General features: G+C 33.0%; 8 protein-coding genes and 1 long non-coding RNA gene across 14 annotated transcripts; 6 read left to right on the top strand and 3 right to left on the bottom strand.

Annotated features, from left to right (window-relative positions):
• Positions 1-44,949: 44,949 nt before the first annotated feature.
• On the bottom strand, positions 44,950-46,299 carry LOC149986658 (uncharacterized). Its single transcript, XR_016500057.1, has 2 exons — positions 46,152-46,299; positions 44,950-45,930 (listed from the first exon to the last, which is right to left on the bottom strand). It is a non-coding gene; the product is annotated as an uncharacterized LOC149986658 (long non-coding RNA).
• Positions 45,435-46,889, top strand: LOC112275029 (uncharacterized). Of its 4 annotated transcripts, none has more exons than XR_012216399.2 (3): positions 45,435-45,850; positions 46,073-46,137; positions 46,302-46,889. XR_012216399.2 is itself a non-coding variant. In XM_073530035.2 (3 exons), exons 1-3 carry the CDS (start codon positions 45,435-45,437, stop codon positions 46,378-46,380), a joined length of 411 nt encoding a protein of 136 aa, XP_073386136.1. In that variant the 3' UTR covers positions 46,381-46,889. The 4 variants fall into 4 exon arrangements, 2 of the variants coding, with proteins under 2 accessions (XP_073386136.1, XP_073386137.1); XR_012216398.2 differs by having other exon boundaries at positions 46,295-46,889; XM_073530035.2 differs by having other exon boundaries at positions 45,435-45,701.
• LOC149986657 (chaperone protein dnaJ 8, chloroplastic-like) lies at positions 46,302-48,420 on the top strand. The gene is made up of 3 exons (XM_090246226.1): positions 46,302-46,440; positions 46,585-46,704; positions 46,890-48,420. Exons 1-3 carry the CDS (start codon positions 46,405-46,407, stop codon positions 47,061-47,063), a joined length of 330 nt encoding a protein of 109 aa, XP_090102352.1. The 5' UTR covers positions 46,302-46,404; the 3' UTR covers positions 47,064-48,420.
• LOC141044358 (histone H4-like) lies at positions 47,770-48,420 on the top strand. The gene has a single exon (XM_073530040.2). The coding sequence runs from the start codon at positions 47,770-47,772 to the stop codon at positions 48,079-48,081; it is 312 nt and encodes a 103-aa protein (XP_073386141.1). The 3' UTR covers positions 48,082-48,420.
• Positions 48,421-74,304: 25,884 nt separating this feature from the next.
• LOC112275027 (uncharacterized) lies at positions 74,305-78,545 on the top strand. Its single transcript, XM_024504953.2, has 10 exons — positions 74,305-74,446; positions 74,777-74,870; positions 75,079-75,152; positions 75,310-75,517; positions 75,705-76,137; positions 76,302-76,554; positions 76,748-77,034; positions 77,184-77,352; positions 77,501-77,741; positions 77,885-78,545. The coding sequence occupies exons 2-10, from the start codon at positions 74,792-74,794 to the stop codon at positions 78,058-78,060; spliced, it is 1,920 nt and encodes a 639-aa protein (XP_024360721.1). The 5' UTR covers positions 74,305-74,446; positions 74,777-74,791; the 3' UTR covers positions 78,061-78,545.
• Positions 78,546-104,497: 25,952 nt separating this feature from the next.
• Positions 104,498-105,862, bottom strand: LOC112275028 (uncharacterized). The gene is made up of 2 exons (XM_024504955.3): positions 105,080-105,862; positions 104,498-104,983 (listed from the first exon to the last, which is right to left on the bottom strand). The coding sequence occupies exons 1-2, from the start codon at positions 105,393-105,395 to the stop codon at positions 104,826-104,828; spliced, it is 474 nt and encodes a 157-aa protein (XP_024360723.1). The 5' UTR covers positions 105,396-105,862; the 3' UTR covers positions 104,498-104,825.
• A 1,859-nt stretch (positions 105,863-107,721) lies between these two features.
• LOC112275030 (histone H4) lies at positions 107,722-108,748 on the top strand. Its single transcript, XM_024504958.3, has one exon. The coding sequence runs from the start codon at positions 107,860-107,862 to the stop codon at positions 108,169-108,171; it is 312 nt and encodes a 103-aa protein (XP_024360726.1). The 5' UTR covers positions 107,722-107,859; the 3' UTR covers positions 108,172-108,748.
• A 17,999-nt stretch (positions 108,749-126,747) lies between these two features.
• LOC112275023 (uncharacterized) lies at positions 126,748-132,995 on the top strand. Of its 3 annotated transcripts, XM_090246313.1 has the most exons (17): positions 126,773-127,062; positions 127,500-127,561; positions 127,689-127,824; positions 127,999-128,180; positions 128,338-128,413; positions 128,516-129,381; positions 129,475-129,992; positions 130,126-130,157; positions 130,276-130,408; positions 130,665-130,762; positions 130,932-131,082; positions 131,241-131,367; positions 131,603-131,718; positions 131,889-131,965; positions 132,065-132,199; positions 132,360-132,428; positions 132,614-132,995. In XM_090246313.1, the coding sequence occupies exons 3-17, from the start codon at positions 127,822-127,824 to the stop codon at positions 132,881-132,883; spliced, it is 2,853 nt and encodes a 950-aa protein (XP_090102439.1). In that variant the 5' UTR covers positions 126,773-127,062; positions 127,500-127,561; positions 127,689-127,821; the 3' UTR covers positions 132,884-132,995. The 3 variants fall into 3 exon arrangements, 2 of the variants coding, with proteins under 2 accessions (XP_024360714.1, XP_090102439.1); XR_012216432.2 differs by lacking the exon at positions 127,500-127,561 and having other exon boundaries at positions 126,748-127,062; positions 131,889-131,970; XM_024504946.3 differs by lacking the exon at positions 127,500-127,561 and having other exon boundaries at positions 126,748-127,062.
• Positions 132,996-133,174: 179 nt separating this feature from the next.
• Positions 133,175-135,607, bottom strand: LOC112275024 (binding partner of ACD11 1). The gene is made up of 5 exons (XM_024504949.3): positions 135,355-135,607; positions 135,137-135,249; positions 134,769-134,844; positions 134,448-134,558; positions 133,175-134,099 (listed from the first exon to the last, which is right to left on the bottom strand). Exons 1-5 carry the CDS (start codon positions 135,358-135,360, stop codon positions 133,587-133,589), a joined length of 819 nt encoding a protein of 272 aa, XP_024360717.1. The 5' UTR covers positions 135,361-135,607; the 3' UTR covers positions 133,175-133,586.
• Positions 135,608-144,179: the final 8,572 nt, after the last annotated feature.

Raw genomic sequence — 144,179 nt, 5'->3', positions numbered from 1 at the left:
ATAAGCTTTAATCAAATTCAGAGAAACGTCAAAGGAATTCCAAAGAAACAATAAGAAATCTTAAAGAAATATTAGAATGATTACAAACATATTTCAAATACATCTCAATTCAATCTTAATTTAATCTTAGTTGAAATCTTATTGGACATCATTCAAACTTTAGGCCAAAAACTAACTAAACCTTAAATCTTAAACAAACTTAAATAAAATCTTAAATCCTAAATCAAATCCCGATTATATCGTAATCAAACCTTAAATCCTAAACCAAATTCTAAATCCTAAATCAAATCCTAACCAAATCCTAACCAAATCCTAAACCCTAAACCAAATTCTAATCCCAAATGAAATCGTAATCAAATCCTAACCAAATCCTAATCCTAAATCAAATCCTAACCAAATCCTAATCCTAAATCAAATCCTAACTAAATCCTAATCCTAAATCAAATCCTAACCAACCCTAAATCAAATCCTAAACCTAAAATCAAATCCTAACTAAATCCTAACCCTAAATCAAATCCTAATCAAATCCTAGTGATTTCTACAATAGATTTAAACCTCAATAACCAATGAATGAACCGTTGAGCTTAACTCAAAATTTTCACACTTCTTAAAAACTAAGTTGAAAACAAGCACAAAATTTTTGAAAATGATCGAAATTACCAAATAGACGATAACCTACAAAACGTGCTTGGATATTGGCCAGCCTCCTTCTCTGACCATGATGCCAATCTTCCAAAGCCAATATCTCTCTTTTTCACTATTTGATTAATCTCAAAATTCTCATATACATAAGTAAACAAGTCTAATATCCTCTTACATATATTTCACTCCAATCTAATAAGTAGATTGCGAGAAATCATTAAAAATCCTCACTAGACCTAAAATTCTACTTTTTGAGATCTTGACTCACTTAAACCTCAATAACCTTCAATTCAACCATTAGATCAAGCTAAGATTCACAACACATATTAAGCACAACTATGACCATTAATCCACAAAATTTTACCTGTAGAACTATTACAAAACTCTTGAAATCACTAGAAACATTGTTGTGATGTAACTTGACTAATAAGTGAAAGAGTGTGGAGATTATCATAATGTAAGAGATCTTAGTTCAAAGTATTAGAACAAATTAACTTAGAAATATAGTTAGTAGTCAAAGGGGTAGAAAAATTAAAAGGTATCAATGCTGCCTATTAGAAAGGTGACTTCTACTTACTTTGTAGTACCATAAGTAAGGCAAATCAAAGTAGATTGGAAAAATAAATAATATAGACATCTTTAAAAGGAAGTTAAGATTAAATTCTAGAAAAATTTACTTAGAAAAATTAGATATTAATACCTAGAGAGGGCCAGTTATGAACTAGGGTTGAAATCAAACCCTAGGCCTCATAACCAAGTCTCGACGATGGCTCTAATATTCTTTTGGAGATCAAGGAGTGAAGTTTGATAGCAGACTGAATAGGCTTTGTATGATCATTGATTTTAGGTGATTTGAAGTTGTTATGACTTTGTAATTGCTTTGCAAAGTCCACAATTGTTTCAGATGACTTGGATTTTATGAAATGAAATAGGGTTTATGTTTTGGAAGATTTCAAGAGTTCTATAGTAGATCTACAAATGAAAATTTGTGGATTCATGGTTATAGTTGTGTTTAATATGTGTCGTGATTTTGAGTTCGATCTAATGGCTGAATTGAGCAATATTGAGGTTTAAGTAGGTCAAGGTCTTAGAAAGTAGAATTTTAAGTCTAGTAAGGATTTTTAAGATTTCTTGCAATCTATTAGTTGGATTGGAATAAAACTTACATGAGAGGATATGAGACTTGCTTTTCTATATGTATGAGAATTTTGAGATCAATTGATTGGTGCAAAGGAGAGATATTAGCTTTGAAAGATTGGCATCAAGATTAGAGAAGGACGCCAGCCAATATCCGAGCACATTTTTGAAGTTATCATCAATTTAGTAACTTCGATCCTTTTCAAATTTTTGTGCTTGTTTTTGACTTATTTGTTTACAAGTGTACAAAATTTGAGTTAAGATCAACAGTTTATTCATTAGTTATTGAGGTTTAAATCTGTTGTAGGAATTATTAGGATTTAGTTTAGGGTTTGAATTAGGGTTTGATTTAGAGTTTAGAATTTGATTTAAGATTTGATTTAGGATTTGGTTTAAGATTTGGTTAGGATTTATTTAGGATTTAGGATTTAGGATTTGGATTAGGATTTGATTTAGGATTTAGGATTTAGGATTTAGTTTAGGATTTAGTTAGGATTTGGTTAGGGTTTTATTTAGGGTTTAGGATTTGGTTAGGATTTGGTTTAGGATTTAGGGTTTGGATTAGAGTTTGATATAAGATTTAAGATTTGGTTAGTATTTTATTTAGGGTTTAGGGTTTGGTTAGGATTTGGTTTAGGATTTGGTTTAGGATTTGGTTTAGGGTTTAGGATTTGAATTAGGGTTTGGTTGAGGGTTTAGGATTTGAATTAGGATTTGGTTAGGATTTGATTTAGGATTTAGGATTTGATTCTCAAGCAAGACTTCACATATTACGACAATATCAACTTTATTTTATTATAAAAATCCAAGTCATCTAAAAATAATTTGACTTTGTAAAGCTCTTACAAAGTCATAACAAATCCAAATCATCCAAAACTAATGCTCATAGAAACCTTATTTAGTCTACTATCAAATTCCATTCTTTGATTTGCAAAAGAACCTTGGAGTCATCATCTAGACTCGATTTTGTGCCTCTCAGTCTGATTTTGATCCAAATTAATAATTGGCCCTCTTCGGGTATCAACATCTAATTTTTCTAAGTAGATTTTGCTAGAATTTACTCTTAACTTCCTTTTAAAGATGCTTATATCATTTATTTTTCCAATCTACTTTGTTTTGTCTTATTTATGGTCCTACAAAGTAAATAGAAGTCACCTTTCTAAAAAGGCAGCATTGTTACTTTTTAGTTTTACTACCCTTTTGACTATTAACTATATTTCTAAGATAAATTGCTCTAATATTTTGAACTAAAATCTCCTAAATTATAATAATTTCCACTCTTTCACCTATTAGTCATGTTATATCACGACAGCATCCCTACCGCTGCAAACATTAACTGTCTTGACATATATGTATTATGTCGATACAACCCTAAATGCCTTAGCATAAAGCGCATCTATTCTATGAGCTCTGGTATAATTGCCTCAGATTTTTATCAATCTTGATTCTTCTTAAATGATGATATCCCACCTTTAAAAAATATTGCTAGGCTGAAATTGCTTGAGTCCATCTCTTCCATTGTAAGCTCTCCAATTGAAAGATACAACACCTTTTCTAGGATCTTTTCATCAATATTGATAATAAACCCTTGTACTACACTCAATCCATCCTCTAGGTCATAGTTTGCAATGTATTCTTCCACTAATGCTACATTAATTGATGGCAAGCTATCTGACCTTGGCAAAAATTGAAACATTTGTGCATTTCAAAAATCTCGTATTCTTCTTGGCATTGTCGTATGGCATGATTTGCTATCTGAAAATATATTGGGTATCTAGCTATAGAAAGTATAGCTTAAACCTTTATATGAATCTTGTGTTAGCCTCCCAAAACTCCTTTTATTTTGCATAAAACTCAAAATATAACAAAATCCCTTCAAAATATATTTTTTTCACAAAGGGTTTTCTTATCCCAAACTTTAGAAAATCATAACTCTTAATCTAATCGTTTATTTTGTCTCAAATTTACAAGATAGGTAGAATTCATCCTTAACTTTTATTACAAAAAAAAAACCAATTGTAAATCCACTCTCCATCTTCTGGCATCCAAAAAACCCTAGAAGATGCTCTAAACCCTAATTTATAAGTACCTGAACACTATTTTCTTAATATCTCAAGAATCCATTACTCAAATGTCATAAAACTTATCCACAAAGTTTACTTACATGAAATTACACATTTCCTGAAATTTTGAGCTAAAACCTTATCAAATTGCTTAAGATATAGCTCAAGAGACAACCACTAGCAAATAAGATTACTTACTACCCTTAGATTGCATGCACTGACTTCAAAATCCAATAACTCCTTCACTTCAACTTGGAATCCAGTAAGTAGTATGTGAAAAGTGTAGCTGCAAAAGTTCTCTCTTTAGGCACAATCGCCAATCCTCAATTGCTATCCGTACGCATGCGTTATGCCAAAAAGAGAGATAATAGCTCCCAAATCAATACCTTAACTTTGAACGCTTATATCTCTTTCATATAAACTCCAAACCATACAAAACTTGCCTCAAAACCATAGCCAAAAACTTAAACCTTCTGATCCTAGCCTTCAAAGCTCAAATGGCTTCGAAAAACTAACCCTAATCTCTAATATGGCCTCAGGCAGCCTCTTCAAAGCACATTGGTTATGATTTTTGATCAATAGGAATAGAGATTTTCATCATTCATCTCCATTCATCTATATTGGTGCCTTAATTACTCCCTTTGCTATTGCAACCTTCCTTCAATCCTTTTTCTTATAAGATTTATATAATTTATGTTCTAAACACCAAATAAAAGAACCAAAAGAAGTTTTTCAAGGTCACCAATGTCTAACATAGGTAATTCTAAATATTTAGAAGTTACTATGAACTAAACCAATCTTAAAAGCTACTATCAAAAAAGAAATTAAAGTTATACAAATTATGTAATAGTCTTTTTAAACAACCTCTTCTCAGAATAATAACCAACTTATAATCTAGAACCAACTAAAATCTCCTAACATAGCTCTTACCATATTACTTAATAAATTATATATTAAGTACATAATTACATTATTTTCATATAGCAGCCAAACCACAGTACGACACTATCATTTTTGGGTAGCTTCTATTGTTAAAAGAGTAGTAGCCCAAATTTCATCCAATTCTTCTAATTTTGCCAATTGGTAGTATACGGACTATTTATCACACAGTCATTCATCTATTGCAATCTGTAAACTATGGACTTCCAATTTGATAGGTAACAATGTTTTTTGCCCATAAAATAATTTGAACGGGATGGAATTGATTGTCACTTTATACGTTGTACGATATGCCCATAAGGCTGCAAATAATTTGGTATCTCAATTCATACCCATTTCCAAAATAGTCTTACTTAATATCTTGCGTAAAACATCGATGGTCTTTTCTATTTGTCCATTGGTTCTAGAATGATATGGAGTTATTTTACTATGCTTGATCTCGTAAATATCCATCAAAGTTACAATTGTAGAATTAATGAAATGGGTTCCTCGATCACTAATCAATTCTTTAGGACACCCAAACCGAGTGATACTATTCTCGTATAGAAAAGTGGCGTAACTATTTGCATTATCTTGTCGTGTTGCAACAACCTCTACCCATTTGGTTATATAGTCCGTGGCAACTAAAATATATTGCTTTTGTCTATATTGTGACACTAGTGTAATTGGTGTAATAAAAATAATTTCCTATCCTTCAAATGGTACTTGGGCCAAAATTGGTACTAATGGCATGGCAGAAGTGCCAGTTGGTCAACCAATTCTTTGACACGGATCATAGCGGCATACATATTGGTGTACAATTGAAAACATTGTTGGCCATCAATATCCGACCATTAAAGCTTTCTGAGCAGTACTATCACTGACAAAATATCTACCATAACTATCTAAGTGGCAACCATCTAATATCGACTATACAACATATTGAAAGATACAACATCATAATATGCCATCTTTTCTTCGCTTATACAAAGCATCACCAATCATTGTATATAGTGTTGTAATACGTGAAGTCTTGCTTAAGAATGCTCTGGGCACTTGGCTGTGGAAGGAAGAATGGAAATTATAATAACAAAATCTTAATTCTAATAGAATATTAACAATACTCTAATTACACCATAATAATGCTAAGCAAGCTTTATCAAATTTAAAAACATCTCAAAGAAATTTCAAAGAAAAAATAAGAATTCTTAAAGAAATATTAGAAGGATTAGAAATATGACTCAAATACATCTCAATTTAATCTTAGTTTAATTCTAGTTAAAATCCTATTGAACTTCATTCAAACTTTAGGCCAAAACTAATTGAATCTTAAATCCTAATAAAATCCTAAATCCTAAATCAAACCCTAAACAAACCTTAAATAAAACTCCAACCAAATCCTAAACCAAATCCTAATCAAATCCTAAATCAAATCGTAAATCCTAAATCAAATCCTACCCAAACCCTAATCCAAATCCTAAACTCTAAACCAAACCCTTATCCAAACCCTAAATTTTAAACTAAATCATAACTAAATCTTAAATCCTAAATCAAATCCTAATCAAATCCTAAATCCTAAATAAAATCCTAATCAAATCCTAAAACCTAAACCAAACCCTAATCCAAACTCTAAATCCTAAATCAACTCCTAATCAAATCCAAAATCCTAAATTAAACCCTAATCCAAATCCTAAATCCTAAACCAAATCCTAGTAATTCCTACAACAGATTTAAACCTCAATAACTAATGAATGAATTGTTGATCTTAACTCAAATCTTGCACACTTCTAAACAAATAAGTCAAAAACAAGCACAAAAATTTAAAAAGGATCGGAGTTACCAAATTGATGATAACTTCAAAAATGTGCTCGGATATTGGCCGGCCTCCTTTTTCAATCTTGATGCCAATCTTCCAAAGCCAATATCTCTCCTTTGCTCTATTCGATTGATCTCAAAATTCTCATACACATAGAAAAACAAGTCTCATATCTTCTCACATAAGTTTCACTCCAATCGAACTAGTAGATTGCAAAAAATCTTAAAAATCCCTACTAGACCTAAAATTCTATTTTTTGAGACCTTGACCCACTTAAACCTCAATTTTCCTCAATTCAACTATTAGATCGAGCTCAAATTCACGACACATATTAAACACAACTATAAACATAAACCTACAAAATTTCACTTATAGATCTATTAAAAAACTCTTGAAAACATCCAAAACGTAAATCCTATTTTATTTCATAAAATCTAAGTCATCCAAAACAAACCTTGACTTTGCAAAGCTCTTACAAAGTCACATTAATTCCAAATCATCCCAAATGGATGCCCATAGAAACCCTATGTAATCTTCTATCAAATTCCACCCTCCGATCTGCCAAAGAGTCCCGGAATTGTCGTCAAGACTCAGTTTTGTGCCTCAAGGTCTGATTTCGATCCTAGTTCATAACCGGCCTTCTTTGGGTATCAATATCTAGTTTTTTTTAAGTAATTTTTACTAGGATTTACTCTTAACTTCTTCCTAAAGATGTCTATATCATTTATTTTTCCAATCTATCTTATTTTGCTTTATTTTTGGTACTACAAAATAAGTAGAAGCTATTTTTTCTAAAAGGGTAGTATTACTACTAAAAGTTTTACTACCTTCCTATCGTTTATCCATATTTTTCTATCTTTTCTTTTAACTTGACTCTTCTATAATAAGATCCATATTATCATCTTTCATCCTATAGTCATGTTACAATACGATATCCACCCCCTTTGAACTTGTGCATCCTCCGGTATGCACCAAATAATCCAACTTTGTTTGATTCATACAATATTTTTAATGTCCTCATCCTATTCTTCTTCTTCATATTAGCTATTAAAATCAAAATCATCTTGTTGTCTTAAAAGATTTATGTCTTTGACAAAGTCTTCTATATTTATTTATATTTGCTTTTATTTGAGTATCTTCACTTGCTTCCATTGTCATCATCCTTTAATCCAATATATGCAATTTTCTTCAAGAATCTTCCAATCCATTTTTTTGATAAATACCAAAAATCTTTCATCATCTTCTAATATTCTCAACTTACATAATTCTTTTTCAGTTATTTTTTTTATATATATTTCAATAAAAGTTAAATCAAAGGCACCTATATCTTGTAAGAGTACCTCCTTTTTTATACCTCCATAGTCTTGCTTTACAATGATACTTCTCCAATTTTTATTTTTTTTTATTTTTTTTTATTTTTTGCTAGTAAAACTTAAATCAAAGGCATTTATATCTTATAAATGTACCTCTCTTTTTATACCTCTATATTCTTGCCTTACAATGATACTTTTCTAATTTTTTTTTTTTTTTTTTTATGCCAATATTTCTATTTACTATACATGTGCAAGTAGTTTGTAAATATCCTCCTTTGCATATGACCAAACCATTGTCGAGGTACAAAATTTGAAATAAAAAGATTGAATTGAAACCTCTTTCTCATAGCTGTATACATCTTTCTTGTATCTTTTTTCTTATTTCTTTGATTCCAAGTCCCATTTAAGATGTCCATGTAATCTTTAAATCCATTTTCCATATCATTATATTTGAATATTTTTAGATTTTCAACCCTTGAATTCCATACTTCATGATGAATCTTATCTTTGTCAAAATCTAATTGTGTTCCCATTACATGTGCATTATCTATGTAACTTTGACCTTGATCCAAAAGTGAAGTGCTCACAATTAACTTAATCATAGTCAATGACTTAGCATCCTTATCTTTTGTCCCATAATCTTCATTTGCCACATAATCTTATATAACATCCTTCATATCTTCTTGAATGCATCCTTGTGAAACATCATAATCTTTTGTTGTCTCAAAGCATTGTATAACCTCATAATATTAAAAAATCTCATACCCTTTTGAAATCTCATGTTCTTAAAAAGTCTCATAACTTTCACAATAATCTTTTTTGGTTTCACAACCACATTTAGTATCATAACCTTATACAATCTCATAACTCTCTTTATAATAATCATGTGAAAACTCATAACTTCTTTCACCTAACTCATATGTGGTATCATAGCCATATGCAATTTGACTTTCATCATCAGATCCATGCATAATTCCACCACTTTTTACATCATAATGTTGTGAATTCATACAATCTTCATGATTATAACCTTCAATGGATCCATAATCTATTTTTTATAAAGGTTCAATATTAAATTCTTCAACATAATTCAAAGTATTAGGCAAAACATCCTCACCTCCTTCAAATGTAGAAAATACCTTTTTATCACCAAGAGATTTTTCACCCAAATTGCCATCACCAACTTGTACAAATTTATTCAATATAGAATAGCCATAGCTTCCAACCGCATTGTCATTAGTTTCCAAATCCTTAATCTTCGCATTACCTTCAAATTTTTAGATACCTTGGCCTTCCATAATAATAGTTTGAAAAGAATCTTTCTTCTCTCCTTCACCACTTTTGATATAAGATCCAATTTCTTTCATCTGCAAAGAATTGGCTTCTCTTTTAAAGTCCTTCACTTGCTCTTCTATTTCTCTTTTTTTAATATTAGTCCCTTACATTGATAAAGATGACATAGAAGCCAAAGTAGAAGATTTTTTAGGCCATATTACAACTTCTTTAGCTTTTGCTTCTTGTTGCTTTGCTAAATCAACCACTATTTCATTCAACTTCTCCTAATTATCGGTACAATCATTCCCTGTAGACTCATCTACAAGAAGTATGAAAAACTTGTCTCCCAAGGCATCATCAAGACCATTTAAAAATAACTCTACCTTTAAAATACTCAATGATCGTCTCTCTGAGGATGAAAGTTGATAAAATCTCCTATCAAGTTCTTCCAAGAATTCATAAAGATCCATCTGCTTGCCTGATTGAAACTCTATCCAATTCAAAAACTTTCGCTTGGTAATCTTATCTTCATATCTATCAATAAATTCTTTCTTCAAAAGTTCTTGAAATTTTGGCCATGTTTCTATACTCCCTTCAAGCAATCTCTTCACTTTTATCTGAAATCTAGGTTCAATAGCGAAATGTAAGCTTGAAATCATCTTTGCTTCATGGATTTGGCATGTCTCCATCTCACATTTATAAACTTGCAAAAACTTAGTGATGCTGCATCCTTCAAACCTTTCAAATTTGTTGATGACTCCTTGCAATGTCCTTGTGATATCTTTTTCAATTGCTTGCATTCTTTGTTGCTCCTCCATGAATATATAGAAAGCCTTTAAAAACTCACTAATATTTGATCCATTCATAATATTCGACATATCCAAAAACCTTGATAACATATCTTCCATTTTGTTCTACAGTGATCAAAAATGTTCTTTGAAATGCTCCAATAAATACCTCATGTTACTTCAAAATGCTCCAACATATCTATAAAGCCTTATAATACTCCATGATATTCTAAATATTGCCATTGTATTTTAAAATAGTCTCCAAAGCTCTAAGAATCTAAAAGTTTGAATTCACATATCACCCAAAGCACTTCTTCCAACTTTCTTGTCTTTCTTCTCTAAAATTCAAATAATCCAAGAAAACTAAATTCCTTCTACCTCAAGCGTTTCATGTCGGGTTCACCAAATATGTCGTAATACATGAAGTCTTGCTTGAAAATGCTCCGGACACTTGGTTGTGGAAAGAAGAATAAAAATTATAATAACAAAATTCTAATTCTAATAGAATACTAACAATACTCTAATTAGACTATAATAATGCTAAAAAAGCTTAATTAAATTCAAAAAAATCTCAAAGAAATTTCAAACAAACAATAAGAATTCTTAAAGATATATTAGAAGAATCACAAATATCACTCAAATACATCTCAATTTAATCTTAATTTAATTCTAGTTAAAATCCTATTTAACTTCATTCAAACTTTAGGCAAAAACTAATTGAATCTTAAATCCTAATCAAATCCTAAATCAAACTCTAAACCCTAAATCAACCGTAACCAAAGCCTAAACCCTAAACCAAACCTTAGCCAAATCATAATCCAAATCCTAAACCTTAAATCAAACTCTAATCCAAACCCTAAATTCTAAACCAAATTCTAAACTCAAAACAAAACCCTAACCAAATACTAAATCAAATCCTAAATCCTAAATCAAATCCTAACCAAATCTTAAATCCTAAATTAAACCCTAATCCAAACCCTAAACCCTAAATCAAATCCTAGTAATTCCTACAACAGATTTAAACCTCAATATCTAATGAATAAACCATTGATCTTAACTCAAATTTTACACACTTCTAAATAAATAAGTCAAAAATAAGTACAAAAATTTAAAAGGGATCGAAGTTACCAAATTGATGATAACTTCAAAAATGTGCTCGGATATTGGCCGGCCTCCTTCTCCAATCTTGATGCCAATCTTCCAAAGCTAATATCTCTCCTTTGCACTATTCGATTGATCTCAAAAATTTTATATACATAGAAAAACAAGTCTCATATCCTCTCACATAAGTTTCACTCCAATCGAACTAGTAGATTGCAAAAAATCTTAAAACTTCCCACTAGACCTAAAATTCTACTTTCTGAGACCTTGACCCACTTAAACCTCAATATTCTTCAATTCAACCATTAAATTGAGCTCAAATTCATGACACATATTAAACACAATTATAACCATAAATTTACAAAATTTCACTTATAGATCTATTACAAAACTCTTGAAAACATTCAAAACGTAAATCCTATTTTATTTCATAAAATCCAAGTCATCCAAAATAAACCTTGACTTTGTAAAGTTCTTACAAAGTCATATCAATTCCAAATCACCCCAAATAGATGCCTATAGAAATCCTATCCAATCTTCTATCAAATTCCACTCTCCGATCTGCCAAAGAGTCATGGAATCATCGTCAAGTCTCAGTTTTGTGCCTCAGGGTCTGATTTCGACCCTAGTTCATAACCGGCCCTCTTTGGATATCAACATCTAGTTTTTTTTAAGTAATTTTTACTAGAATTTACTCTTAACTTCTTCCTAAAGATGTCTATATCATTTATTTTTCTAATCTACCTTATTTTGCCTTATTTTTGGTCCTACAAAGCAAGTAGAAGCTATTTTTTCTAAAAGGGTAGCATTACTACTAAAAGTTTCACTACCTTCCTATCTTTTATTTATATTTTATTACCTTTTTTTTAATTTGGCTCTTCTATAATAAGATCTATATTATCATCTTTCACCATATAATCATGTTACAATACGACAATGGTATATTTTTTAAAATTAAGCGTTTCTTAAGCTTCTCGCTAAATGCACGTGGAAATATTTGAAATGTCAAAAACTTAATTATTTCACTATATTCTGGTGAAATCACATCCACACCAAATAAATTAGCATCGAGAAGTATATCAAAAACAAGTTTGTTGCCTAGGATATTGGACAACCAAGATAAATGGTTAGCATTTGGATGGTTCTTCCTAGGTCTTACGATAATAGTAAAATTAAATTCTTATAGTAGTAATATCCATTTGGCAATACATCCACTCAACTGAGGCTTATTAATCATGTATTTTAAGATATCATGGTCTACATAAAACACAAATGGATAACCCAATAAATAATGCCAAAATTTTTTAACTGAATATATCATGCCTAATGCTTCTCATTCAATAGTAGTGTAATTTTGTCTGGCAGTCACCAAATGTTGACTAGCATAATATATTAGATGATCTATTTTTTTTTTTTATCCTTTTGACTTAACACAAATCCAATAGCAATATTGGATGCATCAATATATATATGAAATGACTTTGTTCAATAAGGTGCCATTAATACTTGTGCAGATACCAATTTTTGCTTCAATTCTTCAAATGCCACTGTACACTCCTTAGTCCAAACTAGATTGGTCCCATCTGATATAGGTTTCTTTAAAAGATTAGTCAGATGTTGATAGAGGACTGCAAACAAATGAATAAATTATCGATAATAAGTAACATGGCTGACAAAATCTTGAACACATGACACTGTCTCTGGTCTTGGTAGATTTATTATGTGCTGAAATTTATTTAGATTTGTGGCAATATTGCGTCTAAAAACTATGTGTCCCAAGAGTTTTTCAAATGGAGTACCAAATTAGTATTTATTAAAGTTCAATAATATCCCGTATGTAGCACATTGATCCAAAAATTTATCTAGGTATTTCAAATGATCCAATTTTGTGCTGAAAGTATAAAAGTCATCTAAAAATATTTCCATAAATATTCATAAATAATCCTGAAATGCTTGAGTCATCACCCACTAAAACATGGCTAGAGCATTACATAACCCAAACAGCATAACGAGATAAGAAAATAGTCTTTAGCTGATCTTCTTTTATAATTTTAACTTGATTATAACTAAAAAATCCATCTAAGAAAAAATAATATTTATGCCCTACTATAGCGTCTAATATACTATCTATAAAAGGTAATAGAAAGTAATCTTTTTTGATAGCCATATTTAATTTTCGAAAGTCTTAGCAAATTCTGATTTTGCCATTCTTCTCTGGCACCATCATGATTGGAGAAATCCACTCACTGTTTGATACTGGATAAATAAAACCAATCTCAATAAGCTTGTCTAATTCTTCTTTCACTATTAGGAAATATTTTGAATTAAGTCGTTGTTGTCTATGACAGATAGGTTTAGTATTCTCCTCCAAAATGATCCAATGTTCGCAGACTTTTGTAGGGATACCTTTCAAATCAGTGTAAGTCCAAGCAAAAGTGAATTTATGGTGAATGAAAAATTCTTTCCAATATGTCAACTCTTGATCTTGAATACCTTTATAAATTATAATTATTCGAAGCATTTCATTTATTACCGAGTTAATAATTTGACATAAAGATTCAGATGCCTTTTTATATTTCAACTCTCTTACTAGTTCTAATCCATTTCTTGAGTTCGACATAGTGGAGGTATTCAATTTTGATTCCAGTGCACTGACCTAGTACACATCATGTTTGGTCATCCAATCTGTAATAACATGATTGGAATTTTCCATATCCAGCAAGTGTATCAAATATTCTTTCGATGTCATGTTATAACATGACTATATGGTGAAAGATGATAATATGGATCTTATTATAGAAGTACCAAGTTAAAAGAAAAGATAGAAAAATATGGATAAAAGATAGGAAGGTAGTAAAACTTTTAGTAGTAATGCTACCCTTTTAGAAAAAATAGCTTCTACTTGCTTTGTAGGACCAAAAATAAGGCAAAATAAGGTAGATTAGAAAAATAAATGATATAGACATCTTTAGGAGGAAGTTAAGAGTAAATTCTAGTAAAAATTACTTAAAAAAAACTAGATGTTGATATCCAAAGAGGGCCGGTTATGAACTAGGGTCGAAATCAGACCCTGAGGCACAAAACTGAGACTTGACGATGACTCCATGACTCTTTGGCAGATCGGAGAGTGGAGTTTGATAGAAGATTGGATAGGGTTTCTATGGGCATTGATTTTCGGTGATTTGGAATTATTATGGCTTTGTAAGAGCTTTGCAAAGTCAAGGTTTGTTTCGGATGATTTGGATTTTATGAAATAAAATAGGATTTATATTTTGGGTGATTTCAAGAATTTTATAATAGATCTACAAGTGAAATTTTATAAATTTATGGTTATAGTAGTTTTTAATATATGTCGTAAATTTGAGCTCGATCTAACGATTGAATTGAGGAATATTGAGGTTTAAATGGATTAAGGTCTTAGAAAGTAGAATTTAGATCTAGTGGGGGTTTTTAAGATTTCTTGCAATCTACTAGTTGGATTAGAGTGAAACTTATGTAAGAGGATATCAGACTTGTTTTTCTATGTGTATGAGAATTTTGAGATCAATCGAACGGTATAAAAGAGAGATATTGGCTCTGGAAGATTGGCATCAAGATTGGAGAAGGAGGTCAGCCAATACCCGAGCACATTTTTGAGGTTATTGTCAATTTGGTAACTCCGATCTTTTTAATTTTTTTGTGCTTATATTGAACTTAGCTTTTAAGAAGTGTGTAAAATTTGAGTTAAGATCAACGGTGTCGTATTACGTGCTTTCCTGCTCGAGAACGCGCCGGGCGTCTGGCTGTAGAAGGTAGTATGGAGATTCGCCGATAGTCACGCAGTCTATCAGTTTTTGACTACTGGAATATAAACGACTGCAACAATGTACAGTAAATCTATACGGGTGCTCTTCGACTGCTTGTCGAAGTCCTTTTTGCCCCAGCCGGTAGGTCTCTAGACGTTACAGAGAACCCCGTACAACCCAAACTGTTAATCTTCAATACTGCTTTGTACTTACGATCTTGTATCCACTGACTGTCTTGTTAGATTAACCCAATAAATTTCATTCACTCTGCATACTCAATCCTATAGACACCCTTTTAATCCTTCAATCATAGACGTAATTCGATTTCACAAAACAGTCAAGAGTATTCAAACCCACTTCATTTAAAAATCCCGATTCACCATTACAATACTGACTTCAGCAGCGAGTGCCTCAGTCTTCCCAAAACTCCACGAAGAAGAAAAATCCAAATTCTTTGTCTTTCCTTCCCCGACCCGAAGCATGAAGCTCCTCTCTCTAATTCCCTTAATCTTCAAAAAAACCTCCAATGAAAACCGAACTGGTAACCTTGCAGAAGCTTGAAAACTCGCTCCCCCCCCCGATTTTCCCTTAAAAAAAAAATCCACACTACTCCAAAACTATATCCCCCCTAACCTTATCCTCTGAATTTCTTCAATCTTTCGTCTTAGATCTGGAATTGGCTCCCACCTCAAGCTTGGATCCGAAATTGTCTCTCACCTCAACTTGGATTCGGAATTGGCTCTCGCCGCCAAGCTTTCTCCTCCGTTTTTACCTTTAAGAAATCCATTTATCGAAAACAACGTTCCCTGAGACGGCACAGAGAACAGGACAGCCTGAAACAGAATCGAACCCCGTAATCGGGACCACATTGAGTCGCCCGACCAATTTAGGTCCTATATTGGTAAAGATGCCCGTAGTAACCTGGATGTTCCCGTAATTGGGTCAAATTGGTCCTCGCGTCAGATTGGCTAAGACCCGTAGTAAGACCTGGATTTCCCATAACTAGACTGCATTGGGTTGCCCCACCAATACAGGTCTCATATTGAGTAAGAGGACCCGGATTGGATTATCGAAATTGGATCCAATTGGCTCCTCGAACCCATCGTGTGAATTGGTCCTTCTCTTCCTGCTGACTTCTATTATTGGAATCAAATGGAGCATTTCAGTATGCCCTGGCTGACTGTAACGGAGTCACTGAACCTGACCACTCAGTATTTGTACTGGAGTTGGTCGATGCTCCCAATATTCGAGGTAACTGAATATTAATAAAATTCCCCTTTCTTTTTATTTTCACTGTATACTCGTGTCACAACACGACATCCACCCCCTCTGAACCTGTGCATCCTCCGGTATGTACCAATTTATCCAATTGCTGTTTGATTCAGAATATATCCCCTATGTCTTTGTCCAGTTCGTCTTCGTCACCTTCATTATCCATATCACTTTCATCTTCTTGCTGCGGAATCTCTGTACCTTCATCAAGGTCTTCCATATTCATCTCTGCGTGTCTTCGTTTAAATATTTTTACTCTCTTCCCTGCAATTGGTATTTTCAATTTTGTACCATCTAACTCCCGTAATGAGTAAGTCGCATTATCATGAACAGTTGTTACAACATATGGTCCAAACCAACGTTTTGAAAATTTCCGCAAAGTACTATGTTGATTATCCAGACTATTGTCATAAACAAGTACCCAGTCACCTTCTTTGATTGCTTTTGGTCTCAATCGATGTTGCTTATCGAATCGCGCCTTATTTTGTAACCTTGCTCTTTTTAACCTTTCCAATGCTATCTGGACATCTTTCGTTCTTTGCTCCAATTGTCGAATCCTAATAGCCAGAAGTTCTTCTCTTGTCAATCCATCTTCCCATGGTAGCATACTCCAAGTAAGTACCTTTTCTTCAATCGGCATAATTGGTTTTTGACCTGTCATAAGTTCTACTGGCATATATCCTATCACCGAACTATGTGTTGTTCGATTAGCCCATAATGCAAATGACAAAAGCCGTGGCCACTCTTTAACCTTCCCATTACAAGCTTTAACTAATGCTTTCACAATCGGCGGGTGACCGCGTTCGCTTTTCGTATTCCCTTCCGGATTATAAGCAGTAGTCAGTGATAGTTTAACTCCACATTTTTCAAAGAACTTACGAGCTTCTTGTGCATTTAATTCTCCACGATCTGCAGTGATTTTTCCTACGCACCCGTAACGGCAAATGACATCTTCAAGCAAAAACCTACAAATCCCCTCTGTAGATTTTGTCCTCAATGCTCTTCCTTCTACTTGATTTGATAAATCTTCACGAGCTAAAACCAAATATCTCATCTGCCATAACCCAACTGACATAATAATCAAATCAACAACCCATTTAAAATGAATAGCCAGAGGATACGTAGGATGAAGACCATCTCGATGTCGGATATTAGAATACGATTGACAGATTTCACATGACTCTACAAATGAGAGCACATCTCGATACATATTTTTCCACCAATATCGTTCCTTGAGTTTAGCAAAAGTAGCCCAGATTCCTCTATGCCCTGCCCATAAACTATCATGAAATTCCTTTAATAATTTTAGTTTTTCTTCCCTTTTGCCTATCACTCGTTGTGGCATCCCAATTCCTTTCTTCGGTCTCTTCCATAAGAATCCATCTCGAAGTAAAAATCCATATGCTTTTTTTCTTATTTGTTTGAATTTTTCTGTAGACCAATTTCCCTGCTTAGACAAGGTATTCAAATAATGACCAATATCCAATAATTCTCCTTCATAAGCTTCTTCAAGAAATAGCTTGTCTTCTCTGTTGAGATTTGATATTGAATAAAATTTCAATCCGACATCATCAATGTCTTCAACCATTTCGTCCTCCCTCTCGTATCTTGCTCGAGATAGCATGTCTGCTACTAAATTGTCCTTTCCAGTGATATGCTTAAATTCCGGATTTAGTGACTTAATATAAGCAATCCATCTCAACATTGCAATATCTGGCGTTGAACAGTTAATAATCATTCCAAGCAATGGCAAGCAATCTGTTTCAATTACTACTACTACCCCAATCAAATAGTCCTTTTCAGCTTTAATAGCCGAAACGACTCCCCAAAGTTCTCTTTTGACTTGCGAATATGCACGCTGACGAATACTTAAAACTTTAGCCCCAAATCGAACTGCAAATCTACTCTCATTCGAATCATCTTGACCCACCGCCCATCCAACGGCAATTGGACTAGCGTCTACAGTAAGAATCACTGGTCTATTGCACTTATAATCAACCTTCCTCAATATTGGAGGTGACATCAATAATTTCTTCAATCTTTGCATTGCCTAAATATGCCTTTCTTTCCATTCAAATCGGTAATCCTTGCGTAACAGTTCATATAATGGATCCGCTATGTGAGCAAAATGAGGGATCCAGATTCGATAAAATACACATGCACCCAAAAACCTGCGAACCTCTGTTAAAGAACCACAATCCTCTTTCATCCTTCCAATTGCATCAACTTTAGTAGGATCTGGTTTTCTTCCGTAAGATCCGCATAAATGTCCAACAATTACAACCTCTCGCACTTTGAATACAGACTTCACATCCGATAATGTAAGATGAACTTCTCCAAGCCGAGTTAAAATCTTTTCACAATCTTGTATATGATCAACAACATATCTGCGACACCCCCTCGTATCTAAAGTTTCATCCTTGTCTCCTTCTCTGCACCCCTTTATAGGAACATCATCCAGAAAAGGCATAGTCTTTTCCGGGATAAAATCTCTCAATACCTTATTCATCCCATTCATCATATGCGTAACTGAGTTGGTCGCGCCTTGAGAAAGAATGCACATTCTAACCAATCCAAGCGGTGTCCTCATCGTTGTCATATCTCTACTTCCTTCGGCAAGTTGAAATTGATCATAACCTGAATACAAATCACCCATTGAATAGATCGCCCTTCCAGCAAACGCCTCAGTAAATTCATCCACAATAGGTCCAATTCCTGCATTCCTGACAGTTACAGCATTCACCGGCTGCATATCTTGAATAAACCGCAGTGACCCATTCTTCTTAGGTACCGTAAACCATTGACTAGAATACGGTGCAAATGAAGGTTCTAATATTTTCATCTTTATCTTTTCTTTCAATAGTTCCACCAATTTAGGTAAATGTGCCCTCGGTACTGGAATCGGTCTTAGATTCCAAGGTACATGCGGTACAGTGAAGATAACCATAGGTGTTATAATATTTGGATCCACACACCCAATTTCATGAGATTCGAAGGCAAACGATCTACCTTGTTTAGCCAACATCTTTTTGAAGCAAGTAATTTCCTCCAGCAATAAAGAACCATCAGAACCAATCTTCAATTCTTCAAAAGTCTCTTCAGTAAACTGATGTCCAATACTCATTGGATCTCTTAAACTTGCTTCTTTTGATGCTTCTCCCATTTGTTCTTTAGAATCCTCTGGTAATGGTCCGGCAACAGGCTTTACCTTCTTATCTGCCGTTTTATATCTCATCTCTACTGTGACTTCTGGTGCTTGAAAAGATTCAAGCATGGTATAAACCTCTCTCGAATGAATCTCAACAATCTTATCATTATCCCCTAACCCAATAGATGTAATCAATTCTAATGAATCTTCCAGCCCATTTTCTTCATAAACACCCAAAATCCTCTCATCATCTTGCAATGTACCTATCTTGCGTAACTGTCCTTCAATATCATATAATCTTTTTCTTTCTTTTCTTTTAAAATCATCAACTTTCTTATACATAATATTTCCATTCTCCAATATACCAATAAAACTCGCATCAAAGGCACCTTCATCTCGCGAGAGTACCTCCTCTTTTGTACCTCCATAATCTCGCTTTACAGTGGTACCTCCCCAAAATCCTTAAATCCTTCAACAATCTTTGGCAATAGTTTCTCCCTCAACCTATCTCGATTCCGTTCATGGTTAGGAGGTACTGTTAGAAATTGTACAGCTTTCCTCCCATCTTCGCTCCGTACCCTTGCATAAGCAGAACCATCGTCAAGTACCTTTGTTTTCATCCGTGTTGCCGTGATATAAGGTTGTCCTAAAATCAACGGATAAGACGTTGTATCTTGAACGAAGAAATGTTGCTCCGTAGCAACATCCCCAATCCGAATTTTGACATCTGGACAAGCTCCATATAATTCGCCTCGTGTGTTATTAGCTGCTCGTATTGCCCATCCATGTTCCATATCAATTGGCCATTTTTGCTTCTTATAAAGATCTTTAGACATGAGATTTATTTCAGAACCATGGTCCACCAAGGCAACTATTGGTTCTTCTATATCTCCTACCTTCACCAATACGTCAGTAGTTGCCCTTGCCCAATGCTTTCGAGTATAATGGCTCAAAGTTTCCATTTCCTTGTCACTAGAATCTTCGAAACGTACTCGCTGATTATACCCATTTTTTTCATTTGTTGGTTGCTTGTAACCAATATCAACCTCTTCTTCATCTCTACATATTCTTGCATCAATAGCATGACTCATTCCAGTTTCGCCCATCAATTACCTCTTTCACTTAATGCTGTCAATGATGACATCATGAAACTCCTTCTTTGCAATTTCCAAGACTTCTTTCAATGTGAATTCCACCTTAGCGTTTAATATACGTTCTTCCAACACCCCTTTCAAATTTGTTGCCGCTTCAATGTCAGAAAGTAGCTTATAAGCAATTGATTTGCCTTTATCTTTTGTCTCCGTTGTTTTTTCTCTCAATGATGATAAGGTATCCTTTACAGGCAATTCTTGTGAAGCTGCCTCCCGAGCCTTGTCTCCTCGAGTTTGCCTCTTAAAAGAATTTCCTTCTCTAGTATCATCAAAATTTCCTTGTCTTTTTTCTTCCATCAAAGCTTCATGTTGGCTTTTAGCAATATATGCATGAACTGAAAGAGACTCAACAGGATCCTCCCAACCTGTTCTTCCTCGTATTGTAGCTGCAGTTCTCAATAATGCTTCTCGAGGTAATTTCCCTTCTTGCATTGTAGAAACGGCAGAAGCCCAAAACTCACTAGTTTCCGTACTCCCACCAATTTCATCCTCTACTCTAGCACCATAACTTGCACTTTCTCGTACTACTGTTTCATGCTCTTTTAAGTAATCTTGAACCAATGCTCTCATTCCTCCCTTGCCAAAATTGGTTTGAAGAAGATCCTCCCTATCTTTCAATGCTATCTTCCCATCTTTCCAGCAAATAATTCCCTGCCGTATCATATTATTAAATTCATTGCAATCTTTTCTAGTGTGTGAAGCATCATCACACCAAATGCATCTTTGTACATATCCTTGTTTTGAAACATTCTTCGAATTGTTTATAGAAGTATTCTCTTCAAGTCTTGCCAATTTGATTTGAAGATCTCGCATTCCTCATATAATTTCTTCCATATCCATATCTGCTTTCTTTGACAAGGATGTCGAAGGTTGAACTGTAGGCATTGTCGGTGGTGTTGTACGTACTGGAGCTTTGGGTGCTTGTACTGTTTTCGGAATATTCCTCCTATCCTTCCACCTTTCTTTTTTTGTAAGCAACCCCACCGCATCTTCAACGTTCTTCCACTTCGTTGTCAATCCTTCATCTTCTTCTTTGTCTTCAAGAAGGGGTTCTAATTTCTCTTGCAATTCTCCATCAGCAGCTTGAAGAAATAGATCAACTTTGTTCGGCTCCAATGTCAATTTTTCTACCTTTAATAATTGAGAGTACTGCCTCTCAAATTCCCTTAGTAGCTCTGTTGCTTGCAAATTCTTATTGGGCCGTTCAATCCATCCCAGAAACAGCTTCTTAGTAACGCGATCAGCATCTTCCAAGAAATATTCGTCTTTCAATGCATGTGAAAAATCCTCCCATGAATTCCCACAACGATCCGTAATCGATGTAATGTGGTCCCTTATCTCCGGTATCGTGGCAAGTCCAAATAGTGCAACCATTTTCTTCTCAGAAACCCGATTTAATTCCATTTCACGAACATAACATCTTAAATACCTTGAAATATTCCTCCCATCAAATTGATCAATTTTATTGACCACTGCTTGCAATGCTTTGGTTGCCAAAGCTTCCTTCCGATCATTGCTTTGCTGTTACTGCATTGACAATGAGAAGGCTTGAAACAAACTAACAATAGACGGATCCATGTGCATACCTTGTCCTTTAAAAGACTCCCCACCAGAAACTTCTCCCAAAAATCCTTCAAAATTTTTATTCTCGTTTTCCATAAAAATAAAGATAAAATCAACCGAAATCCAATACCTTCTACCTCAAGCTTTCACGTCGGGTTCACCACTTATGTCGTATTACGTGCTTTCCTGCTCGAGAACGCGCCGGGCGTCTGGCTGTAGAAGGTAGTATAGAGATTCGCCGATAGTCACGCAATCTATCAGTTTTTGACTACTGGAATATAAACGACTGCAACAATGTACAGTAAATCTATACGGGTGCTCTTCGACTGCTTGTCGAAGTCCTTTTTGCCCCAGCCGGTAGGTCTCTAGACGTTACAGAGAACCCCGTACAACCCAAACTGTTAATCTTCAATACTGCTTTGTACTTACGATCTTGTATCCACTGACTGTCTTGTTAGATTAACCCAATAAATTTCATTCACTCTGCATACTCAATCCTATAGACACCCTTTTAATCCTTCAATCACAGACGTAACTCGATTTCACAAAACAGTCAAGAGTATTCAAACCCACTTCATTTAAAAATCTCGATTCACCATTACAATACTGACTTCAGCAGAGAGTGCCTCAGTCTTCCCAAAACTCCACGAAGAAGAAAAATCCAAATTCTCTGTCTTTCCTTCCCCGACCCGAAGCATGAAGCTCCTCTCTCTAATTTCCTTGATCTTCAAAAAAACCTCCAATGAAAACCGAACTGGTAACCTTGCAGAAGCTTGAAAACTCGCTCCCCCCCCCGATTTCCCCTTAAAAAAAAAAAACCCACACCACTCCAAAACTATATCCCCCCTAACCTTATCCTCTGAATTTCTTCAATCTTCCGTCTTAGATCCGGAATTGGCTCCCACCTCAAGCTTGGATCCGAAATTGTCTCTCACCTCAACTTGGATTCGAAATTGGCTCTCGCCGCCAAGCTTTCTCCTCCGTTTTTACCTTTAAGAAATCTATTTATCGAAAACAACGTTCCCTGAGACGGCATAGAGAACAGGACAGCCTGAAATAGAATCGAACTCCGTAATCGGGACCACATTGAGTCGCCCGACCAATTTAGGTCCTATATTGGTAAAGATGCCCGTAGTAACCTGGATGTTCCCGTAATTGGGTCAAATTGGTCCTCACGTCAGATTGGCTAAGACCCGTAGTAAGACCTGGATTTCCCGTAACTAGACTGCATTGGGTTGCCCCTCCAATACAGGTCTCATATTGGGTAAGAAGACCCGGATTGGATTATCGAAATTGGATCCAATTGGCTCCTCGAACCCGTCGTGTGAATTGGTCCTTCTCTTCCTTCTGACTCCCGTTATTGGAATCGAACGGGGCATTTCAGTATGCCCCGGCTGACTGTAACGGAGTCACTGAACCTGACCACTCAGTATTTGTACTAGAGTTGGTCTATGCTCCCAATATTCGAGGTAACTGAATATTAATAAAATTCCCCTTTCTTTTTATTTTCACTGTATATTCGTGTCACAATACGACAACGGTTTATTTATTAGTTATTGAGGTTTAAATCTATTGTAGGAATTACAAGGGCTTGGTTTAGGGTTTGGTCAAGAATTGGTTAGGATTTGGATTAGGATTTGGTTTAGGGTTTAGGATTTGGTTAGGATTTGATTTAAGATTTGGTTAGGATTTGGTTTAGGATTTAGGATTTAGGATTTGGATTAGGGTTTGATTTAAGGTTTGGAATTTGATTAGGATTTAATTTAGGATTTAAGATTTCATTAGGATTTTATTTAGAGTTTAGGATTTGATTAGGATTTTATTTAAGATTTGATTTAGGATTTAGGATTTAATTAGGGTTTGATTTAGGATTTTATTAGGATTTATTTAGATTTTAAGATTTAATTAATTTCGACCTAAAGTTTGAATGAAGTCCAATAGGATTTTTACTAAAATTAAATTAAGATTGAATTGAGATATATTTGAGAGATATTTGTGATTATTCTAATATTTCTTTAAGATTTCTTATTATTTCTTTGAAAGTTTTTTGAGGTTTTTTTTTAATTTTATTAAGCTTATTTAGCATTATTGTGGTCCAATTAGACTATTGTTAGTATTCTATTAGAATTAGGATTTTATTATTGCAATTTCTATTCTTTCTTCCACAGCCAGGTGCCTAGAGCAATCTCAAGCAAGACTTCACGTATTACGACATCGGTCCTCAACATTGATACACCATCCTATGGTGTTGAGCTATCTTGAAGGATGCTTCCTCCTTTGGTATGACAATATCTTCATCAGAATTGAGCTCATCATCAGATGTCAATTCAGATGCTGACATTTGAGATTCTCCATGATGGTGTACCGGATACATTTGTAACACCATCTTGTCACCACCTTTTTTAATTGTCAAAGTATGATGAATCCAATTGTTCTTAGCTTTTGCTTGATAAAGCCATAGTCATTCCAATAAAATGGAATATGATAAAGTTGAAAGTTGTAATCAAAAAAATAATATAGTCTATTTTGTATTCAAAATCAGTAATTATAGTTTGAATATTTTACAAGATATCCATGGATTAAATCTAGCTATAATTTGCCATCTATAATACCAATGTGATAGGTACTAAATGTACTAAGTCCAAATCATCCACTGTATCTGCGTTCATTAAATTCATTTTTGGAGCCACCATCCACTTGGACTTCAAAAATCATAACACCATCTATTAGTATGTCGATAGTTGGTGCGCCTGGATCAGGGTTCAAACTGACCTCATGAACTTCTTTATTGCCTTGCCTACGCCAAGTTAACAATGAATTCAATATAGAACGACATTCCAAAGCTTCTTCTAAAAGCTGCTTCATTGAAATAGAAGGTTGAATAGCATCCACATCTTTCAAAATATCATAAAGCTCTATTTTTAAAGAAATTTCTAATATCTACTTTTTTATTTATTTATTTAAGCTTTACTCCTTGGGATAATATAGTTTTCTTTCCTAGACTCGGAATTGAAACAACTGAAAGAATTTTACATAATGTCTGTCAACGAGAAGATTTTTTAATGGATAAGACATCTCTTGGAACTACACACAGGATGCAATTGGTTTAGACTATGTCAAGACTTAAGTGGTTAGGACCTCATTTGTTTGCGTAAATGGACCATGTTTCATTATCGATAAGATGCCCATTACAAGAACTAGATTTGACATCCCTATAATTGGATTGAACTGATCCTTCGAAACTGATTCATACAAGTATTGAATTGATTCTTTGCTCTTTTTCTGGCTCCTAATAAGTATTGCTTGGACATATTCCACTCAATTTATCAAGGAATCTTGGAAACCTCGATTATTATCCTTGAACTTACTTTGTAACTAGATCTACTGATCATAATTATTGAAATTGAATGGGGCATTATATTGTTGATATATATGCCTTGACTGCTTACAATTTCCACAAACTAGAGCATAGTCATCACTGACTCTTGTATTGGGACATTCACTAGCATTGTTGTATCACATGATTTGTAATTTGGGAATATATTGGATATCTAACTATAGTGATTTTAGCTTAAACTTTTATATGTATCTTCTCTTAGCTTCCAAAACTCCTTTAATTTGCATAAAATTCAAAATATAGCAAAATTCCTTCAAAACATATTTTTTCCACGAAGAATTTTTTCTTTCTAAATTTTAGAAATTTATAACTCTTGATTTAACCGTTCAATTTGTTTCAAATTTATAAAGTAAGTAGAATTCATTTTTAAGTTTTATCACAAAAATAAATCAACTACAAATTCACTCCTGATCTTTTGACATCTAAAAAACCCTAGTACATGCTCTAAACCCTAATTTATAAGCACCTAAGTATTATTTTCTTAATATCTCAAGAATCCAATATTTAAATATCATAAAAATTATGTACAAAATTTATTAACATAAATATACATATTTTCTGAAATTTTTATCAAAAACCTTATCAAATTGCTCAAGATATAGCTTAAGATACAACTACTAGTAAATCGAGTCATTTACTATCCTTAGATTGCATGTGCTGACTTCAAAATCTAATATCTCCTTCAATCCAACTTGGAATCGAGTAAGCAATATATGAAAAGTGTAGTCACAAAATTTTTCTCTTTAGTCGCAATCGCCGATCCTCAATTGCTATTTGTACTCGTGCGTTATACCAAAAAGAGTGACAATAGCTCCCAAATCAATACCTTAACTTTGAGCGCCTATATCTCCTTCATATAAACTCCAAATCATACAATATTTGAACCAAAACTATAGACAAAAACCTAAAATTCTTGACCCTAGCCTTCAAAGCTCAAAATACTCCGAAAAAATAACCCTAATCTCTAATAAGGACTCTGGCAGCTGCCGTAAAGCCCATCGGACATGTTTTTTGGCCAATAGGAATGGAGATTTTCATCATCCATCTCCATTCATCTATGTGGATGCCTTAAACTTTCTTTGCTACCAAAACCCTTCTTCAATCCTTTTTCTTATAAGATTTACATAATTTATGCTCTAAACACCAAATAAAAGAACCAAAACAAGACTTCAAGGGTCACCAATTTCTAATAAAGGTGACTCTAAATATTTAAAATTACTACCAAAAAAATCAATCTCAAAAGCTACTATCAAAAGAAAATAAAGTTATACAAATTTTAATAGTAATCCTTTTAAACAATCTCTTTTTAAAGTAGTAATTTAACCACATTCTATAACCAACTAAAACCTAATAACATGGCTCTCACCATGTTGTTAAGTAATATATACATTAAATACATAATCACATTATTTTCACATAGTAGCCAAACCACAACACGACAATATTCTTGCTCATTTTGCAATAATTCTCTTGCTTGTGTTCTCTCTTGTCTTTCTTTTGACCGACGTATTTTTTTTACTGCAATATTTTCATTCTTAATAACCATAATATTTCATTATATACTGTTGGATTTGCTTCTTATCTCCCATCTAACTACATAATTCTCTTCACTTTTGAATCAATTTCAATTTTATAACCTCTTCGTGTAACATCCAAAACTACTCGTTTGATCATTAATTCCTAACATTTAATACTATTGTCGTTCCCCGACAACGGTGCCAAAATATGGTTATCGTTTTATTTATACTACAAATTCTTTTCAAAATGAATCCATTGAAGAGGATTCAACATAAAAAAAGACTATCGCATGAGCTTATACGTTAAGGTCACACAATTAACTGTAATTCAAACCACTAAAATACCAAGAAACACTACAATATTTTCTCCCAGTAATAATACTCCTTCATCAACTGATAACAATAATGTGTAACCCTGCACTCTAAAAAGACTGCTCAAAATACGTAAATTCTATCCAACACCAAAAATAACAGACTTCACTTTAATCAATCTAAATTCACATAATTTTTGTAATGACAGACTTCCTTTGTCAAAACACACATAACTCTCAAGAAACAACAATCATAATCTTCCATCCATAATCAATCTTCTAATAACTTTTCATATAATTCAATCACACAGTACTCCAATTATATAATCAATAACTCATAAATCAATCTCTAATGTATTCCATAGATTCACTTCTCAATATTCAGAAACTATCCATTACTCTTCAACAACAAAGAAACAAAGAGGTAGCACTAAGCTTATCCCGACTCATGACTATCATAGTTTGGCCCTTACAATATCTTCTTTAACTTATTTATGCTTTACTTCTGAAATTCTAAATTTTAACCACCATTCCCTACTTAACAATTTTTTACAAATAGTTCAATCACCCGTTGTTGGCGTAGAGAGAGTTTGCCTCAAGAAAATACTAGGCTTTTGGCTGTCACTAATTATTCAATCAAGCTTGAAAATAAAGAAAGCCCTAAGTTTATATATAATTTTTCTCTTTTGAATAATTACACCAAATACACAATCCTCAAGTAACCCACAACTTCCAAAATATGATAAAATCTTCTAAAACCTTGTTTATTCTTATATGGAGATTTCTCTGAACTTCAACACCTCATATCTCCTAATCCGACCGTCCAAACAAACTCAAATTTTACATGAGGTACTGATTTATTCTTATTAACTTCTACAACAATTTTCAACTGCAAATTCATTGCAGATCTTGAGATATCTTCAAAACCCTAACAGTCGCTTCAAACCCTTGTCTTTATACATTCCGTTCAATTTTCTTCATATCTCATAAAATGTAAGTTCAAATGCCACGAAATTTATATGTATAGTTTCTTAACACAAAAATTTACATTTTCCAAAAAGTTTGAGCCAAAAATTCATCCGAATACTCAAGTTATGGCTCCAACCATTACTACAAACAAACCCGCTTACTTACTGCTTTTGATTTGGAAGCACCACCTTCAACTCCTTACAACTCCTTTATATGGACTCCAAAAGTAATAATTCTTTCATGAAAGATGTAGGCCTTGAAATCGCCGTTCTACTCACATCTTCCGATCTTCAAAAGCTATTGTAAAATTCCTCGTACCCTCAAAAGAGTAATAGCATGTCTTAAATAAACACCTTAACTTTAAATGGCTATAACTTCTTCATCCTAACTCCAAATCCTCTAAATTTTATACACAAATTATATTCCAAATCCTAAACTTTACAAACCTAGCTTCTAATCTCCGAATCCTCTTTGAAGTCACCGAAATCCTTCTTAAGGTCGTGGGTAGCCTCCTCAAAGCCCATTGGACATGGTATTCGACCAATAGGGATGAAGTTCTCCATTCTTTGCCTTCATCCGACCATGCCTTGCTTTCATCCCTCCCAATTAGTCTCCTACTAGTTTAGATTTTCATCCTTAGGTTTCCACCTTCTCCCAAGGCTTCATACTAAACATTTAGGTCCTATATATATATATATATATATATATATATATATATATATATTTTAATGTCAAAATCAAAAGAAGTAAAGAAATAAAGTAAAGTTTCTTATATCAACTCCTTTTAATTTAATCTACTAGCCACTCTAACATATATCTAGATTTATCAACATATAATATGTTTTAACTAATTTTTATATATTGTAAGCATTTACAATACGACACCATCCTACTAAATTGACTATCTTAAGAAAGATTAATCTAATTTATCAATATTTTACAAAAATAAATTTTTACTCCTTCTACAAAAAGTTATTAGATGAAGTTTATCATCTATTCCTATTTGTGATAATACGACACTCAAAGCAAAGTCTAATGTATTTATTTCCATAAAGAATGTCTTAGAGAAGTCAATACAATATAAGATTGGTGCAAAAAAAAGGCTATCTTTGAAGCCTCAAATGTTACATTACCTCTTGATTCCATTAAAATTTGACTTAACAAGTCAAATGTATAAGTCAAGCTGCAACTTGAGAAAAGTCTTTGATGAAGATCCAATAGTAATTGGCAAATTTTAAAAAATATTAGACATCTCTTACTATTTTAGAGATTTTTCAATTTATAATAATTTGAACTTTCTTAGAATTTATCATCAATCTATCATTTAAAATGATATAATCTAAAAAGTTAACTTGAATAGTGTAAAATATATACTTTTTTATCTTGGCATAGAATCTCTCATCTTTTAATTTTATAATGCACAACAAATATAAAATTCATGTTCTTTTGTATTCTTAGAATGTATCAAAATTTTGTTTAGTTAATAGACAATAAAATTATTCAAAAATTCTCAAAAAATATCATTCATAAGATGTTGAAATTTTTTTGGTATATTTATAAGTCCAAAAGGCATGGTATTATATTCAAAATATCCATACTTGGTTAAAAATATAATCTTCTATTTATCTCCTTCTTTGATGCATACCAAATTATATGCTCTTCATAGATCTATTTTTGTATAGATCTTAATTTGATTCAATTGATCAAAAAGTCCGGATATTCAAGGTAGTGGATACTTATTCTTAATGGTGATCTTTTTGAGTCCTTGATAATCAATACACATTTGTAATGATCCATCTTTTTTCTTCATACATAGAATTGGAGCTCATGCTAGAGATTTGGAATGGCATATAAAATTCTTGGCTAGATTCACTTCAATATACTCCTTGAATTTGGCCAACTCATTTTGTAATAAATTATAGATTGATCCAAATGGCAATTGTGTTCCTTCTTGAAGGCCAATTGAATAATCTTAAGAATGATGTTTTAGAAGAGTATCTACATTTTTTTTGTCAAATACATCTTGAAAATCTTGATATTGGCTTGAAATACCACTTGAAGTTTTTGCACCATTAGAAATAGATGTGGCATAAATGACACAAGGTGATTTTTTTTTGTAGCATATAAGAAAGCTCTTGCATCTATAAATATAGGTTTAATTGTACTAGATTTATATTTTTTTACTTGATTGATTATATTCTTAATTATACTTTTACAAAAGTCAAGAATAGAAGAAATCCAATCTATTTGAGGATTATATTTTTCTAACGATGATAAATCGAAAATGATTAGATTAGAGAGAGATCTAATGATATTAAATACCAAAAAGCTATTATGACCATTAATTATTATTTTTATAGGAAGGATTTCATAAATATCATGTTTAGAAGATAATAGACAACCATCTATGATTTCTATGTGAATAAGTTAAATTTTCTTTACTAAGATATATTAAGTCTTTTAGCAAATTCTTCATCTAAAAAATATACTGAGGCTCTTGAATCTAACAAGGTAGAGGCTTTGTAATGTATAGGTCCTAAAATAATATTTAATATAAAACAAGAAGAAGGTTCTGAGGAGAAAATATGACCTTTATTAGATATTGTACGATGTTCCAGTTGAACAGTCTCTATTATAGCTGGACAAAGTTATTTTTTGATATATTATCTTCTTTGATATTTCTACTCTTTATTTTATAATTGTATCACTTCTTTAGATAATATTAAGTACTATGGTTAAATTCTCCATAATATAAGTAGAATCCTTCTTGATGGCGATGAGTCTTTTCTTGCTTGGTAAGAAGTTTGAACTATACCACATCAATTTATATATCCTCTACTTCTGAATGTATGTATTGATGAGGCTTTGAAGCTATCATTGAATTATAATAAGAATGAGTCTCACTTGTTTGACTTTTAGATCAAAATTCAAAAAATTGATTGTCACACTTCAAACCAAAGTCAATTGCTTGACTCAATATTTGAAGGTCTCATCATTTAAGAAAAGATAAAAACCATGATAATGTTGAACCTGAAAGAAGTGTACCAATGAATCTAACTTATGATCCTAGAGTTGAATAGCATTGGAGTTGAAGTTCAATCATAAGTTGTATTTAATTAATAAATCCTTAAAACTTAGATCTTGTTCCATCAAACTTCTCAAGTAAAAGAACTCTTGGTTTTTTAGTACTGAAAAAATATTCCTCTATAGAAAAAATAACGTGATTGAATGTAGATGTTGAAGTAGCTCCAATCATATTTTTATCTTCACTTCTTGCTATTCTCATTGCTCTTTGTGGTAGTAAATTGAATTGATGCATTGGAAGCATTAACTCTCTCAATTATTCTTACATTTGTGCTAGTGCATTCTTTATTTGAACAAGCTTTGTTATGGTAATGCTTAAAAAATAAATATCTAATATTGCTCAAGACAAGCAAAAGAAAGGACTTAAGAACAGAGAAGATACTAAGAAAAATATTAGTTTTAAAAAAGATAATTTAAAACTTCTAATATGCTAATGTCTTATAAAAAAAGAATGAATAATTCACTCCTAATCAAAAAAAGATAAAGCTCTAATATTGTAAGTATACTCTTGCTAATTTTTAAAGAACATGAATTGAAAAAGGATGCATAAACTTGAAAAATCTATGTTAAAAAAAAAATAACAAAATAATAATAAAGTAGTATGTATATTAAAAAGAAACTAGATTGGCTATTGCCAAAAGACAAGGAAATTAGAGATTCTTAAATCTAGACTAAAAACAAGAAAAGAATTGAAAAGAGTGAAGAAGGCTTTATTCTTGCCTTTATATATCCTATCTAACTAGGAGCTACATGGCGTTGTTCTATAGGACTTCTAATATGTGTTGACTTTATAAGACAGATGTTTTAGCTTACAAGGCAAGTTTTCTGTGTATGTGCTATATAATTAGCTTATTTTTTAAGCTACCAACATGTGTAGGACATGGCCAACTTATTGACCATGTTTCTAATCTAAAAAGTCAATTATAGATACCTATAAAGTCAAAGTAGTATCTATAAAGCTTCTAGAAAGCTTCTATAGAAGATATCATAGAATTAATCTACTTTTACTTATTTTTATCTTAATCATATAAGTAACTATTGGTTTACATATGTATGTTTGTTGTCATATTGCATGGTTTTTTTTTTTGGAAATATACTGGGTACCTAGCTATAGAGAGTTTAGTTTTAACTTATTGGAGCAGGTCCACTAAGTTATTTAATCTTTAAAGTAGAAGATAAATAAATACTATAATATCAAAAAGATATTATATTAGTAAAATCTTTTATATTTAAGAAAGTTTGTACATAAGGCTTTTTAAAATATCTAAAAATTTCCTAACATTCTTTGTTATACCAAATCATAACTAACTATTTGCTGGTAAGTTAGATATTTAATAATTCCAAAGAAAATCCATAATCTCTTCTCAAAAGCTCATCTTTATATCAAAATTTAACCATAGTTCTATATATCCATCTTCAATATATATAAAGTCTCGACTTTCAAAAATCTCTTTACTTTATATAAAATGTTCAAATTATAATAAAATCCCTTCAAATCATAATATTCTTACAAATAATTTCTTCCTTATAAACTTCACAAATTCATATCTCTTCATCCAATTGTTCAATTTTTTTCAAATTCATAGATATTATAGAATATATCCTTAAGCTTTATTTCAAAAAAATTCAACTATAAATTCACAATCAATTGTCTAGCATCTTAAAACCCCTAATAGATGCTCTAAAATCCTAATTTACAAGTACCCAAGTACTATTTTCTTCATATCTCACAATAAAAATCCAAATACCATAAAAATTATGTATAAATTTTAGTAACATAAAAATACACATTTTTGGAAATTTTTAGTCAAAATCTTGTAAAATTACATAACATATAGCTCAAAATACAACCACTAGTAATTTGGATCACTTACTACCCCTCAGATTCCAAGCACTAACTTCAACTTCTAATATCTCCTTTATCTTAGTTTAGAATTCATTAAAAAATATGCATAAAGTATAGCCAAAAAGTATTCTTTCTAACTTTAGTTGCTGATTCTTAATTACTTTCTATACGCGTGTGTTATATCCAAAAGAGTAACAATAGGTACAAAATAGATACCTTGACTTTGAGCACCTATATCTCCTTCACAAAAATTCCAAATGACTCAAAATTTGCACCAAAACCATAGACAAAAACCTGAAATTCTTGATTCTAACCTCCAATGTTCAAATCTTCCCAATAAACTAATCCTAATTCCTAATATGGCCTTAGGCAGCCTCCTTGAAGTCCATTGGTCATGATTTTTGACCAATAGGAATGGAGATTTATATCATTCATCTCCATCCATTCATATAGATATTCTAACTACCTTTTTTGCTACCAAAATCCTTCTTCAATTCCTTTTTATATAAGATTTTCATATTATGTGCCTTAAATATCAAATTAAAGAACCAAAATAAAACTTTAAAGGTCACCAATGTCTAACAAAGGTGAATCTTAATGTATAAAGTTACTGCTAATAAAACCAACTTCAAAAGTTACTATCAAAAGAAAATAAAGTTATACAAATTCTAATATTAATCCTTTTAAATAGCCTCTTTTTAAACTAGTAATTTAACCATATTCTACAACAACCTAAAATCCAATAATATGACTTTCATCATGTTGCAAAATAAATTATACATTAAATATATAAACACATTATTTTCACATGGTAGCCAAACCACAATACAACACCATGACAACATGTTTAATCTTACTAGACTTTTGATTTTTTACTTGATTAATTACACTTATAGTTATAATTTTAAAGAAGTTAAGAATATGAAAAATTCAATCTACCTGAGGATTGTATTCTTCTAACCACAATAAACCTAAAGTGATTAAATTAGAAGAAAATTTAATAATATAAAATATAAAAAAGCTATTATGACCATTGATTATTACTTCAATAAGAAGGATTTTGTAAGTAACATCTCCAAAAGACAACGGCAATTATTTATGATTTCTACATGAACATGTTTAGTTTTTTTCATTAAAGATATGCTAAGTATTTTAATAAATTCTTCATTTAAGAAACACATTGAGGTTCTTGAATCTAACAAGGTAAAGACTTTGTAATATTTAGGTCATAAAGTAATATTTAATATAAAATAAGGAGAGGATTCTGAAGAGAGAATAGGACCTTTATTAGGTATTGTATAAGCTTCAGACCGCATAGTCCCTATTATAGTTGGACACACTCATTTTTTGATATATTATCTTTTTTGACATTTATACTTCTCGTTTTATAATTGCGTCACTTTTTTGGACAATATTGAGTAGTATGTTTAGGTTCTCTATAATATAAGCACAATCCTTCCTAATGGCGACGAATCTTTTCTTGCTCAGTAAAAGGTTTGAAATGTACTTTATCAATTTGCACATCCTCTACTTTCAAATGTATGTGTTGATGAGGCATTGGTGTTGAAATGAAATTATAGTACTGCTGAGGCCCACTTGTCTGGCTCTCAAATCAAAATCCAAAAAATCAATTGTCATACTTCACAGCAAAGTCAATCACTTGACTTAATATTTAAGAATCAAATAAGTTGAGCATCAATTTCTTTACCTTATATTGTAATCCATAGAGAAATTGGCTAATAAGTGCAGGTTTATCCCATTTGATATTAGTTGCAAGTTATCAAAATTGAGAAGCATATAATCTTATAAATCAATTATTTTATCGCATAATATGAATCTTCTTGGTTGCAATACGAGTTGCATCATATTCTCTATACATAGATTGAAACTTTGCCAAAAAAACCTCTAAATTATCTAGTATTAGATCTTATTGTTCAAAAAAAGTTGGAAACCATGATAATGCTGAATCTGAAAGAAGTGTACCAATAAATCCAACTTGTAATTTTAGAGTTGAATAGCTTTGGGATTGAAGTTCAATCACAAGTTGTACTTGATTGATAAATCCTTAAAACTGAGATCTTATGCTATCAAACTTCTCAAGCAAGGTGACTCTTAGTTCTCTAGTATTAGAAGGATATTCCACTGTAGAAAAAGAGATATGATTCATTATAGATAGTGAAGCAGCTCCAATCATCTTTATATCTTCATTTCTTGCCATTTTTATTGCTCTATGTGGCCATAAACTTAGTTAATGTATTGTAAGTATCAACTCCTTCAATTGTTCTTGCATTTGTATTATTACATTCTTCATTTTAAGAAGCTCTGTCATAATGATATTTAAAAAAAATATATCTAATATGGCTCAAGACAAGCAGAAGAGAGGACTTGAGAATAAAAAAGATACTAAAAATAATATTAATTTAAAAGATGATAATTTGTAACTTTTAATATACTTATATCTTATGAAGAAAAAAAGATAATCCACTCTTAATTAAAAAAAAAAGACAAAGCTCTAATATTGCAAGTGTACTCTTCTCAATCTATCAAGAAGATGAATTGAAAAAATATACATAAATCCAAGAAATCTATATTAAAAGAAAATTAATAAAATAGCAATATAATAGTATGTATATTAAAAAGACAATAGATTGGCTATTGCCAAAAGACAAAGAAATTAGAGACTCTTAAATCTAGACTAGAAACAAAAAAAAGAATTGACAAGAGTGATGAAGGCTTCACTCTTGCTTTTATATATACTATCTAATTAGAGGCTATGTAGTGATGTTCTATAGGACTACTAATATGTGTTGACTTTGTAGAACATATGCCTTAGCTTATGAGGCAAGTTTTCTATTTGTATGCCACATAGTTAGCTTGTTTTATAAGCTACCAACATGTTTGGCACATGGATAACTTATTGATTACGTTTTTAACCTAAGAAATCAATTATAGATACTTATAAAATCAAAGCAGCATCTATAAAGCTTCTAAGAAGCTTTTATAAAAGATATTATAGAATTAACTTATTTTTATCTACTTTTATCTAATCATATAGGTAATTATTGGTTTACATGTGTATGTCTATGATAATTGAATAATTATAGGAATGATGTTTTGAAAAAGTATCTACATTCTTCTTTTCAAATACATCTTCAAAATCTTGATATTGGCTTAGAATGCTACTTAAAGTCTTTTTATTATTAGAAAGAGGCGTAACATAAATGATACAAGGTAACCCTTCTTTTGCAACATGTAAAAAAGCTCTTGTACCTACAAATACAAATTTAGTTATACTAGACTTATGACTTTTTATTTGATCAATTCTACTCTTAGTTATATTTTTAGAAAAATCAAGACTATGAAAAATCCAATTTATTTTAAGTTTATATTTTTTAAATCATAATAAACTTAAAATGATTGAATTAGAAAGAGATCATAGATATTAAATATTACAAAGCTACTGTGACCATTCATTGTTATTTCTATAGGAAGGATTTTATGAATAATATCTTTTAAAGACAATAGATAACCATCTATGACTTCTATGTCAACAACTTTGTTTTCTTCATTAAAGGTATGCTATGTCTTTTAGCAAATTATTTATCTAAGAAATATACTAAGGCTCATGAATCTAACAAAGTAGAAGCTTTGTGATATTTAGGTCCTAAAATAATATTTATTATAAAACAAAGAGAGGGTTTTGAAGAAAGAATAGGACTTTTACTAGGTATTATATAAGATTTTAGCTACACAATCTCTATTGTAGCTAAACAAACTTATTTTTTGACATATTATCTTCTTTGATAGTCATACTCTTCATTTTGTAGTTGTATCTCTTCTTTGAATAGTATTGAGTAATTTTCTTAAGTTCTATACAATATAAGCATAATTCTTTTTAATGACAATGATTTATTTTTTTACTTGATAAGAGGTTTAAAATGTATTTCATCAATTTGTATATCTTCTACTTTTGAATGTATGTGTTGAAGAGATGTCATTGTTGCCATTGAATTATAGTAATATAGAGGCATACTTGTGCAACTCTCAGATCAAAATTCAAAAAAATGATTGTCATACTTCATAACAAAGTCAATTACTTCACTTAATGTTTGACGATCAAGTAACTTGAGCATCAATTTTTTTACTTCATATTATAATCCATAAAAAAATTAGCTAACAAGTATAGTATCATTTCACTTGATATCAGTTGTAAGTTGCTAAAAGTATGAAGCATATAATATTACTGATTGATTGCCTTATTACAAAATACAAAGCTTGTTGATTGTAACATGAATTGCATTTTGTTTTTTATATAAAAAACAAAACTCTACCAAAAAATCATCCAAACTATCTATTATTAGATCTTATTGTTTAAAAAAATTAAAGACTATAATAATGCTAAACTTAAAAAAAGTATACTATTGAATTTAACTTATGATCTTAGACTTGGATAGCTTTAAGATTGAAGTTCAATCACAAGTTATACTTCATTGATAAATCCTCAAAATTCGGATCTTATTCTATCAAACTTTGAGGCAGTGCAACCTTTGGTTCTTTAACACTAAAAATGTATTCTACCATACGAAAAGAGACATGATTTGGTGCACATATTGAAGGAGCTTCAACCATCTCTATATTTGTATTCTATGCGATTCTTATTATTCTTTGTGGTAGTAAATTGAGTTGATACATTGCAAGCATTAATTCCTTCAATTGCTTTTATATTTATACCATTACTCTCTTCATTTCAAGAAGCTCTGCTATGATAATACTTAAAGAAGAAAAGATGTCTAATATCACTCAAGACAAATAGAAGAGAGGAATTGAGAACAAAGAAAATACTAAAGACAATATCAATTTAGGAGAGGATAATCCACAACTTCTAATATCCTTACATCTTATCAAGAAAAAAGAATAATCTACTATTAATCAAGAAAAGACAAAGCTCTCATATTATAAATATATTTTTGTCAATTTGTTTAGGAAAAAAATCCAATGAAAGCAAATAATCAAGTAAAACTTTTTTCAAAGAAGTATGACAAAATAGAAGTAAAAAAACATATATATTTAAAAAAAAATTAAAATGGCTATTGCCAAAAGGTAAGAAAATTTAAGATTCTTAAATCTAAACTAGAGCAAGAAAAGAATTGATATGAATAAAGAAGGCTTTATTCTTCTTTTTATATATAATATCTATCTAGGAGCTATGTGGCAATGTTCTATAGGACCTCTAATATTTATTGACTTTACAAGCCATATGTTTTACTTGCAAAGAAAGTTTTTTATAGATGCACCATATAATTAGCTTATTCCACAAGTTACTCACATGTGTGATACATGGCTAACTTGTTGATTAAGTTTCTAACCTAAAAATCAACTATAAATATGTATACAGTCAAAACCATATCTATAAAGCTTCTAAGAAGTTTTTGTAGAAGATATTATGAAATTAATCTATTTTTAGCTATTTTTATCTAATCATATAGGTAATTACTAGAGTACGTATGTATATATGTGATAGTATATTTATGACAATTGAACCTCAATTTCTTTTTTTCATATTATAATGCATAGAAAAAATGATAAATGAGTGCATTAACATTTCATTTAATATCAATTGCAAGTTGTAAAAATTGTAAAGCATATAATATTATTTATTGATTTTTTATCTCAAAATATAGATTTATTGGTTGCAATACAAATTGCATCATATTTTTCATGTATGGATCAAAATTCCATAAAAATATCTTTTAAATTATCTAATATTGATTCATGTTATTTAAGAAAAGAAAAAAATCAAGATAAAATAGAACCTAAAAGTAATATTTCAATTAACTTGACTTATGATCTTAAAATTAGATAGCTTTGAGATTGAAGTTCAATCACCAATTATATTTGATTGATAAATCTTCTAAATTTTGATTTTGTGCCATTAAGCTTCTTGGATAAGATAATTCGTGATTCTTTGATATTTAAAAGATATTCTATCATGGAAGAAATAATATGATTTAGTGTAGATATTGAAGTAACTCCAATCATTTCTATATCTTTATTTCTTACTAAATTTATTACATCTTTTGGTGATAAATTGAGTTGATGTGTTATAAGCATTAACTTGCTCAATTGATCTAGTATTTGTACCATTGCACTTGTCATTTCAATAAGCTGTGTCACAATGATATAATAGAAAAGATGTCAAATAGTGCTCAAGACGAATAGAAGAAAAGATTCGAGTATAAATAAAATACTAAAAATAATAATAATTTAGAAGAAGGTAATTTATAATTCTTAATATGCTTATATCTTATCAAAAAAATCTATTTTTAATCAAGATAAGACAAAGATCTGATATTATAAATATATTATTGTTAATTTATTATGAATAAAAATTCAATGAATGTATTTAAACAAGTGAGATATTTTTCAAAGAAAGATAAAAATAAATAAATAAATAAATTTTTCTATTCAAAAAAAAATTAGAATGGGTATAACTCAAAGACTATAAAATTAAAAATCCTTGAAACTAGACTATAAGCAAGAAAGAAATTAATAAGAATGAAGAAGACCTCACTCTTGTGTTTATATATATTATTTAACTAAGAGCTATATAACAATATTCTATAGGATCTCCAACACATGTCCACCTTACAAAACATATGTCTAACTTGTAATATAAGTTTTTTATATGTGTGCCATATGTCCAATATATATCACAAGTCATCAATATGTGCTATACGTGGCCAATTTATTGGCCAAGTTTTCAACCTATTAATCGTTTATAAACATATATAAAGATGAAACCATATTTATGAAGCTTCTAGAAAGCTTTTTTATAAAAAATCATACAATTTATCTACCTTTAACTACTTCTATCTACTCATATTATCTAAATAATTTATAGAATAAATATGGATGTCCGTGAAATGCCATACATATTAATAAAGAATAGAAATAGTATTATATTATATGATGTCTTATCTAAGAATATATCAAGTGCCTAGTTATAGAAGATAACTTGGTTTTGCAATATACAAAGAACTTAATAATCCTATAAAAAAATCTAAATAAGGCTTAATTAAATCTTTAAAATATTAGTTTAATTTAAATTAATTTTTAAATATTTTTAAAGAAATCCTTAAAAAAATCATTACATTATTTATGAAGAACATCAAAGAAATCATAATGAATATTTTTTAAAACCTAAAAAAATCTACAAAGTTTATAAAATATATATATATATATATTTAAAAAAACTCTAAATTTTAAAGAATTTCTAATTAAATTCTAATTATAATCTTAATAAATTCTAAAAATATCCTAATTAAGTCTTAATTAAAATTTGACCAAACCTTATAGCACATTCAAAATCTCAATAATTAATAATTTAATTATTGATCTTAATACAAAAATTTTACACCTCTCAAACTCTTAGTTAAGATCAAGTACAACAACTTTGAAGATGATCAAACATACCAAATGGGAGAAAAACCTTATAATCTCATAGAATGTTGGCTAGTCTCTATTTCTATTTTTGAAGCCAATCTTCCATCTTTTTGTGTTTACCATTCAAGTGCTCTCAAAATTTTTTTTGTCTATTAAAAATCAAATTTGCTACTAATGTACAAAATATCACTGTGATCCAATAAGGAGATTGTTGCAAATCTTAAAAAATCTTGTTAGCCGTTTAAAATCCAATTTTAAATTGTATAATTGTATCTATTATTTATTTGTTTATGTACATCCATTTGAACAATATCTGTTTATATATAAATTAAACAATCAATATATTTTTTATACAATAATTATTTAAATCTTTTGTTAATTCCACCTCTTTGTAAAATCCACATAAAATATACGACATTTGATTTATATATTTTGATAAATATAATTTAAAAATATTAAAACCAATATATATGTATATTATTGGATTAATTCCAAATTTGTGATATTATTCAATTGTTAGTTTAATAGAATGGACTCTAAAAGAATAAAATATAAACCTAGTTGATCAAAACCACACAAGACAAGCTATAACTGTACCTCAAAGGTTACAATGATGACTTTTACACCAATTCTATTTTTTATAACTATTTGTAAATAATACAATCACTATTAACCATTAATCCAGATACTTAAATTAATTATATATATAGATATAATATTTTGAAATGAACTAAAATCAAGTATCTTATCATATATTAAATTTAATATATATATATATATATATATATACACATTACGAATCAATTTGTTTTTTTAATTTGAATAAAACATCATTATGAATTAAAATTCTCATAAATTTACTTCATTATATTGATGCATGTTATATTTTTAAAATTATACATATTTATAAAAGATTTCGATTCAAATTATTGAATTTGAAATATTTAAAATACATAATGTTATTAAAAAATATTATTATTAATATAGGATGTGCTAAAAAATATTATTTTTAAAATTTCAGTTATACAAAAAAATTAAATAATAGATATAATTTTTTTAAATTATTTTTTAATTTATTTATTAAAATTTTATTTATATTAATCTCAAATGGACCAAAAAAAATTAAACAGTTATTAAATATTTTAAATACAAACATATGTATATATATTACTTGTATCATAATTAAATTTTGATTTTAAAATATGTTCTTATGATATTATTTCAAAGTTTAAATAAATAATTTAAAATATAACAAAAAATAAAATAAATAAATTATATTTTAAAAACTTTGAAATATTTTTGGTCGTTATATCATAATTTCTTTACAAAACTCGTTGTGGTTTTTTTGTTGTTTTATTGTTATGCTTCTGTTTTAAATTTTCATGCAATCTAAAATAAAAATTTATTAAAAAATATCTTTTATGGTCATGGATATATTAAAAAAATATTCTTCAAGAAATTTACAAATAATCATTTATTTTTCAAACATCAAAATTTAAAAACTTGAACAAGATTCTTAATAATCTTTGTAGAATACTTTATTTAGAAGTGTAGACCTTGTATTATTATAATAATAAAGAATACTAACTACAATTTTTGCCTCAAACTTTGTCTCTATACATGCTTCATGTATTTAATAAACAAGAAAATAATACCAAACTCTCTATTGTTTCAATTTCTAGCCTGTCTTAATAAATCAAAATCAAAAAATATAAAGAAAAAATGTTAATTATTATTTTTATGTATGATCAAGTCTTAAAGAAAATTAGTATAGAACCAGGATTTCAAAACTATATTATATTTTTTTTAAATAAATTGATTATAATACCTATCTTACAATGTATAGAAGGGTTTTTTTAGAAATAAATAAATTTAATTTTAAGTTGGAAGAAAAAAATATATATATAATTTTTATATTTTTAAATTTAAAAAAATATTATTTTTAAAATATTTTAAAAGATTATTTATAATTTTTTTATATACTTGATATTTATATGAAAAATTACATTATGATTTGGAATGAATTCAAGTCTAGTTACATTTTAAAATTAAGTTCAACAATAATGAGTATTTTTATTTCAATACGTGTCTGGAATTGTTATTAAACTTTCTTAATTGTTATTTATTTGAGTAGCATAGTTATCTAGTTTATTAAAAAAAAATTAAGAATCTTATCTGAAAATATAATCCTGTATGAAAAGAATGCAATGCAATTAATTGCCAACAACAATTCATTCCTTTAAAATCAGGAAATAATTATTTTCAAGTTAACATATAAAAACTTAATGTAGTATTATTTGATTTTTTTTTCAAATATGTTAATAGATCCTCTTATTCTTAAAGTTAGAAAAAATTCTTGCATGAATTTTGAAAAAGATTGAGAAATTTTATGTATTCTAAAAAATATGCATCACCACATGCATTTGGAGTCCAATATACCTTTTCATCGATCAAACATTAAAGTACATTTTTTCTAGAAGAATGAATTATTTTTGGTAGTAATATATTAAAAGAAATTAAATAATATAAAAAAATATTATTATATATTTTCTTAAGGAAGGAGTTCTTGGTGTTGACTTCATAGACTTTTTTAACCACGTTCATCTAGTTCTCTAAAACCAGTTCAAATCTTTTAACTTAAGCTATTCATAATTTTGATTTCTGTATTGTTAAGTGCTTTAAATAAACTATTCATGATTAAATTATTTATCCAAATAAGTAAAATAATTACTATTAAAAAAATATTGAAGCAAAAATCAAGTGTCTTTATTTTTCTTTATTTGAAATAAATATTATTATTATATAATTAAAATTTATATTTTATCTTTTTAAGTATTTTTTTTGTGTCAAAATTTTGATAGACTTTGATACATAATTATATTTTTTTTGAAAAAGATTGTTAAATCTTTTCAATTTTTCTTTAAAACTTTTAATGATAATCAAATAAAGTTCATTCTTTTCTGAATTATATTTTTGTATAATTTAAAAATAATTCTTCTTATGATAATATCACAAATTTCCTATATATATATATATATATATATATATATATATATTTAATTTCTTTTTTTTCTTTAAATTCCTTTTCCTTTTTTAGAGCCATTTTTTTAGAACCAAGTACATTTTTATTAGGTTTGAGTTGGAATATATATATATATATATATATATTTAGAGAAGATTTTTAAAATTAAATTTTTTTTATTATAAAGTAACATAATATTTTTACTAATTCAAAACAAAGATAATATTTAATATTTTTTGGCATTATAAAACTTTTGTAAGCTTCAAATATTACTTTGAGATTCCTTTAATGTTGTAATTATTTCAAGAAAAAAAATTTATATTGTTTTGAAAAATGCCTTCTTAGATCTTGGTAAGTAAATATGTGTTTATAAATGATAAATTGATTAAAAAAAAAAAAAAAACTCTAATAAGAAATGTTCTATTCTATTTTAACCTCGAACACAAGGTAATCAGTAACATGCATCAAAAATCCTATCATATCATCAAGAATAGAAAATTATATATATGTATATATATATAAAATTTACAAACCCAAATTGAGTGTTGCAATGTACATACCATTATAATGATGCATGAGTGGAATCTGCTTTGCATTCTTTCCAATTCAATAATACAACCTTTAGTTTATCATGCAAGCACATCTATTACAACCCTTCACTTTCACATGACCCATCTTTGTCCATTGTGGCCCCCATAGTTGGATCCCAAAGTGGGAAAAAAAATATAAGAGAAAAAGAGAGAGAGAGAGAGAGAGAGAAGAATAAAAAAAATAGCAACAACAAGAGATGGATCCAACAAAACAAGGAGAGAAAAGAAGCGACATCCACATTGGTGATGGTGGTGTTTGGGTTTTTTTTTTTTTTTTTTTTTTTTTTTTTAATTTTTTGTTGGGAGGGGGTCCCCAAGGAGCGTAGCGCGCCACGCGAGACACGAAGAAAGAGAAGGGAAGAGCTCGGATTGCGAGCTCGCGGCGACAACGCCGTCAGTGGTCCCGAGCGACAGTCACTCCGCGTGGAGCCACGCTGCCACGCCGTCTCAGAAGCAGCGATTGGGATCGACAGGGGGTCACCGAACTCTTTTTACCGTCGCTATTCCATCTGGTTCAGCTTTAGCTCTAGTGACGGTAGTGAGAATTTTTGCAGCTTAGAATTGCATTTCACCTCCCTAACAACTCTCGTTCTAACCAATCGATCAGGTTTAATGCATGCTGGTTGCGTTTAGTCCACTGTTGAATAAATATTGAGTGTTTTGTATTCACGTACTCGCGTGTAAGGGAAGCGAGCGAGCAGGATTTACCTCAACGATAGGTTTTTTATTTGTACCAGGAACTAATGTTGTGGCGCATGATGGGGATCGTTGCTTGTGTGTTCAACAAGAGATCGGAGATGCCGAAACTGGATGACTACTTTTGACATCCGTCACTGCTTTCGTGTTAATGAATTGCACAAATATTGACCGTATCGATTATACACCGTATGTATTCAGTCGGTCAAACTTTGGTGTCATGACCGGCTCCGAATTTCACTCAGGGTGCCACCTTGAGTGCGAAGATCAAAACAGTAGTTCCAAATAACGGATGTAATTTTTTTATATACTACTGAGGCATTTAACAACCTGGGTTTATTTGTCCTTCTTCGGATGCACAATCTGATGTTAGGAATGAAGGGGTCGGGAATGAGCCTCGGGAGAAAGCGAAAGATAAAGGAAAACACTCACTATATTTCTCACAGTATGATTTGACCTATCAGTTCCAGGACTAGAAAGCAGGAAACTATTGAGGCCCGATATTTCCCTGTAGCACTCTGCAAAAGGGCAATGCGTGGCCAACAGGGCTACCACGGAATGGACTAAGCAAAGTAGCTATTGGTATCATGGAAAATGAAGAAGCTCGTAGAATACCCAATGGAGGAAAAAAGCTGTTGCGTCATGTACTCGCCACAACAGTTTTCTATGTTGGTGAAGAGAATCGGACCACTTGGTTCCAACATGTCTGTGTGGATTGGCTCGAGAGACGGAGGTGCCAAATTGTCTCACACTTCGGAGACGTTGAATTGGATGCCGAAGTCAGAGAGTACTGTAGGACCCGATGGGTGTCCATAACCGAATACTGCGTCTGCGCAACAGGACCACCGCGAGAGGTACTTCCTGCAGCCCAGTTAACGGGGTTGGTCGTAGCGCCGTGGACAAGAAAATTATGCGTCCAATCTGATGCGCCACTTCTATCATTTCCGTTTCTAGATCCTGTTTGAGTGTATTCTGTACCTACAGCACACTCAGAGATTGACTGGTATGCATTCACGTCATTGAATTCGAAGCTTCGCAGTTGGAATATTTAACTGCTGGGTATCATTTTAGCGGCGGAGTTTTCTGCAATGGACAAGAAGTCTGTGAATTTGTGTTTTTTCTTTTGGTTTGCAATCTGAGCGCGCACAATGTAGCACATTCAGTTTTCCGGTTCTGAACAGATTCGAGATTTGAATGTTGGTTTTTGTACATTGAATTCTTGAAGGCACTGAGGTTTGTGAAGAATTTGCCAATGTTGCTGAAGCAAGTAGAGTGCTATAACGATAAGAGGTGAGCTGTCTAACCTTGCTCGAGTGTAACTCTTTTGAACTGCTTCTAGTTTCTTGCGAATATTTGATAGGAAATTCTTCTTACCTGAATGAGATCAGAGCTTTCTGGTAATCAGGATTTTAAGGTGTCATGAAGCTGAAGCCTTTCATTTCCATAGTTCGCAGACGAAAAATTCACATGCTGCAACAAAACTGTGAGAGGAGATTTGGATTCATCAACATACAAAGGGTGAATATCAGTTAGGGATGGATATGTCGACGTTGCTCAATGGATGCAATGCACTCGCATTTACAAGTCGAGAAAGTAAGCTTGTTTCAAGAATTTTAAACCCAAGAGTCGTTAATTGTTCAAGAAAAAAAAAACAGAGTCTCAAGGTTAGTGCCAAGGGCTTATCTCCTAAATGATCATGCCACTGAGAATCATTACGCCGTTCTCGGAGTGTCACAGTTCCCAACAAAGCAAGAAATCAAAAAAAAATACCGGCGACTTGCACTGGACTTGCACCCCGATGTGTGCGATGGCGATCACTGCTCCACGCAGTTTCAGCGTGTCAAGACAGCCTACGAGGTCGCCATTTTTCTTTTCTCACCATAACTTCTCCCCATGATCTTGAACATGGCTTCACAGCACTTCGGAATATGCAAGTGATTCCTTCCATGGCGTGCATGGTCTTCTCTCGGAGATACAGTTTGAGAAAGTATTTGAATCCCCTCTAAAAATCTGTTCTGGGTTGTAAATTTGTGAATTTACAGGCATTGATTCAAAATAGGACGTCCCAGTTCGAAGAGTCAGAAGGCGAGCTTTCCGACGATTTGAAAAGCTTCATGGGCGTTGGTGACGATAGCTGGGCGGAATGGGAAGAATGGATGGGTTGGGAGGGCGCTGGCACATGCGATTACACGAATCACATCAACTCTGCCATCTAAAACAAAATTTCTGCTCATCACTGGTAAACTAATGTTCTTTCTCCGAGATAAGCCAGAGTGCGAGGAAGATAGAGGAGTTTCGAAATCGCAATTTATTCTATTTCGATTCCTACCCGTTGCATACAGAAATTCCGTTGAGCAATCTAATTTATGGTTGTACATATATTGGTTCTATAGAAAGAGGCACGCAACTTTGTACAGGTGCCTCAACATCTTCAAATCTCAAACAGAGCTTAGTTCGGGTGCAGCACTTGCGCGGTAATAGTCTGCAGACAATACTCTTGCATAATAAGATGCCTCCCTCATCTGTTCCACAGCAACGGAACACGTGCTGCGCTGTCCTCTGTTTGCAGTCTTCTTTCATTATTTTCTAGATTTAGAGATCCTCTGCAAACGTTCCAGTCTGGTTCTGAGCGTTGTAAAGGAATGATAAACACAGATGATGTGACTCCCAAATCTGCAGTTCGGATATGTAATTGTAATTCCCCCATACCTTTCGTATCTCGTTAATTGTATGGCGGGAAAGCAAAGTTTGGCGTTGCAACGGTCATATCTCCCAAGCAGAGCTGAATTTCCCCAGAATTTTTCTTTAATGCTTCTATACTCCAAGAACCGTCATTCGCACCATTTTCTCCTCAATTGGGTATTTGTGGAGCGCCACGCCCCTCAGCGATTTTGGGTTCTTTGTTTGAGAAATCTGTGAGTCATGTCTGGACGCGGCAAAGGAGGGAAGGGCTTGGGAAAGGGCGGCGCCAAGCGTCACAGGAAGGTGTTGCGCGACAACATCCAAGGCATCACCAAGCCCGCAATCCGTCGCTTGGCTAGGAGAGGTGGCGTGAAGCGTATTAGTGGGCTGATTTACGAGGAGACTCGTGGTGTCCTCAAGATCTTTCTGGAGATCGTCATCAGGGACGCCGTTACGTACACCGAGCACGCGAGACGTAAGACCGTGACCGCCATGGACGTGGTGTACGCTCTCAAACGGCAAGGCAGAACCCTATACGGATTTGGAGGCTAATTCCCCTGCTCAGTTTTCTGTCGCTAATCTAAGTGGTTTTCTTCTGCGAAACCCTGCGAGAGAAGCTTCTTCTAAGATGTAGTTCACAGAAATGGATATGATGTTTAGATGCCTGTTCTGCCTGGTTTAAGGTGAAGTATCGTATGACGCTAAAGCGATGTGTCTCAGGTCCTCGGCTTTACGATTGCATTGATATTGGGATTTCTGTATCACTAACTGTTATATTTCTGAGTAGGAGAAAACGGAGCCGAGGAATGGGATCTTTGCTAGCTAGTTGTACAGATTAGACGCTCCTGGTGTTGTACATACACATAACAGATTCACAAAGGCTTTATACAATCTCCCGTGTATGTTAAGATCGAATGCTGTCTCGAGTGGTGGGTTTTACGAGTCAATAATTAAGATCCAATTCCGAATCCAACATCGAAGATATTCCGTGACAGCAACCAGCGCCCGTTGGCGTGATCTAGTTTAAGGGTTCAGACGAAGAAGTCCAATTGATAACCTTCCCAATGTATTTCGATGTTGGGAGAGTGTCATGGTGGAAGTCTCTTCATCATTTGACCCAGAGAAGAGATTGTCCTGTTAGCTACCCACTTGATATTGTAACGGCCTCTACTTATCATTCTTTGCTAGGTACACATACGAGCTACACAGTCCTTCAGCGTATGGCAAGGCAAAACCGTGTCTACAGGGTTAATTCATTCTATAATCTTTAATTCATTTTTATTTCCGTTTGAATTTGGAAACAGAAGAAGTAAACCATTTTCTGTTACAGAGGAACCACATGCTTTCAGCTGCACTCTGAGTTTCTGCGTTTAATGACTATAGATCTTGCACATCTTGAATAGTGGGCAGCAATGCCAAAACATGATAGGTGGAAGATAGCAGTGCTGTTCATATGTGCTGATTTGAGTGGACTGTGGGTACAAAATGACCTTGATGTTGAAGTTTGCATACTAGCATGGAAAGAATCCATGTAGCTGCTCCATAGCCTTGATAGTTATGTCATTCTTGTGAAATGTTGCATTTGATGTGTGGAGCATATGAGCTGGTTGGATCAATGAATTGGGATGCAGCAGGTGTGAAGTGCTGGGCTGTGTGGCAGTTGCAGAACATGTAGAGCAAGTACCATCTTGCATGGGGTTGCCAATACATGCAAAATAGTTTGCTAAGTTTTGATGCAAAATAGTCTCAGAATGCTTATGTTTCTAAATCTCCCATGCATCTGTGGAATTGCAGTGGCTTGCACATGCCACATCCATGAAGCTGTCAACAATTTTCATAGGAGTTGATGTATTTATAATGTGTTACTGTAAATTTGATAGCATGAATTATGGTAATGACTTCACAAATGACTTGACTTCAACTACAGTTGATACCACATCTTGTCACAATACTTGTCATAATGTGGACTATTTTATAACTCAATAGGATAAAAATGCTTACTTAAATTAGATTAAAATTAGATTAAAAATTTTATATAAGTTAATTTCATGTAAGTTATTTTTTAAAAATAAATAAATAAATAAATAAAATAAAATAAATGGATACATTCTTCTAAAATCAATGTTATTTATACATATGATTAAAAAATACATATAAAAAGAAGATTTGTAACATCAATAATAATTTAAAGTTTTTTATATCAAATTTTGTACGATATAGAAATTCAAACCAAAATGTGAATTTCTATATCGTACAAAATTTGATATAAAAAAATTTAAATTATTTTAAATAATCTTAAATTAATCTTAAATAAGCTTCTTCTAAGTTATAATAGGCATGCAAACAAGGCAATAATGACTTTAATGTTTATAGAAAATAAATCAAATGGATTGGTTTTAATAGAATGTGCTAAACATAATCAATTTATTAAATAAAAAAGATGATCATTTTGGTTAGTGAGTTAAAACAGATGGTGCTTATACTATTTTATATTATTTTATATTTAAATCTATTATTAAGGATAAAAAAACACCATATTAAAAAATAAATGTATTCAATTACAAAACTGATTGTGTAAATACATGACAAAAATTACACATATAAAAATATTATTTTTAAGATTTTCAAATGACAATTATGTGTTTGTATTCTATATAATATTAAAATAATATAAAAAAAACTGATATAAATATTGAATAAAAACACATATTTAACATAAATTCACCACTATAAACAAACAAGATATTTAGCATAAAAATAAAAAATTTGATTTATTAAAATCATAATATTTAATAGTATTTAAATTATTCATACAAGCTTATGTTTAAAGTATTTTTTTAAACATTTTGTCATCATACATACTATATCTATATATAAGTATAGATATAAAATTAAATTTAATTATAATAAAAAATATATAATAAAAAATACATATATTTAAATAACATATATAAATATATATATATATATAAATAAATATATATATAAATATATATATATATATAAATAAATATATATATAAATATATATATATATATATATATACATAAAATACATACAACATATTATTATATTAAAATTTCTCTATACATACAACATATTATTGCTTCTAAAAACAAATAACTAAAGTAAATTTGCTGGTTTCATTAATTTTTAATCTTTTATAAACTATTTGTTCAGTCCATAATCATTTTTAGGTTTTAATTTTTACTTTAAGTTTTATAGATATTCTTTTAATTTTAAAATTTTTCCTAATGTAAAAAAACGTAATACATATTATTTTCTCAGAATTAATTGTAAATTAAAAAAAATGTATATAATATACATCGACTAAAACTTTATACTAATATTTTGTCTGTTCTTATGTTATCAAAAATATTGAATGTTAAAATTAATATATATATATATATATATATATATATATATAATTCATTTATAATAGAATAAAATTTAAATATGCACAAACATTTTAAATTGAGATTGTAAAAAACACCTAAAAGAATTACTTTTTTGATTTTGATTTTTATTTTTTTAGAATTTATTTTTACAAAAAAATATATTTACAAATCTAATAAATTAATTTGAAGGCATAGATAAGTTATTGCACATTTTACAAAAACAATTTGTATAAATATAAAAATTCAAATTTATTCATAGTATTTTTAAAATTGTGTTTTCAAAAAATAATATTGTATTAAATTTTCATATTTTTAATTATTTTTGTAAAATAAGAAACAAGTTTTAAACTATTCCTTGCTTTGATGCATAAAAGATCATACTTCAACTACTTAAAATAATTTTATTTGATTTAAGAGTTTAAAAAAAATCATGAAAGTTTTTTATATTTATAAAATTAATCTAAAATTAATAAATAAATAAGTAATTGGTAGTTATGTCATATTTATTATAAGACTAATATTGTTAGGAACATAGTCCTTAGACCTTTCTAGAGACAAGTTTCTAGAACCTTCTAGAAAGAAGTCTCTAGAAACTTCCAGAAGATTCCTTAAATATTCTCTTAGAATATTCTTTAAAGATTCCCTAAAGATTCTTTGAAGATTCCCTAAAGATTCCCTTAGAAGGCTCTAGAAGATTCTTAGAATATTCTAGTAGATTCTAAGAAGTTACTTGAGAAGCTTCCTAGCTCTTAGGTAGTTGCTCGAGAAGCTTCATAGTTCTTGGGAAGCTTCTTGATGCGCTTCCTTAGAACCATAGGCCAGTAGTATATATAGGAGTCGAGGCTGAAGAGTTCTTCAGTCTCGACAACGCATCTCTTGAAGCTTTAGCTCAATTCTCCTGGCGTTACTCTTGTACTCATCTGATAATCTAGTTCTTGTCATTTCTTCTTGAACTTCTTGTTTAGATTTCTTGTTTGTATTTTTGGTCCGTGACAGTTTGTCGAGACTACCTTTATCTTAATATCAGAGCTGAATCCTTCTTATTTGAGAGCGGATTACCCCTCTTCTTGAAGGTATTCTAGCGCTTTAGGGGTTGCGGATTACCTTCCTCTAAACTGATATTTTCTCAATCACAATATCAGAGCTTAGTTCTTTGAGGCAGAGAGTGGACTACCCCTTTCCTTGGAGATACTTGAGCATTCTAAGGATTGCGGATTATCCTCTCTTGGACTGATATTAATTCCTTCTTTTTGTTTAGCATAACTAGTAGAAAAGACTGTTAACATCGATTTCAGAGCTTTGCCTTCTTGATAGAGTGCGGATTACCCCTCTTCTCGAAAGCATTGAGGCATTTTTAGAGGTTGCGGATTACCCTCCTCTAAAACTGAAATCGTTTAGTGTTTTTTTTTTCTTTTCTCTTCTCCGAGTAGATTTTAGTGACAGGTAGTGCTACAATTTTTTCCAAGAGACTTAGCAATTTCTTCTTCTCTCAAAATTTTAATCCATCTATTCTCTAAATATGGAAGTAGACCAGGTCATAGACAGTGCATCTCCACAAGTAGACAATAGAGTGGCAACTCTTGCAGATCTTCAAGCTCTTATGAATAGTGTACGAAAGGAGATTGCATTTCTTCGCAATCCAAGTAAAGAACCTCAAATTGATCTAGTGACCGAAGAAGTTAGACGCGAAATTCATAGCCTACAACAAGAGATTATTCGACTGAGAGAAGCAAGACATGTGTCACATACGACCCCTATAGATACTTCAAGGATTAGTATGAAAGAACCAAAAGCGAGTATGCCAGACAAGTTTGACGGAACAAGAGCCAACTTCTGAGGTTTTGTGCAACAAGTACGGCTTTACCTACGCCTATACCCTTCTCGTTATCCGAATGGATTTACCCAGGTTGCTTTCATAGGTACTCTTCTATCAGGAAATGCTCGCTCTTGGCTTGCTCCACTATTGGAGAAGGATTCTCCAATATTGTACGACCTAGAGGCTTTCATAGAGAGACTTACTGCTGCATTTGGAGATAGCGATCGAGAAAGAGTGGCTAAAAGAAAGATACAAAATCTACGACAAGGATCACGTTCTGCTGCAATCTATGCTGCAGAATTTCAACAGCTTACATGTGATCTTGATTGGAATGATAAGGCATTCATGACAGGATTTCGATATGGACTGAGAGATGATGTCAAGAACTTATTGATCACCATGCCTAAGGCGGATACTTTAGAAGAACTTATATCTCAGGCAATTATTTGTGACAACCGCCTCTTTGAATTACGACAAGAAAGACGATTAGGCTGGAGAAATGATGGAGCATTTGCTACATTTTCAAAAGGTCCAGAGAATCATTCCACAGATCCTGAACCCATGCAAATTGATGCAGTACGTTTCAAACCCCTCACAGCTGAGGAAAGGAAGCGACGGTTTGAACAAAACTTGTGTTTATATTGCGGAGAAGTGGGCCATAAAGCTGTAGATTGTCGGAAGAAACAGAAGCCTCAAACAACAAGACTCAGGAGTACAAGCATGCAGAAAAACAAGGACGCCCAACCACAATAGGGACCGTGCGGCTGGACATCTTAACATCCAAAATTAATCAAGGTCCCTTTCTCTCAGCTCAACCTTCAGATTGTTTTATGGTACCTTTACATCTAGGTATTCAAGAACTACAAGTCGATGCTTTATTAGACTCGGGTGCATCCGCTTGCTTTATAGATGAAGAGTTTGCCAAGCTTCAGAATATTTCTCTTGTAAAGAAACTTAAGCCTGTCTATGTAGAAGTCATAGACGGACGACCATTGTCTTCGGGCAATGTTACCCATGAAACTAAACCATTGAAGGTACGTCTTGAAAACCATGAGAGTAATATTGTGTTTAATGTTATCAAGACCCCTTCATGTCCTATCATTTTGGGACTATCTTGGCTTGATAGATATAATCCATTGATAGATTGGAAGTTGCAGAAAGTGACATTTCCAACAAACTCCTTGAAGGTGGAATCTGCCAAGACAATGTCTAGAAACAAATCCTTGTTTATAGGTGCAAGGGCTTTCATGAAGGAAGCCAAGCAAAATACACCTCTTATCATCTTCGCAACTCCGACTCGAGAAGATGCAACTCCGACTTTGGTTATTCCAAAGCAGTATGAAGAATTCAAAGATGTGATTGAAAAGAAGAATGTTGATATGTTGCCAAAGCATCGACCCTATGACTGTGCCATTGAATTGCAAGAAGGAGCACAACCACCTTTTGGACCAATCTATAATTTGTCGCAGATGGAGTTGACTGAGTTGCGGAAGTACATTGACGAGAATCTAGCCAAGAACTTCATCCGTCATTCGAAGTCGCCAGCTGGGGCACCAATCTTATTTGTGAAGAAGAAGGATGGCTCACTACGGATGTGCGTGGACTATCGAGGTCTCAACAAGGTGACAAAAAAGAATCGCTACCCACTGCCTTTGATCTCTGGTCTTTTAGAACAACTTGGGCGTGCAAGGATCTTTACAAAGATTGACCTAAGGGGAGCTTATGTCACGGCCATAATCATGTAAGCTAATAATTACATATAGAAATAGGTAGAAGTAAGTAAAAGTAGATAAAAGTAAGTTAATTCTATAATATTTAATATAGAAGCTTCCTAGAAACTTCCTAGACGCTGCTTTGACTTCATAGGTGTCTTTAATTGACTTTTTGGATTAGAAACGTGGTCAACAAGTTGGCCATGTGCCACGCATGTTGTTAGCTTGAAGATCAAGCTAACTATGTGGCCCACACGTAGAAAAACTTGCCTTGTAAGTCAAGGCATGTGTCCTACAAAGTCAACACATATTGGAGGTCCTATAGAACGTCGCCACGTAGCCCCTAATTAGATAGTATATATAGAGACAAGAGTGAAGGCTTCTTCACTCTTGTCAACTCCTTTTCTTGCTTCTAGTCTAGTTTCAAGGGTCTCTAGTTTTCTTGTCTTTTGGCAATAGCCATTCTAGTTTCTCTTTTCAATATACATACTTATTATTCATATTTTGTTACTTTTCTTTGAGTGAAGGCTTATTTGTCTGAACTGTTTTTTCATCGAGTTCTTGTCCTTAACAGATTGACAAGAGTGTACTTACAATATCAGAGCTTTGATTTTCTTGAGTAAGAGTGGATTACCCCTTTCTCTTGGCAAGGCATAAGCGTATTAGAAGTTTGTGGATTACCCACTTCTAAACTGATATTGTTCTTAGTATCTTCTTTGTTATCAAGTCTTTCTTTTCTTTTGTCTTGAGCAGTATCAAACAAATTTTTCTTCTTAGTGTCATTATGGTAGAGCTAGTTGAAATGAAGAGTGCAATGGCACAAATGCAAGAGCAAATGAGGGAGTTAATGCTTGCGATGCATCAACTCAATTCACCAACACAGGAAAGAACAAGAATAGCAGAAAGTGGGGATATAGAGATGATCGGAGCTGCTTCAACATCTACAACAAATCACGTTCATTCTCCAATTGTACAACACCCTATAAGCACTAGAGAACCAAGAATTGCCTTACCCGAGAAATTTGATGGTACGAGATCAAAGTTTCGAGGGTTCATCAATCAAGTACAATTGGTAATTGAACTTCAACCGCAAAGCTATCCAACTCCAGGATCACAAGTCAGGTTTATTGACACTCTACTTTCTGGTTCTGCATTATCGTGGTTTTCGTCTTTTCTTGAACAACGAAATCCAATATTGGACAATTTGGAAGCTTTTTTGGCGGAGTTTCGATCTATGTATGGTGAACACGATGCAACTCGTGTTGCAACAAATAAGATCCGAATTCTGCAACAAGAAAATCGCTCAGTAACAGTGTATGCTTCACAATTTCGACAACTTGCAATTGACATCAAGTGGGATGATGCTGCACTCATCAGTCAATTTCTTTATGGATTGCAATACGAAGTAAAGAAATTGATGCTCAACTTACCTGATCCTCAAACTTTGAGTCAAGCAATCGATTTTGCGGTAAAATGTGATAATCGACTTTTCGAATTTCGATCTGAGAATCATTCACGAGAACCTCAACGTTATTACTCAATGGCAACATCAACATCTTTGCCAAACGTACATTCGGAAGTAGAAGACATGCAAATTGACGCGGTACGTTTTAAACCCCTAACTGAGCAAGAAAAGATTCGTCGTCGTCAAGAAGGATTATGTTTATATTGTGGAGAACCTAAGCACACTGCTCAACATTGTCCAAAGAAGCGACGCAACTATAAAATGAGGGGTACGACAGTCAAAGAAAACAATATGTCGGAAAACGGATTCGTCCAGCTACAATAGGGACCATGCAGCTGGAACCGTGTACAATTCCTAATGAAGGTCCTATCCTCTCCTCAGAACCCTCTCCTTGTTTTATAATAGACTTATATTTAGGACCTAAGAATTACAAAGCCTCTACTTAATTAGATTCAGGAGCCTCAGCATGTTTTTTAGATGAACAATTTGTTAAAAGTCATAAAATACCTTTTATACAGAAACCTAAACCAGTACATGTAGAAGTCATAGATGGTCGTCCCTTGTCTTCTGGAGATGTCACTCATGAAACTCATCCTATAAAAGTAACAATAGACGGTCATGATAGCTACATAGCTTTTAACATAATTAAATCTCCGTCCAATCCAGTTATTTTAGGTTTATCCTGGCTAGAAAAATATAACCCTCGAATACATTGGAATTCACGTAAATTTGACTTTTCCCAGAGCGTTGTTAATAGTTCTACCAACCAAGTAAAAAATTATAAGTCTAGTATAGTAAAACCCGTACTAATAGGTGCAAAAGCATTTATACACGCAGCAAAAGAAGGATCAACTTTTGCTATTTATGCTGCAACTATTTCTGAAAACACAAAAACTTCAAGTGGCATTCCAAGTCAATATCAGGAGTATCAAGACGTTTTTGAGAAAAAGAATGCAGATATTCTTCCTGAGCATCGCCCATATGATTGTTCAATCGACCTCAAGGAAGGAACTCAGCCACCATTTGGACCAATTTACAGTTTATCGCAAGATGAGATGGCTGAACTCAAGACATATATTGACGAGAATTTAGCGAAGAATTTCATATGCCATTCAAAATCTCCAGAGGAGCTCCAATTCTATTCGTAAAAAAAAAAGATGGATCTTTACGAATGTGTGTTGATTATCGAGGATTCAACAAGATCACAATCAAGAACAGGTATCCATTACCTTTGATATCAGGATTCCTTGACCAGTTGAATCAAGCTAAGATCTATACAAAAATAGATCTAAGAAGAGCATATAATCTAGTACGGATCAAAGAAGGAGATGAATGGAAGACTGCGTTTCGAACCAGGTATGGACATTTCGAATATAATGTCATGCCCTTTGGATTCACGAATGCACCAGCTGCTTTTCAACATCTCATGAATGATGTATTTCGTGAATTCTTAGACAATTTTGTCGTCTGCTATCTAGACGATATCCTGATCTATTCTAAGAACGTCGAAGAACATGAAATATATGTTCGTCAAGTATTACAAAAACTTAGAGATGCAGGATTGTACGCCAAGATGGAAAAGTGTGTATTTCACACTACTCAAGTTGACTTTTTAGGATACATCATTTCAAATGATGGTCTCATGATGGATTCTAAGAAAGTCCAAACAATCATGGATTGGAAGATTCCAAGGACAGTAAGAGATGTCCAATGTTTCTTGAGATTTGCCAATTACTATCGGATCTTCATCAAAGATTTCTCACGAGTTGCAGCTCCACTTACACGCTTGACTAGTAAAGATAAATTTCAATGGAATCAAGAAGCGGAAGCAGCATTTGAAGCCTTGAAGACATCATTTGTCTCTGCGCTAGTCTTATATCGTGTTGACTTTTCCAAGGCATTTTTTATGGAAACAGATGTATCAGATTTTGCCTTAGGTGCAGTTTTATCACAAATGGGAACAGATGACAAACTTCATCCGATAGCTTTTCATTCAAGAAAATTCTCAGCAGCCGAGATCAATTATGAGATCCACGATAAAGAACTTCTTGCGATCGTGGATTCCTTTCAAGAATGGCGTCATTATCTAGAAGGCGCTTCTAGTCCAGTCACTGTGTATACAGATCACAAGAACCTCGAGTATTTCATGTCAACACGCATGTTGAATCGTCGTCAAGCTCGTTGGAGTATGTCTTTGTCAAGATTCGAGTTCATTATCACTTATCGGCCAAGAAAACAACAAGGTTTATCTGATGCCCTATCTAGACGTTCTTATTTTGCACCAAAAGAAGGAGATGCAGCTTTTGAGCAACAAAGAACGGTCCTCTTGAAACCGGAGCAATTTCATCTCTGAGCAATGAAATCAACATTGACTGTTGATTCAACTTTTCTCAAGCAAATCCAGTCCAGTATGTCCTCAGACCCTCTTGTTTATGATATCGAGAATAATTCTTCCAAGTCTCATGATCCTTCTAAGTTCGAGTTCAAGAATAATCTATTATATTTTGAAGGACGCCTATATGTTCCAGAAGGAGAAGCACGTTTACGTGTTCTTCAAGCACGTCATGACTTTCCAGCAGCAGGGCACTTTGGATATAATAAGACTTTGGAACTCATATCAAGAGATTTTTGGTGGCCACAAATGTGGAAGTCAGTCAAAGACTTTGTACAATCATGTGATATTTGTTCAAGATCAAAAATTCCTCGTCATCGACCTTACGGACTTCTTCAGCCATTACCTATACCAGAACAACCATGGTCTTCTGTTTCTATGGATTTCATCACAGATCTTCTAAGCTCAAGATCTTATGATTCTATATTTGTGATAGTAGATCGTTTCACCAAAATGGCACATTTTGTGCCATGTACAAAATCTATCACAGGTGAAGAAACAGCTAAGCTTTTCATTGATAATATCTATCGCTATCATGGATTACCTAAAGATATCATATCGGATAGGGGAACTCAATTTGTGTCAAGATTTTGGAGGACCCTTTTCAAGATTTTAAAAGTGGACATAAAGCTATCTTCGGCTTTCTATCCTCAAACTGATGGACAAACAGAGCGCGTAAACCAAGTCTTGGAGCAATATTTAAGGTGTACTATCAACTACCAACAAGATGATTGGACAACCCTTCTGCCATTGGCAGAGTTTGCTTATAATAATACGGTACATTCTTCCACGCAACAAACACCTTTCTTTGCCAACTATGGCTATCATCCACGACTTAATACTTTTGATTTTTCAAAAGTTGATAATCCTACAGCAGAAGATATGACAAATTGGTTGTCAGAGTTACATGCAATAATGAAGACGCAATTGAAGGAAGCTCAAGAATGACAAAAGATAAACGCAGATCTATATCGTAAGGAGCAACCACAAATCAACGTGGGTGATAAGGTATGGCTACTTCGTCGCAATATCAAGACTACTCGACCTTGTGACAAGTTGGACTATCGTAGGCTTGGCCCCTTTTCTGTTTCTGAACAGATCAACCCAGTTGCATATCGGTTACATCTACCGGAGTCAATGAAGATCCATCCTGTATTCCACGTGTCTCTTCTTGAACCATATAAGACAGTGGATATACAAGGAAGAAGACAAATGCCACCGCCTCCTATAGAAGTAGATAATAATGAAGAATTTGAGGTGGAAGAGATATTAGACTCAAGGCGGCGCCGAAATAAGCTGGAATATCTTGTTCATTGGCGCGGATATGATATTAGTGAATGCACATGGGAGCCATCCAGGAATCTAGCAAATGCATCAGCTAAAGTCAAAGTTTTTTATCAACGACATCCATCAAAACCAAGATGAAAATCTCTCTTATAAAAGAGACAAGATTGAGGCAAGATAACATTCAATTTTCTATCCTTGTTTGTAACTTCTTTGTATTTGTGACGCTAATTAGATGGAGAGCCAACAACCAGCGGATTCAACTCAAGAACCTTTGTTTGCTGACCTGCTGGATGAGACATTACGATTGTCACAACCTTCAAGACGACGCAATCGAGATGAAGATCTTCAAGAACGACATGTTCTTCCTTGAATAGATGGTGACATACAACGCGTTTGGTATCACGATTTGGGAAGGGACTCTCGATGTTTGGTGATTTTGGTAGAGGTAGGAACAACTCCTGATGGTGTTCCAAATATTCTATTCGAAGGAAGTTACGAAGGCCTCAACAATGATCAAATAACTGGGTGGTCTTCCCGCCCTGATATGGGACACTATCGATGGTTGAGAGGCCCTATCAATCATCTTCGAAGAGAACAGAGATCAGAGTATGTGGCGAATACAATTCGTTGCATCATAGATTTCCTCAACATATGATGACCGCTCTTCGTGGAACTCGTCTCTAGAAGGGGGAGTAATGTCATGGCCATAATCATGTAAGCTAATAATTACATATAGAAATAGGTAGAAGTAAGTAAAAGTAGATAAAAGTAAGTTAATTCTATAATATTTAATATAGAAGCTTCCTAGAAACTTCCTAGACGCTGCTTTGACTTCATAGGTGTCTTTAATTGACTTTTTGGATTAGAAACGTGGTCAACAAGTTGGCCATGTGCCACGCATGTTGTTAGCTTGAAGATCAAGCTAACTATGTGGCCCACACGTAGAAAAACTTGCCTTGTAAGTCAAGGCATGTGTCCTACAAAGTCAACACATATTGGAGGTCCTATAGAATGTCGCCACGTAGCCCCTAATTAGATAGTATATATAGAGACAAGAGTGAAGGCTTCTTCACTCTTGTCAACTCCTTTTCTTGCTTCTAGTCTAGTTTCAAGGGTCTCTAGTTTTCTTGTCTTTTGGCAATAGCCATTCTAGTTTCTCTTTTCAATATACATACTTATTATTCATATTTTCTTACTTTTCTTTGAGTGAAGGCTTACTTGTTTGAACTGTTTTTTCATCGAGTTCTTGTCCTTGATAGCTTACAACCTTGTGCGAATCAAGGAAGGAGATGAATGGAAGACAGCTTTCCGAACAAGGTATGGCCATTTTGAATACAATGTCATGCCATTTGGTCTTACTAATGCTCCAGCGGTCTTTCAACACATGATGAATGACATCTTTCGAGAGCATCTAGACGATTTTGTTGTCATCTATCTAGATGATATTTTGATATTTTCTAAGAACGAGGAAGAACATGAGAAGCACGTTCGTCTGGTACTCAAAAAACTATGAGAGCGAGGACTCTATGCCAAATTGGAGAAGTGCTTATTTCACCAAACTGAGATGGAGTTTTTGGGATTCATCGTGACTACGGAATTCTTGAAGATGGATCCAAAGAAGGTGGAAGCAATCATGTCTTGGGAAGTTCCGAAGACGGTTAGGGACCTACAATATTTTCTTGGATTTGCTAACTACTATCGGATCTTCATCAAGAATTATTCTCAAGTTGCTGCCCCCCTCACTCGGTTAACGTGCAAGGACAAGCTCGAATGGCGACCTATCGCAGAAAAAGTATTTCAAGATTTGAAGATGGTATTTACTGCAGCTCCAATCTTGGTACATCCGGACTTTACAAAGGCCTTTTATTTGGAGACAGATGCTTCGAATTTTGCTTTGGGAGCTGTACTTTCACAGATGGGCGTAGATGAGAAGCTCCATCCAGTTGCGTTCTATTCTCGAAAATTCTCTGCTGCTGAGATCAACTATGAGATCCACGATAAAGAACTCCTTGCTATAGTAGATTCTTTCCAAGAGTGGCGCCACTTTCTCGAAGGAACTACACATCCAGTGACCATATATACAGATCACAAGAATTTGGAGTATTTTATGTCGGCTCGGCTTTTGAATCGGCGTCAAGCTCAGGGGAGTATGTCGCTATCCAGGTTCGACTTTGTTATTACTTATCGGCCTAGGAAGCAACAAGGGTTGTCCGATGCATTATCAAGGAGATCGTATCTCGCGCCAAAGGCTGGAGATGCAGCATTTGATCAACAGTGCACGACATTGTTGAAGCCAGAGAAATTTCGGCTCAACGCAGCTATTGTACCAATTGATGCTGACTTCCTCGACAAGGTACGGGCCGCAACCATTGAAGATTCTCTAGCCCTTGATATCAAGCAACATGCTAGTGATGATAAATTCAAGATGGAAGGAGATCTAGTATATTTCGAAGAGCGGTTGTATATCCCAAAAGGGCCAACACGACTCCGAGTTCTTCAATCTCGTCATGACTTTCCAGCTGCGGGACATTTTGGATTCAATAAGACCTTGGAACTTATTTCCCGCGATTTCTAGTGGCCTCAAATATGGAAGGATGTGAAAGATTTTGTTGTATCTTGTGACATTTGTTCAAGATCCAAAAACCCTCGACATCGGCCTTATGGACTTCTACAGCCATTGCCTATTCCGCGCCGACCATGGTCTTCAGTTTCCATGGACTTTATTACGGATCTACCACCATCGAATTCATTTGACAGCATTTTTGTTGTCGTAGACCGGCTTACAAACATGGCGCATTTTGTCCCTTGTAAGAAGACATCGTCAAGCGAAGACACAGCAAGACTCTTTCTTGTTAGTGTGTATCGATATCATGGTCTACCAGATGATATCGTATCGGATCGAGGAACCCAGTTTGTGTCAAAGTTTTGGAAATCTCTTTTTGAAATATTGAAGGTGGATATCAAACTTTCTTCGGCATTTTAACCTCAAACGGACGGCCAAACAGAACGGGTGAATCAAGTTTTAGAGCAATATTTACGTTGCATCATCAACTATCAACAAGATGATTGGGCCGCATATCTACCGCTAGCCGAGTTCACATATAACAACACCCTTCATGCGTCAACTCAACAAACGCCATTCTTTTCTAATTATGGATACCATCCGAAGCTTGACTTATGGAGTTTGTCAACGATTAACAATCCGGCAGCTGAAGGATTGGTGAAGGAGCTTTCGCAGCTTCAAACTACATTGAAGCTTCAATTGCAAACTGCCCAAGAATCTTACAAGGCGTCCGCGGACAAATTTCGGAATCAGGCACCTAAATTCACGATTGGAGACAAAGTTTGGCTGCTTCGACGAAATATTAAGACTAAGCGGCCATGTGACAAATTGGACTATCGAAGATTGGGACCATTTGTTATCCAGAAGCAGATCAATCCTGTAGCGTATCGTCTGGAGTTACCAGCTACTATGAAGGTACATCCTGTCTTTCATGTTTCTTTGTTGGAGCCTTATCGAGAATCGTCTTTTCTTAGAAGAGTACAATGTCCACCACCTAGCATAGAAATAGAGAACCACGAAGAATACGAGGTGGAAAAGGTCTTGGATTCACGGCAAAGACGGGATAAATTAGAATACTTTGTGCATTGGAGCGGTTACGATATTAATGAACGAACATGGGAGCCGGTCGAAAATCTCGCGAATGCGCCGCAAAAGGTACAGGAGTTTCATCGACGATATCCTGAGAAACCCAAGCCGGTTCGACGATAGCTTTTTACTGAAGCTTGCTCATCCAGAAAACAGAAAAGAGGAGAGAGCACCACCAAAATCCATAGTTGATGTAATCATTCTCTCCAAGATAGCGTAGAACTTTGTTAGTAGCCCAAGTTTGTTCTTATTGTTTTAGCCTTTGAATATGGATAGCCAAGATACTACACTTGTCATGTCATCTCAAGCAACTAGCTCACGAAGATGACCGCGAGATGAAGAACCGCCTGCACCACGACGACGTCGAAGGATTCCGAGCAACAGATCGCTGGTGATTGTATTTGAGGTCGAGCCTGCCTACAATGGTCAGCCAGAAGGAGTGTTTGCAGGACAATTTCACAATGAAGACACGGAGGTTCATGCTTGGTCAGAAGTTGAAGGCGTTGGCCACTACCGTTGGCTTCAAGGACCATTGAATCACTTGCCTCGTGAACAACAATTGGAGTTCATAGAAGAGGTTATGCAACAGATCTTCATTTTCTTGCGTTGGTATTGACTGACGATAACATTGCTTCTCGGAGACCTCGAAGCTAAAGGAGGAGGTGATGTTAGGGACATAGTCCTTAGACCTTTCTAGAGACAAATTTCTAGAACCTTCTAGAAAGAAGTCTCTAGAACCTTCCAGAAGATTCCTTGAATATTCTCTTAGAATATTCTTCAAAGATTCCCTAAAGATTCTTTAAAGATTTCTTAAAGATTCTCTTATAAGGCTTTAGAAGATTCTTAGAATATTCTAGTAGATTCTAGGAAGTTACTTGAGAAGCTTCCTAGCTCTTGGGTAGTTGCTCGAGAAGCTTCATAGTTCTTGGGAAGCTTCTTGATGCGCTTCCTTAGAACCATAGGCCAGTAGTATATATAGGAGTCGAGGCTGAAGAGTTCTTCAGTCTCGACAACGCATCTCTTGAAGCTTTAGCTCAATTCTCCTGGCGTTACTCTTGTACTCATCTGATAATCTAGTTCTTGTCATTTCTTCTTGAACTTCTTGTTTAGATTTCTTGTTTGTATTTTTGGTCCGTGACAAATATGTATATTAAAAAGTTGACAATAGTGAAGAAGATATTACTCTTGTCTCCATATATATTATTAGACTAAAGAACTCTGTAACAATGTTTTACAAGTCATTTGACATGTGTAATTTGTAGGACAAATATCTAACCTGCAATGCAAGTTTCCAACATAAGCATCACATGGCCAACTTTTACTACAAGTGACTAATGTGTGCTATACATGGCCTATTTGTTGGCTAAGTTTTCAAACTACTAATTACTTATAAACACTTGGAATATTAAATCCATATCTATAAAGCTTCTAAGAAGCTAATCCATAATATATTATCAAATTTACTTACTTTAACTTACTTCTAACTAATTCTTCTTTATTACTGTTGGTATATATGTCAGTGACATTATATATGCCTTCAATTTGCATTAGACAAGTTCAAAATTGGATCATATGATGTATAAGCAATTATAAATTGAGGAGATTATTAAAATAAAAATAAAACAAGAATTAAAAAGAGTCAAAGAAATTTTAAAATAATCTTTTTATTATTGTATGAATTTTTTAAATCTTAATATTTTAACAATATTTTTATAAATGTTAAAAATATTCAATTAATGATAAATTCTAGTACCAATTTAAAATGGTTTTTATAAAAGTAATAATAGAAATAATATGCTATTTAATAAAATATAATATAATATAAAAATTATCACGATAAATTATATATATATATATATATATATATATATATATTTTATAGATAGGATTTTTTTGAAGGCAACATCCAAAACAAAATTTTTTGGACAATAATAGAAGACTTTATAAGACAAAAAAAACACATGCTCAAGTGAATATAATCAAAAAAATAGATATGATTAATAGATTATAATCTTTAATAAAATATATATAGTTTTAACAATATTAATTTAAAAAAATGCATTCAAAATTCAAGCATTTCTTAGAGATTACTAATATAAAAGAATAATCTTCAAGTAAAATATTATAATCTTTTTTAATGCAGTACTTAAGTTGTATTTCAAAAGACATGATACATATATTGTGGCAACTACAACAATCATAATGTAGACTTTAAAGAAAAGTAAAAAAATATCAAATAAAAATAAGGAATTTTAAAGTTTGAATATTAAAAAAGTGAAGTGCAGCTTTTACCTTCATCTTAAATATATGCAATATAATATATTACCATAGATTAAATTCAATCATGTAAAATTGACCTTATATAGATGTAGTTTTTATTTTAAATTTTAATTCTAAAAATATAGAGACATATTAAAAAAATGAAAAAATGAAAAAATAGAGATTAAAAGATATAGATTTATAATATTTTTTCACTTCTAAAATATAAAAGAAATAATAACTTAAAACTAATAGCTTCAGATATGATTACATTTAATTTATGAATTTCTTTTTTAAATTATATTAATTAAGTGACTAATGACTTTATACAATAAAATATATTAGATAGTATTAATTCTACATATGGCAACTTATTGTATTTTCTAATTTTCATAAAAAAAATCCATTATTTTCAATATTTTAAAGTAGATGTTATAAGTTGCATTGCTATATAAACAATCATTTCATAAAGAAAATGTGAGTATAGAATTGTTTAGAGCAATATTAATACAAATTTTGAATATACAATAGGAAATTAATTAATTAATTAATTAAAATAAAAATGTATCTACCTCTTGACACCAATGTATTTGCAAGAAAATGTTTACATGTAATTCACTTATCTACCAATCCAATTACCGAAATTATCTTCTTATTAATCTTTTGATACCAACTTTGTTTATTCTATTAAAATCTATTTCTGATTTTTTTAGTTGAGCCAAAATAATGATTGATTATAGAATTGGTAAGTTTTTCTTGTTGCTGAAACCCACAAATCAATCACTCATATACCTACATAAAATAATATAATTTATTAAAAAATAATTCTATTTTAAGTTATTTAAAAACTAAGATTAGGTCAAATTACTATTAATCAGTATAAAAAAATATTTATATTTATTTATATTATAAATTTATATATATATATATATATATATATATATATATGTATATAAAGATGTTATTTATAAATATGAAAAGGTTATAAAAAGATATAAACAAAAATAAAGAAATTTATATTCATATAAACCTTGAGCTTTATTTTGATGATCAAATTTATAAAAATTCAATAGTAATTATTAAGCTTTAGATATATATTAGATTCTTTATTACATAAATTTCTAATAAATTTTTCTAATAATAATTAGAAGATGCATTAAAACGATAAAAATATATAAAAATTAAAAATAAATTAACAACTAAGTATTTGAAATACTTCAGCTTCATAAATTATTATTTTACAAACATAGATGGATGTGTTACAAAATAATGTATTATTATTTATAATAAAATTTAATCTAAAATAAAAATTCTCGAAATTTTGTAGTTTCAAAATAATTATTAAAAATTTTAATTCCAAATATATAAATAAAGTACATAATTTATTAATATCAAATATAAAACATATGTAGTTATTCTAAGAGTCTATAGTTTATCAAATATTAGATTTTTAAACCATGCTGAATAATGTTGTAAAGCTATTTGAGTATAATAAAACCTATTATTATAATCTTAAATTTACAATCCAATTCTTGGTCGTAAATAATCCACTCTAATCTTATCCAAAAATCATTTAAGTTATTGATATCTCTCTATAATTATAAGAAACATAAATGTATACTTATTATTACAAGGTAAAGAATTATAACCAATAAAATTAGAAAATAAGCTACTTTTTATGAGATAAAATTAATTATTTGTATAGATACGTTTTAACAAATAACATGCCTTGTGTACTATGATTTGATAGGTTTTTGTATGATTGAATTTTATTTTGAATATACTAGTAATTAACTATATTTTATAAGTTAATTAAATAAAATTGTTACTAAAACAACAAATGTCACAATTTCATTATTATAGTTTTATTATTTTGTAAAGGATATTTTTAAAATAATATTAATCATATTAATCTACATCTATATAATTACACATTTCAAACTTTATTAAACTAAAAATTTAGGATTAACAATCAAATTGAAAATAAAGTTTAAAAATTTGAAAAAATATCTGGTATTTCCAAATACAAAAGATTAAACATATTCAATTAAAATAAGACATAACAAAAATAATTAGTTTTCTTAAAATCTTAAAAATATCAATTTTTATACAAATTTTATTTTAAAGTCAATTGTATTTTTGTAATATATATTTAATATTATATATTTATAACATTAATATCATTTACATTCAATTTTCTAATATTATAAAAGAGTGTGATGAATAGTATTCTATAATTATTTATTTACAATTAAATATCACATAATAGAGAATTATGTTGTAAAAATATATTTTTTATTTATAGGAGGGAAATAAAAAATTTATTATAAAAATTATATAATTTGAATATTTTGTTCGAAAGAAGATATGTTTTACTACCACAAAAATAAAATTCAATCAAAACTAAATAATATATATATATATATATATATATATATATATATTTCAACTAAATATCTCAAGTAATGTGGTGTAAAATATGTAAAAGAATATGCTTATAGAAAGATTTTGAAATCATTGCAAAATTATAAGAAAAATTATATTTATTCTTTTTTCTAGAACAAAATATTAAATATTAAACTAATATTTTAGTGATGATATAATTTCTTTGTGGAGGTAAAATTGAATTATTTAAAATAATAAAAAAATATTCAATAATGTATATACATGTATATATATATATATATATATATATATATAGGATTTAAAAGTAGAAACAAAGTATTAACAACATTTTATTAAATATTTTATTATCAAAGGTTTAATTTCTTTGGTAATATATAATAACTACTAATACATATGAATTTTGAGTTATTTATATATATAAATAAATTAATCTATTATTAGATTAAGTATGTTCATATATTTTTATTTTTTACCATATATAATTTTTTCTTGTTGTATTAAACTAGTTCTATTATATATAAAAACAAATCAAATACTTTTGGATGGATTGCATATTTATATTATCTTTCTATAAAGCTTTAATTTTATATCTAAATTTTGATATACTTTAAAAAATTTGTCTAGAAAATTATTATTTTTTAAAGTTATTTAAGATAAAGCTTTAGTTATAAGTCACATAAAATACGTTAAAAATGTAACGCCTCGAATAATAATAATTTATATTAATATAAGATAAGTTATATTTTTAAATCCTAAAAAAAATAAAATAGAGTTTATTAGAATATTATAGATAGTTACAAAATATTACCATAAATGCTTATTAAATTTTTGATTATCTTTTGATGTGTTCTTTTGATATCAACAAAAAACCCAATCAACTTCGATGAGAATTCCTATTTTATGTTATTTTATTCAATAAAATGTATTAAAAATATTGAAAATTATATTTTATTTTATATTATAAATTACTGAAATATATATATATATATATATATATATATATATATATATATATATATAATTGTAAGATTTTTTATTTTTCTCTAAAAAGAAAAATTAATAAAATTTCTTTTTGTAACCCAAACACTTTCTTGAAGAACCATAAAAAATAAAAATTATAAGAGCCATATATTCTAATAAATTAAAAAAAAAATTATTCAATTATATCAAGTTTTTGAATTTATTATTTTAATTAATCTCTAACTGTTTGTGAATACTTAATGAAAATACAACAATTTTCTTTTTTTTTAAATGTTTAGAAATAACTCCAAAGTGCTATATACTTCAATAATTAATTTATTTTTACATCTTGATATATATTTAATACAAGCTCGTACAATATTCATTAATCTTATAATCATATGCCATGGGAGTTTGAAATGTATATTTCTTCTATTGTTTATTTGATTTTTTTTAAGATTTATTTTTCAACATATATATATATATATATATATATATATAGATTTCATTATGTATTATCTAGATTTTTAAAATATAAAATTTGAAAAATCGCTAAGAAAATTTTAATTTATAAAAATATCTTTTAAAAAATTATTTCTAAAAAACTATTTAATACAAATTTAAATCCTAATAATCCTTAAAAAACTCTTAAACCATATATATTATAATTCATGCACTTTAGTAATCATAAGCATTTTCTAACTTCAAAAACTTTAAGTTTTCTAAAATAATAATAATTTTTTGAAATCATATATTATAGTTATTATATAAAATTTCTAAATTCTAATAAATTTGAGTGATATTAAAGGCCTTATCTACTTTGAAAGCAAACCTAGAATATTTTAATCTTAAAATTAAAACATTAAATTGTATAATAAAAATTATTGATTTATGGAATCAAAGCTAACAAAAAATATTATAGATAAGTAGAAAGAAATCAAAGAATAAATAGTTTAAAAAATAAATTTTTATTTTTAGTATTAAATAATATATATATAAAAAAATTGATGTATGATATTTTTAATTTTATGATTATAAATTGATTAATATCTATTATCCAAAAAGTTAGTTTCTAAGAAAATATATTTTAGCTTTTATGATTGTCCTATTTTTAAGTTGATTTCTACATTAGGTTCAAGTCTTAATTCTTTCAAAATAGATTACAATCCTTAAAATTAGATAATGTTTGCAATAAGAAGTTTGATATTTTACAAGGTCTCATGCCTCAAACTAAATTTTGGTCATAAAAATAATCAATGTTTTTTTAAAAATTATGAACACATAAAGAATCATTAAAATTGATTAAATCAAAGTAGTTTCTTTTATCTTTATTTTTTATGGCCTAATTTTCTTAGGCTATATTCTTGGTCTTATTTACAAAAAAAGAGCCTTGGATCTTTATCTAGTACATTGCTTTTGCTTGCTTTGTCTCTAAAATTATTTAAATACAAAAACTATTAATCTATTTCAAAGCCACTAATTAATTTGTTTATTTTTTCTAATTTTTTCTTGATACACATACAAAATTGATTCTTAATAAAAAATTCTTAATGTCCATTTTTTTTTTTTTTTTTTTTTTTTTTTACTTGTTTATGTTGAATAGTGTTATAATCAATCTTGTCAAATGCATTTTTTATTTTTACTTGTTTATGTTGAATAGTGATATAATCAATCTTGTCAAATGCATTCTAATTTTCTTAATGTCGTAGAAATAAATAGAAGTAAATAAAATCATATTAGATAGTTAATATTCTCCTATAGCAACATCATAGATGCTTTTTAGATCCAAATTGGATCTATTTGTGGACCATGTAGCTACAGCAACTTCAATAGGTTTCAAACTTTTACAAAGCTATTGTAAAAGCATCCTATGACTTAGATATTAGGCTTTTAAACGTTATAGCCTTTACAAAGCTTCTATATGGTATTTTTTTAAATTAGTATAAAAAGGCAAAACTAAGACGATCCTTAGTCTTATCAATATGTTTCTTGTATCCTAAACTTAATTCAAGTTAATCTCATCTTTTGTACTTAAGAATAGCCATTCTTCTTCTCTTACAAAAATACAACTTTTTATCTACTTTCTTTATTTTTAATTATATGAGATAATATGTTTTTATGGACAAGTTATTAGAATCATGTTTACAAATAATTTTACAAGAGAAATTTTTGCAATATCAAAGGTTTATTTTTTTAACTTTTTATTAAAAAAATATATGCTTCTATAAAAATATTTTTAAATGTTCAATAGTTATATATATATATATATATATATATATATATATGTATATATATATTATACTACTAATACAATAAAAAATTGTAATATATAAACTTTGTCTACTATTACAACTAACACATTGAATGACTAATTTTGAAGATACAAAGATAAAATAAATATTTGCAACAACTATTCTACTTGTATTCATCCATATTGTTTCAAATTATTATCAAAATTTAGTTTCATCTACTAAAGAATAAAAATATTCCTTTTAAAAAAATAAAAAAATAGTAAACTTTTTATAGAGTCAATTACCAAGTATTACTTATCATTAAGTTCTAACAATAAATTTAATCAACTTCAGCATATTAAGTCAAATTGATTAGAAAGTTATATAGCAGACCAACTTTACTATGGTTTTATTTTTTTTATGATCATAAGATAATATATTAAATAAGTTAAATATGTAATTAGTAAAACTTCAACTCTTTATGTATATTAGTTTTTTTAATAAAAATTTAAAATTTGAGTTATAATTATTTTATTTTTTTTCAAAATTAAATGACAACCTTAAAACACATTTAGTATTATTTGATTTTTTTTAAACTTGATTTTTCAATATTGTATCTAAATTTTTAATTTTAATGCATTTTTATGTTGCTTCTTTCATTTCTTCTTCTATATTTTAGTAAGTATTCAAGGCTTGTGATATAAATGTTTACATTATTAGCTATATGCTATTATTTGTTTGATGTACATAAATGTATTCAATTGTTTACTTATAGGAAAATAATTAGTGTGATTTTCCTTGTATGTAGTATTTTTGAAATATTTTATTTTTTCTATTAATAGTTTTTGAAGGGGTTACAATATTATACTACAATGGTGAAATTCCAACGGAATTGGCTATAATCATTAAAAAAGTTAAAAATTGTAAGTAGCAAATAACTACAATAATATGGATGACATTAATAGTATTTGATAATATGAACAACAACAAACATCTAACCTCTTCATTTTCTTAGTTAAAGTCTTATCTATGTAACATAACATTACTTGTTTGTGTCCTTTATACCTTTCTCCATTGTTTGCCTCATAAGTGAAATCCTTCACCTAAAATTAGGCTTAACACATGATAAAGAAATGGAAAAGGAATGTTGAGTCAAATTAATTAAAAAATATATGTTAAAATCAAGAGGACAAGAAAAAGAGAATGTTAGGGAAATAACAATAACTATTTCTACACGGGGCATTATGGAAAAAACTTTTATGAAGTTATGATATTTTGTAAAATCCCCCATAATTTATAACTACCGACAAAAATGGCAGTCTAACACGGAAAGCATCAAAGCGACAGAATACGTCCTAAGATATCGTTCATCCGATATGTCATCCATCCACATCTTCCGTTCGTTTTTCATCCAATACGAAAAGATATTCATCGGAAAGGGGGCATGCAGGGGCTGCGTGGCGAAGGGTGGTATGAAGGAGGGCGGCGACTGGCGGATGCCCGCGGCGAGGGGGGAGCGCGTGCCTTGCACAGGCGCAGCGCTAGTCGGCACGCAGTCCCCGCATGCGCTGCATGTCGTGCTAGTTGCAGGTAATCCCAGGCTGTCCTCGCAATTCCAGGTTTTGTTCACCCGACTCACGAATCGTCCATGAAGGATCCTGCCCCACGCGGTCGGTTACTCATCCCCATCACTTCTCCTGCGCTGATCTCGCAGCCTCGTGGTGAAACCGCGACGGATTCGCAGTTACTGCTCTTTGCTCGGCTTTCGCAGGACCGTCACTCCCTGGAATTGTAGACTAGATGGCTGGATTGCCGGGGTTTTGAGAGATGGAGAGGCTGTGTTACTGTTTGGAGGCGCGTGGGTTTTGTGTACGGGAAGCTGTGGGTTTCGAGCATTGGGAGTTGGCACAGCACTGTGGGTTTGTCTTCGGAGCATTTGACTTGTGGTGTAACAGATGGTGTTCTGCTTGGGTGGATCCCAGAAGCCCATAGCATATACTAGCATGGAAGGAAAAAGTAACTATTATTATACTGGCATTCATAATACACATAAAAAAAGGTTGGAAGGTTTTGTGCGTATGCGGGAGGGTTGCTGTATGGGACGTAAAAGAATGAGACGCCACCCGTCATTGGGTGTTAAGGTGAGCGATGACAAATTGTTGGAAGAGTCCTGGTAGCCTGCAGGTCGGCTCGATATAGCAACAGACCTTGGGGAGATCTACTCCGCATCTTCAGCTTACCGCCATAGTAAAACCCTACTCCCACTTCAATAAGTTTTCTGTTCTACTCGTGTCCGATCGACTACTGAACCGCCGCAGATGCAAACACCTCGAGACCAAATACTTTATATTAAAATAAACGATGAACCCTGTTCGAGAGAGTTAAGGATATCTCTATCCAGTGCAGTGTTCCAGCAGATTTCTGGTTCTCGAGATTCGAAGCAAGGCATAATTGGCGTTTCCCGATTCTCGTGGTGGGGATGCACTGGACGCGGAGAGAATTGTCCTCGTCGCCTATTTTTCGGCGAGGTGGAGAGCACACGCCCGCGTGTGCTCAAACGAACTCGGCAGGAAACGGCTCCAACATGCTCTAAGGGACGGTCTACATCTACTAGAAGGATGACCGACAGTATCGATGCCGATGGGAGTATTGATGAAGGATTCGTCGGGAAATCGGAGTCCCCCAAGTTCATCCCAAGATTCCAGTGGAACCGATTTAAGTTTTAGGGGCATCGGGGAGTTCTGCACTTGCCCGGCGCTTGTGATTCAGATTGTCGAACCTAAGGTGTCGTCGCAGTGGCAACATCCCGTAAGGACCGAGAAGCGAATGAGCACCGTCAGATTCCTGCAGTCCCTCTTTCAAGTTAAATTGGAGCAGCCCCACCTCGTCACTAAGACAAGAAGTTTCGGTCTCAAAATTCGTCACAGCACCGCTTCGAAACGGAATCATCCACCTGTGGATCTGAGATCGACGTGGAAATTGCATTCTGCTGCTATACCCTGGATGGAAATGTCGGGATGAAGGATTGTCCGGAAAAGCATACGTCATACGGAAGGGTACCACGGCTAGTGCGTACTATCTGTCCTTTGGGTTTCTTTAATTAGGGCCTGGGCAGCCTTGGGCGATGCTTCTGGGCCAGTGCACGATGATGCTGCGACCGAGTTTTTTGCGACCTGATCTTGGCGTCATTGTAGCGCTGCTCATTGAATCAGTAAAGCGTGAAGTGATAGAATGGGAGGGAAGTGCATATAAAGAGCGAGTGCGCTCTGAATTTGTATCACTCCTGGTCGATCTTTGGGCATTGGAAGATTGTTCTGAAAGTCAACCTTCAGGAGGTATCAGGTGTGTTGCAGCGATACACTCGAAGGCAGCTGACTTTTGCTCAGCTGGGTCCTTCATATAATGTTGACTTAGAACCTTTAGAGTGGTCATGAACTTACTTTCTTGTACCAAGTAGCTGCTTGCCTAGTGACCAGTTCTCTCGAGTCTTCATGATCAACTTCTCGTCCTGACGTAGTGGAATCCGAACTAGATGACTCGCCGCTGTTGTGTCCACAGCGAACTGAAGGTCAAACTGGTGATGGATTTCCATGCTGGTTTTTAGGACTTTTCGACAGCTCTTGCATTCCTGGGCTCACTGCATGTGAAACTGACTCCTCTTGACCGTCTCAGATTGGTGGGTTCAAAATGGCGGCTGCACTACCGGAGTACCTCTGGTTCGTGGTCATTGGTGCGTTTGCGGCCTTCGGGTTCGGCTGGGGAAATGGTAAGTTCACTTTCTCGTCTTACTCATCTTCAAGAGTTGTCACGAATTCGATAATCCTTGTCTAAAATGTTGGTGTTTCGTAGTTGGCATAGTTCTTGCCGAATGCAACTTGCCACCGAGCCCCTCATCTTCCAAGTTACGCTAGCTCTATGTGCTGTTCATTATCTCCTCTCCTTGTTCGATGATCACATGTACTTTGGGTGTGCAGGAGCGAATGACTTGGCAAATGGGTTCGCTACCTCGGTGGGAAGCAAGACCCTGACGATGAAACAGGCCGTTCTGGTACTAATTAGCACTCTCGCATCTTCCCGTCAGGGTGGATGGTCGGTTATCTGCGGCAATGTTCATCCTGTATTCTGCATTGCCAGTTGTTTTGTTTTGGAGGTTCCAAATGAATTTTTGGACTGTAACCATTACTCTGCAATGTGCGTTTGTGCAGATTGCAATTGTGTTTGATTTCTTGGGTGCCATGCTGCTCGGTCGAGTGGTGACCAACACCATAGCGAGCGGAGTGGCTGATATTAACAGCTTCTCTGCTAATCCCGAAGTGTATGCCTATGGCATGATTTGCGCGTGCATTGCTGGTACAATCTGGATTGCGGTCGCTTCGAAGATTGGAGTAAATGTCTCTGGCACCCACTTCATTGGTGAGTTGTTTTTCTGTTCCGTGTGTTAGGATATCACAGATGCAAATTGCTGAGCTTCATCGACGCAGAATTTAATTCATCACGTGATTTCATAAACCTGATTTCACACGTTAATCGTGTTCTTGTCATTTTCCACTCTACCACAATCTCGTGTGTTGACGTGAGCATCCTCTGTGACCGTGCACAGTTGCCAGTATCGTCTCTTTTGGCTTGATCTGGGACGGCTCGGAGGCAATCATCTGGAGGGAGAAGGATTCCTCTGCTGCCTTTCCTTACAAGGGCGTCATTACTATCGTTGTATCGTGGATATTCTCTCCTATCCTCACCGCTGCTTGCTCCGCTATTCTGTTTGGAGTGGTCCGCACCTTAGTGCTGCGACGCAAGAACGCCTACACTCTGGCCTTCTGGACCTTGCCCCCAATTGTGTTCACCACCACGTTCATTAACATGTACTTCATCTTCACAAAGGGAATCAAGAAGCAGCTCGTCACAGAGAAGAAGCAGTGGACGGACGACAAATCAGCTTGGGTCGCTGCAGTCATTGCAGCCAGCGCGTTTGTTCTCACTGCTGTTGCCATCGCACCTTTGCTGAAGCGCCACTGTGACAAACTCTTTGACAGGTACGTAAAGGCACTCATGATTTAGAACATTATAATCGGTTCATCTCACTTGATAAGGTAGCTAGATGGTTATTTCGAAGACTGAAGGTCGCAATGTTTTATGTCTTGTCTAGAAGTAGTATATTTTCTGGTGCTGACCTTCTGCGAATCATGATTGCTTGCAGCAATGGTAACTTCATCGCTCCTCCTGCGCCCGATGTTGAAGCCAAGGGAGATGACATTGATGGTGACAAAGTTGCACCCCCTCTAAATCAGAACAACTTGCAGAAGTGGGGATCGAAGGCGTGGAAGGTAGCCACCCACGGCCTGAACGTGGATATTCATGATGTGGTGAAGACCAGCGCCACAGTTGGGGCTATTCATGAAAATGCAGAGGTGTTTGAGCCCCGTGTCGAATACGCCTTCATGTACCTTCAGGTACGAATCTTTGATAATCCGACAATGAAATTAAACCGGAAACCAAAAGTTTGAGCTCCATCAAACAATCCATTGCAACTAATTTACTGTCACTGAGCTTTGAACGCACAATTCACAAGGGAGGCATTTTGTAAGTGCACTGGTAGATGCTTGAACAAAGAGATTGACCGTTTTCATCGTTCTGATGCAACAGGTGTTTTCTGCCATCTGTGTCATCTTCGCGCACGGTGCCGGAGAAGTTGGATATGCTGCAGGTCCTATGTCTACAATCTACCACGTGTGGAAGGATGGAAAGCTGACCAAGGGTCAGGTGCCACCTCTGTGGATCATCTTCTTCGGTGCCGTCGCTCTGGTAGTTGGTCTTGCCACCTACGGTTACCACACCATGCGTGCCATGGGAGTGAAGCTCGCCAAGTTGACCCCTACTCGTGGTTTCGCAGCTGAATTGGCCACGGCTCTCACTGTCACAGTGGCTTCCCAGTGAGTACCTGAGTACAGTCTTTCTGAAACAGATAATGCATATGTATTGGATGAATTGTCATTTTCTGGTGCAACAGTTGATCATATCGTGCTAAATTAGCCACAACAGCCATGCTAACAGCTCATGTCTGCACGATCCTTTCTCGCAGGTACGGCCTGCCGCAATCTGGAAGTCTGTGCATTGTCGGTGCTGTTGTCGGAATCGGAATTATGGAAGGTCGGTCTGGTGTGAACTGGAAGCAATTTGCTCTGCAGTTCTGCAGTTGGGTGGGAAGCGTGATCCTCGTGGGTCTAACCACTGCTGTTCTCTTCGCAATTGTGAGTTTCACATCATGGTGCCTCAAACGTCGGAAGTCTATTCACTAATGTGTTCCCGCACAATCAATGCATAGTTTAATTAATGGTGAACGTCGGTTTCGTGTCTCAGATAATTTCTGATGAGTTTTGTGGATATGTGATGTGGCAGGGCATCTACACTCCATCAGCTGTAGACGCTAAGGCGCTCATGTCATACAAGACTGAGATCTCCGCTATTAATGCTAACTTTTACAAGGAGTTGAATACGACATTGTACAACTTCAGGGAGGCCAGCAGTACTAATAACCTCACTCAGTTGTCGGAGGCTGAGTGGATCAGATTGAACACCACATTTGCCCAAGCCGCGGCGGCTGTGAAGGCCGTTTCCGTCCCCGCTAAAGTTGGCACAGGTAGGATATCACACTAGACCCCCGGAAAGATGCAGTGGATTTATGCCGATCTAGTGATATTCACCGTCAATGCTTCCGAGTGTGAAAATCATAAGGTGATTTTGAACTTCGGTCTCCTTTCCTGTTTGTTTTGATCTGTGCAGTGCGGCCGGCAGTATATCTCGGAAACCTGAGGAAGGGTCTCGCCGAAATCCAAAACTTCACCGTCCTCACCTTGGGCCAGAAGAACGTCTTCCCTGGATCGTTAACATGTAACAGTAACATTACGGCCGAAATCGGTAAAGTACCGGCGATCTGTAAAGCCCCGAAGTTGATATGACAGGAAAAGTCCCATGTATTCGCGTGAATTCCGATAGTTGGAGTCGTAAATAATGGGCAAAACTGCGTGAACAAGGAAATGGCGTGCTTGTTTTGATCGCCGATGGTGATACGTGGACAACTTTTGGAGAGAGATGGAGTTAGCCCAGAAGCGTTGTGTAGTTCACAAAGTTACTGCTACATATTTAGCAATCCAGAAGCCAATTGTACTCACAGGGTTTCAAGAGGGCAGTAGTTTACTCAACAGCCTTTGGGTGAAGGGGTGGGGGTGTATTGTCTGTGTGTTTTAGAAACAGCTTTCGATTCTGTCCAAGGGTAGAAACCAGTAGAGTGAAACTTGTCGCTGATCGACAAATCCGGTGATCGAAATGCAAAACGTAGGGAAATCCCCTCAATGGGAAGTGTTCGTGTGTCCCACGCGCTGGGATCAACAACGTACTTGACACGTTTTTTAAGAAAAATTCGGCAGTAAATTTCTTAAGTTGACTTCCTTTGCGTATTGTGATAACTAAAACCTTCATCGACGTGAAACCCGGCACTTCGACAATCTCACCCCCTTCCCCAATCTTACCCATCAATCCATCCTCACAAGGGTACTTCTCTTAGTAGTATCGTCTTGCGATACAGAACCCCAAGCCCCGCACGCTTCTTACCAGCCACATACAGTGCATTCTAAACTTCATGAGCACAGTATCGCTGGAAAAACCCCTTCTGTCGGTAATTATGTTCGCCCAGTTCGACAAGTCGAGGACTTCGACTTGTCGTCGGCGTATGGGACCAACTTCTGAAATCACGTGCTGTATGGCAAGAAACGTGCCGCAGTGCGATTTGGATATGAGATTTCCTGTTGAACTTGTGACCTGTCTCAGGGAATGAATCCCACCCACTCTGAATCAGAGTGTAAACTGGAGCCTGTCACTTTGCAGCAGCCGAGCTTGTAGTTCGATCCCGGAACTAGTGCGATGGGCTAAGTAGAATGGATGCATGAGCCCATACTTTGTTGCAAGGATGTGATGTTTCGATGCCACGGACTTGTGGGTTGTGGAGCACCCGATCTGTGCTGCTGCGGCGATGAACGGCCCAATGTGTGGGTTTTGTCCACCTGCTGCTGTAAAACCTGCAGCTGTAGTTGCAAAATGGTTGATTCTCTTGAAAGAAAGCCCTTCTCACTCTTCCTTGTCAGAAGAATGAAACGTGACGGGTATGGTTTTTCTCAATGAATGAATGGCTGGATGAATATATCTGTGTGTGGATGTATGTATATTACTTTCAAAAAGTTTTGAAGATTTATAATATTCATGCAACTAGATGTTCAGAAACTTCTATTTTACTTATTTATAATTAAGTAGGTTCAAGCTTCACGCACACCTCAAATTGCAAAATAGACATCCATTATGTTTATACACATGCCCATGGCCTTTAATTGGTTGCTTTGATTATCTCCAACAAATGATTTAGAGATGACTTACTTCTCCTCTTCCTTGTCTTGGTACAAATCCCAGACCTCCTTCTCCTCTTTCTTGTTAATTTTCAGTCTTAATGCTGTTTGTAATTTAAATTTCACTAAATTAGATATATTAATGTAATGATAAGAATATATTCATATGTGCAAATATATAAATAGATATATATATATATATATATATATATAGACCATCTCCATTTGAAAAAAGATTCATGATAATTATATTACTATTAAAAAGGATATGATTTTTATTAACTGCTATTTTTATTTTTAATAATTTTTCCCAGAATAGGATAAAAATCAAGTATTTTTTCTTTTCATTAATTCTCCTTTTTCAAAATTATATGTTATATTTATATATATATATATATATATATATAGAGAGAGAGAGAGAGAGAGAGAGAGAGAGAGAGATTAATTTTTTCAAGTATTAGGTTTTAGATTCATAGTCATACTCTTGTACTTCTAAAATGTAAGATAAGAATATTTATTATAAGATTCATAAACCAATATAAATGATTTTACTCTAAAATATATATATTTGGAATAAATAGAATAATTTCCAAAATAATTTATCATATCATATTGTCACATGGGTGTATTTTGTTTTATTTTATATATAAAATTGAGGTATTTCTAAAACTTATAAAATCTTTAAAAAAATATATAAAATGGATATTTTTTATATTGTAAATCTAATTAATTTTTAAAACTTCATATTAATATAAATATGTTTTTATTTATACATGTAAAATTTTAAAATTAACTAAAATTTACTAAAATAAATATAAATATTAGTTAATTCATAAATTTTTCCAAAAGCATTGATTTGTATTCCATGTAGGCTTGTACATATTCTGATTTTAGATAAACTAATGGGCTGGTTGTTGAGAGTTTTTCATTGATCTTAGTCAACTTAGGTGTTACAAAGATTTTTTGAATAAAGATATTAATTTTTTTAATTTGAAAAAATTAAAAGATTAATTTAGAGTTTTTTGTATAGTATTTTCTAAAAGAGCACTTTAAATTTGAAACTTTAGTCTTAAATATGCTATTAAAAATATTATTGTAGGTGACTATATTAAAAAATAATAAACTTATTAAAGAAATAATTATATACACCCAAAAAATTAGAGACTTCTGATTGATTAGATGTTGTTACATGGACTGCACCACATGACACAATTGTAGGGAGGGTTACAAAGGGCAGCAATCCCCTCTTTGGTAGTCCTCCTAGGCTAAGCTGGAAGCAAAGCCTTTGGAAGAAAAAAAATAAAATCTACACTTGTCCCAACAATTTTTTTGCCAATTTTCAAAAAGCACCATATTATAGATTAGAAACAAATCATCTTATTCTTTTTCTTTTCTTTTCTTTTCTTTATTTTTTATTTTTTACTATTTTTTAAAGATCATTGCACAAAAATTTAGAAACAAACTATCTTATTTTCCATCTTTTTTTTTTTTTTTTCGCCAATTTTCAAAGATCACTACACTGCAAATTAAAAACAAACAATGTAGTTCTTTATCTTCTTTCAATATAGGTAAGGCAAGTAGGTGCTAGTTTAAAACATTAAGTTCAACTATGCCAACAAGGCCCTCTTGTATATTGCCAAAAGTTTCCATCTTTGTTGTTTTCATTAAGATGATCACCTTTAAAGAAACTAAAAGCATGGACTTGGGCTGCAAAACAACATAACGTTCATTACCTATTTTTTCAACTCCTCAATGAGGTTTTAGTATATACTAACTCTATTAGTCATTGCTCCCCTATTTTTTAAGGCAATTATGTATATTAAGAATATGTGGATTGATATGCACAAAAAAAAAATTCTTTACCTCTTGAACAAACAAAATTTGCAGATTTGATAACTTTTTGATCTCCACAGCAAAAGACATGCACCACATACTCAAGTAATATCTTACACCAAGCAAGTTTGGTTTGCTTGGCATATGTCAATACAATGAACTTTACATTAAGAACATGTATGAGAAGTATGTGACACAAGTCTCTTCTAAAAAGATGTAGATCTTGGCATTTGCTAATCCAACTCTTTATGTTGAAATCTTTCAAAATATAAAATGATTAATTTCTCATTATGTAGTGAAGATGGTCTACAAATAAGTTAAACTTCTATATTTGCATATGGTAGGTAATATTGAGCACTATAAAGAGATTTTTACAACAATGCTTGATATGCCATGCTCACATCTAATTTGAATTGTGGTACATAAAGAGCAATGTGTTATTTTCAACAACTTTACTATCATTGGCATTTGTCAAAGCTAGCAGTAATTCTACTTCTTGTCAAGAATGCCCTCAATTTCTTTTCTAATACATTAGAAAAAGTTTCAATAACCATCAATAGTCTTCTATTATATCAAAAGATTCTTGCACTTGTGAAATTATATTATATCACAACAACAATTGTAGCCTATTAGTGAATTGCAATGTCATGTTGTAATACAATTATATGGTGAAAGATAAAAATATAGATTTTATCATAGAAGAGCCTACTAAAAAGATATAATAGAAAAATATGGATAAAAGATAGGAAGATAATAAAAAAATTTAGTGTTAATGTTTTTTTTATGAAAAAAACTTCAATATATTTTATATGGCTATAAATTTAGCAAAATAAAGTAGATTGAAATAATAAATGATATATCCATCTTCAAAAGAGAGTTAAATAGTTTGTAGCAAAAATTACATCAAGATACTAAGAATTGATACTCAAAGGGGACTAATTGTAAACCAACATTGAAATCAAACTTGAGGCACAAAACCATGCACCTACAACAATTTCAATGTATTTTTGATAATTAAAGAGTATCATTAAAAAAAACATTTAAGAAGGTTATTTAATCATTTATTTAAGATGATTTGGATGCATATTAAGTTTTTGAAAGCTCTTCAAAGTGAAAAACGTATTTAGAGATTTAAGATTTTAAGAAATAAAAAAAAAGGTCATATATTTGAAGTATTTGTAAGTATTATAGCAAATTTACAAGTGAAATTTTGTGAATTTATTAATGTACTTGTCTTAAATGTGTTTTATAAATTTGAGATCAATTAAGCAATAAATTTAAAAGATATAGGAGTTTTATTGGATTAAAATCTTAGATATTTGAATTTTAGAATTAGTGAGGGTTTTTGTGATCTTAAAAAATCTCCCACTTTTATTAGAAAAAAATTTAGTGAATTTTTTTTGACTTAGATATCTATAATTTTTTTAATTTGTAAAGCAATTTAATGGATTAGCAAAGAGAAATTTCTTCTAAAAAATCAACATTTAGGTTGGACAAGGGAGATGGCTAACATCTAAGAATTTAAAGAGTATATAATTTCATTTGATGAGTTCAATTTTCTTCAAAAATTTTGTGCCGATTATTTTTTTGTCGATTGAAATGTATAATAAATATTTAGTTGAGATCAATAGTATAATTAATAGTTATTAAGATTTTAAACTAGCTATAAAAATTAATTGGGATTTACTTAGTTTTTTCTTGAATTTCTTTAGGATTATATTAGGATTTATTTAATATTTTTTAATATTTTTAATTTTAATATTCTAAAATTTTAATATTTTAATATTTAGTATTTTAAAGATTTTTTTCAAAAAATAAATTAATAATTTTTTATGTTTTTTTAGTAATTTCTTTCAAATCTCTTTTGAAATTGGTTAAATTTTGATTTGAATTATTAAGGTTTAATTAAAATTTATTTAAAATTCTATTAGACTTATTAGGACCTTATTGTTACATTTTCTATTTATTTTCCATAGATAGGTACTTAATCCATTTTCAAGCAAGAATTATTCTTGTAATATAACAACATATGGTAGAGACAAAGAAGTGTCTACTATGAAAAAATAATACAAGAAGATATCCATTTAGATTAAGGCACTATCAATGTAAAGTATTTTTAATGTCTTGTAGTACATGCGATGATGTTAGACATTGACAAACAAACTGCAAGTGCCTTTACTTTGAACATGTAATAAATGAATAAAGATCAAATTTAAATATTTCTTGTTAGTTTTTCAACATTGATGCAATAAAAAGTAAATAACATTGCAAAGAAGGAACATAAAAAAAATGTAATATAAAGCAATAATATTATCATGCACATTATAATATTATTTTGTACTAAAATAGGTGTCATTTCATAAAAATTCATTATAGTTGACCTATAGAGATTGAGATGAAAAAAGAAAGATTGTTTGTTAGAAATTGAAATGAATGGCATGTTGATTTTACAAGAACATGCTTATATCAAAGATTTACTACTATTTATATGTACTATGGTATGTTATTATATAAATTATAATAATTGATCCTATTGTTGCATCTCTAAATACCTAAGTAGTAATGTAGTTGATTAACAAGTGCAAGCTATCTAAATAAATCCTAAAACTTTACTTATATATTATTAAATTATAGTAATAAGTTCACAAGTCCTTTGGATTTCTTTTTCATGACTTTTTAATCTATAAACTTCTTTAAAAACTCATTTTTTTCCACAACAAAAATTTGATAATACTTTGACATGTCCTTAATACAAGTAATATTATGTTAGTGCTTCAATAGTTGATGATGCCATATTAAGTGATTCCTCCATACAAATAATATAACACTTGTATTCTAAATGTAACTTTTTGTGGTGGTACTAGGTTTTTTTTATACTTATTACTAAAACCTCTTCCTTTGGTGTAGCCTCATATACTTGCACCATTGGAATATCTTATGTACTTCATCTTTTGCATAATTATTTAAAGGTATCTAATGAGATTCAAATTTTACATAATTTCTTAAAATAATTTTTTTATTCTTCTTTAATCTATTTGCTTAATTACCATTATTTTATTTTATTTTACAAAATCTAGGAATGATATCAACTTAATGAATTTGAATATTGAGGCAAATACTGCGGTTGCTTAAAAAGAAAATATATATATATATATATATATATATATATATTCATGGTCAAGAGGTAGCTACCACTACAATAACCTTATAAGAATTTAATTAGGATCAACTAATGTAATTATATAAAGAAAAAGCTAGAAATATCTTCATGCATCTCTTGGATAGTTATTCTACATCTATAAAGGTACATGTAATAGTTTCTCCATCATTTAAGGCTTATATGTTTATAACACTTTCTAAGACCTTGTAGTTCTTATTGATGGCAAATTTTGAACAATAACAAGTTAAATATCTTATGTTGAATGTCATTTTTATTTTCTATGGAAAAAATTGAGATCAAGAATGAATTATGTCAATTATTTTGAAATGCTCAATATTCTTGTTTGAAGTAAAGCAATGAAAAAAAATATATATCAACAATATAATTTATATAATTAATTGACATAATTAGGTCTATATTATTTGATAAAGTTCATATTGAAGCAACAAAGATAGTTACAAAATTTGCTACATTAATTCAATAGTTCAAACTAAATTGACTAATAAAGGTGCTATCAAGGTATTTGTGAATATAATTTATAGTATAGTGATATTTTAAAAATCTAAGAAAAATTGCAATGAAAATTTCAAATTTCAAATTTTCTTCTAAAAGATTTGTCTATAAAGGCCTCCATAAGGAGCACTAACCTTTGACTATATTCTTTTACCATTCTATATAACTATCAAAAGAGAGAATATTACCATTTCTAATTTCTCTCGAAATTGTATTAGATAATAGGACCTACATAACAACATCCAATCAATCAAAAGCCTTAAATTTTTTTGAGTGTACATATAGCAGTATTAAGTGTGCATGTAGCAACTTAGTATATACTTATAGCCTAAGCCTTACCAAAATTCTTTCAAACTAATTCTTCTAAAGAAAAAGACCTCAAAATTTAAATATCCCATAGTTTCAATGTATAACACTAACACTAAAATATTCTACAAAGTTGCCATTAATCTTAACTAATTAATCTACAAGTCAATCCATTTACAACATTTTATTTAGATGAACCAAAAACTAAAAGTAGCCTACACACCAAGCTCGCAATAATACTACAAACATCAATAAAATATCAACAGTTGTCCATTAATGTACATAAGTGTGAGCATTCTACTACTCTTTTCTTGAAAATTAATGCATATTAATATCATTGTTTCAAAATAAAACATAGATGTAATGGTGTCAATAGATCGGATAGCGCTTTAATACAAACTAAGAATCTAGCAACAAAAACAAATATTAGATTATAAAGTTACTAAATTAATAGCAATACTTGTAATCATATGAAATAATAAGATCATCCAATAGTAGAATTGCAACTATTTAGTTGCAATTCCTTGGATTAAATAAATTATTTTCAAATAATATTATAAAAATTATTATGTAATTATGATAGCCAAGTCCTATATATAATTTTAATATGGTATGAGAGCAAAAATCTGCAAATTTAGTAACACAAATTCTAGAAGTATAATAAAAATTTACAATGAGAAGGAAATTGTGAAAGAAGACATTCTTTATAAAAAACTCGGATACTAGAAAAAAAATCCTTCTCTTCAATATGGCTACAACTAGCCTCTCAACTAAGAAGTGGCCAAATTTTGAAAACTCTTGGTATATAGTTTAGAAGTAAAACTAAAAATGAAATTTGAGATGAAAAAATTATGGAAGTTAGTCTCTAGTATAGAAAAATAATCCTCATTTATTCCAAAAATCAAGCTGCCATCACTATGTGGAAAAAGAGAAACTATATTGGTTTAGTTGTTATGTAAGATTGTATAGATAATTCCATATTTTCTCATGTAGAAGCATACAAAATAGCCAATGAAGCCTAGCTTGCACTCAAAAATATATATTTTGTAAGTGATATTGTCACTCAAGCTTATTATAAGGAAAATTTATCACACAAAAAATGAGAGCAATGTTGGGATAGAGAAAATTTTCCTTAAGAAAGCGTTGAGCTTCTAAGTATCACTAATTATTCAATGAAGTCTTAAGATTAAAAAAATAAATAAATAATAAAAAATACCAATTTTATATATAAAATTATTTCTACAGGGGCAATTACAGTAATACATAAGCCTTGAGTATCAAAGGTCATCCAAATTGTCATAAAAATATTATAAAAGCTTATATATCCTTAAGGTGAATTTTTCTTGAACTTCAATAGCTCATATCTTACAATTGGACTATCCAAACAAATTAAAATTGTACATAAAGTACTTATTTACTTTCAACAACTACCATAACAAATTTCAACTACAAATTCATTACACATCATAGAATGTCACCAAGATCCTAATAGTAGTTTCAAATCCTTGCTTACATATACCCATGTGTAATTTTCTTTATATCTCACAAACTAAATACTCAAATACCATAGAATTTTAATATATAGCTTTTTAATCTAATAATACATATTTTTAGAAATTTTGAGCAAAAAACTCGTCCAAAAACTCAAGGTATGATTCTAACCATTACTATCAACAAAACAATTCACTTATTGCCTTTGAATTACATGTATTATCTTCAATGCTCTATAATTTCTTCATACAAACTCCAATACAAAAATCCTTTTGCATAAGACGTAGATTTTAAAATCACCCTTATAGTTGTACTTTTTAATCTCCAAAATCTATTATAAAACATCTTATATCTTCAAAAGAACATCATAACTTATAATGGCACATTAACTTCAAATAGCTATAATTTCATCACTCTAATTCTAAATCCTCTAAAATTTGTATACAAATTATAGTCCAAATTGTAAACCTTATAATTCTTACTTTTGATTCTTGAATGATTTTTTTAAAGTCGCCAAAACCATTATTATGGTTGCAGATAGCCACTTGAGAGCCTATTAGATATAGCTTTTGATTAATAGGGATGAAGATCTTTTACCTTCATCCTTCCAAATAATTTTCTTAGAGGTTTTGATCTTCATCTTTAAGCTCCAATCTTCTCTTTAAATTTCATACTAAATATCTAAATCTTATATAATTTAAATACTATAATAAAAATAAATAAACCTCAAAATAAATTTTTATACATAAACTCTCTTTAAATTAATCTACTAACCACTCTAATACATATCAATATTTATAAATATATTATATATTTTAGATAATTTTTATATACTATAAATAATTACAATACAAGAATAAGAGAGTTAGTAATACAATACTTATACAATTTTAGAACATTAGTTTACCAATAACAATTGGTTGGAGTAAAAATTTCATCACAAATGGAGATCTTTACCTTTATGACATCAATGTCATTTCAATATAGTACAGTCATTCAAATTCTCCACACCAAAAGAACTGCAACTTAATCAAAATTGATTGCTATCCTACTTCAAGAAGAGATGACTATGAAGAAATCTTTCTTTGAATCTCAAGTACTCTTTATAGGCCACAAAGGCAAAAATAAGTGGCCATTACAACCCACTATAAAATAACTATAAAAAGACTATAAAAAATCTAAGAACAAGTCAAAACCAACAATTCCATGTCTTCACTGCAAAAAGATGGAGCATTGGAGTTTGGAATGTTTTACAAAAAATTAAAAAAATCAAATCATTGGCCAATATAATAATCATATCTCATGACTATAGAAAGTCAAAACAAAAGTTAGAAAATTTAGAAGAAATGTCTCTTGTAGTTTATTCTCATATTTATTTTATATATGTTTATTGCTCCAAAAAATTTGTACAACCAGAAGTAACAAAAGATGACAAATAGTTTATTGATATTATAGCCACATATTACTTGGCTCACAATAAAAATAAAAATAAACAATTCATAAATTTTGAATGAGTCTCACTGATTGAAAATAAAGATCATCATGGAGATAATACAACACTTTTGATTTACAGCAAAGACAACATTGAAATATCCATACTAAATGGTAAAATTATCTAACTCACTAATGCTCTTTATGTCCCTGATCTCCATAAAACTTTATTTTTAGTTTATAACTATGATGAACAAAGAGGAGGCATTTTCATAAAAAATCAGATGTGCCACCTTTTTCTTTAAGATAACTCATTATTGGCTTCTTATCCACTTCAAAATAGTCTTTATCTCCTTGGCACTATTGTACTTCCCCATTGCAATATACAGTCTAATATGGTTACTTTTTTGGATGATGATATCAAACTTTCATCCAAAATTCATGTGAAACTAATAAACAACACTTTAGAGACATCTAATACAACTTCAATTGCCATTATGGATCAACCTCAGTAAAAATGGAGCCTCCAAGTTATTACAAATTCAACTAAATTTTAAATATCTTTATAATCTATAGTTCCAATCATGAAAAATTTTAATCTATGGTATCACAAATTGAGCCATATAAGCACAAGCCGCTTGAAACAACTAGCTAAAATCAAGCGATCATCGAGCTTTTTTTAAAACATGTTTTACAATAAGTATGCTCTACATGTATTCATGGCAAGCAAACAGCAATCAAATTTTCTAAAATTACTACAACTTGTGCCACTCAATTCCTTGAAGTGGTATATTCAGATGTAAGTGACTATATTGCAACATCAACTTTTTCACGCTATGAATACTATGTTACCTTTATAGATGATTTTTTCACTACACCGTTCTTCAACTTATTCATCAAAAAAGTGAATGCTTTCATATGTTTAAAAATTTTCACACTTGGATTGAAATTCAAATGAGATGTAAACTTTATATTCTCCCATCCAATTAAGGAGGAGGAGAATATCTATCATTTGAGTTTGACCAATATTTAGAGGCCCATGGCATCCAATGTCAACTCACCACCACTTACACTCCACATCAAAATAGTGTTGCAGAAAGAAAAAAAAAAAAAAAAAAAAAAAAAAATCACACTCTTTTCAATGCTATCCAATGTCTCCTTCATGACTCCAAGTTATCAAAACCTTATTGAGGTGAAGCTGTCACTTATGCAACTTATTTGCAAAATCGTTGTCCTACAAAAGCTATCCCACTCAACACAACTCCATTTGAACTTTGGCATTTACAGAAGCCAAATTCTAGATCCTCTTCGGGTCAAACTTGACAATAAAATGCATGAATGTATATTTTTGGGTTATAGCCCCTTCAAGTCTGCCACATTCACCTTCACCTTTGCTAGGTGATATCGTGTTGAAATCCGCTACCTCGCCGCACCTTACGGTTCTACTTCTCCTGGATGTCAACGCAGATCAGTAAACTCTTCCTGCTCAACCAATTTTTGGCAGCCTTGTTCTGCCGCCAGTACTTCACTCGCTTCTTGTTTTCCCCCCGACGGAGGCACTGTCTCCAATCTCTTCGGGCCATGGTACTTTATCTTCCCTGCGCAAAAGCCATGACCCGTGCTCGGGCTACGAGTTAATGCCGCATCTCGGCAAGCATACTCAGCTACCACGCCCTGCATCAACTCAGCCTGCCGCGCCCTCCACAGTCCCAGACTCCGCCTAGGTTGACGTGGCTCCTGTCAGTCCACTCACACAACCAAAGGTGTGCCTCTTCCACGGGACCCTGCTGAGAATTACAATCCGGAGACACTTAAGCCACGCTCTCACAAATCAAGACGTCCTCCTCACGCCCTGATTTCCGTCAAAGAGGATCCATTGGAACCCGCAACTTATGTACAAGCAATCAACTCTCTAGAGGCTTCCATTGCAGAAGATGGCTATTGCAGAAGAATTAAATTCTCATGCAGTAAATTTTTTTGGGTGCATATAATAGTATTAGATGTGCATGTAGCTACTTAGTGTATACTTGTAGCCTAAGCCTTACCAAAATTCTTTCAAACTAACTCTTCTCAAGAAAAAGATCCCATGGTCTCAATGTATAACACTAACACTAAAATATTCTACAAAGTTGCCATTAATCTTAACTAATTAATCTTCAAGTCAACCCATTTACAACGTTTTGTTTGGATGAACCCAAAACCAAAAGTAGCCTACACACCAAGCTTGCAACAACACTACAAACATCAATAAAACGTCGACAGTCGTCCATTAATGTACACAAGTGTGAGCATTCTACCACACTCTTCTTGAGAATTAATGCATATTGATGTCACTGTTCCGAAATGAAGCACGGATGTAACGGTGTCGGTAGATCAGGTGGCGCTTCGACGCAAACTGGGAATCTAGCGACGAAGACGAATGGAGTCACCAACGCAACAAAGCCGTGGAGATGTGCAAACGGATCTTAGTTTTGCTAGCGGTGATGTGTTGTATAGAGGAACGCCCAATCTGTGCGACGCCGATTTTATATATTTCTTGTCGTCTTCTTCCAGTGAAAGAATATCACTTTTGTACTTGCAATTTGACCCACGGACTACGCAGCAGCGCATGAGTCGTAATTGAACTCAAATCAAGCCCTTGGAATCGCTACGCCAAGACCAGGCCACCTCCTTTGAATGCCTGGCCACCTCCTGTGACGTTAATGCTTGCGACTTGAGTCATGCTCCAGGCTCGTGATCATGCTTGATTGGAATGATAAGGCATACTGCTTCTAATCTGCAGAGGTGCGGATTTTTTTTGTCCTGTTCCTCTTGCAGAAGCTACCGCCTGAATTTCGTCAGTTGGTGTCTGCAAAGCGGTGATCGTTGACATGCTGTTAGAATGCTGTTAGAAACGGTGATCATTGACCCGACACGCTTTGCACGCCACTCAACATTGTCGGATTCAATGGGGAACAGTAGCTGTGTGCAATTTTTGTGTGAAGAACACTGTCAGGCCCAAAGTCAATTTTTTACTGATGGTGGACTTGTGCGAACAGATCAACATCAAGGGTGATAATTCATGGGTGCGTTCCATTCGAAACTAGCTTGACTTAACAAATTATTGTTTATTCGATCCCCCTTACAGCCGGTCGCAGAGCTGCTTAGATCTTGATCCTCAAGATTCATTGTTACCATCGGAGCTAGAATGGAACTCATGCTATGTCAAGCATGAAACAACAAACTGAAGTAATTGATGCAGAGAAATAAAGTCACCATCTACTGCAACAAGTTGATCTAACGTCTATTGTTCGGCTGATTGTGCTCAGCTGATTCATAGGAACTAGATCCCAAGCGCAACAGGGCACTGACGGTTGCAGGAATAACTCATATTATCCTTCTGTGTAATCTACGTTCAGTTTCTATTGAACTAAGTTGTCTAAATTCTAAGATTCTCTTGATGGAGCAGGATCTAGCAGACATATTGTATTTATTAACTCCTCACAAGTAAATGCAAAACATCACATATACAACCAGTGTAAATCTGGGCGAAAGCACTTCGAGACACTTTACTCAATCTGTACTTAATATGCTACATGCAATATCGTACATTTCTACTCTTCTTGTGAATGTTGGATAAAAGACTAATCCATTCTTGTGAATGTTAGATAAAAACTACTCCCACTTATTCATTATAACTTTCTTTTTGCCAAGTGTTTTCTTTTTCTTTTTCCGAACAATTACCAACAATTGCCAACTAAAGAAGTAATAATAAGTGAAGCACAAAAGTGTTGAAAATGGTTACAAGGCAAAGCTTTTGTAAATATATCAACCAATAGATCTTTGATGGAGATGTAAATTTTATAAATATATATATATATATATATATATATATTCCAAAGTTTATAAATGAAGAAGTATTTAATGTCAATGTATTTGATTTGTTTATGATATATTGAATTTTTAACTAATGTAATGGCTCCTTGATTACTACAAAAAAAATTGATATTAAAAAGAGAACCATGATGATAAGGCTTTATAATAGTTGGATCAATTGAACAGATTTTTGGAAGATTTTGTCATCGTAATGAATTTAGTTACAGTAGTAGAATTAGCTATCATTGATTGATGTTGATTGGTCCATACAATGGCACTATCCGTTGTCGTATTACGTGCTTTCCTGCTCAAGAAAGCGTCGGGTTTCTGGCTGTAGAAGGTAGTATGGAGATTCGTCGATAGTCAAGCAGTCTATCAGTTTTTGACTGCTGGAATATAAATGACTGCAACAATGTACCGTAAATCTATACGGATGCTCTTCGACTGCTTGTCGAAGTCTTTTTTTTTGCCCCAGCCGATAGGTCTCTAGACGTTACAAAGAACCCCGAACAACCCAAACTGTTAATCTTCAATACCCCTTTGTACTTACGATCTTGTATCCACTGACTGTCCTGTTAGATTAATCCAATAAATTTCATTCACTCCGCATACTCAATCCTATAGACACCCCTTTAATCCTTCAATCACAGACGTAACTCGATTTTACAAAACAGTCAAGAGTATTCAAACCCACTTCATTTAAAAATCCCGATTCACCATTACAACACTGACTTCAGCAGCGATTGCCTCAGTCTTCCCAAAACTCTACGAAGAAGAAAAATCCAAATTCTATGTCTTTCTTTCCCCGACCCGAAGCATGAAGCTCCTCTCTCTAATTCCCTTGATCTTCAAAAACCTCCAATGAAACCGAACTGGTAACCTTGCAAAAGCTTGAAAACTAGCTCCCCCCTCCCGATTCCCCGAAAGAAAGAAAAAAAAAAAAAAAAAAAAAAAAACCTCCCCCTCCTAAAACTATATTCTCCCCTAACCTTATCCTCTGAACTTCTTCAATCTTCCATCTTAGATCCGGAATTGGCTCCCGCCGTCAGAGCTTAGATCCAAAATTGGCTCACGTCATCAAGGCCTTCTCCTCCGTTTTTACCTTTAAGAGATCCATTTACCGTAAACAACGTTCCCTGAAACGGCACAAAGAACAGGACAGCCCGAAACAGAATCGAAACCCCGTAATCGGGACCACATTGAGTCGCCCGACCAATTCAGGTCCCATATTGGTAAGATGCCCGTAGTAACCAGGATGCTCGCGTAATTGGGTCAAATTAGTCTTCGCGTCAGACTGGCTGAGGCCCGTAGTAAGATCTGGATTTTCCCGTAACTAGACTTCATTGGGTTGCCCCACCAATATAGGTCTCATATTGGGTAAGAGGACCCGGATTGGATTCTCGAAATTGGATCCAATTGGCTCTTCAAACCCGTCGTGTGAATTGGTCCTTCTCATCCTGCTAACTCCCGTTATTAGAATCGAATGGAGCATTTCAGTATGCCCCGGCTGACTGTAACGGGGTGACTGAACCTGACCACTCAGTATTTGCGCTGGAGTTGGTCGATGCTCCCAATATTCGAGGTAACAGAATATTAATAAAATTCCTCTTCTTTTTTTTTTTTTTATTTTCACTCTATACTCGTGTTACAACACGACATCCACCCCCTCTGAACCTGTGCATCCTCCGGTATGCACCAATTTACCCAATTGCTGTTTGATTCAGAATATATCCCCTACGTCTTTGTCCAGTTCGTCTTCGTCACCTTCATTATCCATATCACTTTCATCTTCTTGCTGCAGAATCTCTGTACCTTCATTAAGGTCTTCCATATTCATCTCTGCGTGTCTTTGTTTAAATATTTTTACTCGCTTCCCTGCAATTGGTATTTTCAATTTTGTACCATCTAACTCCCGTAATGAGTAAGTCGCATTATCATAAACAGTTGTTACAACATATGGTCGAAACCAACGTTTTGAAAATTTCCGCAAAGTACTATGTTGATTATCCAGACTATTGTCATAAACAAGTACCCAGTCACCTTCCTCGATTGCTTTTGGTCTCAATCGATGTTGCTTATCGAATCGCGCCTTGTTTTGTAACCTTGCTCTTTTTAACCTTTCCAATGCTATCTGGACATCTTCCATTCTTTGCTCCAATTGTCGAATCCTATTAGCCAGAAGTTCTTCTCTTGTCAATCCATCTTCCCATGGTAGCATACTCCAAGTAAGTACCTTTTCTTCAATCGGCATAATTGGTTTTTGACCTGTCATAAGTTCTACTGGCATATATCCTGTCACCGAACTATGTGTTGTTCGATCAGCCCATAATGCAAATGACAAAAGCCGTGGCCACTCTTTAACTTTCCCATTACAAGCTTTAACCAATGCTTTCACAATCGGCGGGTGACCGCGTTCACTTTTTGCATTTCCTTCCGGATTATAAGCAGTAGTCAGTGATAGTTTAACTCCACATTTTTCAAAGAACTTACGAGCTTCTTGTGCATTTAATTCTCCACGATCTACAGTGATTTTTCCTACGCACCCGTAAAGACAAATGACATCTTCAAGCAAAAACCTACAAATCTCCTCTGTAGATTTTGTCCTCAATGCTCTTCCTTCTACTAGATTTGATAAATCTTCACGAGCTAAAACCAAATATCTCATGTGCCATAACCCAACCGGCATAATAACCAAATCAACAACCCATTTAAAATGAATAGCCAGAGGATACGTAGGATGAAGACCATCTCGATGTCGGATATTAGAATACGATTGACAGATTTTACATGACTCTACAAATGAAAGCACATCTCGATACATATTTTTCCACCAATATCGTTCCTTGAGTTTAGCAAAAGTAGCCCAGATTCCTCTATGCCCTGCCCATAAACTATCATAAAACTCCTTTAATAATTTTAGTTTTTCTTCCCTTTTGCCTATCACTCGTTGTGGAATCCCAATTCCTTTCTTCGGTCTCTTCCATAAGAATCCATCTCGAAGTAAAAATCCATATGCTTTTTTTCTTATTTGTTTGAATTTTTCTGTAGACCAATTCCCCTACTTAGACAAGGTATTCAAATAATGACCAATATCCAATAATTCTCCTTCATAAGATTCTTCAAGAAATAGCTTGTCTTCTCTGTTGAGATTCGATATTGAATAGAATTTCAATCCGACATCATCAATGCCTTCAACCATTTCGTCCTCCCTCTCGTATCTTGCTCGAGATAGCATGTCTGCTACTAAATTGTCCTTTCCAGTAATATGCTTAAATTCTGGATTTAATGACTTAATATAAGCAATCCATCTCAACATTGCAATATCTGGCGTTGAACAGTTAATAATCATTCCAAGCAATGGCAAGCAATCTGTTTCAATTACTACTACTGCCCCAATCAAATAGTCCTTTTCAGCTTTCATAGCCGAAACGACTCCCCTAAGTTCTCTTTTGACTTGCGAATATGCACGCTGACGAATACTTAAAACTTTAGCCCCAAATCGAACTGCAAATCTACTCCCATTCGAATCATCTTGACCCACAGTCCATCCAACGGCAATTGGACTAGCGTCTACAGTAAGAATCACTGGTCTATTGCACTTATAATCAACCTTCCTCAATATTGGAGGTGACATCAATAATTTCTTCAATCTTTGCATTGCTTGAATATGCCTTTCTTCCCATTCAAATCGGTAACCCTTGCGTAACAGTTCATATAATGGATCCGCTATGTGAGCAAAATGAGGGATCCAGATTCGATAAAATACACATGCACCCAAAAACCTGCGAACCTCTGTTAAAGAACCACAATCCTCTTTCATCCGTCCAATTGCATCAACTTTAGTCGGATCTGGTTTTCTTCCGTAAGATCCGCATAAATGTCCAACAATTACAACCTCTCGCACTCCAAATACGGACTTCATACCCGATAATGTAAGATGAACTTCTCCAAGCCGAGTTAAAATCTTTTCACAATCTTGTATATGATCAACAACATATCTGCGACACCCCCTCGTATCTAAAGTTTCATCCTTGTCTCCTTCTCTGCACCCTTTTATAGGAACATCATCCAAAAAAGGCATAGTCTTTTCCGGAATAAAATCTCTCAATACCTTATTCATCCCATTCATCATATGCGCAACTGAGTTGGTCGCGCCTTGAGGAAGAGTGCACATTCTAACCAATCCAAGTAGTGTCCTCATTGTTGTCATATTTCTACTTCCTTCGGCAAGTTGAAATTGATCATAACTTGAATATAAGTCACCTATTGAATAGATCGCCCTTCCAGCAAACGCCTCAGCAAATTCATCCACAATAGGTCCAATTCCTGCATTCCTGACAGTTACAGCATTCACCGGCTGTATACCTTGAATAAATCGTAGTGACCTATTCTTCTTAGGTGCCGTAAACCATCAACTAGAATACGGCGCAAATGAAGGTTCTAATATTTTCATCTTTATCTTTTCTTTCAATAGTTCCACCAATTTAGGTAAATGTGTCCTCGGTACTGAAATCGGTCTTAGATTCCAAGGTACATGCGGTACAGTGAAGATAACCATAGGTGTTATAATATTTAGATCCACACATCCAATTTCATGAGATTCGAAGGCAAACGATCTACCTTGTTTAGCCAACATCTTTTTGAAGCAAGTAATTTCCTCCGGCAATAAAGAACCATCAGAACCAATCTTCAATTCTTCAAAAGTCTCTTCAGTAAACTGATGTCCAATATTCATTACATCTCTTAAACTTGCTTCTTTTGATGCTTCTCCCATTTGTTCTTTAGAATCCTCTGGTAATGGTCCGGCAACAGGCTTTACCTTCTTATCTGCCGTTTTATATCTCGTCTCTACTGTGACTTTTGGTGCTTGAAAAGATTCAAGCATGGTATAAACCTCTCTCGAATGAATCTCAATAATCTTATCATTATCCCCTAACCCAATAGATGTAATCAATTCCAATGAATCTTCCAGCCCATTTTCTTCATAAACACCCAAAATCCTCTCATCATCTTGCAATGTACCTATCTTGCGTAACTGTCCTTCAATATCATATAATCTTTTTCTTTCTTTTCTTTTAAAATCATCAACTTTCTTATACATAATATTTCCATTCTCCAATATACCAATAAAACTCGCATCAAAGGCACCTTCATCTCGCGAGAGCACCTCCTCTTTTGTACCTCCATAATCTCGCTTTACAGTGGTACCTCCCCAAAATCCTTAAATCCTTCAACAATCTTTGGCAATGGTTTCTCCCTCAACCTATCTCGATTCCGTTCATGGTTAGGAGGTACTGTTAGAAATTATACGGCTTTCCTCCCATCCTCGCTACGTACTCTTGCATAAGCAGAACCATCATCAAGTACCTTTGTTTCCATCCGTGTTGCCGTGATATAAGGTTGTCCTAAAATCAACGGATAAGACATTGTATCTTGAACAAAGAAATGTTGCTCCGTCGCAACATCCCCAATCCGAATTTTGACATCTGGACAAGCTCAATATAATTCGCCTCGTGTGTTATTAGCTGCTCGTATTGCCCATCCATGTTCCATATCAATTGGCCATTTTTGCTTCTTATAAAGATCTTTAGACATGAGATTTATTTCAGAACCATGGTCCACCAAAGCAACTATTGGTTCTTCTATATCTCCTACCTTCACCAATACCTCAGTAGTTGTCCTTGCCCAATGCTTTCGAGTATAATGGCTCAAAGTTTCCATTTCCTTGTCACTAGAATCTTCGAAACGTACTCGCTGATTATACCCATTCTTTTCATTTGTTGGTTGCTTGTAACCAATATCAACCTCTTCTTCATTTTTATATATTCTTGCATCAATAGCATGACTCATTCCAGTTTCGCTCATTAATTGCCTCTTTCGCTTAATGCTGTCAATGATAACATCATGAAACTCCTTCTTTGCAATTCCCAAGACTTCTTTCAATGTGAATTCCACCTTAGCGTTTAATATACGTTCTTCCAACACCCCTTTCAAATTTGTTGCCGCTTCAATGTCAGAAAGTAGCTTATAAGCAATTGATTTGCCCTTATCTTTTGTCTCCCAATGATGCTGAGGTATCCTTTACAGGCAATTCTTGTGAAGCTGCCTCCCGAGCCTTGTCTCCTCGAGTTTGCCTCTTAAAAGAATTTCCTTCTCTAGTATCATCAAAATTTCCTCGTCTTTTTTCTTCCATCAAAGCTTCATGTTGGCTCTTAGCAATATATGCATGAACTGAAAGAGACTCAACAGGATCCTCCCAACCTGTTCTTCCTCGTATTGTAGCTGCAGTTCTCAATAGCGCTTCTCGAGGTAATTTCCCTTCTTGCATTGTAGAAACGGCAGAAGCCCAAAACTCACTAGTTTTCGTACTTCTACCAATTTCATCATCTACTCTAGCACCATAACTTGCACTTTCTCGTACTACTGTTTCATGCTCTTTTAAGTAATCTTGAACCAATGTTCTCATTCTTCCCTTGCCAAAATTGGTTTGAAGAAGATCCTCCCTATCTTTCAATGCTATCTTCCCATCTTTCCAGCAAATAATTCCCTGCCGTATCATATTATTAAATTCATTGCAATCTTTTCTAGTGTGTGAAGCATCATCACACCAAATGCATCTTTGTACATATCCTTGTTTTGAAACATTCTTCGAATTGTTTATAGAAGTATTCTCTTCAAGTCTTGCCAATTTGATTTGAAGATCTCGTATTCCTCGTATAATTTCTTCCATACCCATATCTGCTTTCTTTGACAAGGATGTCGAAGGTTGAACTGTAGGCATTGTCGGTGGTGTTGTACGTACTGGAGCTTTGGGTGCTTGTACTGTTTTCGGAATATTCCTCCTATCCTTCCTCCTTTCTTTTTTTGTAAGCAACCCCACCACATCTTCAACGTTCTTCCACTTTGTTGTCAATCCTTCATCTTCTTCTTTGTCTTCAAGAAGGGGTTCTAATTTCTCTTGCAATTCTCCATCAGCAGCTTGAAGAAATAGATCAACTTTGTTCGACTCCAATGTCAATTTTTCTACCTTTGATAATTGAGAGTATTGCCTCTCAAATTCCCTTAGTAGCTCTGTTGCTTGCAAATTCTTATTGGGCCGTTCAATCCATCCCAGAAACAGCTTCTTAGTAACGCGATCAACATCTTCCAAGAAATATTCGTCTTTCAATGCATGTGAAAAATCTTCCCATGAATTCCCACAACGATCCGTAATCGATGTAATGTGGTCCCTTATCTCCGGTATCGTGGTAAGTCCAAATAGTGCAACCATTTTCTTCTCAGAAACCCGATTTAATTCCATTTCACGAACATAACATCTTAAATACCTTGAAATATTCCTCCCATCAAATTGATCAATTTTATTGACCACTGCTTGTAATACTTTGGTTGCCAAAGCTTCCTTTCGATCATTGCTTTGTTGTTACTGCATTGACAATGAGAAGGCTTGAAACAAACTAGCAATAGATGGATCCATGTGCATACCTTGTCCTTTAGAAGACTCCCCACCAGAAACTTCTCCCAAAAATCCTTCAAAATATTTATTTTCGTTTTCCATAAAAATAAAGATAAAATCAACCGAAATCCAATACCTTCCACCTCAAGCTTTCACGTCGGGTTCACCACTTATGTCGTATTACGTGCTTTCCTGCTCGAGAACGCGCCGGGCGTCTGGCTGTAGAAGGTAGTATGGAGATTCGCCGATAGTCACGCAGTCTATCAATTTTTGGCTGCTGGAATATAAACGACTGCAACAATGTACCGTAAATCTATACGGATGCTCTTCGACTGCTTGTCGAAGTCTTTTTTTTTGTCCCAGCCGATAGGTCTCTAGACGTTACAAAGAACCCCGAACAACTCAAACTGTTAATCTTCAATACCCCTTTGTACTTACGATCTTGTATCCACTGACTGTCCTGTTAGATTAATCCAATAAATTTCATTCACTCCGCATACTCAATCCTATAGACACCCCTTTAATCCTTCAATCACAGACGTAACTCGATTTTACAAAACAGTCAAGAGTATTCAAACCCACTTCATTTAAAAATCCCGATTCACCATTACAACACTGACTTCAGCAGCGATTGCCTCAGTCTTCCCAAAACTCTACGAAGAAGAAAAATCCAAATTCTATGTCTTTCCTTCCCCGACCCGAAGCATGAAGCTCCTCTCTCTAATTCCCTTGATCTTCAAAAACCTCCAATGAAACCGAATTGGTAACCTTACAAAAGCTTGAAAACTAGCTCCCCCCCCCCCGATTCCTCGAAAGAAAAAAAAAAAAAAAAAAAAAAAAAAAAAAAAACGGCACATAGAACAGGACAGCCCGAAACAGAATCGAAACCCCGTAATCGGGACCACATTGAGTCGCCCGACCAATTCAGGTCCCATATTGGGTAAGATGCCCGTAGTAACCTGGATGCTCGCGTAATTGGGTCAAATTGGTCTTCGCGTCAGACTGGCTGAGGCCCGTAGTAAGACCTGGATTTTCCCGTAACTAGACTGCATTGGGTTGCCCCACCAATATAGGTCTCATATTGGGTAAGAGGACCCGGATTGGATTCTCGAAATTGGATCCAATTGGCTCTTCAAACCCGTCGTGTGAATTGGTCCTTCTCATCCTGCTAACTCCCGTTATTAGAATCGAATGGAGCATTTCAGTATGCCCCGGCTGACTGTAAGGGGTGACTAAACCTGACCACTCAGTATTTGCGCTGGAGTTGGTCGATGCTCCCAATATTCGAGGTAACTGAATATTAATAAAATTCCCCTTCTTCTTTTTTATTTTTTTATTTTCGCTGTATACTCGTGTTACAACACGACACCGTAACAGTATAAACATATTATGTGCACTTTTTAAAATTGTCCATGTCATTGGCAAAGTATACATGAAAAAAACCACATAGCAAAAAATTGGATGTAATAAAGTATTAAATATTGAATTAAATTTTTTTCTTTTAAATATCAAAAAAAAAATTTGAAAGTATTCAAGTGACTTTTTCTCTTGTTGCTATTGATATCAAGTAACCTTAATAAGAGAAAATGACATATTATAACAAAAGACTATCATCGCATATATTAAGCAACCAATGCATCATAAGTAGGATTCATTTGTTAAAATAATTCCATCAAAATTGATAGAGAGTTTAAAATCTAGCTTTGTTAATATAACTACAAATTTATAATTAGAAATTTTAAAGCACTAAAAAATAATAATAATATATAGTTTCTAAAAAATAAATAGAATTTTTTTGGCATAATTTCTTTTAATTTAAAAGCCAACAAAAGAATAAATTATTCTAATATTAATTTAAAATATTACAATAAGATATAATAAAACAAATAATAATATATTTTAGATCAAAAGAAAAATTAAAGTTTTCATCTATATATATATATATATATATATATATATTTATTGATAAAAATTATTTGTTAAAGTCATTTATAAAATCATTTGCTAAAGTCACATTACTAAATATCCTTGAATTAGATCATGTAAATATCTTTGATGAAGTTTCTATTAAGAAATAATATACCAATGTTGAACTATAGAAATTCCATATTTTATATTGTTCCGATTGCAAATAAAATGTATACCAAATGAAGTTCAAAAATAGAATTAAGAGTTTTAAAATAATTTTTGTCATATTTTTTAGTAAATATCTTTGTAATGACGTAATCCTTATATTAATCAATTTTTCCATTAGATTTGTATTTGAGCTTGTATACTGACTTACACCAAATTGGTTTTCAATAATCAAATATAGGCTAGAAATTTCACATGTCATTTATATAGAGTGCATTATATTTAGCTTATAGTGCTTCTACTCAATTGTAAGAATGTCCAAAGGCTATGGCATCACAATAAGTTTGTAATTTAAGAAAACACTCATTCATTGTTACAAGATAAACTATTGAATTATCAATAAATTGAATAAATTATTAGAGGTAAAGAATTTATGATTTCTAGGAGTATTTTATAATAATATCTTTGTCGTAGAATATAATTGTCTTGAATTAGATTCTTACAAATATGTTGTAGTAAATTTTCTTGTCAAAATAGACTAAATATAGGTTTTAAATTAGTATTTGAATTAATATTTGTTTAAAAGAGAATTGTTTAAAAGAGAACTATTTACAAAAATTATAGATTTACTCTTTCCAATTAATTTTACACATTTTAATTTATTGATATATATATATATATATATATATATATATAATTGAAAATCCTATAATAGACAATCAAGGATTTTTTTTAAACCAAATTATTCTTAAAAGGTCGGATTTAAGTACTCAATACCGTGATTTATACTAAATTTCTTAAAATTGTTACTTGTGTCATGTTTAATTACTTTTGCCATGTATTAGTTGCCAAAAGACTTTTAAATCTGATTTTGTAAAATGAACAAATTAATATGTTATGGCATTTCCTTCTAAGAACATAAAATACTAAGCACCAACAATAAATTTCTCATTGAACTTTTCTAAAGTATCATCTTGAAGAAACTTCCATAGATAGATACACCATTATTTGTTTGGATTTGTTAAGTAGTTGAATTTAGCATGATTGCCAAGCATATAATTGTGTCATAAAGTAGTATTTGAAATAATATATTTGATGGTAAAATCCAATAGAAAGTTGTAATAAAACATGCATTTAATATTTGGAATGTTGACGTGTGCCATCTTTTTATTTCATAAGTTTATGTTTTTTTATTTTTTAACAAAAATATTAAATTTTCAACAAAAATGGTTGAGATTGAAGTTGCATTGGCTATGGATGTTATTAATACTATAGTTAATGGTGGTATAACTTGTAATGATAACTGATATAATAAATTTTAGTTTTTTTAAAAAAAAAATTGTCCAATTTAGATAAGTATTTATATGCTGTCAAGTTTGTGACAAAAAAGATACTATGATTAGATATAATATTAAAAAATTAATTAATTAATTAATTAATTGTAGACTAAAAATAAAACATAAATTATATTTTTAAGACTTCTAGAAAATAACTTATCATTTATTAGTCATTGTATACAAACATTCTCCAATCATATGCCTGGAATGTTTTATTGTTGGCAACAGTGATTAGCATTTTCATTTAAGAATCAAAATAAAAGATTGAAACCACTTGCAATGGTCCATTTTAGATTCCTTAGCAGCAAAGTCAGTATACCAATATTTATTACTAAAAAGAATCAAATAAGTATAAGAAGTCATGAATGTAAAATCATTCATGATATTCAAAAAAATTTGTAAATCCTTTGACGACAAATTATCACCATCATCTAAACTCAAGTCATATTGAAGACTTTTTATTTACCATGTTTTGTAAATTAGAAGATACAATATTAAGTTGTTTTAAGCAAGTACAATCTGTAAATCAATGATTGCTTACCCTACAATTAAAATATTAAGTTCTACTTCTTAGATCACAAATAGAATTCACATCTTTTTGATGCTACTCACAAAAATTTATTGTACCATTGCTTTGACCTTGTGCTTGAGTAAAATATGCAAGAGCATTAAGTTCCTCCAAGTTACTATAGATTTGTAATAATGTCTCATGCCATTGAAGACTCTCTTAAAGAGCAAAGATTGTGTGCTTCTCTTTATGAACATTTGTCTGTGCTGCAAGGATCTTATTGAAGCTCAATTATAAACTAGACATGATTTTTGAATAAATTATATATTCACTGATTTCATTGCCAAGGTCTTTGAGCAATAAAGTCATTGTCTCAATATTATAATTATATGAGCTTATATCATTAGAGTGAGATATTTTATAGTCATAAATATTTTTTGTAATTGAAATACATTTTCTTTGATGCACTAGAGATAAATGGAACAAAGTTTAGTCCACATATTTTTGGCTTTGGTACAGCTTATTAGTTTTGATATAATTCTTGAAGATATATCTAAATTAATAAGCATCCTAACATTGGTATTTTTCTAGTCCCATGCATCTATACATTCTTAAAATTTGATGTTTCTACATATTCTAAGCATGGACACTAGTTTTTTCACAATTCCAATGACCACATTAAAAACCTATTTTAACTAGAAAATTATTTCTACATGATATTTTTATATTAAAAAATATTTTCCATCAAAGCTTTAATTCCAAATTTCTCACTCTTCTCCATTGTATTTGTAAACAATACAAAATGTAAGAAAAAATAACTTTCAATTAGTATTGGTAAATAAGATATTCAATAAATAAAGCAAAAATAATATCAAAAAATAAATAAACAATAAAAATAATATATGATCCATTCACATGGGGGATAGGCCTATAACCTATTGTATTTATTAACTCATCATATGTAAATGTAAAACAACATCACATACACAACCAATAAAAATTTATGCCAATACACTTCAAACCACTTTACACAATCCATATTCAAGATAAATTTGTGCAAAAACACTTCAAGCCACTATCCTCAATTTGTATTCAAGATGCTACAAGCAATATCATGCATCTTTATGCTAATAGTGAATGTTGCATAATCTAATTGCAACACTATATTGATTTATCTACATTGATTTGGTGGTTGATCTTGATTATTTGGATGAAGAAAGTTGAATGAATGACTTCATCTTACAAGTTGATTGCTGACTTTCATTCAGATCTAATCCAAAGTATTGTCATCAAACCGCTACTTGTCCCTAAGAATGCTCCAGATTTCTATGGTAGTGCCAACCGCCATAACATTGAAGCATATGTAAGCTACCAGTTCCCTTGAAAATAGTTGTATCCTGTTTTGCGGCTCGCTTTAAAGTACTGCCTCAAGTTACTGTAGTACCTTGAGTAATCTTCCGGAATTTCCACGTGAGTACCGTCAATAAGACTCTGCAAGCAAGCCACCCGAGGATCATCTCCTTTCACTGCACCACCAAGTACACTCTCAGCCTCACACGTATTGTACACTGAGATTTTGCTGCTGCACGTTGAATAAGTGTAATTCCGTTGGCTCTGGTTACCTGAAGGAGCCACAGCTATGAGCGATTCGTATGCTCTGTGCACTTCTATGAACTTCGCTTCGCAACTTTCACCAGATTTAGAAACGTCGGGATGGCAATGTAAAGCGAGCTTGCGGTAAGCGGCCTTCACCTCTGATTTAGTTGCGTTTGGCCCAATCCCAAGGATCCTTCCATAGTCCGCTGCTGTTGGTGCATCCAAGTAGACAGATCCAGACGAAGCCTTCACCATAAGATTCTTGGAGGAACTCTTCGATGGTTGTGTCAATTGCACAGGACTGAAACAGTGCCGATCGAGAAATCCACGGCCCAACGTCATTTCGAAGACAAAAGAACGAAGTCCCTCCCTCGAATAGCTCTGCTTCAGTCCTCGCTTCCGATTGGCTACTTCACATGTTGGCTTCCGCTGGTCGTTGCCGGCCCGCAACGCAATTTGTCTCTTTCGCTCAGACTAAGAAGAGACAGTAAAAAACCTGAAAGAACATCAGATCATAAGCACTGCGAGCAACTAGGAAAATCCGGCAGATGTCCTGCGTCTGTGTCGTTTAAGCTCCCTTCATCCTCCAACTGCTCGATGAAGATTGCTCGGCAGTCACCAACGTCCTGCTGCTCTTATACACAACCTCTGACTCGTCATGACTGGCGAGGTCTACTTCTGGGCTCCGCTTTTGACTACTCTGTGGAGCTGTAGCCATCTCTGACTAACGTCTACGCAATCCCCTGCACGGCAATCCTGAGTTTCACTTGAGCCATGCCGCAGCGGCGGTTTCAGCGTTGGGAACAGTTCTGGTCAAAATCGGCCGAACCCCGCGCCTTCATAGCTATGCTCGAAACCTAGGAAGCAAGTCTTTGACGGGCGTCATCTTGTACCGGGGTATCTACCCAGCCCGTGTGATCCGCTTTCCGCGGATATCAGCTTTGCGCAACTCAAGGCAGGTTTTCATGTGTGGGTGGTTATTCAAGTAAACTTTTGTTTGTTTCAGTTTTTTTATTTTTATTTTTATTTCTTCCCAAAACATATATATATATATATATATATATATATAAAAAAAATTCATTTTTTTCTGTCATTTTTTAGAGAAAAATAAAAAGAAAAGGAGAATACAAAACAAAACTGTTTTAGGTTGAAAGTATTATTTGAAACTTCAAAAAATATAACTTTTTCCCCCAGGAGCTTTGACGAGTAATAAAGTCTGATTCTGCAAAAAAAATCTCTCCAATTTCTATACAATATAAAATACCATAAGTTGGTCATAATTGTTCAAATGATTCCAGAAAGTTGATACATTTAAAAGCTAAGCAATGTAATTTTTTTAACCTTCTGTTTCCTCAAAATCAAAGTTCTTGCAATTATCTTTTGGTACAAAATGAAATTCAAAACAACCATTGAAACAAGAAAATTATCATAATAAACCATGTTTTTTTATTTTTATCACTATGAGAGTTTTTACATGTATTAGTACAATGTTTACAATATGGTGCAATACAAAATATCTTCATTATATATATATATATATATATATATGTGTGTGTGTGTGTATGTATATATATATATATATATATATATACATATATATATAAAATTTGTATGAAAGCCTCCTAAAAAGTCCTTATGTTTTCTGTGAGTTTTATATATTAATTGCTTATTTAATAAAACCAGTTCTAAAAACAATTTATTTTATAATTACAGTTATTCCTAATTCATAAGTAATCCAGTTTCAAATCTTCAAAAATAAAGTCATGATGAATTTGTGGAGTATTTGGTGCATATTTATTGCGCCCTTTGAAATATATAAATGTGTGTGTGTGTATATATTCTGTATTCTCTGTAATGAAGTTACTTTTATGCTTGACTGCGACCAGGGCTAACATGTGTTTATTATCAAATGTTGCAATAAATCTCAAGAATAAAATTTACTTAATTTTTTTTAATAACGACAAAACCATCATGCTAGACCTTGCAAATTATTTTTAATTTATTTTATTTTTTTAGCTTGAGATTCATCATAAACCAAAGAGTTACCCAAAAATGTAAAATTTAGCATGCACCGTTTTGTAATATTCGTCCACATATTTTATATCAAGGACATCGAGTTTTGACTGCAGTTTGTTTCCTGTACTTTCTATTGCCACATAAAGGAAAATTAAACGTATTTATATTTTTTGTATTGAAATCTACTTTTTATGATTATGTGGAATTATTATAAACATAAAACACAAAATAGTACAAAATAAAAATCTAGAATATGTATAATTAGATCATACCATATCCCTGATTAATTAAAATATATGAAATTATAAATAAAAAATTATATTTATTTTTGGTTAATTTAAATACCAATGATCTTAGTATACACAATTTCAATTAATCAGAACAATGGTATAATCTAAAATATATATATTACAAAATAAAGGAACCAACCTGACAATGAGCCTACTCACAACAAGTGAAATCAACAAAAATTTGTGGAATCTGAAGATCTACTAGACCACAACCCCAATCAACAACATTTTCTTGACATGAGCATTGATCTACTTTCGCGCCATAGTGACCTGTCAATTTCCCACTCAAATTTAAATTTGAAACGGTACCGAGTTCCCGCCTCATCTTGGCGCCTTTCCTGTCCACATCTTCCCGAGTTTCCCCCATACTTAGAGTTGGCATCCCCATTGGTTCTGTATTCTCAACTTGCTTGTGTGGAATTTGTGTATCCGGTAGTGTCCAGGTCGTTGTGTGTTGGTTTGATTGTCTATCTGTTTGGAGTTGGACGGTGCCTTTAGCCATGTCTGGACGCGGTAAAGGAGGTAAGGGCTTGGGGAAGGGTGGCGCCAAGCGTCATAGGAAGGTGTTGCGAGACAACATTCAGGGTATCACTAAACCCGCCATCCGGCGCCTGGCGCGAAGAGGAGGTGTGAAGCGTATCAGTGGGCTTATTTACGAAGAGACTCGTGGTGTGCTCAAAATATTTTTGGAGAACGTGATCAGGGATGCTGTGACGTACACCGAGCACGCGAGGCGCAAGACTGTGACGGCCATGGATGTGGTCTATGCATTGAAGCGACAGGGCAGGACTCTGTACGGGTTTGGAGGCTAGATCCTGTGTGCGAGTTGGTTCTTTCATACAAACTGGTGTTGTTGAACACCACATCTTTTTTGAATCCTTGTCAAGTCTAACTTCCATGCCATTTCTGTTTCTCGTAAGGGTGCGGGTTTGTTGTGTACTCTTGGCAGTTGCGCAATATGAATGTGTCGTGCTGATGATAGAGAGACTTAAGATAGTGTCGATTACAGCTGGATCTTGTGTTGCTTCGAAATCCGACTCATAACGTTCGAGATACAGATCAGCCCGTATAGAGCTACCCTAGGTAATTTACTTGACCTTGGTTAGTGCCCAGTACCTGAGTGACAAGCAGCCGTGCGATTCCTCTGGTATGCCTTCCATGGTCGGTCGCGGGGAATAGTATCTAATTGAACCGACCTTGAATTCAGAGATCACTCAGGGACGGGACGTTGGCCCTGGCCAGTCCATATGCCGTGTACTATTTTTGAGCATGATTTGCTTTTGGTTTTCGACTTTTCATAACCCCATAGCTGAACCTGCCACGTAAAACAACTGCGAAAACGGAGGATCTAACTTCAACAAAGAATTGACACAATACCAATTCAGTTTCTGTATCGACCATTATGTTTCACGTCTTCTCATGTATTTGCACGTATTGTTTGTATTTCTGTTGGTTTATTGCGATTTGGTTCTACTAACATCTACTATCTTTTTTCTAAACTTAAAAAAGAAAGCATTCACACCTAAATATTGAAAACAGAACGTCTATTTCAACACACTGACCTTGTTTGGCTGTAGACAATAGCGATCTTGCAAATCAATTGTTACTATTCTTCTTATACTGCCTGTCCATAATTCTAATTGAAACATCTCCCAAACTGGTAAAAAAGACGGATAAAACTCAATCTCTCCTTAGAAAGATAGAGATTAAGGGCTAATATCTACACATCCTCCTACTAAAAATAAACAAGTACCATTCCGTATAAATGTGTACAGATTGCCTCCAAATTAATATTTTTAAACTGCAGGTTAAAATTGCAGGTTGAAATTGCAGTTAGTTTAAAAGAAAGAAAATAAATATATAGGATAGAATTAAAACGGATACTGAGTTCTTTTCTCGTATGTTGTACGTTTCTTACAATTATCTTGTATACTTTAGAATCTACGTTGCCTTGATAATCAAGTTTAGAATCTTAGTTGGTTTGAATTGCAATAATCAGGAGGAAAAACAGAAATTATAGTAAAGAGGAATTAAAAATAAGTAGTTTTTTTATTGAAAGTATGATGCAGTTAATAAAGCTTGAAATACTACAATGAGCTTCTTTTATATATTAAAAATTACTAACATGAGATAAAGTAGCCATAGGTAATAAAGAATAACTTCAAAAGCTTTTAAAGCTATATTTATATAATTTAATGTATGATACTTATATTAGTCTTTTATATTAGGCTCTTAAGTAAAAACATTCTCAACTTTGGAATCATATTACAAAACATTAGAGCTGATTTTGAAAATGTTGCAAAAACTTTAGTGTATTTTGCAAAGGTTTTGCAAAATAGACTATAAACATACTTTGAATACAAGTGTGAGGTTTGATTTGCAAAAACAAATCTACTTCACAAAAACAATAATTAGGCCAACTTCATGGACTTGTCTTATATGGTTTGTAGTCACTTAAGAAATTGTGATTAAAAAAATTCCTTTTAGTTCACATAAAATGAAGTTATGCATCAGTTAAAACTATAAAAAGTTAGTGTCTTTGTAAAAAAAAATGTTATAGTTCTTCAAAATTAACTTCAATATTTAAATTTTTTTATATTTGTAATTATAATTTGGATTTTAGTAACATCATTATTAAAAAAATACATCCTTTTAATTGAAAAATTTAAAATTAGATTTAGTAATTAATAATTAAGTCAAAATTTAATTGATTATTAAAAATTTAAAACATATTTAATTAAAAAATAATTTTAATTAGTATTACTTAATTAAGATTAAAGAGTAATTTTTTTTCTACAAAAAATTAAAAAGCAACTTGAATACAATAGAATTAAAAGAATAGAACAACATATTATAAATATTAAAATAAAAATATATATTATTTTTAATTTTTTTTTAAAAAATATTAAAATATATAATTTTTTTTATCAAAAGTTTATTCTAAAATCTTTAATTACATAATTGTAGATTCAAAATATTTCATATAAATAATAAGATAATATAAATTATAAGGTGAAATAATAAATTGGTATTTCAAACATACATGTTTATATTAATAATTACCTAGATTAGAAGAGTTTAGCAAAAGAAATAAAAATAAGTTAAGTTGAGAATATCTTAAGTGTCACTAAAGTACAATGCTTCTTTAAAGTTTTATTATGATTCATATATTTAATATTTAGACTACTATCAAGGACAGAACTGGAAGAAGATATATAAACTTGTGGAATCTGTGTCAAAAGGAAAGTGACAAAATAGAAGAAAGTATGTAAATTCAAGGAAGAACTAGAATGGCTATTGCCAAAGACTAGAAAACATAAGACTCTTCAAACTAAACTAAAAGCAAGAAAAGAGTTGACAAGAGTGAAGAAGGCATCACTCTTGCGTCTATGTATACTACTTAACTAAGAACTATGTGGCAATATGCTCTAAGACCTTTAATACATGTCCAACTTGTAGGACATGTGTCTAATTTGTAAGACAAGTTTCTTAGGTGTAGGCCATATGTCCAACTTGTACTATAAGTGGTCAACATGTTGACATGCGGCTTCCTTGTTGGCCAAGCTTTCAACCTACCAATTACCTATAGACATGTATAAAGGCAAAACAACATCTATAAAGCTTTTAAGAAGCTTTCAACAAGATATTATCATATTAACCTATTTTGACTTATTTCAATCTATTCTTATTATCTAGATAATTATCATCATAAATATGTATGTCCATGACATTATCCCCCCCTTGTAGGAACAAGTTCTAAGAAGAGTAGTGATTACATCTTGATAAAGTCTAAGATGGGCCGAACTATATTTGCCATGTAGTCTGATCTTTGTTTCTTTCAAAGGTCCCTTCAACTATTGATAATGTCCCATACTAGGCAAGAAAATCACCCTGATATTTGATCATTATTCAAGCCTTCATAACTTCCTTCAAACAAAACATTAGTAATACCATCAAGAGTGGTTCCTACCTCCAAAAGTATCACTAAACATTAGGAATCCCTTCCAAATTTGTAGTACCAAATGCATTATATGTCACCATCTACTTGAAGAAGAATATGTCATTCTTGAGGATCTTTATCTTGATTTCACCATCTCAAAGGTTATGATAGTCGCAATGTCTTGTCTGGTAGTTCTGCGAATGATAGCTCTTGAGTTGAATCTGCTGGTTATTTGTTCTCCATCTCTAAAGCATTAAAAAATCCAAAAAAAATAATGATACAAGATAGAACAAAATCTCTATTAGGCTTGCTTTGCTTTATAACAAAGAATATCTTGACTCTTTAACTTAATTTTCATAGATGTTATTGATGAAAATCTTTAACTTTGGGTGATGTATTTGCTAGATTCTTAAATGGCTCCGATATGTATTCATTAATGCCATATCTATACCAATGAACTAGATATTTCACCCTATTTTGGCGCTGTCTTGAATCTAAGACTTTTTTTACCTCAAATTCTTCATTTTTGTCTACTTCTTTAAGAGGTGGTGGCATTTGATTCCTTCCTTGTATATCCATTGTCTTATATGACTCAAGCAAAGACACATGGAACACATGATGGATTTTCATAGACTTTGGTAGGTGTAATCGATAAGCAATTAGATTGATCTGTTCACAAATGAGAAATAGTCTAAGCCTATGATAATCTAGCTTGTCACAAAGATAAATAGTTTTAATATTATGACAAAGTAACCATATCTTATCTTCAACATGGAATTGTGTCACGGACATACATATAATTACCTATATGAATAGATAAAAGTATGTAAAAGTAGATAAAAGTAGGTTAATTGTGTAATATCTTCTAGAGAAGCTTCTTAGAAGCTTCATAGATGCTGCTTTGACTTTATAGGAGTCTATAGTTGACTTTTAGGCTAAAAACTTGGTCAACAAGTTAGCCATGTGCCACACATGTTGGAAGCTTAAAGAACAAGCTAACTACGTGGTCCATCCATAGAAAACTTGCCTTGTAAGCAAAGGCATGTGGCCTAGAAAGTCAACATATATTGGAGGTCTTATAGAACATCGCCACGTGGCTTCTAGTTAGATAGTATATATAGAGGCAAGAGTGAAGCCCTCTTCACTCTTGTCAACTCCTTTCTTGCTTCTAGTCTAGTTTCAAGGGTCTCTAGTTTTCTTGTATTTTGGCAATAGCCATTCTAATTTCTTTCTTAATATACATATTTCTATTTTGTCCTATTTCTTTGAAAAAATTCTCACTTACTCTTTAGCTTTCATCGAGTTCTTGTCCTTGACAGATTGACAAGAGTACACTTACAATATGAGAGCTTTGTCTTTTCTTGATTAAGAGTGGATTACCCCTTTTTCTTGATAAGACATAAGCGCATTAGAAGTTGCGGATTACCCTCTTTTAAACTGATATTGTTCTTAGTATTTTCTTTGTTATCAATTCCTCTCTTCTATTTGTTTTGAGCGTTATTAGACATCTTCTCTTTTCTAAGTGCTACTATGGCAGAGCTTGTTGAAATGAAGAGTGCAATGGCACAGATGCAAGAACAATTGAGGGAGTTAATGCTTGCGATGCATCAACTCAATTTACCACCACAAGGAGCAACAAGAATGGTAGGAAGTGAAGATATAGAGATGATTGGGGCTGCTTCAACATCTGCACCAAACCATGTCCCTTCTCCCAGAATGGAACACCCTTCGAGTGTTAGAGAACCGAGAGTAGCCTTGCCCGAGAAGTTTGATGGTACCAGATCCAAGTTTCGAGGATTCATCAATCAGGTCCAATTAGTGATTGAACTTCAACCCCAGAGCTATCCAACTCCAGGGTCACAAGTTAGATTCATTGGTACACTTCTTTCAGGTTCAGCATTGTCATGGTTTTCATCTTTTCTTGAACGACGAGATCCAATATTGGATAATCTGGAGGCTTTTTTGGCGGAGTTTCGATCCATGTTTGGAGAACATGATGCAATTCGTGTTGCAACCAACAAGATCTGTATTTTGCGACAAGGCAATCGATCAGTAACATTATATGCTTCGCAATTTCGACAACTTGCAACTGATATCAAGTGGGATGATGCCGCACTTGTGAGTCAATTTCTCTACGGATTACAATATGAGGTAAAGAAATTGATGCTTAATTTACCTGATCCTCAAACATTGAGTCAAGCAATTGACTTTGCTGTGAAGTGCGACAATCGACTTTTTGAATTTCGATCCGAGAGTCGCACAAGTAAGCCTCAACGTTACTACAATTCAATGGCAACACCGACGTCTCCTCAACACATACCTTCAGAAGTAGAGGATATGCAAATTGATGCGGTACGTTTCAAACCTCTTACTGAGCAAGAAAAGTCTCGTCGTCGACAAGAAGGATTGTGCTTATATTGTGGAGAACCTAAGCACACTGCTCAACATTGTCCAAAGAAGCGACGTAACTACAAAATGAGGAGTACGGCTGTCAAAGAAGACAGTATGTCAGAAAACGAGTACGTCCAGCTACAATAGGGACCGTGCGGCTGGAATCTTGTACAACTTCTAATGAAGGTCCTATCCTCTCCTCAGAACCATCTCCTTGTTTTATAATAGATGTGCGTTTAGGACCTAATAATTACAAAGCCTCTGCCTTGATAGATTCAAGAGCCTCAGCTTGTTTTTTAGATGAAGAATTTGCTAGATGTCATAGAATATCATTAATACAAAAAACTAAACCTGTACACGTAGAAGTCATAGATGGTCGTCCGTTGTCTTCTGGAGATGTAACTCACGAAACACTTCCTATAGATGTAGTAATAAATGGTCATAGTAGTTGCGTAATTTTTAATATAATTAGATCTCCCTCTAATCCAGTAATTTTAGGCTTATCATGGTTAGAAAAGTATAATCCTCGAATAGATTGGATTTCTCGTAAACTTGATTTTCCTCGGAGCATTAGTAACAGTTCTATTAATCAAGTAAAAAACCATGAGTCTAGTATAGTAAAACCCGCACTTATAGGTGCAAAAGCATTTATATACGCAGCAAAAGAAGGATCAACTTTTGCTATTTATGCTGCACCTATTTCTGAAAGCGTAAAGACTTCAAGTGGCATTCCAAGTCAATATCAGGATTATCAAGACGTTTTTGAGAAAAAGAATGCAGATATTCTTCCTGAGCATCGCCCATACGATTATTCAATCGATCTCAAGGAAGGAACTCAGCCACCATTTGGACCAATTTACAGTTTATCGCAAGATGAGTTGGCTGAACTCAAGACATATATTGACGAGAATTTAGCGAAGAATTTCATACGCCATTCAAAATCTCCAGCAAGAGCTCCAATTTTATTCGTAAAGAAAAAAGATGGATCTTTACGAATGTGTGTTGACTATCGAGGACTCAACAAGATCACAATCAAGAACAGGTATCCATTACCTTTGATATCAGGACTCCTTGACCAGTTAAATCAAGCTAAGATCTATACAAAAATAGATCTAAGAGGAGCATATAATCTAGTACGGATCAAAGAAGGAGATGAATGGAAGACTGCGTTTTGAACCAGGTACGGACACTTTGAATACAATGTCATGCCTTTTGGACTCACGAATGCACCAGCTGCTTTTCAACATCTCATGAATGATATATTTCGTGAATTCTTAGACAATTTTGTCGTCTGCTACCTAGACGATATCCTGATTTATTCTAAGAATGTTGAAGAACATGAAATACATGTTCGTCAAGTATTACAAAAACTTAGAGATGCAGGATTGTACGCCAAGATAGAAAAGTGTGTATTTCACACTACTCAAGTTGACTTTTTAGGATACATCATTTCAAATGATGGTCTTATGATGGATTCTAAGAAAGTCCAAACAATCATGGATTGGAAGATTCCAAAGACTGTAAGAGATGTCCAATGTTTCTTGGGATTTGCCAATTACTATCGGATCTTCATCAAAGACTTCTCACGAGTTGCAGCTCCACTTACACGCTTGACTAGTAAAGATAAATTCCAATGGAATCAAGAAGCGGAAGCAGCATTTGAAGCCTTGAAGACATCGTTTGTCTCTGCACCAGTCTTATATCGTGTTGACTTTTCCAAGGTATTTTTTATGGAAACAGACGCATCGGATTTTGCCTTGGGTGCAGTTTTATCACAAATGGGAACAGATGACAAACTTCATCCGATAGCTTTTCATTCAAGAAAATTCTCAGCAGCCGAGATCAATTATGAGATCCACGATAAAGAACTTCTTGCAATCGTGGATTCTTTTCAAGAATGGCGTCATTATCTAGAAGGTGCTTCTAGTCCAGTCACTGTGTATACAGATCACAAGAACCTCGAGTATTTCATGTCAGCACGCGTGTTGAATCATCGTCAAGCTCGTTGGAGTATGTCTTTGTCAAGATTCGACTTCATTATCACTTATCGGCCAGGAAAACAACAAGGTTTGTCCGATGCCCTGTCTAGACGTTCTTATTTTGCACCAAAAGAAGGAGATGCAGCTTTTGAGCAACAAAGAACGGTCCTCTTGAAACCGGAGCAATTTCATCTCCGAGCAGTGAAATCAACACTGACTGTTGATTCAACTTTTCTCAAGCAAATCCAGTCCAGTATGTCCTCAGACCCTCTTGTTCATGATATCGAGAATAATTCTTCCAAGTCTCATGATCCTTCTAAGTTCGAGTTCAAGAATAATCTATTATATTTTGAAGGACGCCTATATGTTCCAGAAGGAAAAGCACGTTTGCGTGTTCTTCAAGCACGTCATGACTTTCCAGCAGCAGGTCACTTTGGATATAATAAGACTCTGGAACTCATATCAAGAGATTTTTGGTGGCCACAAATGTGGAAGTCAGTCAAAGACTTTGTACAATCATGTGATATTTGTTCAAGATCAAAAATTCCTCGACATCCACCTTACGGACTTCTTCAGCCATTACCTATACCAGAACAACCATGGTCTTCTGTTTCTATGGATTTCATCACAGATCTTCCAAACTCAAGATCTTATGATTCTATATTTGTGATAGTAGATCGTTTCACCAAGATGGCACATTTTATGCCATGTACAAAATCTATCACAGGTGAAGAAACAGCTAAGCTTTTCATTGATAATATCTATCGCTATCATGGATTACCTAAAGATATCATATCGGATAGGGGAACTCAATTTGTGTCGAGATTCTGGAGGACTCTTTTCAAGATTTTAAAAGTGGACATAAAGCTATCTTCAGCTTTCTATCCTCAAACTGATGGACAAACAGAGCGCGTAAACCAAGTCTTGGAACAGTATTTAAGGTGTACCATCAACTACCAACAAGATGATTGGACAATCCTTCTGCCATTGGCAGAGTTTGCTTATAATAATACGGTACATTCTTCCACGCAACAAACACCTTTCTTTGCCAATTATGGCTATCATCCACGACTTGATACTTTTGATTTTTCAAAAGTTGATAATCCTGCAGCAGAAGATATGACAAATCGGTTGTCAGAGTTACATGCAATAATGAAGGCGCAGTTGAAGAAAGCTCAAGAACGACAAAAGATAAATGTAGATGTATATCGTAAAGAGCAACCACAACTCAACGTGGGTGATAAGGTATGGCTTCTTCGTCGCAATATCAAGACCACTCGACCTTGTGACAAATTGGACTATCGTAGGCTTGGCCCCTTTTCTGTTTCTGAACAGATCAACCCAGTTGCATATCGGTTACATCTACCGGAGTCAATGAAGATCCATCCTGTATTCCACGTGTCTCTTCTTGAACCATATAAGACAGTGGATATACAAGGAAGAAGACAAATGCCACCGCCTCCTATAGAAGTAGATAATAATGAAGAATTTGAGGTGGAAGAGATATTAGACTCAAGGCGGCGCCGAAATAAGCTGGAATATCTTGTTCATTGGCGCGGATATGATATTAGTGAGCGCACATGGGAGCCATCCAGGAATCTAGCAAATGCATCAGCTAAAGTCAAAGTTTTTCATCAACGACATCCATCAAAACCAAGATGAAAACCTCTCTTATAAAAGAGACAAGATTGAGGCAAGATAACATTCAATTTCCTATCCTTGTTTGTAACTTCTTTGCATTTGTGACGCTAATTAGATGGAGAGCCAACAACCAGCGGATTCAACTCAAGAACCTTCGTTTGCTGACTTACCGGATGAGACATTGCGATTGTCACAACCTTCAAGACGACGCAACCGAGATGAAGATCCTCAAGAACGACATGTTCTTCCTCGAATAGATGGTGAGATACAACGCATTTGGTATCACGACCTTGGAAGAGATTCTCGATGTTTGGTGATATTATTGGAGATAGGAACGACTCCTGATGGTGTTTCAAATGTATTATTTGAAGGAAGTTATGAAGGCCTCAACAATGATCAAATAACAGGGTGGTCTTCTCGCCCTGGAATGGGACACTATCGATGGCTAAGAGGACCCATCAACTATCTTCGAAGAGAACAAAGATCAGAGTATGTAGCAAATACAATTCGCAGCATATTAGATTTTCTCAATATATAATCACCGCTCCTCGTGGAACTCGTCCCTAGAAGGGGGGGTAATGTCACGGACATACATACAATTACCTATATGAATAGATAAAAGTATGTAAAAGTAGATAAAAGTAGGTTAATTATGTAATATCTTCTAGAGAAGCTTCTTAGAAGCTTCATAGACGCTGCTTTGACTTTATAGGAGTCTATAGTTGACTTTTAGGCTAAAAACTTGGTCAACAAGTTAGCCATGTGCCACACATGTTGGAAGCTTAAAGAACAAGCTAACTACGTGGTCCATCCATAGAAAACTTGCCTTGTAAGCAAAGGCATGTGGCCTAGAAAGTCAACATATATTGGAGGTCTTATAGAACATCGCCATGTGGCTTCTAGTTAGATAGTATATATAGAGGCAAGAGTGAAGCCCTCTTCACTCTTGTCAACTCCTTTCTTGCTTCTAGTCTAGTTTCAAGGGTCTCTAGTTTTCTTGTATTTTGGCAATAGCCATTCTAATTTCTTTCTTAATATACATATTTCTATTTTGTCCTATTTCTTTGAAAAAAGTCTCACTTACTCTTTAGCTTTCATCGAGTTCTTGTCCTTGACAAATTGAGGTTTTTCCTTGCAATAGACATGTGCATTGGCTTTTTGTTGTTCTTGAATTTCATTTGCATGTAGCTTTGACAATCGATTTGCCACATCTTCCATCGCAGGATTATCAGTTTTTGAAAAGTCAAAAGTTTCAAATTATAGATGATAACCATAATTGGCAAAGAAAGGTATTTTTTGAGTAGAAGAATGTATCAAATTATTGTTAGCAAACTCTACCAATGGCAAAAGAGTTGTCCAATCATCTTGTTGATAGTTGATGATACACTTCAAATATTGCTCTAAAACTTGATTTATCCATTCTGTTTGTCTATCACTTTGAGGGAAGAAAGCCAAAGATAATTTTATATCTACATTCAATATCTTAAAAAGAGTTCTCCAAAATCTCGTTAAAAGAATTGTGTTCCTTTATCTAATATAATATCGTTTGATATCCATGATAGCGATAGATGTTGTCAAAGAAGAGTTTAGCTGTTTCTTCACATGTGATAGATTTTGTATATGGTACAAAATGTGCCATCTTAGTGAAACGATCTACAATCATGAATATGAAATCATATGAACTTGAAATTGAAAGATCCATGATAAAATCCATAGAAACAAAAGACTATATTTATTTTGGTATAGGTAATGGTTGGATGAATCTATAAGATCAATGATAAGGAATTTTTGATCTTGACCAAACATCACATGTCTGTACAAATCCTTTAATAGCCTTTCATATTTGAGACCACCAAAAATCTCTAGATATAAACTCCAAACTCTTATTATATCCAAAATGTCCTGTTGCAAGGAAATTGTGACTTACTTCAGGAGCATGTAATCGTATTTTTCCTTTTGGAATATATAAGTGTCTTTTGAAATAGAATAGATTCTCCTTAAACTCAAACTTAGAAGTATCTTGAGGCTTAGAGGAATTGTTTTTAATATCATGAACAAGAAGGTTTGAGGACATATTTACTTGAATCTGCTTGAGAAAAGTCAAATCAACATTCAATGTTGATTTCATTGCTGAAAGATGAAATTATTTTTGCTTCAATAAAATTATCTTTTGTTAGTCAAAAGCTACTTCTCCTTGTTTTGGTGTAAGATAAGAATGTCTAGAAAGGGCATCAGATAAAACTTGTTGTTTTCTTGGCCAATAAGAGATATTGAATTCGAATCTTGACAAAGACATGCTTCAACAAACTTAGCAACGATTCAAAATACATGCTAACATAAAATATTTGAAGTTCTTGTGATCCATATACATAGTGACTAGACTTGAAGTACCTTCTAAATAATGACATCATTCTTAAAAATAATCCACAATTACAAAAAGTTTCTTGTTGTAGATCTCATAATTAATCTCGACTGATGAAAATTTTCTTGATCGAAAAGCTATTGGATGAAGTTTTTCATCTGCTCTTATTTGTAATAAGACTACACTCAAGACAAAGTCAGATACATTTGACTCCATAAAAAATGCTTTAGAAAAGTCGATATGATGTAAAATTGATACAGAAGTAAAAACTTTCTTCAAAGCTTGAAATGATGTCTCTGCTTTTTTACTCCACTTGAGCTTATCTTCACAAGTTAAGCGTGTAAGTGGCACTACAACTTGAGAAAAATTCTTGATGAAGATCCGATAGTAATTGACAAATCTCAAAAAGCATTGTACATCTCTTATTGTTTTTGGAATCTTCTAGTCTATGATTGTAAGAATTTTTTTAAGATCCATCATTAAACCATTGTTTGAAATAATGTATCCTAAGAAGTCAACTTAAGTAGTGTGGAATATACATTTTTCAATCTTAGTATACAATTCTGCATCTCTAAGTTTTTGTAATATATGACAAACATAAATTTCATATTCTTTTGCATTCTTAGAATAAATTAAAATATTGTCTAATTAATAGATAACAAAATCATCTGGGAACTCAAAAAAAACATCATTCATAAGATGTTGAAAAGTAGCTGGTACATTTGTAAGTCTAAAAGGCATGATATTATATTCAAAGTATCCATACCTTGTTCAAAATGCAGTCTTTTATTCATCTTCTTTTTCAATGCTGACTAGATTATATACTCTTCGTAGATCTATTTTTGTATAGATCTTAGCTTGATTTAATTGATCAAGAAGTCCAGATATCAAAGGTAGAGGATATTTATTCTTGATGGTAATCTTGTTGAGTCTTTGATAATCTATACACATTTACAATGATCCATCTTTTTTCTTCATAAATAAGATAGGAGATCTTGCAAGAGATTTTGAATGGCATATGAAATTCTTAGCTAAGTTCTCATTAATTTATTTCGTGAGCTCAATTAACTCATTTTGTGATAAACTATAGATTGGACCAAATGGTTGCTAAGTTCCATTTTTAAGATCGATTGAGAAATCATATGAATGATGCTCCGAGAGAATATCTACATTCTTTTTTTCATAAAAATCTTAAAAATCTTGATATTGACTTCAAAATTCACTTGAAATCTTTCCCTCATTTAAAATAGGTGTCGCATAAATAACAGAAGACTATCCTTCTTTTGCAACATGCAAAAAAACTTTTACACTTACAAGTACAAGTTTGGCTATACTAGACTGATGGCTTTCTATTAGATTAGAAAAACTCTTAATGATGTTTGAAAAAAAATCAAATTTACATGAAATCCAATCTATTACAAGATTATATTTTTTTAGTTACAATAAACCTAAAATGATTGGATTACAGAGAGATCTAATTATATTAAAAATTATGCAACTATTACAACCATTTATTACTATATCTATAAGAAGTGTTTCATGATTAACATATCTAAAAGATAACTGACAACCATCTATGTCTTCTATGTGTACGGATTTAGTTTTTTGTACTAACTATACATTACGAACAAATTCTTCATCTAAAAAATAAGCTAAGGCTCCTAAATCTATCAAGGCAGAGGCTTTGTAATTATTAGATCCTAAATACATATCTATTGTAAAACAAGGAGAGGATTTTGAGGAGAAAATAGAACCTTCATTAGGAATTGTATAAGATTTTAGCCACATGATTCTTATTATAACTGGACAAATTTGTTTTCTAATATGTTTTCATCTTTGATAGCAGTACTCTTCATTTTATAGTTGTATCATTTTTTTGGATAATATTGAGTAGTGTACTTAACTTCTCCATAATATAAACATAGTCCTTCTTGATGATGACAAGTCATTTCTTATTTGGTAAGAAGTTTAAAATGTACTACATCAATTTGTATGTCTTCTACTTCCAAATGTTTAGATTGAAAAGTCATTGGTATCATCATTGAATTGTAATAACATTAAGGTTCTATTGTGTGATTCTCATATTAAAACTCAAAAAATTGATTATTACATTTTATAGCAAAGTCAATTGCTTGAATCAAGATTTGAAGATCAGATAAATTGAGCATCAATTTCTTTACTTCACATTCTAATTTGTAGAAAAATTGGTTGATGACTGCTACATCATTCCATTTGATATCTGTCACTAATTATTGAAATTGTGAAGCATATAATGCCACTGATCGATTGTCTTGTTTCAAAATATGAATCTTATTGGTTGCAATACGGATTGCATCATGTTTTCTATACATAAATCAAAATTCTACTAAGAATCCTTCCAAATTATCCAATAGTGGATCATGTCATTTAAGAAATGATAAAAAACCATCATAAAGTTGAATCTGAAAGTAGTGTTCTAATAAACCTTACTTGTGATCCTTGAGTTGGATAAATTTAAAGTTGTAGTTCAATCACTAGTTGTACCTGATTGATGAATCTTTGAAACTTAGATCTTGTGCCATCAAACTTTTCAAGCAATCCAATTTTTGGTTCTTTGAAACTTGAATAATGTTCAATTGTAGGAGCAATAGTATAGCTTGGTATAGATGTTGAAGCAAATCCAATCATCTCTATATCTTCATTGCTTGATAATCTTATTGCTCCTTATGGTGGTAGACTGAAGTGATGCTTTGCAAGCATAAACTCTTTCATTTGCTCCTCCATTTGAGCCATTGCAGTCTTCATTTTAGCAAACTTTGCCATGCTAGCACAATAAAAAGAAAGGTGTCTATTGTCAGAAAATACAATACTCAAGAATAATAATAATAAAAAAATCCAAAAACAATATCAGTTTAGAAGAAGATAATCTGTAAATTCTAATATGCTTATGTCTTATCAAGAAAAAGGAGTTATTCATTCTTAATCAAGAAAGAACAAAGCTCTGATATTGTATGTGTACTCTTATCAATCTATCAGGGACACAAATTGAAAGGAGATACATAAACTGGTGGAATCTGTGTCAAAAGGAAAGTGACAAAATAAAAGAAAGTATGTAAATTCAAGGAAGAACTAGAATGACTATTGCCAAAGATTAAAAAACATAAGACTCTTCAAACTAAACTAAAAGCAAGAAAGGACTTGACAAGAGTGAAGAAGGCATCACTCTTGCCTCTATGTATACTACTTAATTAAGAACTATGTAGTGACATACTATAAGATCTTTTATACGCGTCCAACTTGTACGACATGTGTCTAATTTGTAAGACAAGTTTCTTAGGTGTGGGCCGTATGTCCAACTTGTACTACAAGTGGTTAATATGTTGACACGTGGCTTCTTTCTTGGCCAAGCTTTCAACCTACCAAACACCTATAGACATGTATAAACATGCAAAACAATCACCTATAGACATGCAAAACAACATCTATAAAGCTTCTAAGAAGCTTTCAACAAGATATTATCATATTTATCTATTTTGACTTATTTCTACCTATTCTTATTATCTAGATAATTATCATAGTAAATATGTATGTCCAAGACAACTACATACAATAAATATGAATTTATAAATTTATTTATATTTATAAAATATAATTAAAGTATATATATATCATAAATTTATTTTATTTTTTTAATTATAAATATATATATATAGTTTATTTGTGCTAATTCATGTCTCTAATGCTATTTAGAACTTTAGATGTATATTTGAGTCTCCAACATTTAGAGATTTTTTAAGTTTACTTGATCAAAACTAAAAATATGCACGTTATTTTTTATTTATATATTTATATGAAAAAATATTGAAATAACATATCCATTTACTAAATTGACCTACCCTATTGTAGAGAATAAAGAGAAATGAGGGAGGTTGGGATAAAAGCTGAAAATAAGGAGAAAAGAATAAGGAGAAATTGGGATAAAGAAGAATAGAAACAATAGAAGCATGTTAAGAACATGAATCTTGAATAAAGAAATAGATAATACATTCTTATGTTACTTAAAAAGATAGGAAATCACTCAAAGATGATAATATATTGAAGTAGAATGACTATTGCCAAAGACAAGAAGACTAGAAAGTCCTGAAATAAGACTAAGTATTAGATAGGAGTTGATAAGAGTGAAGAAGACTTCACTCTTGCCTCCATATATACTCTTTAACTAAGAGCTATGTGGCAATATGCTATAGGACCTCTAACACGTATTGACTTTGCTAGACACATGTCTTAACTTACAAGCCAAGTTATTTATATGTGGGCCAAATAGTTAGCTTATTCCATAAACTACTAACACATGTAATGTGTGGCTAACTTGTTAATTATTTTTTTAGACTACAAATTAATTACAAACATGTGTAAAGTTAAAGTAGCATCTATGAAGCTTCTAAAAAGCTTTTTTTAGAAGATATTATGAAATTAATCTATTTTTACTTACTTCTACTTCATCATATAGGTAATTATTGGAATAAATCCGTATGTTTGTGACAAAGGATAGACTAAGAACAAAAACACTTGGATGAGGGCCATAATTATAAATATGATTTATGGAGATGATTTATTTTTTTAATGATAATTATGATAGAGTGGGTTGATTTAATAAATTTTTATATTCATAAGCATTATTGAAAAATACATGTAATAACAAAAATCAACCAAATTATCATTTTTTAAATTAACAGAAAGCAAACATAATACTAAAGTTGTAAAGAACTAAAAAATAATTCAAATATATATATATATATATATATATATATCAAAATTAAAAGCATGATCTATAAATAAAAGAAATAAAATTGAACTTAAAGAATTTTTTTAAGATAATAAATAATACAATGATATGCCATTTTTTTTAAAATAATATATTTTTATAAGAACATATCATTATCAAATAATAAATATTTTTAATAAAAATAGTATTATAATATTTTTTTAATATATTTTTAATTTGACACTCTTCATTTTAAAGATGGAAACTTGTATAGTAATTTGATTTTAGATCATTCTTTTTTTAATTATTTATTTCATCAAGTTCAATAAATTGTTAATAAAATAAATTTGAAGTATATATATATATATATATATATATATATATAAAGAAATCAATAAAAAAGGAAAATGTTATATTTTTAACTTTAAAAATTCATTTCAGGAGAAATATTTATTTATTATAAATTAAGACAATGACAGAACACTCTTTTTAAATCTTTTAAATTCAATTTTTCACAATTTGATATTTTTATGCATTCTTCAATATTATGAATTTGTAGATTCTAAAACTTTGGTTAAAAAATACAAAAAATAGTCAACACAGAAATAAATAAATAAGAAATGTTACAAATCAAAACATCCAATTGATCCTTATATTTTTTACACATGTGGTTGAAAAAAAAATATAAGGATCTCAAATACACACAACATTTTTAAATGTATTGTTCTATTGATATAAAGTTAAAAATTGAATATATATATATATATATATATATATATCCACACACACTTAAACATCTAATTTTTATAATTTTTAGATCATTTATGTCTTCTAAGAGAAATTTACAATGTTCTTATTGTAATTCCACAAGTGATATTAAATTAAGATTTCAATTAATATTTTAAGTATAAAATTTCACTTTATACATCATGAACTACTCAAAAAATATACAACACCATAGATGCATATATGTATGTGTGCTTTTTAATTGTAACATAAAGCAAGTGGATTATGAAGTTTATTGTACCATTCCCACCTAATCCCACTTATTCAAAGTAAATGTCATTTGTATATGAAATTGATTGTAAATCACAGATATAATACAATGCTCACTTCTATATTTGGTTGAACCATTGTCCTGATTTACGTAATTACATCTATATTTATGATATTGTGTGTATTTCACACATTATTTCACAAGATTCAGGAAAATGGTGACCAAGTGCTTTTTAGACCATGGAAACTCCTCACTTTTTATCTATAAATAATAAGAGAAAAAGTAGAATTGCATTATTAAAAAAAAGCGGAATTAAACTGCTCTAAACGAATGAGAAGGGCACCAATCACGGCCAGCGTGGACATCCACGTGGACCACTCCCTTGTGCCACCTCAGCCATCCAACCCCAGCCCTTTCGAAGCCCCGTCGTGCTTTCGTCTCGATTGGCGCCCACCCCCCAAAATATCTTCGTGCACTTTTTTCTGCACTTTTGGACAGAATCCTGCCTTACAAGTGTAATTTTTCGTCAATTTTCATCCAGAAGTGCAACGATATTCTCCATCGCGAGGTTTGGGATAATGCAGGGCTGGGTCCAAAAACAAACACTGGCCACCACTTTTCGACCCTCTGAGAAAGTTCATTAATCCATTCATCATATTTTTCATTCTTCCACACCTTCATCCACTATTGATTCTTCCCTTTGTGTGTGACAGTCCCCTACAACAGTGGCTTTCTTCTTTTTTCTTATAAAGCTGCTGATAACATAGGATCTGACATATATTAGATTTCATGGAGGAAATGGGGTCATGTAAGGGGTTCCTTGCTATGGGGCCAGACACACACACACACACACACACACACACACAGTCAGTATGTCACCGTATGTTTTGAACATTTTACAGTTGTATCACCTTACTTTAAAAGGTGGAAAGAGAGGGTGTTGGAGTGGGGGAGAAAGGAAGACCACAACTCGAATGAACACAAAAGAGTGTGGTCCACAATTTCAATAAAACATAAAAATAAAGAAAAAGAGAGTGTTGTCCATTGTGCCAAGAGTTTGGTCATTCACATGCTCGTTCATAGTTTTGGAATGCGATTCACATGTGGGGATATTGAGAGAATGGAATGTGATTGGATCCACACTCAAAAAGGGAGCATATTATTGGGGAGATATTCATGAAAATATCTTTTTTCAAGGGGGTCATTAAGTTTCCTTCACCCGTGGGGGGAAGAAAAGGACCGGGGGCGTGCTGACAGGGTCACCTGTAACCGCGGAATAGCGGCGATAGGGGCACAGTGATCCTGAGCAGGGGCGGCACTTTGCTCAGTCTCGGGATCCTTTTCTCCGCGCACTGGTTGGAGTTCTGCCGCAGAGGCTCCGTTTATTCGTGTGTTTTGTGTTTTGTGTGGGTGTGTGTGTTCGTGCGCGTGTGAGGAGGCGCTGAGTAGAGATTGCGGTGCTGAGCCTTGATACTAGACCGTGGGAGAAAGTTTCATGCGGCGGAAGAATGGACAAGATGATCAGCTCGTCGAAGACTTAGCCTGGTGCAGCGGCTCGTCTTAGACGGCCTACCTGCATCCGTTGCAGGTTTGGCATTGCAGAGCGTGACTCGGATTGCTGCTGGAACGCTTGTGCTTGTATTCCAGAGGTGCGTCGTCGTGAATTTGAGCATTTTCTTTGTCGTGATTTGGTTGACGTTAGGAATCAAAACCAGTTGTGCCTCGCCATATTGTACTCGATTACTTAATAATGGAACAAGTCCTTGGAGGTGGATTGTGACCGGATATATGGTGGTTTGACTTTACTTCTGATCATTTTGGACTGATTCGGTAAAGTTGCAAGTGCTTGAGTGATTGTGAGGAACGTCCGAATGGTGTCTGTGGTAGACGTCCTCAGTTAGCGGTGTGAGTTGTAATGGACGACTAGTATTCCGGTGCGAATGTGCCTCTATTGTCGTCTCAGCTCGTCTAGATCCTCCTAGATAAGTAGTATAGATTGGAAGGAATAGTCAGACAATCAGAGACGCATGTTCCTGCATTCGTAAATTCGAACTCGTGCATGATGGGGTCAGAGTTCTTTGTGCAGGCAGCGTACAGTTGTGACAATAGATATAGTTCCTACGCGAAAGTGCAATCGAAGAACCACGGGTATGTCCAGGCACTATATAGACATTGAAAAGTTGAAAGCGATAGCAGAGGATGGTGGATTGAAATAGAGTCCTACAGGGCAATGAGTACCATTATTTGTAACGATAATCTCCTGTTTTACGTGCAGCACTGGCAACCTTCAACATGATGCAACTTTTACCTCTTAACGAGTGTGTGGAAGCTCAAGAGAGAGCTTAGAAGTGCACTCGGTGTCTCTTAACGCATTCTTCGATTTTATCTGCAAGTTCTCTTCAGTAACAATGGTAATTTGTTGCTATTCCTGTTGCAATGGGATTGGTATCATTCTACCATCTTGAATTCCTCAATTGCCGCATGTCTAGCTGTCTTTTCTCTGGGTTACGTAATATCATTAGCCATTCATGTTTTGTAAGTACCTGCCTTTGATTCCGGCTTTGGTGCAATGCAAACGTATGCAGGACACCGTTTCTGCGCGCTCACTTGCGGGCATGTCCAGCAACTTACTATCATCACCAGCTCGGACATGGCATGGGGAGTTTCGATTGGTTTCACAGCAAATTCCCCTGATCTCCTCGTATCACGTTACAGGGTCAAACACCAATAATTCAACTTCCGTACGAACGTCATTTTTCGGTGAGAGGTACGGAGGAGAAGCTTCAACTGCAACATTTATACATGCTACTCTCTGCATCTTCCTGCTCACCGAAAATTTTCTTTGTCTTATTCTTTTTCTTTTTTCACAAAAAAATAATCTGTAGGGAGAAGGAATTGACAGTGGGGGACTTTATGTTGCGCAGGAGCCCAAACACTAGCAAAGTCGCTAAGGGACAGCGGCGAAGCAGGCCTGACCATGCTGTTGTTTCAGTGCTAAAGGTGAGTTTCAATGCTCCTATCATCTCAGAAAGAGATTGAAATCAACCAGTCTCGTTCCTACAAAACCTGATTATAAGATTTTGACTCTTTTTGTACTTGCAGGGTGATCGTATTACAGGAAGCAGAGATGTTCAGGCACCAGACGATGTTGAGTCACTTAAAGCTGCGCTGGCCGCAGCTGAAGCTAGAACCGATGCTGCCAAGCAAGCTGAGAAAAAAGCTTTGGATGCATTGGCAGCCATGAAGAACAAGTCACGGGATATGGCGCAGAACGACCAAAATTCACAGGAAGTATTTGAAGGCATCAGTCTTGCAGTGCAAGTTGAAAAGATCTCTGAGTCTACAATTCAGAAAGCAACTTTGCGCATAACCGAGGACGCGGAGCTGAAAATAGCTGCTGCTGAAACTGCAGCCGCTGAGGTTATTCTGGAGCTTGAGGATCAATTTCGGCGAGCAGCGGAGGACGCTGTCCAAGCCGCCAGTGTGGAGGCACAAGTAACGATTGATGAAGCTAGGGCTGCGGTTAGCGCTGCCAGAGTTCAGGCCGAGAAATCTGAAGCCATATTGAACAAACAGGTGAAGGCGTTGAATGAACTGGCCGAGGCTGAAGCGAAAGTGCTTATGTTGGAAGAGGCCCTTCTTGATGCTGGTCGAAAGTTGCAACTGGCGAATGGGGAAACTGAGCGTATACGCATTGAGCTCGACTCAGCTCAAAGATTCATCAAAACCGCAACCGCTAGGGCTGAAGCTGCGGAAAGGACAGCCGAGGAACTTCAGAGAGCTGCTGCAAAAGAGGCAGAGGAACGTGCGGATAGTGCTCAAAGTGCAATCAATGCAGTGAAGAAGGCCACGCAGGTGAGACTAGATGCGGACAAGATTGCATTTGAAGCGGAGTTGGATGCTCTTCGGAGCGCGAATGATACATCTCATAAGGCTAGCGAAGCCCGCAGACTAGTCGATAAATCAAGGTAATTGGTTTTTCATTTTTAGTATTTACCTCATTGTGAACTTCTATATTAATTTAATTGAGTGGTCACAAATTCTTTCTCGAACTTGGGCAGATTTGAACTACTAGAACGATCATTATTAGCTGTGGAAAGCGCCACGGCTGCTTGGAAGAACCGAGCGCTAATGGCTGAGAAATTATTGAGGCTAGCCAGAATCAATGGAGCCGAAATTGACACAAGTAGTCTGCCAGTTGAGCAAGCTCCTAGTGTAGGTCGTCTTGAAGTTCTTCCCGGTAGCGATGTCCGTATCAAGGACCTTCTCGAAAATGGTCCTAGACGGGAAACTCCAGACTGGATGAAGCGGCGGCTTCAAATAGGCCAACAGGTCTTGCCACCGATGCAACCCATCGCAATAAACGCAGATGTTGATGCTTTGATCCCTCTGCAGCTACCTTCCTCTGAAACCGTCTGGGACGTCTCAAAATCAAAAGTCAAGGAGAATGACAAATATGCTGTACGGGCAGCAGAAAAAGAGGCACTTGACTTACAAAGAAACGCTATGGAGAGAGCTCTCCAGACGAAGTCTATTAAGACTCTAGTGAGATACCCAGAAGACGCAGAGGAGAAATCAGGTCAGCTGCATAACGTTGGCCAAATTTCCCTTCATCACTTTGCTGCCACTCCCATTCACCCCATTTTTCTACAAAGTTTGTGGGTTAAGTTCTGAGTTTCTTTCTTTCTTTTCTTTTTTTTGTGTATGTACAGAATCTGGGACAGGATCTGGCCGCGAGATTGTGGTACGTACTCACCGTATCCGATTCCTGCGAACTTGAACTATATGTGCATAGACCTGACTTCTCTTTTATATCTTATGTACATCTGTGTTAACAACGTGAACATTGATTTTGATGCCAGTTTCAAGGTTTCAACTGGGAGAGCTGGAGACGGCAGTGGTGGCTGGAGATGTCAGCGAAAGCCTCAGATCTTTCCAAATGCGGAATCACAACTATCTGGCTTCCTCCTCCCACTCATTCAGTTGCCCCTCAAGGTATATCTAAGCGTCTTACATATTTCCTACTGCTGAATAGAATGTTGCAAACCGAGTTTGAGACGTAGTGCTTTCCTGTGATGTGGATTGCTCTAGGTGGACTGACCAGGTGGAGCAGGAAATTATACGCATCGAATTGTCGTAATTTGTAGCGAAAGACGAAATGTGCACTGTTGATGTGAAGCATCACCTCTTCTGACGAAATTTCATTTCAATCAATAGCAGATGTTATAACATGTTGAGACGATGGTGGCAGGTTACATGCCAGGTGATCTCTACAATTTGAACTCAGCCTATGGAGGATCGGAGGAGCTGAAACAGTGTATAGACGAGATGCATAAGCATAACATCCTTGTAACTTTCTTGGAACTGATCATTTGCATTCATTTTATTCACAGTCGTGGTGCAACTACATCGTAGGCTTCCACTGATGATCTTTTTCTTCCATTCTTCTACTCGGATGAGGAAGGTTGCACTTGCTTAAATTTATTTAGGTCTCTCACAACAAACTTTCTTGCTGTAGGTTCTTGGAGATGTAGTCCTCAATCACCGTTGCGCTCAAAAACAGAGTCCAAATGGAGTCTGGAATAGGTTCGGAGGCAAGCTTAACTGGGGCCCTGAGGCTATTGTAAGAGATGACCCTAACTTTCAAGGACAGGGCAACCCTAAAAGCGGTAAGTCTAATGAATTGGTTTGAACTCCATAAAATCAAAATTTTCTGCGTGTATTTAAAAATGACGGGTACGGTTTGGTTGATGGACTATGGATCGCAACTGGTAGCCATCATGATCTTAAGTGAAACTGGAGCATGTTTCTGCAACTATCCATGCAGGAGATTTCTTTCATGCTGCTCCGAACATCGATCATTCCCAGGACTTCGTTAGGAGAGATATTATAGAGTGGATGAAATGGCTTCGTAGTGACTTCGGTTTCGATGGATGGCGGCTCGACTTTGTCAGGTCGAGTAATTTCTTTCCAGCTAGTTATTAAATCGATATTCTCATCCATATATATATATATATATATATCCTTTTCTCCCGACTCCGCTCATTGTACGGTTTATGAGTTGTCCTTTTGCTCCGGCTTCTTTTTTACCTGCTTTGGAAGAAAAGAACTTGAATAGGACCCATTTCTGTTCAATTTGGTATACACTACTTGCTGAGGTGAATATATGCTTGAATGTGATTGAAACAGAGGATTTTGGGGTGGATACGTGAAGGAGTACATTGAAGCAACCAAACCAGCATTTGCTATAGGAGAATACTGGGACAGTCTGGCATATGAGGGTGGTCAAGTTAGCTACAATCAAGGTTCAAAACTCTTATTCTTTGTATCTGATTGCCAAAAGAACCGCACGCATTAAGTTTTAGCGCTGAACATTTTAACTACCCCGTTCAATTCTTTTCCAGTATTTGAGCACTTAAAGACAGTTCCGCAAAGACTGCAGTGTCGCTCAACATAAGTTATGACATGGATGCAGATGCTCACAGACAAAGGATAGTGAATTGGATAAATGCTGCTGGTGGTACATCATCAGCATTTGACGTGACAACCAAGGTATGGTAAGAGCTATCAATTTCTATTGTTTCTAAGTTGCAACTTCCTTTTGCCAAGTTTAACCTTATATTTCTCGTCTTCGATTGTTAATTTTAACAGGGCATATTGCACTCAGCTCTTCATGGTGAATTCTGGAGATTAATAGATCCTCAAGGAAAACCACCTGGAGTGATGGGTTGGTGGCCTTCTCGTGCAGTTACTTTCCTTGAGAATCACGATACCGGATCAACTCAGGTCTCTACCTTAACATTCTGTCAGTGATATGCCTCTGGACGAACTGTCTGAAATTGAAATACAATATACATGATGTAGATACTTATGTTGTAAGCTTCAGTGATCTTCATAATTGAGCACTTGCCATGCCGCTAACATTGGCACATGGTGCCGTCTCCAGGGTCATTGGCCATTCCCTCGCGACAAATTGATGATGGGATATGCATACATTTTAACACACCCTGGAACTGTAAGTGCAAGCAATTCTGCAAGATCCTTGAATGGCTTTAGAAGTTTTGAAGCTAGCGAATCTTTACATTTTCATGAGTTCAAATTCCTAGATATGGCATGCTGGTGCATATTTATCTGGATTGAATGTATTGATCGTTTAATGTCACAATTTATTGAGCTTATAATTTTCTGATTGCTTTGCAGCCTGTGATTTTCCATGACCACTTTTATGACTTCGGTCTGCATGATCAAATAGCGGATCTTATCGCCGTGAGAACTCGAACTGGTGTGCATTGTCGGAGTAAAGTAAAAATATTTCAAGCGAATTTTGAAGGATATGCTGCCCAAGTAGGCGACAACCTCGTCATGAAAATCGGTCATCTTGATTGGAATCCGTCGAAACAAAATAATCTTGCAGGTAGCTGGAACCGTTGCACAGACAAGGGAGAATATCAGCTCTGGGAGAGAAAATAAGACGTCTCCCATTTGCCTCATGTATGACACTTGAAACTATACTGTACAATTACTCTTTTCACTAAGAAAACGAGTTTTTATAATGGCGTCATATTATTCTGGATTTGAGAAATGCAGTGCACTATTAAGAGCAAAGTTGCAAATATAATCTTGCTAGAATGCAGGACCTATCCATATCATTTTCTGGCTTGGATGTATTTTGCAAATGGTATAAATATTCTACATGTATAGTTATCAGATGACATAAAGTAAAATAGGACAAAATACTGTACACACGCACTCTTACTACAATTAGATAAAGCAGTCAAGCAGTTTGTTTATTAAATGCAACAATCTTTCATATCCTTCTTACCATTCGCTTTCTTCCTTACGGTACGCAAAATGAATTTCAAATATACCCACCTGGATTACTTTTACAATTCTACACAGTAAACTATTGTGGTTAATTCTACTTCTCTTGGTAACAGCATAGTTGAATGCAATAGCCAATTGGACAGAATTGGTCACACATATTTACAGCCTTGCATCGCTCAGCGTCTACCTATTCTCTCGGCAGCCCCACCGAAAGTTCTACAACAGCTTGAGTTTTCAATGTTAGTGAAGCAGAACACCTCAAATAGTAGCGGTCGGCTGTTTGTTGGTAAGATCCGCTATTTGTGATGGATCAAAGGGAGATGGTGCTCTTGAACTCAAATAAACAGTATCAGGAATGGAAGCTTCCGCGCTCCGCGCTTGGTCGTGCCGGTGATTTGTGCTCGCCTGCACCCAAGGTAGCGACTTTCTCTAATGTCTTGTTACTCACCTCCTCAGCTGCTTTGGCAACCTTGGCATAGGCACCAACTACCCATGATGTTCCTGTCAGAACATATCTGTTCTTCGCAATAGCTGAGCCTGCCGCATTGAGTTTCTGTTCAGTTGCTTGGACAGCAGCTCGAGTCTTCTCCGCAACTTGGTATTTCTCATCGACGACCTTGACCTGCTGATTTATAGCAGCAGTGCCCGCGCTCAGTTTCTTGGTGATACCGATCTTGTCGTCGATTTTCACGACATTGGCCTTCGCGTTTGCTGCTAATTGTGTAGCGTTGGCTGTAAGCTGGTGCTTCTCGTCAAAAGCCTTGGCCTTGGACACTGTGTTGTTTCCAAGAGTGGATCCTTTCGCCAGTATGTTTTTAATGAATTCCTCTGCGCTCTTTTTGGCAGGCTTGGCGGAGGCACTCTGAACACATGCGAAGGTGCATACTGGTCAGCCCAGATTCGTGTCAATGAATTGCCAATACGAATGCAAATTAAGTGTTCCTTCCAAGTCAAATTACCTGCGATTTGACTCGTTCATTGTTGAAACCTGATTTTATCTCTAATGGTGGATTAAAAGCCAGTTCAGTGATCAAAAGTGTAAATAGCCAAACTGACCACAAGATAGGTTAAGCAAATTCTGGTAACACTTTCAGCAGATCAACTAGCTCAATCCAACAATCGGGACCACATTTCCTCGAGAATTTTTCGTATTCACAAGTTTTGTAGCACGAATACTGCTTCGAATAGACCAAAATTTAAGAGTGCGTACAGTGGGCTCAGCAGTGTTCGCATCCAAAGGGACATCCTCAACGCTATTTGCAAGTTTCTCCGACTCATCCGCAGGGGTAATAGTTACTGCTTGATCCACAACTGTGGCTCCCTGTCAATAGACATAAAACGTCAAAAAAAAAAAAAAAAAAAAAAAAAAAAAAAAAAGAAGAAGAAGAGAGAGCGGGAGACAGAGAGAGAGAAACAGAGCGAGAGAAAAGATTCAGGGTGCGAATTACACCCAAATAGGTTTTTAACGGCAACTCGAACTCTTCAATCCATTGGCTTGCTAGTAATTACTAAGTTCCTATTCGAGACATACGGAAAGTAGAAGAGCTGTTTCTAGAGCTTGAGCGTCCGTGAACGTGACAAAGGCAGTCTGCGACAGTGCACCATCCCTACCAACGCCACAGATACAGAAGAATTTATTAGAAAACCCGGAAGGAGGCGCCGCATCCAGAGTTCCACGTCAACTCGGGAGCCACGCCCTGAGACTTACGATCTCGCCAGGAGCAGGTACCCCACCCTTTCTAATGAAAATAGGACATCGGATTTTCTCTAGAAAATCTACAAATAGTGTAACCGAAAGTCGAGATTACCACCCAGGGGGGAAGAAAGGATGGAAAATAAATAAATAAATAAATAGATTGATGCCATCACAGGAATCATAGCACAGAGTAAGACTCTCACTTAATAAGCTTGATGTACTGAATCTCCCCTGAAAAGGAAAAGAAATCCTGAATGTCGTGCTCCGTAGCCTTCGGAGACACGTTACTCACTCGAACGGTATGAATCTCGTCATCCTGCATTCCCTCAAAACCCAGTTCATCATAACAATCTTCGATATCGTTGAAACCCTAAACCATAAACTACAGCCAAATGCCGAAAGCTGACCCAAAATAACGTACCGACATATCGTTAAGCTGCAAATCTTCGCAACGAAACTCTCCCTAGGGATCTCAAGACAATCACAAGAAGCTCAAAAATGAAGAACACGCAAGATTGAGCAGACGGGGCACAGAACTGCGAAACAGAGGAAAGAGGAGAGCGAGCGATGTGAGCTAAACACCAAGCAGGTTTAGCACGCGAGCCAATGCTTTGAATCCCTCGCTGGAACTTGGGCCCTTCCCCCGCGCTTCCCGTCACCGCCAGCTGATGCCCGCCACGAGCGTAGCGAACGCCATCCGTCCCCCAGCAAACGGATATGAGTTGCTGTCCTCTTTCCTCTGTGGTGGGCCTGGTGCTTCCAACCGACACTGTTCGTCGTCATGCTGCTCCATGTGCACAGTCCCCCTTCATGATTTCCTGTCCACACGATCACACAAATCGCTGCGTTGTGGATTTCTAAGCTCGTCGTGGTCTTTCCGGATCGAGCGTCATGAGTGCGAACACATGAAAGCTTTTTGACGCTTCAGTCACCGATAACCCACTTCGGACTGAGATTCATGGCTTCAAGGCCTGATGTTCGGTGACTCATTGTCGAGGTCGCCGTTCGTAGAAACTAGTTGAGAGAGGGCTCCAAGTAGAATGATTCACGCATCTCCAAAGTGAGACCCAACAACTTCACACACAACCCAGAAAAACAATGGCAAAAACTAAAATAAATTGCTTGGAGGGTTGTCGACCAGATGAACAATTTGCGACGAATTGCCGTTTGTGAAGAGGCAGGATACACACACAGCATTGAATTCTTCTTCATCGAAGTGTACTGCCTACACTCGGTGCTCGCTTCGGTGAGTCCCTCGAAATCACCGTTTTCAAACCTTAAAACACTACATACCCTTTCTCGCCATTTTTCATCTACGACCCTTTTCACACTTTAAAGTTTATGAAAGTGAATGTCTGCATTTATTGTTTGGTTTCTCTAGATACTACATACTATGTTATGCGTTTATCTTTTTCTTTGTAAATTAGAATCTTAAATTTCTTTTTTCAATTGAAGTTATTTTGTTTTTAAGAATACAATGTTGTAGTAAATTTTTTCAACATAGAGTTCTAAAATAAATATGTTGTAATAATAGTTCAAAATAATTCAAACGCAAGTATATGAACATATTCTAGAGTTAAGAAAAAGCATAAATTGTTTGATTAAAAATTTTAAGTGAATTTTAGTACAAAAATGTTAATATATATAGAGAATTGTAAAATCGACCTATCCATCCCAAATATCATTAAAACATTTTCCAATGTTCAATCCGCATTAGTCAAAAACCAACAAAAATGGTTGGATCCTCAACCAATGACGATAAGCTTGTCAATTTATATATTTGACTCTCTATTTGCTATATATATATATAGCAAGAGAGAAAGAGAGAGAGAAAGAGAGAGCATATTTTAAAACACCTTTGGTGAGAGAGAATTTTGAGAAGTTTATTTTATTTTATTTTGAACATATATAAAAGGTTAAAATCATTGTATATTGGATCAATACTTACTCTATACTTTTATAATTTTAAAGATTGGAGTAACTATTTTTTCAATATAAAAATTAATTTTTCTTTTTTAATAAAATCATGTATTTATATTCATTATTAAAGCACTATAACATGTACAATTAACAAATTAATTATAAATATCCTCTATTTTTCTTTCTTAAACACAATCAATATAAAATAACTTGAAAAAATAATAAAATACTAAAAAAGCCATAATAACATTGCATTAGCTTAAATTATTTGTAAAATATGTAGCACAAATTGTTTTATGGTCATATTTATAACGTTACTTATTGTTAGTAAATCATATAGAAAAATTTAAATTTAATTTGATTATTTTGTATGTAAATACATTTAAAAATGTTACTTGAGGTTTGAACTATTATGATATTTAAAATATCTATATATACTTAATTTTTGTTTTGTAAAACATATAAATATAGTTTCTTTATGTATTCAAAAATCAAATTTATAAGGTTATGAATACAATTAAATAATTAAAAACTAAAAAATTAAAATTTTGTATCATAATATATAAGTCTTATCTATATTTTATAATTTTATAAATAAATTAGTTTTAGTTTTAAAAAGATAAAATTGATTAGTGTTGAATCAAATTCTTGTATAATTAATTATTAATTTATAGATGAAATTCAATGACATTGTAATTCTTTATCAATTGGCTTCAATTTAATTTACAAATTTTGGGGATATGAAATACATATAACTTTTTTTCACTACATTAATGATAATCTAGATATATATATATATATATATATATATATATATATATAGAAATATTTATATTAAAATTTATTTATCTTGTTAAAATGGATATTAATATTATGTTTTTATAAATATATACACACATATGCATACAAATATATTGATTTATTTTTCACTTATTGAAGTCAAAGTATTCTTTTCATGTTGACAAAGTTTTTCTTTTTTCTTTTTTAACATTGAGCTATAGAACTATTGATTTTTCATGCTTTAAAGTTAGATACCATGTGTCATAAATATAAAGATAAGAACCAAAATTCAAGATGTACTAGAGAAACATATAAATTGCTAGAAAATAAATGAGATTAGATATAAGACCACAAATAAGATAAATTTGCAATTCTATTTCGGTTTTACATAACAAGAATAAGATTTTCGTCATTTGTAGTTTCTTATTTTTAGCAGCTAAGTGTTCTTGAAGTTTGTGAAGAAAGTCCTAAGCATTGCAAAATACCTTAGAGGTCTAAAGAGCTTTTGAAGAAAATTTTAAGCCTATAAAGAATATTTCGGATATTTGTAGAAGATAATAGAAGATGATTAAAAACATCAAGAAGACTAATAAAAATATTAAATTTTTATTGAAGGTTCCAAAATAAGTTAGAAAATTTTATTGTCTATAAAAAAAAATACAAATTTATAATATATTTAAAAAGATTTAAATTTTCTAATGAGATTCTAAAAAGTGTTTAGAGTTGCATTGTATTTCATGTTGTGACAAAGACATCTTCCTTCAGCAATAAAATTTACAAAAGTTAATAACAAATACTTTATATTATCTTATAAGAGATTCTTTTATAGAATTTATGAAAAGAATGTAGAAGGTCTTGGATGGTTATACAAGATTGTTGAAGCTTTCTAAAAAACTATAGCATCTCTACTAAAACTTTTAGACAATTGTAGAAGGTTTCCAATATCAAAATTTATTTCTTTTGTTTTATATTTATATTTTTTATAATATATATAGTACACAATATTAATGTTTTTAGTACTAAAATCGTAAGTATAAAAATCAAAGTTTAAAATAAATGATATTTTTTAAAAACATAAATATTTTTATAGATTTTTTTCAATATTAAAAAATATATATTCTTATGGAAATAAATAAAAAATTAAAAATAATCTCCAAAATTGACATAAATATTAATATCTCTCAAAAAAATATTATTTTTATGGAATCAATGATATATGAGGATTTTTTCTTCTCATCTATTGTCTCTTGTATGTTGTTTCTAAGCTTGAAAGCAAAAAAAAATAAAGACCAAAATTTTCTATTTTTATATCTTTGCAGACTTTATAAATAAATAAAACACAAAAAATAATATATATGGTAGAAAGAGCAATTTGTATCCAAGGTATCTTGAGTTTAGTTCTAGTTGATAGGGCCAACATCATACTTAATTAAGAATCTAACTTAAGTTTAGAAGATATTTTTTGTGAAGTTTTTTCACCCTTAGCTTCTTTTTCTTTACCTTCTTTTTTTTATCCTTAGCCTCTCACTTTTGGGTTGGAATCTCAAAATTTAGACATACATATTTAAATTTTTGGTATTTTTTAACCATTTTATTTTTAAAAATTATAATTTTAAACTATTTTTAAAAATTAAACATTCATCTTTGATGAAGTATAAAATTAGAGATGACATTAATATTCTTTAATTTTTATGTATGGATAAAAATTTGTATTTTTATATACATAAGATCACTCAAACACAATTTTAATGTTTGAAATATTTAGAATCTAAAAACATACTAGAAATCACTTTTATACTGAGGTATCTTCCAACTATTTAAAATATTTATAAGACATCTTATTTATTATCTCAAATTCATTTATAATTTTAGTTTATCCAAATTTTGAATTGCAAATGTTTGGATGCAAATACATTTGTAATTGCTTTAAAATAATTTGATATATATATACATATATATATATATATATATATATATAATTTTTTGACACTTCATACTATAGTCAATGGTTGAATGGACAAAGGATTCTAGCAATATAATTAGTTGAAAGAAAATAATTAACTACTAGTCCATCATACAAGAGGCCAACAATCAATGGACGTTTTGGTTAAAAGTACTTACATAACAACATTCTATGGTAATTTTGGCACCAATGAGTGTTTTTGTCTCCTTGATTGATAAGGAATAGGACCAAACAAAAATAGACATCCAATTGTCAATCAAGGAGACAAGCTAAATTTTTTAAATATATATATATATATATATCATATTTTAATAACTTCAACATTGATTTATTGACCAATTTCAAGTAGAGTGGTTCAAAGTCCATTTAACAAAACAACCATAGTGTGAAGTGAGTCTAAAAACTATAAAGATCCAACCAATCATTTATAAATAAAAGGCAAATGGGCTACCAACCGGATACATAAAAATGTGAGTTGGACACTAAGATCCCTACTCCTACCAATCCACACCATAATACCTCACACTACAATCTACTACCCAATTCATTCTATATGTGTACTCAATCCAAAGAACCCTATGCTCTTCACCATTAGTCTTAGACTATTTATAGAGTTTGGACTTACAATTACATATGGTGTCGTATTACGTGAAGTCTTGCTTGAGAATGCACCGAGCACCTGGCTATGGAAGGTAAAAAAAAATTACAACAAAAAATCCTAACAATCCAATAGGATTATAGAGAATTTACAATTAAACATTAATAATCATAATCAAATATTAAGCAAGCTCAATTAAATTTTATTGAAGTTATAAAAGAAACGCAAGGAAATCCTAAAGAAATATAAAAGAATATTAAAGAAAACTTAGTCAAATCCTAACAAAAATCTAATAAAACCTTAAATTCTAACCAACCCCTAATCCTAATCCAACCTTAATTAAACCCTAAACAAACCCTAAACCCTAAATCAAATCCTAATCAAACCTTAATCAAATCCTAAACCTTAAATCAATTCCAAACCAAATACTAAATCAAACCCTAAATCCTAACCCAAACCCTAATCCAAATTCTAATCCAAATCCTAAATCCTAAATCAAATTCTAAACCAAATCCTAATCCAAATCCTAAACCTTAAATCAAATCCTAAACCAAATCCTAAATCCTAAATCTTAAACCATATCCTGACCCTAATAAATCCTAAACCCTAAACCAAATCCTAATCGAACCCTAATCCAAATCAAATCCTAATTATAGATTTGAAAATTAAATAAATAAAGATTTAATCATTGATTCTAATTCAAAATTTGTTCACTTCTTGAAGTTTAAGTTAGAAACCAGCACACAAATTTTAAAGAAAATCGCACTTACCAATAAGTTGATGACCTCAAAATTCCACTCAGATGTCGGTTGGTCTCTCCTTCTCCAATCTTGATGCCAACTTCCAGTGCCGATATCTCCCTTTTCCAATGTTCGATTGCTCCCAAATTTTACTTGCATATAGGAAATTTAGTTTTCTACTGATAAAACCAAAAATCTCTCCAATCCAACTAGCAGATTGCTAGATATCTAAGGAAACCTTATTGGTCCTTAAAACCTTAAATCTTGAGACCTTAGCCCACAAAAACCTTCATATGTATCGATCTAGCCATTCGATTGACCTCAAATCTCTTATACACATTCACAACAAGCATATCAATAAGTCTCTAAATTTTCACTCGTAAAAATGCTACAAAAGACACGAAATCCAAAAATTTGTAAACTGGTTTTATTTCTCAAAGATCTGAATTCACAGAGAACATCACTCGCTTTGAAAATCCCTCAAAAATCCAATACTGATCCAAACGACACGAAATCACCTCTCAAAAACTCCTCCACAAGTCTTCCCTCTAATTCGGCTCTTTGATCTCCCAAAGAACCCTTGAATCGCTGTCAGAGCGCAGTTTTGTGCCTCGGGGTCTGATTTCGACCCAGGTTCATAACCGGTCCTCTTCGGGTATCAACTTGTCTTCTTGAGGTAATTTTTACTAATTTGCACTCCTAACTCCTCCTTACATATGTTTATATTCTTTATTTTTCTAATCTACCTTGTTTTGTCTTATTTATGGCCTTACAAAGTAAATAGAAGCATAATTTGTAAAAAGGCAGCATTAGCACCTTTAATTTTTCTACCCTTTGACTAATATCTATTTTTCCAAGATAATTTACTACAATATTTTTGAAGTGAGATCCTCAAAACATGATATTTTCTTCACCCTTTCACTTATTAGCCATGTTACATCACGACAACAAAAGGTTCTAGGGATTGTCAAATTCTATTGCACAAAAGGGAGAGATAGAATGAAAGAGTGGATAGTGATAAAATAATTAAAAATAAAACTAATAATAATAATAATAATAATCTAGGGCCATGTCCATAGGCCTTCCATGAGTTGCTGATGATGATGTTTGGCTTGACTATTAAATTTATTTGGTGATGTTCATCATGGATTGAATAAAGAGGGGTGGATATGAAGAAGGTAATGGGGGTAAATACACATATTTTTTTATTATATATAGATGAATAAAAATAAAGAAATTTTCCTTTCTCAAAAGTAGACTCCTAATCTTCTTTTTCTTCTTTAAAATAAAATAATAATAAAAATAAAAGAAAGAAGAAAAGAAAAACCTTAGAAGAGGAGACTAACAAAAAGACATAGCCAATTCTTTCAGAAAAAGAGTTCCAATAGAATTATAAATTGTAAAATTACCAATGAAGATATTTAGATGTTTATTTTTATCTATTTTTTAAAAAAAATTATACCAGTAATTCATGCGATACAGTGTAGTTTTTAGAGAAGGAATGTTAATGGTTGTCCATGTGCTAGATCCCCATATGTGCTTTGTGCTGCTAAGGTCTAGTGAACAAACATTGTCATGTTTATGAAACCATACCATGGAAATTACAAACCACTTTTTGAAAACCCATGTAGATGGTGTTCATACTTCATGTTTTAGATTTTAAATGAAAACTAATGGAATAATGTACTTTTAGCAGAAAATTTACATCTATAACTATAAAATCATATTCCAATTTTTTTTAGAGACTGCTTTGCTCTTTTGCTCTTTTGCTGGTTAGAAGTATAGTAATCAACCTAAATCTTGTCCTTTGTTCAAGTTAACATTCTGTGTCATTTTAAATTAAAAGTATGTAATTATCTTTTCAGTAAAAAACCTTTATATATTGTCTATGATTCATTTGAAATTCACTTAAATAAATGTATATGAATACTTCAATACACTTACCATATTATTTGAATCAACAAAAAAATTTAAAACAACATTGTGGACAAGTGTCTTAGTTGTGGTTGTGCAGATCATTCTTAAACTAAATTTAATGGAATTTAAAACATGATTTTAAGAAATTTCATGTACATGTATTTACATATGTTTATTAACAAAATAAACTACTGAATGAAAATTTAAAAATTTAATTTATACTTGAGTATTTTCTTCCAATGTAAGTTTGAGTTGTACTTGATGGAGTTAATTTCCATTTTGAAAAATGATAATGTAGAATACTGATGTTTTGATGACCCAAAAACCTAAACACAACTTAATACAATATTTCAGGTACCCTGAATAGGTGTGTCTTATGAACATGCTCGTTTAAGCTGTCAAAGATGACAAACACACTTCAATCATAAATATCTTCATCATAAATTTTTCTGATTTATTATTTTATAAATTATATATATTTAATATTATTTTTTTAAGATATTAAATTATGTGCTCTTATTTGAATTCAAGTTTTTGTATCATTCTTTATATTAAATAAATAAATATTTTTCTAAAATATGTAATGGTTTTGGTTATATATATATATATATATATATAAGAGAATATTAAATAGATCTATGTTTTTACTAAATCAACCTATCCATGATGATGAATATAGTAATCATGATGAATGTGGTTGGTTTTTATTGGTTTTGGATCCAATAATAGAGAAATAAATCTAGAAGTCATTTTCTTTGTCATGATTGGTGGATCAATTTTGTAAAAGGCTACATCTATTTAACATTCTCTTATATATATCTATACACACACACACACACATATATATATATATATATATATATAAGTTTGACCTAACAACATATAGTTAAATGATAACCTCAATTTTATGGAATATCTCATTATAACTTTGTTTGAAATATGTTTTAAACTTGTTTTACTGATCTACTTAAAATATTGAAAATCATTCTTAGATTTTGAATTTTCAGAAAAAAAATATACTTTATGTGTATATGTATCACATCTATCTCTTACACATTTTCATCTATTGAAAAATATACATATATATATATATATATATATGCTAGATTGTAAAAAAAGACGTGATACAATTATGAATCTTAAATAAAAATGAGCACACTACTATTATATAAATTCAAACTCAAATTGTACACTTAACAACTTGAAAAATATTAGAAATTTATCTAAGGTTTTATTTTTATTTTCATTTTTACAATATATAATCATTTTTTTATTAGTGTATTTTTTCATAAAAATTAAATATATATATATATATATATATATAATAA

Source organism: Physcomitrium patens, chromosome 22 (assembly GCF_059467195.1).
Source record: "Physcomitrium patens ecotype Gransden chromosome 22, ASM5946719v1, whole genome shotgun sequence".
NCBI lineage: Eukaryota > Viridiplantae > Streptophyta > Bryopsida > Funariales > Funariaceae > Physcomitrium > Physcomitrium patens.
Note: the sequence above shows the minus strand (reverse complement) of the source record. Positions and strands in the feature narration are given on the sequence as shown.

Coding starts and splice junctions, on each gene's coding strand:
- LOC112275029 (XM_073530035.2), top strand. CDS start 45,435: ATGGAAAATGAAGAAGCTCGTAGAATACCCAATGGAGGAAAAAAGCTG. Junction 45,702..46,072: donor CAACAGGACCACCGCGAGAG/GTACTTCCTGCA, acceptor GAATTCTTGAAG/GCACTGAGGTTTGTGAAGAA. Junction 46,138..46,301: donor GAGTGCTATAACGATAAGAG/GTGAGCTGTCTA, acceptor CATAGTTCGCAG/ACGAAAAATTCACATGCTGC.
- LOC149986657 (XM_090246226.1), top strand. CDS start 46,405: ATGGATGCAATGCACTCGCATTTACAAGTCGAGAAA. Junction 46,441..46,584: donor CGCATTTACAAGTCGAGAAA/GTAAGCTTGTTT, acceptor GGAGTGTCACAG/TTCCCAACAAAGCAAGAAAT. Junction 46,705..46,889: donor GTGTCAAGACAGCCTACGAG/GTCGCCATTTTT, acceptor GTGAATTTACAG/GCATTGATTCAAAATAGGAC.
- LOC141044358 (XM_073530040.2), top strand. CDS start 47,770: ATGTCTGGACGCGGCAAAGGAGGGAAGGGCTTGGGAAAGGGCGGCGCC.
- LOC112275027 (XM_024504953.2), top strand. CDS start 74,792: ATGGCGGCTGCACTACCGGAGTACCTCTGGTTCGTGGTCATTGGTGCG. Junction 76,138..76,301: donor TGTGACAAACTCTTTGACAG/GTACGTAAAGGC, acceptor GATTGCTTGCAG/CAATGGTAACTTCATCGCTC. Junction 76,555..76,747: donor ACGCCTTCATGTACCTTCAG/GTACGAATCTTT, acceptor CTGATGCAACAG/GTGTTTTCTGCCATCTGTGT.
- LOC112275028 (XM_024504955.3), bottom strand. CDS start 105,395: ATGACGTTGGGCCGTGGATTTCTCGATCGGCACTGTTTCAGTCCTGTG. Junction 104,984..105,079: donor CATAGCTGTGGCTCCTTCAG/GTAACCAGAGCC, acceptor TTGGTGGTGCAG/TGAAAGGAGATGATCCTCGG.
- LOC112275030 (XM_024504958.3), top strand. CDS start 107,860: ATGTCTGGACGCGGTAAAGGAGGTAAGGGCTTGGGGAAGGGTGGCGCC.
- LOC112275023 (XM_024504946.3), top strand. Junction 130,158..130,275: donor GATCTGGCCGCGAGATTGTG/GTACGTACTCAC, acceptor TTTTGATGCCAG/TTTCAAGGTTTCAACTGGGA. Junction 132,200..132,359: donor ACGATACCGGATCAACTCAG/GTCTCTACCTTA, acceptor TGCCGTCTCCAG/GGTCATTGGCCATTCCCTCG.
- LOC112275024 (XM_024504949.3), bottom strand. Junction 134,845..135,136: donor CAGTACATCAAGCTTATTAA/GTGAGAGTCTTA, acceptor TGGCGTTGGTAG/GGATGGTGCACTGTCGCAGA. Junction 134,100..134,447: donor CGAACACTGCTGAGCCCACT/GTACGCACTCTT, acceptor GCATGTGTTCAG/AGTGCCTCCGCCAAGCCTGC.